The 112,212-nt window shown below is 31.0% G+C and overlaps 9 protein-coding genes across 14 annotated transcripts; 2 read left to right on the top strand and 7 right to left on the bottom strand.

Annotated features, from left to right (window-relative positions):
- Nucleotides 1-2,501: 2,501 nt before the first annotated feature.
- Nucleotides 2,502-5,834, bottom strand: LOC133331191 (uncharacterized). Its single transcript, XM_061539589.1, has 6 exons — nt 4,834-5,834; nt 4,123-4,299; nt 3,904-4,054; nt 3,404-3,565; nt 2,714-3,325; nt 2,502-2,642 (listed from the first exon to the last, which is right to left on the bottom strand). The coding sequence occupies exons 1-6, from the start codon at nt 5,832-5,834 to the stop codon at nt 2,502-2,504; spliced, it is 2,244 nt and encodes a 747-aa protein (XP_061395573.1).
- Nucleotides 5,835-8,906: 3,072 nt separating this feature from the next.
- Nucleotides 8,907-9,480, bottom strand: LOC133331190 (nuclear envelope phosphatase-regulatory subunit 1 homolog). Its single transcript, XM_061539588.1, has 4 exons — nt 9,459-9,480; nt 9,314-9,385; nt 9,119-9,253; nt 8,907-9,058 (listed from the first exon to the last, which is right to left on the bottom strand). The coding sequence occupies exons 1-4, from the start codon at nt 9,478-9,480 to the stop codon at nt 8,913-8,915; spliced, it is 375 nt and encodes a 124-aa protein (XP_061395572.1). The 3' UTR covers nt 8,907-8,912.
- Nucleotides 9,481-14,629: 5,149 nt separating this feature from the next.
- On the top strand, nt 14,630-18,201 carry LOC133331185 (histone-lysine N-methyltransferase E(z)). 2 transcript variants are annotated; one of them, XM_061539582.1, is made up of 9 exons: nt 14,630-14,754; nt 14,822-15,559; nt 15,754-15,914; nt 16,102-16,116; nt 16,647-16,747; nt 16,805-16,991; nt 17,098-17,234; nt 17,303-17,732; nt 17,792-18,201. In XM_061539582.1, the coding sequence occupies exons 1-9, from the start codon at nt 14,630-14,632 to the stop codon at nt 18,199-18,201; spliced, it is 2,304 nt and encodes a 767-aa protein (XP_061395566.1). The 2 variants fall into 2 exon arrangements, with proteins under 2 accessions (XP_061395566.1, XP_061395565.1); XM_061539581.1 differs by lacking the exon at nt 16,102-16,116.
- Nucleotides 18,202-18,292: 91 nt separating this feature from the next.
- LOC133331189 (chromosome transmission fidelity protein 8 homolog) lies at nt 18,293-19,243 on the bottom strand. The gene is made up of 3 exons (XM_061539587.1): nt 19,236-19,243; nt 18,653-18,779; nt 18,293-18,592 (listed from the first exon to the last, which is right to left on the bottom strand). Exons 1-3 carry the CDS (start codon nt 19,241-19,243, stop codon nt 18,293-18,295), a joined length of 435 nt encoding a protein of 144 aa, XP_061395571.1.
- A 47-nt stretch (nt 19,244-19,290) lies between these two features.
- LOC133331188 (general transcription and DNA repair factor IIH helicase subunit XPB) lies at nt 19,291-21,830 on the bottom strand. Its single transcript, XM_061539586.1, has 3 exons — nt 21,774-21,830; nt 20,678-21,715; nt 19,291-20,606 (listed from the first exon to the last, which is right to left on the bottom strand). Exons 1-3 carry the CDS (start codon nt 21,823-21,825, stop codon nt 19,291-19,293), a joined length of 2,406 nt encoding a protein of 801 aa, XP_061395570.1. The 5' UTR covers nt 21,826-21,830.
- Nucleotides 21,831-24,989: 3,159 nt separating this feature from the next.
- Nucleotides 24,990-26,719, top strand: LOC133331187 (ubiquinol-cytochrome-c reductase complex assembly factor 1-like). Its single transcript, XM_061539585.1, has 4 exons — nt 24,990-25,049; nt 25,179-25,379; nt 26,108-26,359; nt 26,427-26,719. Exons 1-4 carry the CDS (start codon nt 24,990-24,992, stop codon nt 26,706-26,708), a joined length of 795 nt encoding a protein of 264 aa, XP_061395569.1. The 3' UTR covers nt 26,709-26,719.
- A 1,224-nt stretch (nt 26,720-27,943) lies between these two features.
- LOC133331194 (uncharacterized) lies at nt 27,944-28,771 on the bottom strand. The gene is made up of 2 exons (XM_061539596.1): nt 28,598-28,771; nt 27,944-28,540 (listed from the first exon to the last, which is right to left on the bottom strand). The coding sequence occupies exons 1-2, from the start codon at nt 28,767-28,769 to the stop codon at nt 27,957-27,959; spliced, it is 756 nt and encodes a 251-aa protein (XP_061395580.1). The 5' UTR covers nt 28,770-28,771; the 3' UTR covers nt 27,944-27,956.
- Nucleotides 28,772-31,408: 2,637 nt separating this feature from the next.
- Nucleotides 31,409-35,469, bottom strand: LOC133331186 (uncharacterized). Its single transcript, XM_061539584.1, has 2 exons — nt 32,349-35,469; nt 31,409-32,022 (listed from the first exon to the last, which is right to left on the bottom strand). The coding sequence occupies exons 1-2, from the start codon at nt 35,467-35,469 to the stop codon at nt 31,409-31,411; spliced, it is 3,735 nt and encodes a 1,244-aa protein (XP_061395568.1).
- An 8,848-nt stretch (nt 35,470-44,317) lies between these two features.
- Nucleotides 44,318-109,215, bottom strand: LOC133331192 (antifreeze protein Maxi). Of its 5 annotated transcripts, XM_061539591.1 has the most exons (11): nt 109,126-109,215; nt 94,220-94,274; nt 90,394-90,435; nt 83,697-83,717; nt 68,340-68,844; nt 53,572-53,635; nt 53,220-53,273; nt 49,530-49,607; nt 45,327-45,487; nt 44,574-44,637; nt 44,318-44,410 (listed from the first exon to the last, which is right to left on the bottom strand). In XM_061539591.1, the coding sequence occupies exons 5-11, from the start codon at nt 68,822-68,824 to the stop codon at nt 44,366-44,368; spliced, it is 951 nt and encodes a 316-aa protein (XP_061395575.1). In that variant the 5' UTR covers nt 68,825-68,844; nt 83,697-83,717; nt 90,394-90,435; nt 94,220-94,274; nt 109,126-109,215; the 3' UTR covers nt 44,318-44,365. The 5 variants fall into 5 exon arrangements, with proteins under 5 accessions (XP_061395575.1, XP_061395576.1, XP_061395577.1 ...); XM_061539592.1 differs by lacking the exon at nt 90,394-90,435; XM_061539593.1 differs by lacking the exons at nt 49,530-49,607; nt 90,394-90,435.
- Between the last annotated feature and the right edge of the window lie 2,997 nt (nt 109,216-112,212).

The raw sequence follows: 112,212 nt of genomic DNA, 5'->3' as shown, positions 1-112,212 counted from the left end.
GGAGAAGCTAAAAATGTGAGATCCAGATTCGAAGTTTCGAAAATTGTGGTTGGAAAAAGATTCCTGTTGCCATATTGTAATTTAAGTTGTAATGTATGTTGCCCCATTGTAATTAAATTTTGTAATATTTTTCAATATTGTATTTATTATTTTTTTAATGTTGCTTTTTATTGTTATTTTATCTTTATAATAATATAAATTTGAAATATCAAGAATCCGCTTTGTAATTAAAAGAAAATAAATTAAAGTTTGAATATATGGCAACATACAATAGGCATATGAAACAGCTGTTTATTGATGCTATTTGGTGCAACAACTACAACAGATTACAAATTGTTTATGATGGCAAAAATCGAAATAAACTATGTCAAAGACACAACGGCAATGAGAGATATCTGCGATTGAATTAAATTAATTCACAGTTTATCATTTCACTACATAATTGTGTGCTTTTTTTTAATTTCGATATTTTATCTCCCCAAATTCTTAAAAGGGTCAATTATTTTATGATATGCTCCTCCTCCTTTATTTCGTCCCCAAATCATGCACACAATAAATTTGAAAGAAAAATATTTTTTGTAACTTTATTATTGTTTTTTTCATGATTTTTATTTGAGTTTTTCACTGTTAAGTAGTCACTGTTGTAGAAGCAATAAATAGGTTCCTAACAAAAAACTAAGGAAACTGATGAGAATCAGTGGCGAGATCCGAAACTATAGTCTTCCCTGCCTTACCCCTCGGCGGACAATGCCATACATTCCCCACCAATAAATAGTTGTTTTTTTTATAAGAACAACAAACTGGGATTCAGCCTGACTATTTTGCAAAAACAGTTTTTGAGTTAAATTCACAATAATCAAAATCGTCATAGAATAAATAAAAATATTGAATACTTTCGCACAAAATGTCATCACATTCTTCCACTACCTGTAATGCAGAATAACTATTTTTTCTTGATTCAGAATAAGGGAAAAGTGAAAATGCGAAAAAACCACGGTGAATTGATGTTCAGAATAAGCCTGATCGTGTAGTAACTTTCCTGGAATCTAAAAATGTATAAACGTATTAAATGTTTTGACAAACTTTGGGCATAGCATAAGAGAATCACTCGAATATACTTCACCAAATAATAATGATAATAAATTAACAAATTGTATATTCTTATTTTCAGCCTTACATATTCAACACACCAACATTTGGTTGTACTAACTGAAAACTCCCACATTCAGGTTTGGGAGACAATAGGACTGTGTGGCAATTCTCCAAAATTTCCGCAAATAGCATATAAATAATATTAGAAAGGTACTTTAACATGACATAATTTATATACGTTAATTAAATAATGAAAGAACAAAATAAAACATTAAGTAAATGTCAAGGAAGAAATCTAATTTAAGGCTACTAATAATAGCTGATAATAGATAGATTTTTTTGGAAATTTAATTTTGTTTTTAATCTTAATCTCATATTCTTCTGTGTGGCAAACACTGCTGAACTAGATTTTTTTGGCAATTTCAAGAAAACATAAAATATCAAAATTATTTCGGAAAAAATAAAGAAATATCTAACAAACTACAATGACATCATTATTGCCAACTGAATTACTAAATAATAAAAAATTCGATCAACAATTTGTTATTGTTTTGTTGTTGTTTTTTGTAATTAAAGAAAAGTCCTTATTTTTGATGGCGGGTATGATAACTCCTCACTGGAACATCGGAATCCGAAAATTCCAACGGTGTGTGTGGCTCTCGTAACACTGACTTCGCTCTAAAATTAACAAAATGGTGGATTTTTTTTTGGCAAAATTCCGATTTTTGAAAAAACAAATTAAAAAATAAGGATATCAAAATTATACGAGAGCTATACACTCCCAGAGAAAAAATAACCGATTGAATTATTTTTGATCTAACAAAAAAATGTTTACAAAGTTTGACATCATTATTGCTTCAACAGTGAATTTTCACTAAATTTTGTAATAAAAAATTATATCAACAAAAATTTTGACCAATTAAAAGAAAAACAATGAGTAATATTATATACGATTTAAAACATAGATGTCTGCAAAAGCTTGAAAAACAGAAATAAACACACTCTCTATACTTTAATGGGGGATCATTAGATTACATACGATTGTTTTTTTAGCAATAAATACATAATCACAGTATAATTTTCATTTTTATAAAATTGTTAAGTTATAAAATTGCTTTAATTAATTTGAAATAATAAATATACAACATGTATTTTTCGATTAAGATAATCAATTTATTTGTAAATTATTCTTATATAATAAAAAATGATATTTATAAAAATATATTTTTCCTGGTTTGTTTGTTGTGACATAATCGAATTTAGATTTATTACTTTAATAACTATTTTTAATAACACACTTTTTACAGTAACAGTATCAGAACAAAGGCCATTGATGCCACTATATAATCAAAGCCATGTAATAAGAACACTTTTTTAACAAAGAAGAATTGTTCGTAATACAAATATAACTATGACTTCCATGGCGGTTGACGGGATTGACAATAACGTTTTGCATTCTTTTCCAATTTCTCCTTAGATTGCTTACTTTTAGATGTTAGAGCTAAAATTTCATCAAGCTTATCAAAATCACTTGGAGATTTGGAGAGTAGCTGTAAAACAAAAATAATTGTAACAGTTAAATGCTAAATAATTTCATTTTAAAGAGCTATTGTTTAGTTACCAATTCAATGTATGCTTGTAATTTATCCATAGGTGGAGACGTATTCTTTGGTACATTAAGATTATTTTCTTTTTTACTTGTTTTGGGTGTCTCATAGTTGTGCTGATGATTTTGTAATAAAATAGCATTGTTATGCGTTTCATTGCCATAGGGTGACTCATTGTCCGTTGTATCGAGTTGAGTTAAACGAGTTAGATTCGGTGAAGTCAATATTTCTAATGCCTTTTGCCACTGTGTTTCCATTACATTGTGCAGTTTTTCAGCAATATCAGCTCTTTTAGATTTATACAAACTCAATTTAAGTTCTAGATCTTCAATTTTTTTCGTGGCATTCGCCAATTGTATTCGATACAATTCTACTTCCTCCTTTTGTTTTTCTTGCAACAATTTCAATTCCAATTCATTTTTCTCATTTATCAATTCTAATTGTTTAACAGCACGTTCGGCTATTAAACGTTCACGTTCACGAGCTTCTGTTCTTAGATTTTCTTCGGTTTTATCTAATTGCTCTTGAAATTCTTTTAGCTTTTGTGAAACTACATTTTCCAGTTGTTGTTGGTAATGCGATTTCAGAGATTTTTGTTGTAGATCTAATTTTTTCTTCAGGGTACACTGTTATATAGTTTTCAAAATGTATATAATTTGAATATTACAATTAAGAGAAACAAAGAAAAGCTAGTTATATCTTACCTCATTCTCCGTTAAATGAGCCAAGGATTCTTGTAGTGATTTTCTTTGATTTTCCAAATTATCGGCCCTTGATTTTTGTTTTTGATGATATTCTTGCAACATTTCCTTTTGATGTCTTAATGTAGAGTTTTCCTTTTCAAGTTCATCACATCTTAGTTTTATCTAAAATAAGATAATTGATATAATGTTTTCACGATGTTTCCTGTATATCATCGTTTTGAAATGTTTTACTGCATTTAGATAGACTTCTAAATATTAACCCACGTAACGCCAGAGATTTTTTAAGTAAAATCGAATAATTGATTTGAATATATTATTAATAATCAACTATTTTTGAATAATATTTAGACTTGAAGGTAGGATTGTATAGAAAAAGTTGAAACAATAAAATATCTTATTTAGAGAAATTCACTGAGATCACCTTTTGTTCGCACAGTAGTAACAATATTTTTACTTTCTTTTATAAGGATGTTAATAATTCGAGTTTTATACGTACATACCTTTTCATACAAATGTTCGGACTTGGCATACTTATCCCTCAGCTTTTGCAATTCATTAAGAGACATTTCCTCAGATCTTTTACATGCATGAACTTGTATTTCTAACTCTTCCATTTTTTGTTTATATTGAGATGAAGATTCGCTCGTTTTCCTGCGAAATACAAAGTTATTTAGTTGATTTCATTAATTCATTATAATTTTAAATAACTTTCAACATACCTTGAATAATTTGTTATTTCGATTTCCAATCTTTCATTTTTCTCCTGAAATTTTGTTGCCAAACTAACAGCTTGTGCAAGTTCCTTTTGTAGTGCTTCCATTTTTTCATCATATTGCTTCCGTTGTTGTTCATAGGACTGAAGATTTTGTCGGACTTGCTGCAACTCTTGTGTGAGGCTAAAAATAGTATTGTAGTATGTTAATTGATTTTGAAAATGTTATTTACATATATACATCTTTCACTCTCAAAGCTTCAAGCCCCCCAACCCCCAGATTTATAACAAACTAATACAACTTTAATTTCGGCCGGACTGACCTTTTTATATTCCTCACCATGAGGTGAACATTCAAAATACTTCAGTTTTTGCTAGAAAGATTTTCAATTATAGTCAGTTTAGTTGAAAAAACTTGCCGAAACTCAACAACATACCAAACTTTTCGATGTACCAGTTTTGATAATAGTTGGTAGAAGCCAACATTTTCAGAACACCGAACAACACCGAATGGTGTTGCCGTTATAGTAGGGTTATCCAAATAAAGATAAAACTAAGAACAGTGAAACGCTGGAACATTTTATGCCCAGCATTTGCAAGACTTCGGAAATTACACTATCCATGAACTAACCGACCCACTAAATTCTATAAAGATTTACTCTATATTCCTATGTGTTCATACTATTAAATAAATTTTCAACATTCAACAATTCATTACCTTCTGTTTTCCATTTGTGCATTACTCAAAGCATTATCCTTTGTACGATCAACTTCGATGGCTACCGACAACCTCTGCTGATATTCTAATAATCTTGCCTGTAGTTGCCGAACTGTCTTTTCCAAATGTTGTCTTCTCAGTTGCTCCTCCTTTAAATTCGATTGGGATGATGTTGCAATGGCTGTAGATTGACCACTTTTTCCCCAAATTTCACTTAGACTTATGAGATTATTTTCCGTTTTCGATATATGGTTATCGTAAGTTGGAAATTTTTCTACGGACCCCGTATGCATAGTTGTTGGCAAGGAGTTACCTTGTGTTTGGTGCTGTTCTTCCACCATGTTTGGCTGTTGCTTTTGTATTCTTGCACGATAGTCATCACTATGCCTTTGTTGCCAATAGTTATCACTATTTGTTGTGGGTAGACGATCGTTTGACAAGAAATTATCAATTTCCAAAAGAACGCCATCATCCTTATATTCACAAACACCACTTGACTTCTTTGAAGGTATATTTTGTTTATATGGGACGTCCATACATTTAGGCGTTGAATGGACCATACCCACTTGTTCTCTGTTGTGTTTAGAAGGGCCGAACTGTGTTTTCACAGTATTTGTTGAAATACTCGATATATCTGAAGGATTATCCGCATAAGCCATTTCCCCCTGTTCCAAATAGTGTAATTTTGCATTTATGTTATTAAGTTCGGCTTTTCTAGTGGGCGGTAGAAATTGATATGCCGCACTAGTTGATGGAGGCGGCATTGATAAGGCATCATCTTCTTTACCATTTCCTAAATCCATTGCTTCAAAATGACTCGTCAAATCTCTTGATATTTTCGGCCGTGATTTATTTTCCAAAATATTAAGTTCTTGAAGGCTTGCGTATTGTCTCCTTTTTAAAGCTTCCAGATCTTCTTTTATTAGTTTTTCCTCTGCATTAGCCAAATAATAATCGGGTGGTATTAACAGCAAAATATCTGTATCGTCAGAATCACTCATAACCGATTGTTTATTAAAATTAAATAATTACATTACTTTTTGGTACAATTTTTCAGAACAAGAAAGGACATGTTTAAATCCAAACGCGGCACATCTGCTACATATGTATATAAACAAATAAATAAGTAGTCACAGAAAATGTGTAACCGGGTTTTCTGAATAATCGGTACGAGAAATGACTTTGGTAACACTGTGTTTACATGGAAACGGACATCCAAAGCGTTTACACGTTACCTTATAAATGAACTCTATTAACCCTTTGAGCCCCGAATTTTTTCCGCAATCTTAAAACAAATTTCTGTTCACAGATTTAATGTAACTATCCTAAAAAGGATATGCATAAAATTTGACATCGATACACCCTTGCATTCGGGAGATACAGTACATTCTTTCGGAAAAATGAAAGTCCAATATCAAGAAAACCAAATGCAACATCGACAGAATTATTATTTTTAATTATTATCTATATTCATTTTTACAAGAATCAATAATAATTCTGATGGCAGAATTCGTACAATTTGAATACGAAGCGATTTAAAAAAATTGTACTGTGTAAAGAAATTAGTACAGTACACACATTTACCCTCTTCTCTATATTGCAAAGCTTATAATTTTATCAAAATATTTTGGATTTTTCTTTTGATATTTGTCGTCCATAATCAAGTCTTGACGTATGAAATCCATATAATATATATCTACTAGCAGCATATTAAATATAAGCTCTAAAACATTTTGTTGTCTGTGGGCAACATTGGGCCACAAAGGGTTAACAAACTCCTGATATACCCAAACCGTTTAGAAATATTTTGAGATTGTGTAAGTCCGTAGTCACACGGGCAATTTTTGTGGTAAAGTAAATTGAGTTTATGGGCGAAAGAGGTAAGAGGAATAAAAGGGGGTACATACATACTTGTACTCCGCAATTCTCTTTTGTTTCGTTATTCGTTGTAAACAACTGAAGTTGGCTGCGGAAAAGTTTTGCATTTTCTTTCATTTTATGTTTTCTGTCGGCAAACAAACGCCAAGGCAGTTAATAAAATTAAAACCTTTTGCGAGGAAAAAAACACATAATATGTCTGTCGAGTAATTCAAGAGTTCCTTTTATAATTTCTTTTTTTTCTTTTAATTCCATTTTTTAATTTTCATGAACAATGGTCAAACGAGAAAATGAGTGTGTGGAAGAATAAGAAAATTCATAAATTTGATGCAAGGGTTATTTGCGTGTCTAAACAACAATGCAATTTTTAAAGAAATTGAGAAGAAAATTTGTCATGAAATTTTGCACGTGTGACTACTGACTAAATGCCAGCCGGTTGTTGGCATATTCATGGAGAACAGAATAAAAGTACATTTACATATACGATTTTAAATCGACTCGAGTAAAGTAATCCAGGAATACACAACTGTTTACATATTCACGTTCTAAACGTCAATCAGCTGATCCCTGTTAGAATACTTTTTTTGTACTTCATACATTGTCAAGTATATTCATTCACCAGTCACTGGTTATTGAATACATGAATGATGAAAGTATACTTACACATTTTTTTAATTTGCGCAAAAGATATTTTTTAGATATAAGATATTTTTAATTTGCAAAGAATTTGTAAACAAAAGCCAAAATTTTGACATTAGACTTGCTAGCTGGTGACCTTATAAATAAATCTTGATTTCTATGATAAATCTTGGCAAATTTAGCCTTATTAAGAAAATAAACCGTGATTCGGTCTTTAATCATGATCAAATATTATATGTAAATGCTCTTAAAAGATTTCGGTTGGCGTACGTTGTACGTACGACATTTGATATTGAGTGGAATTCATAGTCTAAATCCAAGGTATGTAGATAAATCAGAATAGCTATTGGTGCAATGATCAGTCAATATAGTTGTTGGGATTTGAGGCTTGTACCAATGCCTATAAATAAGATCGTCCAAGGAGACCAGCTCGATATCAGGTGCCTCTTAAGTTTTCTGTCAAAATTCATTATTGGGAATTGACTTCCATAATGAAAATGTAAACAAAGGCCAAATTTTTGACATTCGACTTGAGAAAAAACAGCTGGCTTTCGGTAGGTGGGTGAACTTTTTAATATATCTTGGCTCGTACACATGGCATAATTACAGAAGGCATAAATACATTTGAGAAATTAATAATGGCAACCCTTTTAACTTATCTATCAATTTCTAATTGCTTTGAAAAATAAATTCCATAAAATTTTATGCATCTCGAACGGCATGTTAAAAAAAAATAAAAATTTATAATTTCTGTAAATAAAAATCTCACTTTTTATTTATTAATATTGCTCCTATGATATAACTATAAATGTTACAAAATATATATTTTTTTATATTATAGAGGCTGAAAACTTCAAGATAATAAACAGTTTGTAATTATTGCCATTTTTCACCGTTATAGGGTTTTTTATACGTGCGTAATAGCTCGCAAAGATCTTATCTTTATGTGTATCAATTCAAACATTTCAGATCATCATGCTTTCACAAAGTCGAGTAGGTATTAAATTCTTGTTTCACATATAACAGAGTAGTTTCTTCCAGATTTTTTTTTTAATAGAACAAACCATGGTACAATAATACAAAGTAGGATAACTTGAGGTGAATAAGAAAAACTAACGGTTGTCTGTCAAATACACATTTCAAATACAAATTGAATAGGGAATACATTTAAATGTTTATCTTGTAATGTTTTCTTGATTATATATATATTTGTTAATGGTTCTGAGCATTGATTTAAAACCATTTGACGTAGTATTAAGAAAATGAGTGAACTAAATAACTTTGAGAAAATTAATAATAGTAACAATTATATCATACTACGAACACAGTAAAATGCGGGATATCTGTATATATTTATAACCATTTTTATTGTTAAAGTCAAAATTACAAAATAAACAGCATAGCATACATTAGTCATAAAACATATTATGTTTGTATTGTACAGAAAACAGATTTGAATGATACTTAAAATCATCTACTTACTGCAAAAAAAACATATCATATACTATCCCTACAGATGTTCTTGATACATCATAGTATAAATTGTCATTAGGCCATTCTCATCAATTGTTATTCGGTCGCGGCTTTAAAATAAGTTTTCCTGTATCGTCACAGCTCATATTAAAATCACCAAGCACACTACGCATTCTTGATGTTATAATTTGTGGAGCGATAACAAGTTTGTGTATTCCAAAAACAAATAAAACAACTGCAATTAAAATAAGGAAAATTAATAAATATTCCAAGATAGTATTATAACTATACATACGTAATGTTAATGTGGCGAATGTAAATACAGGATGAATGAGGAGCGATTCTGTTAGAGGTACAACTGACGTTCTGGGATCTCGCAACCAATACCAAGCGCCGATTGCAGTACACAATGATATTACAGCTAAAACAACTACAATTGGAATAGAAATATTAAATATGTTACCACATCTCATTTCCACAGGGTACTTACTTCTCCAGCGTACAGTTGACGGACGGTAAGAAGACACAACCTCGGTGAGTCGTCTCTCAAATGCTTTCAAATCTTAAATTGAAGAAAAATATTGTTTTAATACCAAAATCAAAGTTCATATATGTTACTATGCTTCTTTACTTACCTTCGCAGGCAGAAGGTTCCATATTAGATGTACTTCTGATATATATTTTTGCTTATTGTTACGCTTATGTTGTCTCGAATATTTTGTCTTCTTTGTTATTCTGCATTAGAGTTCGTCTCAATATGTGTTTCTATTATGTTTATTACGTTAATGGTATTAACTATGCTGTGCTGTTGATGCGCTGAAAAGCGAGTGAGTACTTTTTTTCGAAGCCTTTTTTCACCGACTACAGAAATATTGAAAAACGTTCCACCTGTTACGTATGGGATAAAGAAGAAATCAAAAAAGAAGACGGAAAGTTACGAATAAGGTGGGATGGAGATAAATGGTAGTTGGATTTGGATTGTTTACGAATGAGGTTTAGGAAAACATGATTAGGGATCTAGAAGTCGAGGGGGATTTTGTATAATAATCGATTAGTTGAATAATCGGTTTATCGTTGGAAAACAAGTCTGTAGAAAATTAAAAAAAAACGCAAGTGAAGTTCACTTTATTCGATAAGTAAATGAAGTTTGTCAACACTAGCTATAAGTCTGCTTTTCCACAGGCAATTTTTTTTTGGCAAATACTGAGTTTGTAGGCGAGAGGGGTGCGACGAAGAAAAACAAAAATTTGCCTGTTCAGAATTTGCCGTACACGCAAATTCTGCTTTGCTATGTTCTTTGAAAACAATTTTGTTGACATTTCCTTTTGAACCTATTCGCTTTACTGACACACAGCCGGCTTTTGTTTAAAAAACCTGTTGCTTTAATTTGTGCAAGTGAAATTTAATTTTTAATTTTTGCAATTTATATAATAAAATATATAAAAAATAAATAAAATATTAAAAAAAATCTTTAAAATGCAAACACTTTTGACTTTTATTTTCTTTCTTTTGTATTTTGATTCGCAAATTTGGCAAAGAAAAATTTGCGAATGGAAAAGCAAGCGAAAATTTCAAAAGAGAAAACAACAAATTTGCCAAATAAAAATCTGCCTGTGGAAAAGCAGACTAATTCAAGTTTTTAGAAAAAAATAGTGGGCATGTCGATTTCAAAAGACTTGTAACTGTATTAAAATTATATATTTTTCACAAGGAGAATGCTTTAGAATTCAAAATCATTAAAAATATCTGTAATTATGATATTTTTATCGATGCCGCACTGAGGAGCAATCATGGTACAATAATACAAGGTAGGACAGCTTGAGGTGAATAACAAAAAAGCAACTATGCACGTGTGGTCTCTTCTGTCAAAAATAAAATAAATAAATACGCAACAAGTGTTTGTGTTTATTTGACATTTTTTCAACACAAAACTAAAAACGCGAAAAATGAATGGTTATGGTTTCTTTCCAAAATGCTGTAAGGAATTAGTTTCATCCATAACAAAGTAATTATTTCCAGACGAACGTGTTATAAACTTTATTTTCATTTCAATTAAATTTGAATATTTTTCAATTTATTTTGAATTTATTTGACATTGCATTCAAAACAATACACACACATACACAAAATATGTATTTTGATTTGATGGAACAAGCCACCTTGAGAAAAAATTGTAATCAGTTGGTAGGTAGGGCACAGCTTGTAATAATTATCCATGGGCATATGGGTGAATAATAAGCACCTTTTCGATCATTTTGGCTCAAAATTGGAAAAAAATTATATAAATGCTCTGAATAATGATTAATATATAAAAATCAGATTTGAGTAGTTTTACATAATGGAAGAAATGATTTTAATCTTAAATCCTTTTAACCTCTGAAATCCCATGTCTATAATTGGATAAAAGGTTCCCGAAGTCGGCACCATGTTTTATAATTGTAATATTTTAAGAAATAAAATTAGTTTATCTAATTTTTTTAATACAACACTGATGGAAACGTCCGATAATAATTCTTTATTAATGAAAAATTAGTTAAATAAATAATTTTTGTTTAAATAAAATGCGACACGTTGACTATTGGAACATGACAAAGGCAGTTTAGGGGATTCTCGGTGTCAAAACTGTTTTTGATTTAGTTCGAATCTACTCTAATTCAAGAATGTCCCTACAAATTTCAAGTGAAAATCTCAAGAACTCTTGAAGATATAGCCGTTTTATTGTGCCAGCATCAAGTGATGACAAGAGTGGTTCCCCACCTTTAAACGCATTTTTTCGAAACTGTGTGTGTGTTTACGAATGACGGGCGAGATAACTCAAAAACTAAAAATTCAATCGGTTCTAAATTTTTACACGTTGTTCTGGGAGTGTGGAGCTATCGTATGATCTAGGATAAAGTCAATCGGTCAAGAAATTCCTTATTTTTAACTTAGTTTGAGGTCAGAAAAAGGCGAATTTCCAAAAAAAAAGGTAGGCCAATAATCCTAGTTTATACTAGAGCCACACATGAACAAATAAATCCTCATAAAGTAGGTTAACCCGGTAAAAGGTTCTATGTATATGCCGTTTAGTATTCATTTACCAGCCCATGAAAATCTTTAAAATATAAAATCGGGAATTGGGGGTTCCCTTAATTATCAATTTTATATACTTAAATACAAATTATTTAAACAATTTTTTATTGCACCGGGGAGTAAACAAAATTTGAAAAGATTATGGCTCACACAATCGTCCAATTTATTTAAAGGAGTTGACAACGTAATCCTTGACAATTTAAATGTACTATTAATAAACAAATTTGTTGTTTTTACGGTTCTGAGAATCCGCATGGAATTGAAGAGACCATTATATCCAGAAAAAGTCCCTGTTACAGTGCCACATGCCACACAACTTGAGCGAATATGTTTTTATTACAAGACAATAAAGGGTTTAGCGACTGCTTTATATCAGTTAATTAACGAAAGTATAAGCCATGGCCTATAAATAAGGTCACCAAGGGAGACCAGCTGATTATCGATACCTCTCAAGTTTGCTGTCAAAATGCATTATTGTGAATTGACTTCCATTATGAAAACGTAAACAAAGTCGAAATTTTTGACATTAGACTTGAGAAAAAACAGCTGTTTTCCGATTTCGATTGCTATCTTGGTTACCTTATTAATAGATCTTGGTATAAGCAAATGCGCTGTTATCGGTTATCGTCAGTAATTCTGTCGTAAAAAAACATGGCCTATAAATAAGGTCACCAAGGGAGACCAGCTGATTATCGATACCTCTCAAGTTTGCTGTCAAAATGCATTATTGTGAATTGACTTCCATTATGAAAACGTAAACAAAGTCGAAATTTTTGACATTAGACTTGAGAAAAAACAGCTGTTTTCCGATTTCGATTGCTATCTTGGTGACCTTATTAATAGATCTTGGTAAAAAAGATACAGAATCGCACCACTGAAAGAATGTACCATATTGTTGCTGTGCAATATCTTTTCAATGTACCATTTCTGTAGCTCAATTTTTTCGTCGCAATAACATTGTCGTTTTGTTGACACGGTCTCTAGTTCACTCACTTCCCTTTGTACAATTCCCATCACCTTCTTCGTAAAAAAGACAGTTAAAGACCATTGTGTTTCAAGTTTGTTATTTATGCCTTGCACCCAGGGCTGCCAGATTTTTTTTCGCGAAAATCGTCAAAATGACGATTTTTTTTATCAAAAATCGTCAAAAATTTAAATACGCACATTTAGATATATTTAAATATATTTTTTTATTAAAAGGAACATAAAAGAGGTATTCAATTTATTAAACACGTTTTTTAAAGCTAATCAAGAAATTCATTTATTTTATAAATAAATATTTGAATAGTCATTTCGACTTAAATAAAGTCATTCATTTTGAAAAGAAATATTTGTGTTAATCATTTTCTACGTGTCGGTTTTAATTAAAGTATCATAACAATTTGTTTTGTTAACTTTTAAATAATCGTTGGTATAAATTTCTCCATTGAATCCTTATTGGGGGAATATCGACTTTTCGTTTTATTAAGATTTACTTAGCTGAAAACACGCTCAACATTTGCTGAAGAATGGGGTAATACCATTACCTTCCGTACAAATTTAGATATTATAGGAAAAACATATGAACCATCACCACGTTTCAAATCAAATATTGCATTCCAAAAACGAAATAAATCGGTTTCATCATTCTCACAAATCAAACAACCTTAGTTCGCGAAATTCTGAATCCAATTTTTGTTTTTCATCTTCGTTCACAAAATGTGGAAATTCTTTAAGGATATCGAAACATTAATTATTCTTTTCATTACTAATATACGTGGGACTTATCATAGATACAATTTTAAAAATGCTTTCAAATCGAATCTTTTTAAAATTGTAATAACTTTGTATAAATTGAAACTTAAATTTAATATAACAACTTTTCCGTTCACCAATTTTCTTCTATTTGCCCGTGTCAAAAAACAACAACCGTTAACTTGTATTTGTTTTGTTGATGTCTACCCAGAGAACGGCACAGCTGATTGGTTGTTTTTCATCTATCTGGGTAAACGTAAACTGTTGTTGGCTATGTAACAATACAAAGTATACCTCACACACATATGCCAAATATGCATATTCTTTTTACTTTTTCTTTCGCTTTATACATTTTTGATGTTGCCATAACAAAAATAATCCAAATATTGCAATATTACCAAAATGAACAAAAATCGTCATTTTTTGGGCAAAAATCGTCAAATCGTCATTTTTCAATTTTTGATCAAAAAATCGTCAAAATGACGATAAATCGTCAAATCTGGCAGCCCTGCTTGCACCCCCTATTCGTTGCAATTGGAGCGTTTTTAAATTAGGTCGGTTTATTAAGTAAAAGGCAAAAGGCGCGCAGAAGATGCTTTACCAAGGCAGATAAATAAGATCACCGTGTAAGCACAGCTGTTGATACAGAGAAGTGTCAAAAATTTTGTAATTAAAAAAAAAAACAGAATTTTAAATGAAAATCTCCGAATTTGGAAGAGCTTGTTCGTTAGTACTTTTATTACCATTTTCTGAATTCATTTATTTAAAAAAATCGCATGAATCGGCTTGGTTTTGTAAAATATTTTTGACGTATCATTGTACCACAACAATGGTTTGTTGTAATGAATTGCTGATGAGGCTTTCTTCATAAATTTGCGTTGGGTGCCGCTGTTCTATGCAAACACTCTTAGTTTTTTCGCTAAACATTTTTCAACTTTTAAGTAGTTTACTATATTTGTGTGTGTTTTTAGTTTAATGTGACTACAGGATATATAAAGACATGACGAATAACGTAAAGGTGCCGTTGGAATGGAAGCGGCGCGTTAAGAAGGAATATATGAAAATTCGTCAACAGAAACGCTACAAGAGAGCGGATGAAATAAAGGAAGCCTGGATTAAAAATTGGTTGGTAACATACTATTATGATATATATTATCTTAATGACGTTACTCCATGCTTCATATATCTGCAGGGATGAACACAATTATAATGTTCAGGATTTGTATTGCGACCCAAAGGTTTGGCAGGCCCAACCATATGACCCGCCGCATGTAGACTGTGTTAAAAGAGCTGAGGTAACAGTTTATAATGGAGGTGGTGCACAACAAGTGCCAATTTGTGTAATAAATGCCGTCACACCTATTCCAACAATGTATACATGGGCACCTACACAACAAAATTTCATGGTCGAAGATGAAACAGTCCTTCATAATATACCCTATATGGGTGATGAAGTACTTGACAAGGATGGCAAATTTATTGAAGAACTGATTAAGAATTATGATGGCAAAGTGCATGGTGATAAAGATCCCTCGTTTATGGATGATTCAATATTTGTGGAATTAGTGCATGCTTTGATGCGAACATACCCCAAAGAAATTGAGGAAATTACTGGTGCTCCTTTAAAAATTGAAGTAATCAAAAATGAAGAATCAAAGGAAAAGCACAGAGATGGGGATAATGATTTAACCGTAAGTGAGACTGAGAACAAAGAGAAATCGAAGGATTCTGAATTGGACGTGAAGGATATAAAAACTACAGAAGCCGATGAAGTTAATACCGAAAAGGACAAAGAAAAAGAAAACGAGGAGTCTGTTGAAAATACAGACAAAAATGCGACAGAGAAATTACCATTTCCCCCTCCTATTATTTTTCAAGCTATTAGCTCAAATTTTCCAGATAAGGGAACCGCACAGGAACTTAAAGAAAAGTAAGTTATCCAAAATTATCCCTGAATAGAATCATTTACCATAATTAAATAAATATCGAGATATGCCGACAATACAAACTTAAAAACATCAATTCTGTAACATAATTCATACGTGTTTAAGCTAAAAAAATCATGTCATATAATAATTGTTGTATAGTTGTTATCATTCTTATTTGCTTGTCTGTTCTTTGTAGATATATTGAGTTGACGGAACATCAAGATCCCGAACGGCCACAGGAATGTACACCAAATATTGATGGGGATAAGGCAGAAAGCGTTTCAAGAGAAAGAACTCTTCATTCTTTCCACACCTTATTCTGTAGGCGTTGCTTTAAATATGATTGTTTTCTACATCGTAAGTACAATCGCATAATAATACATATAATTGAGCTATATATTCAATGCAATACCTTCTATTTTTTATTCTTTTTTATATTATGGTTTATATTTTAAATAATATGAATTATTATAATGCTGTTGAAAAACTGAGAATAAGTATTAAACTTTAAAAAAATACAAGAAAATATTTACTTCAAATGCAGGTCATCCAACTCACGGTGAGTTGTAGCTGTTGTTGTATGTTTTTTATTTGTATGTCTTTCTCTACTACACGATATCGAGTCAACATTCTTCCCATTTCAACCATTTGATGTATATCATTTTACTCTCCAATATAAAAAACATTAACAACAGAAATATATCCATAAGACAAATATCATGCCCCAACTAAATTTCCTAGTAAAAAATTAGTTAACTTCATAACAGCATCTGCATTTATTACTTTATCATTATTAATAATATAAACATGATTTTCTAAATCCAAATGAAATCTTCACAAACCAGGAAACGTTTTCTTCAATTTATTGGCATTATATTGTAATGTGTTACAGTTTGTTATGATTTAAAAAGATCCACCATACAGCTTAACATCCATTAACACTTAAATCGAACATTGAATTTTAGGGCGTTCCTTGATCATTACCAATCAGTAATCGGATATTCAAAATTAATGGCATTTTCAACAGATCACTTAATTTATTATGTTAGTTTTTCATATATAATCTAAAGTTTTAATATATTTCATTAGGTTTTCAAGTGGGACATTCTGGACCAAATTTACAAAAACGACGTTTTCCCGAAATGAAACCATTCACCGAGCCATGCAGTAACAATTGTTATATGCTTTTGGTAAGTGAAATTTGACCAATTCACCGAAAAATTTTGTATGTAACTTTTCATTAACAGGAAGGAATGAAAGAGAAACTTGCCGCTGATAACAAAACTCCGCCAATTGATTCTTGCAACGAAGCCAGTTCCGAAGACAGTAACGACAGCAATAGCCAATTTAGTAACAAGGAATTCAATAATGATCAAACTAAAGAAAATGGAACTGTAACAAGTGCAGCTTCAGCAGAAATAAATTCAATAATGGGTATGTTAATATTGTGATTGTTTCGAATATAAAATTTTTGAGTTATCGGTACTAGGGCAAATACGGTAAAGTATTTTTTGTAATATTTTCATTAATTTTCTTTTAGCTGGAATGATGAATACCTTAAATGTAAAATGTGATTGGACTGGTGCTGACCAATCGCTTTTTCGTACATTGCACAAAGTATTTCTAAAGAATTATTGTGCAATAGCCCAGATAATGTTGACGAAGACATGCGAACAGGTTTTTTTTAATTACATTTTTCCATTTTATTATGTATAATAATGTTGTGTTTCTTTCTTATGCCACAGGTATATGAATTTGCCCAAAAAGAAGCTGCAGAATTTAGTATTGAGGAACTACGTCAAGATTATACACCTCCACGCAAAAAGAAGAAGAAACAACGTTTGTGGTCGCTACATTGTCGTAAAATACAATTGAAAAAGGATTCCTCTTCAAATCATGTCTACAATTATACACCTTGTGATCATCCTGGTCCTTGTGACATGAATTGTTCGTGTATACAGACACAGAACTTTTGCGAGAAATTCTGCAATTGCAGCAGTGATTGTCAAAATCGTTTTCCTGGCTGTCGTTGCAAGGCCCAATGTAACACCAAACAATGCCCTTGCTATTTGGCTGTACGTGAATGTGACCCAGATCTATGTCAAGCATGTGGCGCTGATCAATTTAAACTTACAAAAATTACTTGTAAAAATGTTTGTGTGCAAAGGGGACTGCGTAAGTATAGTAAAATTCTACTATTCTTTATTTCTATTTTTATCAAGTTTTGTTTATAGATAAACATTTACTTATGGCACCATCGGATGTTGCTGGTTGGGGTATTTTCCTGAAGGAGGGCGCTCAAAAGAACGAATTTATTTCGGAATATTGTGGTGAAATTATATCACAGGACGAAGCGGATCGCCGAGGAAAAGTCTATGACAAATATATGTGCTCGTTTTTGTTCAATTTGAATAATGATTTTGTCGTTGACGCCACACGAAAAGGCAATAAAATACGTTTTGCCAATCATTCCATCAATCCCAATTGTTATGCCAAGGTCATGATGGTGACCGGCGATCATCGTATTGGTATTTTTGCCAAACGAGCCATACAGCCAGGTGAGGAATTATTCTTCGATTACAGATATGGCCCAACGGAACAATTAAAATTCGTTGGAATAGAACGAGAAATGGAAATCGTTTAAACATTTTACGAAAAATAATCTATGTATGTTTTTATTTTATCAAATGCATTGAAAATTACTAAAATCAAATAAATATACAATTATTGGAATTTCAAACGCTTTTTGCTACATTGGCTATAATTGGTTTTGGTCTCGATTTGAATGTCAACTTTTTGGTAACAATAGCTTGGACCGTATATTCGGTTCGCTGTTTGGTTTTGTTCTCCAGAGCAACTGTGTTATCCAATAGTGTTCGATCAACCGTATTGTTCATAACACTTGCATTTAGATTCTGTACAGTTTGATCTAAAATATGTTGACCCTCATTGGTTTTTGATTTCTCGAGGACAGCAAATGGCTTCTCTAATTTTTGTTCTCTTCCCTGTAATATGTGATGGCCTATAATGAGAATCTAAGGCATATTGTTCAATTAGAAACAATAGACGTTTAATGTAAATGAATTTATACTTACAGGTTGTCCATACTTGTTGTAATAGAGATCTCCCACAAATTGATCATGCATTTCTTCGCTTGATCTTACTTCCAGATCACCTTGTAATTCAACAATCGCCCATTCTTTTAAGCCGCTGGATGTTTTGCTTGAAATTGAAAATATTAAAATCAATTAAAATTTAAAATCACATCTAATCACATTAATATACAATTATTGGAATTTTAAACGCTTTTTCCTACATTGGATATAATTGTTTTTGGTCCTGATTTCAGTTCATTACATAGGACCCATATGTAATGAACTGTATATAAGATCCTAGGACACTATAATTAACCCAAAGTTTCATTACAAGTCGTCACCGCGAGCGACGTAAAACAGTGAATTGCACATATCATTGAATTGCCAATTACTTTGTAATTCATATAGTGGGACCCATTTTTAAAAATCAAAGATTGAATGAAGATTTAATGGATATCGTAATATGAACAATGTTTTGAACTTTGATCATTAAATCTGAAAAGGAATAATAAAACACCACTTCTCTATCATTTAAGACATATATGAAATATTTATTTTATAAAAATTACTATTAAAGAAATACGTTAGCATTGCATGCATTAACAAATATTATTTGCATATTCTAGATTTGCCAATAACTAAACTCCGCGGAACTTCTTAAATAAGGGATGGATATTTCCTGAGTTCTTTTTACGATGTTCATAGTAAACAGCATCATCACCACCCGACATAGAACTAAGACCACCGGCACGTTTAGCACCTGTGGAACTACTTGGCCTGTAGCCAGGTTCGCCAGGAATTTTCTCATCCTCACAGTCCAAATCAGAGGCAGACAACACCTGTTGCAACAGCTGAGTTTGTTCTTCACGATTTTTATAAAACAAATCGGGATCCGTATCCATACCACTGAGATGTGTAATTACTTTGTAGCTGTAACCTTGATTAACCAAGAAACGTTGACGTTTGCGGGAGTAACTCATTTCCATTGTGTCTTGTGACACCAGGGTATAGAAGAATGCATTATACTCCTCAGCAATGGCTCCTTTCTTAGCACGCAAAATACGACCAAGACGTTGGGCTTCTTGACGACGAGAACCGCCATGCGATGAGATTTGGATCAAAACATTTGCTTCTGGCAAATCAAAACTAGTATCTGCCACTTTGGATACGAAAATAGTGTTAACTTTTTGATTAAATTTGAAATTTTGCAGAATTTGTATACGTTCATTCTGGGACGTGGGACCGTAAATAAATGGTTTGTTCATTTTAATGGCGTAATGCTTCAGGGCAAATACATTATCGGAGAAGACAATTGTTTTATCCCCTCGCATCTCGTGGTACTTTATAAGAAATTGACAACTGCGGAATTTCGATGGATTCATAACATATAATAACATTTTCTTTGACGTTTTCGCTGTAAGGTATTCTCGATAAAACTCTGGAGACATGGGGCACCACACTTCGGCACATTGTACGCGTGCAATATAACCTTTCTTTTGTAATTCCAACCAATTCGCTTCGTACAGCTTGGGACCGATAAGGAAATTAAGATCAGCGATTTTGTCATCCTCACGCAAAAGAGTGGCAGTTAGACCAAGTTTGCAGTGAGATTGAACAATTGTCAATACTCTTCGAAACATTTTTGCTGGAATAGTATGTACTTCATCCAACACCATTATACCCCATTCTTGTTCCTGCAGCCAACGCATGGTTTGTTCCGCTTCCCATGATCGTTTCTGGGTGTGAGTAATCATAGAGTATGTTGTTACCAGGATACCACAACCCATGGGTTTGTCTTTAGCTTCGGAGGTAAAGCGGCAAATCATACTGTCGTCGGCCGTAGACCACATCTTAAATTGCTGTTTCCACTGTTCCACAGATACACCACTGTTACACAAGACCAAAGCTCGTTTTCGGACAGTACAACAGGCAGTCACACCAACCAAAGACTTACCTACATATTAAATATTTTTACATATTAGTACAAATAGCATTTATATCAACCTCAGAAAATCTGTTCCATACCTGCACCACAAGGAAGAACGATAACGCCAGATCTCGCACGCCCATTACCAAACATTTTTCGAAGACTTTTCTCTTGGTAAGGCCTAAGTACAGCAGCAGGTTTTAAGTCAATGTTTATGTCCGGATTATGGGTATCGTTGCGGAAGTCATATTCCGCTAACAGCGGGTGTTCTATTTCAATACATCGTTTTTGAATAACTTCAATTTTTTCCTGGCTAACCTCAAAAGAAACCGTATTTAAGTTTGCTTCGTCCTCATCTTCCTCTTCGTTATCAATTTTGTCATAAAAGTTTGTAATATCATCGGGAACAGCAGTGGTACCATCTGCATTTGTTGTTGCCGGAGCATTTGGCATAGTTTTGGCGTCAGGTTTAGCAGTACCTTCGGGAATTTTTGTGCCGAATTGTGTAATTGCTTGCTTTTCTAAGGTACCCTGTATGAAAGCTTCTCCATCTTCTCTCTTAAGACGACATTGCTGGATGACAGGATCTTTTAACAATTTTTGCAATATATCCGGATGTGGTGATTCTATAAAGTAGCGATTATGCTTCAATACCAGCTTGACTTTTCCATATGATAAGGTACACAACTTTATGAATTCCACAATTCCTTCTGGTATAGATGTCTTACTAAGACGTTTTAGATATTCAACAATGTCGTGCGTTTGCAATCCCACAGACACAGCTGCATACAAACTGTATGCGGTGAGTTTGTATTCATGAATATGTTCTGGACGACACACTGGCTCCGATATGGCTATAAGGAAATCATGAGCATGCTTGTACACTGGAGAAAATGACTCCAAAAATATATGACCATTTGGAGCCACCCACAGGGGGCGATTTGTGTGGTCACTTTTCAACTCCATTTGAGCACGATAATCTTTGGCTCCATATTCATCGGTCATAATGCCATCATCATTGGTTTCGGCATTTTTTGAAGCAGCTCCTGGTACACCGTCACTCTCACTAAAATCCATGGAGTCATTATCCTCGACAAGTTGTGTGTAAGCATCATCTTCGGCCCTGCGTTTTTTCCCTTAAAAAATAAATGTTCCTTTAAGATGAGATAGCAAATTAATGGACTAACAACTCACCGAATTTCTCGGAATTAAATTTATCTTTTTTAGATTTCTTTGGTGGCCCCATTCTATCCATAAGTACGGAGATTTCCAATATTCCGGATCAACGCATAAAAGCAATTGTAGCAACTACAGAGTTGCCATATGTTAAAAAAACAACAACTGGAAGGTTTCACACTTAATGTTAACTCAGTGTTATTAATGTTACTTGTCAACAAATACAACTTATAAATTACAATTTCTTCATATTGTGGCTTGTTAAGCCAACGTCGTATACAAAATATGTGGCTGTGTATGTGATGTTTTGAAAAATATAAAAAAAAATTATTACCCTGCAAGCATTTGGAAGTGATTTTCTAACTCCCTCGCCTAATAAGTCCGCGTCACTTCTTGTCTGAGAAAAGGCGATATTTTGTATATTTACAATAACAAAACTATTGTTATTCAGTTTATATTGTCTTGGAGTTACTTCTGAGTGTAATTTTGGAGGATAAAAGAAGACTGCTCAAATTTTACAATAACAATTTGTACAATTTCCAAATGTTCTCTTTTTTGCTTGGGAAAAAAGAGTAGAATACATATAAATTAACTCAGTTAAAGTAAGATTTTCAATATGATTGGTATGCGGCAAAGAAAAAGTGAATTCAAACTAATTATTTATATTAAAAATAACAGTAATATATATTATGTGTCTGCATTTATAAAAATAGTGTTATTAAAATAATAAAATAAAGTGTAAAAATTAATAAAAAATATTTTTTGATTTGTGAATATATTAAATAATAAAATTAAATAATAAAATATATAAAAATTTGTATGTGAATTGCTATTTTAAAGGCCTATTATTATAACATTCCTGACTAGGGATAAGTAAATCGACTTTCGACTAATCGACTTTTTGTATTAAAAAGTCTAAAAGTCGAAGTCGACTTTTGACCTTTGAAAAGATCGCAAAGTCGACTTTTCAACATCGACTTTCGATTTTCTTCATAAATTCTTGGTTTATTATCACAAAGCGGAAATTGTCTAAAAATTACACATTGCAGAACTTTTTTTCATCTTATAAAAAATTAAATTTTTAGTCGATTTTGCTTTAGTTGGTAAAAGTCGAAAATCTATTTTGAACAGGTTTGACAAAGTTTAAGGGAACCCCCCCCATTCTCGATTTTTTATTTTTAAGATTTTAAATGGGCTGGTAAATGAATACCAATGCTTGTTAGGGTTTGTAACTTTGCACATATATATTTGAAGATTTAAAGAGGAAGAAAAATAATTTACAAAAAAATTTTGTTGTTGTTTTGTTGTTGTTTTTTGTGATCAAAGAAAAGTCCTTATTTTTGATGGCGGGCATGATAACTCCTCACTGGAACATCGGAATCCGAAAATTCCAACGGTGTTAGAAAGAGTACATGTCTGGCTCTCGTATGAACTAGGATTATTGACTTCGCTCTAAAATTAACAAAATGGTGGACCTTTGAAAAAATATTTTTGGAAAATCGCCGATTTTTTACCAAAAACCAACTTAAAAAATAAGGAAGATCTTCACCGATTGGCGTTATCCTAGTTCATACGATAGCTATACACTCACAGAGAAACGTGTAAAAATTTGAAATCGATTGGGTTATTAGTTTTTGAGTTATCGTGCCCGCCATTCGCAAAAAAATGTTTAGAGAAAAACGCGTTTAAAGTTTGAGAAGCCCTTCAGCCGTCACTTGATGCTGACACAATAAATCGGCTATATCTTCAAGAGTTCTTGAGATTTTTACTTGAAATTTTGCAGGGACATTCTTGAATTAGTGTAGATTGGAATTAAGTCAACAAAAATTTTGACCCCGAGAATGGGGGGGGTCCCCTTAATGATCGAAAAGTCGACTTTTTAGTGAAAGGCAAAAATCGAAAAGTCTAAAAATCGACATTTTGATCAGAGGTAAAAATCGACTTTTGCGCTCGACTACGTATCCCTATTCCTGACATAGCAAGAAATAAGCGAAGCAGAAGAGAAAAAGAAGTAACGCCTCGGCGATAGAAACAGTTGCAGAATACAATCACTTTCTTATCGCGGATGTCACCTCAAACCTATATATTATTTCATTCAATTCGCATACATAGAAGACACTTAGAAAACACTACACATTTTTAGTTTTCCGATTTACCTCGTGTTCCGAAAGTTTTTGAAATCCCATACTTTTTTAGATTCCCATTTTGTGCAAAATGGTGAGCTCAATTTCGATCGAAAGTGCGACTCGTTAGCTTTGTTCAATATGTTACGAACTGTGTTCACTAACTACCAACAAAAACATATGTTTTTTATGTATTTTCTATTTGTTTAACAACAAAATTATGAAAAACTGTCTGCTTGCTTGATAATTGCCTTGATTTCTACTAGAATTCTACCAGCAATCTTTTCGGCGGCGGAGGTGTCGGCAGTATAATGGGTATGTATAACAATGCCTTTGGCAACAATCTGTTATCGAAATTTCCCCAATAAAATCAAAGAAAAAATCCACAACATCCTCATCGACGTTAGCATCTTCTCGTCAAAAGAGACGGCGTCGGAAAATGAATGATTTCTATTTTCTTTAATTTTACTAGACAATCTAATTTGAATACTAGGTAATTTAATTAAATATTGTAAAAACAAGTTGAATAATTAATCTGAATTCTTTTTAAACTTGTATGTGCTCAGAAAAGCACGTACAATCTCATTTCATTTTCAACCCACAATGTTTCACATTCGAGCATCACATGGGCGTATATAAATTTGACGTGTTGCCATGACTCTCTATATATATTTAAATCTTCCACGGCGCACATCAGACTTGCGTTACGTTGTACACTAATTAATAAACATTACACCGGACTATAGCAACTTTTGTGTCGACATTCGTAGATCGAAAAACAAAATCCAGTCCAATTTATTGGACTTATATTAAATAGCTTGTTTCAAATGCAAAATGTGAAGGCAATTTTACTTACGTTTTTATTAAAACTGGCATATTGTTAAATATTGACAATGATTAACTACCGATAAATAATACACTTTGTCCAAATACACACACAACTTTGTGCCGCCTTTTTGGCTAGAACCCAGCTGTTTATGAACAGTGTTGCCGCATTTTTAATCATTTGCTGTCAAAAATCATACTGTGTGAACAACCTGTTTTTTGTAGTGTGGTTGGTGGAGCTTTGTTTACAATTTTACATTTTAAGAAAAATAAAAAAACATTAATAATGTTAACAACTAGGTTGTTAACCAGATTTTCTAATAGCCGAAATGTTTTGGCCCCAATGGTAAATTAAAGTATTTCATGTCATATTCCTGCACTTACGGTTCTATCCGTTGTGCGTTCCATCAAAGTGGTGTAGCTGTCTTACATAAACATTTGTACTGCGTGATATTAAAAATAAACATATTTACAGATTTCAACTACATCGAATGCACAAATTCACCAATTGACCAGACATGTGGGTAATTCGAATTGCGAGTATAAGCCATTTCTCATAAATACGTGCAAGTATTGTTCTGCCAGTACAACAACCACTACGACACCAGCTGAACAAGGCAATGGGATCATAAAAAGAGTTTTGAAAAAAGTTGGTTTTACACCAAATTCTAAAGCTGTAAGTACAAATTTTAATTTGGTGAAATTTGACCACAAAGTTGCATATGGTGTGTCAGTGCAATAATTGTTTGGAAGTCATTTAAATAATTGTAAAATCTGTATTTAGTTTTAAGTTTAAACTATGATGTTAAAAGTGGCTCATGAAATTACAGATTTCCTAAATGAAAGTAAATGTAATAATGAGGAAGGTGTTTGCTGTTTAAAGAACGTCCGGACCGAAATTTGTTTAGCCTCCAACAGAGATGTTCATGCAAACTAGCAAAAATGTTTGGATAGTCTGCAAGGAAAATGCGCTTTCAAAATACAGAAAATGGTGCGGTACCGTTATATAGGGTAATGTGGACGGATTTTTAATACCAAACTAGAGATGTATAATATTCAGTATCTGGGTTTCATCAGACAGTAGGATGGATATGGCTGAATCCTCATAAAATTTATTCTGAACAAGAACATATAAATTTGCTATGTTTGCGAAGAATATGTTGGAGTTTTTCACAATTTTTACGTGACATGACATTTATGATTTTCTATCTTAGAAGATTGGACATATCGAATGATATATATCTGAACTATGTAAATCAATTTAACATAAGCTACCGTTTGCTTATAATTGCATATTTTTCTTTTAAAACTACTTCATTTAAGCAAAATAATAATAATTACACAAACACTCAGCATTGTACTCCAAAGAGTAAATTTTTTTTAATCCGTTTATTTTTTTTACAGAGAATACGTGTAGCCAGCCATATGTTGTATGAGAGCGTAGCCGACAAAATTAATTATTTGGCTTTCTTCAATGATTTTAATATGCCTAATACATTCAATTCATGGTTTTTGGTCACCGAATTGCATGTGTGGATGCTATTATTGCGATCTATGGCAGAAGGTTCAGAGTCTGGTGAAGATGGCAGATTTTTACGAAATTGTATCGTTGAAGCCCTATGGTCAGATGTGAATACTAGGGCCAAGAAGTTGGGGGTACGTATATATCTAACAAAATATATTTTCTACATAGAATATTTTACATAATCATTATCCTTTCCAGGCAAATAATCCTTCACGAACTCGCCAACAAATCGAGGAACTTTCGGAACAATTTCAGGCTGCCTTAATAGCGTATGATGAAGGTATAATGTCAGAAGATCGTGTGTTGGCCGCAGCACTTTGGAGACGTTTCTTCGCCTTGAATTGTGATGACTATGAAAAAATTGAACGATTAGTTAAATATGTCAGGCGTCAAGTCGTTATGTTAGATAATCTGCCACGTCAAGATTTTCTCATTAAACCCAAAATACCCTGGCAGGATCTAAATAAAATTCACATTTAATTTGATATGTGAATCTTGTTGTCAATCGGTACCCTTAAATATGTAAATAAATACTAATTAAAACAAAATTCATTTGTTATGAAAAATTTTATGAAAATAAATATACAGCCTTATTGTGGATATTCGTTAGAGCGAGCTCTAGTTTGTGAAAAATGTTTCGCTTTCACATTCTTGCCGATGCGGATTCGAATTTTCAAAAGTGGTGGTTGAAAAGAGATTCGTGTTGTCATATTGTAATTTAAGTTGTAAGCTCCATTGTAATTTAATACAAAATAATATTTACTTTTTTACTTTACTTTTTATTGTTATTTAAACCTTATAACAATTAATTCACAGTTTATTATTTCACTACATAATTGTGTGCCTTTTTATTTAATCTCGATATCTGATGTAACCAAATTCTTAAAGTGGCTAATTATTTTATGATATGATCCTCCTCTTTGATTTCATTAAATTATGCACACGATTAATTTGAAAGAAAAATATATTTTGTAGCTTTTTTATTGTTCTTTCATAATTTTTGTTTGAGTTTTTCACTGTTAAGCGGCTCATCAGGCAAATTTGGCTATGTGTTTTTTCCATATTTTTTCTGGATAGACAGATCCTAAACAAAATGTTTTTGTGCATCATACTCGGCTTAAATATTCCTTATTGCTTTTATACATTCCGTGGTTGAGCATGCATCGTTATCAATAAGATTTCCAATGGCATTTTATATGTTGTTTTTGGATTAAAAATATGCATACAACCATTTGTAATATTTAAAATCGTCATAGAATAAGTACTTATAGATATTTTTCATAAAAATATTTATTTCTTATATTTTTCAGTCAGCTCCCTTTAAATTTATTAGCGAAAAAAAATTGAATAAAATGTCATCACATTCTCCCACTCCCTGTAATCCAGAATAACTAATTTTCCCCGAAGCAATTTTTTTCACTTTCGAACTTAAGGCTGGTAATTTAATTTCAGAGGCTTGAATTTTACGTTTTCAAGCCTATAAAAAATTGAATTCAAACAGTAGCATACATCAGTAACAATTGTTAGCAGATATGTGATGAACATACATAACTAACATAAATAAATAAATGCAGTTAAAGTACTATTATAAATTTATTAGTAAAAACATACTAGAATTAAACATAAATTGTAAATATTCATAATTTACATTTCATAAGCCAATTCCATATGTGACTTGGTAACCAATTATCAAATACTACAACAAAATATTATTAATACTTATTCTAACTACACATATAAATCTTCTATGCCTTGATGATTTAAAGCTCGCAATTGACATTTACATAGAAAAGCCATTATTCTTCTTTCAATCCGTTCTCTTGAGTCACCATCAAATCCCATATATAGTGCTTCTATTCTACGAATAGTGTCTGTAGTGTCCTCAACAATGGTATCTTCTGTGCCCACAATCTCCTCGGCAATTTCCTCAATTATTGAAAAGGAATCAGAAAATTGTTCCTCTAATTGATGTGTTCCCTCATGTTCGGTTGTGTGTAATTCAATGTGGAAATCGCTTCCCATATCGTTGTCTTCTTCATTATCTTCAGGCATTTTTGAATTAGATTCATCCGATTCCCAAAAATTGTTAGCTTCTTGCAATAAATCGGGAATTTCCTTTGGTTTACGTTTTCTCTCTCTTTCCTTTTTTGGTTTATAGGCTTGCACAGTACACTCAAGAAAACGCATTCTTTCCAGGTATGGCCATGTCGAACCACGAATGACACCACTTTTGGGACACAATTCATTGCAGTGTTTTAATTCCTTCTGAAATTGTCCTCTCAAGTTGTTCCATCGACTTAAACAGAATTGAACTATGAATAGAAATGAACAATTACTATCCTAATAAGTACTGTTAATGTGTTTGTTACCTGGATAACCCATTTCATTGGCAATTTCTTGCCAGACTTTATTTTTTGTTTTCATTATCTCAAACGAGGACATACCGGGTATTTGTCTCATATATATCACAGGATGAGGTTCAACCAGCGATATTAACTTGAAATCAAATGGCCGATTCTTTTTATGACTTGTTTTGGTCATTGTTTTTATATTTTATTTACGAGTAAAATATAATGTCCAACAATTACAAAATTCTCAAAACGTAAACAAATGCGCTATCGATAACCATATGTTAGGGGTGATAATTCCGACGCCGATTAACATGCTGGACAGAACAGTGCTGACAACATTTAAAATATGATCAACTATGACTAGGGGTATTCACATGGTAAACGTGAAATAACACGGTTTGGGCTATATTTACATTGAAGTTGTTATAATAAAACGCGTCATTTACATTGTCCATTGCCTCGATAATACATGGAATAAAATACGTATACTCGTAAAATGCATAATATAGGTGAAAATGTATTGAATGTTTCATCAACTAAATGAGAAACTAATAAAATTGTGTTCTCTGTTCCCGTTCTGCAAAAACCTTCAAGTTTTTACTATTTTTTCTATATCATAAAGGAAAATTAGTTATCGTAGTTTGCAAGGCACATATATTAGGTAGTCGCATCAGCGAATTACTACAACAAAGCACTTTTTGGTAACATAATATGTCAACATTTGTAAACAAGGCAAATAAAATCAATTCACCTTGAAATTTCAAAATTTAGGCGAATTTGATTCAATCAATCAGAAAGAAATGTTTTTATACCTTACAGAAGTCTGAGTCGACTTCTATTGGTTTTGGTAGTGACCGGTTTATATTTAGAGGCCACAATTATGACCCAAACCCAGGAAATTACGGAGACCTAGATCTGGCCTACGAATAAATATGACCGTTTTCATTATAATCCCTCAATATTTAGCGGGTCAAATAGATATTATTTGAAAAATCGCTAAATTTGAATTGTATGGTTGTACATATTTACTACTGAAAGATATAGATTAATAGTGAATCCAAGAGAAGTGGTTGAATTGTATAAAGACTGCAATTGTATTAATGTATGTACACAGAGGTGGTATTTATAATTAAATATTTACGGGCACTACATATTCTGGAATTATCGAATATTAATATTATCGCACATTCCAATATCGGGCCGATCGCTACGAGACCGCATAAACTTCAAAGATGTCACAAACGATGATGACACAAAATCTTTAATTTCTCTCTATTTTTGTAATAGTTCATATACCACCAAATTGTATATGAGAAATGAATCTTGGCAATAAATAAACATGCATACATACGGTTCACTGGTTTTTAAAATTAGATGTATGAAGATGGTGGAGAAGTTTTATGAAGTGTCAATTGTTTACTCCCTTTTAAAGTGGAGTGTATATTCCATTTGTCATAGCCCTTTCGTTCAGCCTCATTTCTTGTAGCTTGGGCATGTTACATCGGAAACTACATGAAATGAGTCGTGCAGCTACAAACTATTAACATCGATGTGAAGGGTATAAAAACATTTTGTTATGATTGGTTGAATCATTTCTTATAAATAAAATTCACATTATGGGCTCTTGGAGTGTTAAAAACACCTTTCAAGAAAATCTTTCCTGTTTTGATGTAACCCTCATATAAAATTCCTGTCCATTTTAGGTATTTTGGTTCTCTCGAAGTAAAATTGAAAATAAAATCAAGAAACATCAATTTTATTTACAAAAATTAATTTATTTTTAAGGCGAATTAAACATTACAACAATTTGTTTTGACATTCAATGTTACAAACAATTGGGTCGAAGCGACTACCTAATACATCTACCTTGGTAGTATGTAAAAAGTTGTAGAATCGGGAACAGACCAAATATAATATACTGCAAAAATCGACTACTTTTTACTATGATATCGAAGAAAATAGTAAAATCTAGTAGATTCTTGCAGTACGGGAACAGATCAATCAATTTACAATGAATCAAATAATTAACTATTTCTGTAAACAAATTTCGAATTAAATATGTACTAATAAGCCACAAACTAGGAGCGATGTACGTTTTCTAATGCACATGTCGTTTTAGCTTCATAATTAGATAATATGGACCGTAAATTGATTGGGATAGAATTACGAGTTATATGACAGGGAACTTAAAAATATAAATTATTTAGCAATTTTTGCCACTGAACACATGATATGAGTACATTTCGAAGGAAGATATTTTTATTTAAATTTTGAAAGCTGCATACTGTCAAAGGCAAATTTATGAAAAAAATTGGAAACATATGACTGCAATTTTTTTTATAATTTTACTTTCGACAACATTCGGCTTTCAAAATTTAAATAAAATGTTCAGTGGCAATAATTACAAAATGTTTAATATCTTGAAGATCTCAGCTTCTATAATTTATGAATTTATGGTGTAACATCTATACTTATATCTTAAGAATAATAAAAAAATAGATATTTATTTACGGAAAGTATAAATTTTTATTTTTTTAAAAAATATGCCATTCGACATGCATACAATTTTATGGAATTTCTTTTTCAAACAACTTGAAATGAAAAATGAGTTCCAAAATTAAAAAGAGTTGTCATTATTAATTTCTCAAATGAGACTACCTTCTGTAATTATGCCATGGTTTTACCACTGAACACATGCTATCCGTACATTACGAAGGAAGGTTTTTCATTTATATTTTTAAAAGTGAATGTTGTCAAAAGTAAATTTGTCTGCATGGGACTACCTTGTGTAATTATGTCATGCATGTATCGTTAATATGTAATAAAACTTTAAAATTTCCTCGAACCATTTGTGCAAAATTTACGCGATTCACCTGTCGCTCCTGGTTCATTTCGGATTACGACGAGATCATTTTCGGCATATTTACGTGGGGTAGAGTGTTTGCTGTCAAATCGGAGTTTCCATTTTTGTCGTTGTTTTGCTATATTCTCTTGAGCGATCATTTGTTTCTCTTCGGGTGGTCTTTCATCTTCGTTTGGATCCATGTCATTTTGAATAGCATTAACTAGGTGGTTCTGGACTACGTGGTTAATTTTAAAATTGAAAACTAATTCGTTTGGAGTAAAACCTGTGGTTGAATTGACTTGAGAATTTGATATCCATTGAAGTTCGTTTAGTCTCGTATCCCAGCTCTTCGGGTCATCTGTTGTCGTTCTCAGGTAGTTCAAGATAACAGCGTTTGCCCTTTCAACTTGACCGTTTGCGCGAGGGGTACGTACAGCAGTTTTAATATGTCGTATATTATGTTCGTGGCAATAGTTATCAAAGGCGTTAGAATTAAACGCTGTTCCTCTATCGGTTATAATTTTCTTAGGAACTCCAAAATAACCAGAGATTTCGCTTAGGGCATTTATCACGGGAGCGGTTTTTGTTGATTTAACGGCTTTAACAATCAAAAATTTTGAAAATGCGTCAGATATCGCCAAAATATGAGTATTTCCTCTTTTAGATCGTATAAACGGTCCTAAATGGTCTATGTGGATCAAGTAAAATGGTATCGGTTCTGGCGGATCAAAATGCATACTGCCTTCCGGTTTACCTCCTTGATTACGATTATAACAACAGGTTATACATGACTGTATGTATTCCTTTACATATTTTCTCATCTTTGGAGTGTCTTCTCAGTAGCAAAATGTCCTAAGTCGTCGTGGAAATATTTAACTAGTCTCCATCTTACTGCTTTCGGCACAACAAATCGTAGTTGAGTACCCATTTTACGATACAATCGATGATTACATATCTCATAGTCGGCACGCATCTGACTTTCTTCTGGCGACGTCAATTTTCCTGATAATACGGCCATAATATGATTTATTCTCTTATCTTGTAACTGCATTGTCAAAACCCAATCGTTAATGTCTTCGTCGATCGTAAAAACAAATCCGGCAGGTTCCACGTTTTTAGATGGTTCGTCTGGCATTCGACTTAAAGCATCAACGTGAGCTAATCGACTACCTGGTCTATGTATGGGTTCAAAATCATATTCTAGTAGCTTCATCCACCATCTAGCAATTCTCGATTTTAACTCTTTCTTTTCGCGCACTTTTGCTATTGCTGAACAATCCGTTATAAGTCGAAAATGCTTTCCCAACAAATATATTCTAAAACGCTCTAACGATTCAACGACTGCCAACACTTCCAGCTCATAACTATGGTACCGCTGTTCATCTTCCGTGCAATGTCGACTAAAATAGAAAACAGGTTGGTACTGCTTTCCGTCGGTTGATTGAAGTAAAATTCCGGCTAATCCTATCGCACTAGCGTCGGTATGTAGTTCGTGAACTGCATTTGGGTCATATAAAATCAATACGGGCGCATGAATTAATTTTTCCTTCAACATTTCGAATGCCGTTTGTTGTGATTCTTCCCATTTAAAATTCTCTCTTTCGGTTTTATGCGTCAATAGAGTTAAGGGTTTCGCAATTAATGAATAATCCGGCACAAATTTTCGAAAAAATCCTGTTAGTCCGAGGAATCTTCTTATTTCAGTCACATTGGTAGGTTCTTTAAAGTTTTTAATGTCTCTTATTTTCTGTTCTCCTGGCTTAATACCATCGCCGTTCACAATGTGACCTAAATAACAAATTTCTCTCTGCAGGAAACTACATTTATCAAGACGCAATGTCAATCCATACTCTCCTAATTTCTTCAAAAACTTTTCGACCAACTTAAGATTTTCGGCTATTGTCTTACTCGGAATGATAAGATCATCTAGGTACGCTAAGATTTCTCCTCTATTCATTTCCCTTTTAATCTGATCAATCATCCTTTGGAAAGACGCAGGGGCGTTTACTAATCCGAATGGCATGCGATTATATTCGTAGTGACCGTCCGTTGTTACAAATGCGGTATACTTTTTCGAGGCTTCTTCTATTTCTAATTGATGATAACCCATTTTCATATCGAGCGTTGTAAATATCTGGTTTCCGGCTAATTGGGCAAATTGTTCTTCCAAAACGGGCATAGGAAAAGGTGTTTTTACTGTTTTACTATTTAATAATCTGTAATCAACGCATAATCGACTTTCGCCATTCTTCTTCTCCACCAAAACTACTGGGGAGGCATACGGAGAATTTGAATATCGAATAATTTCGTATTTCAGCAACTCATTTACGATATCAGATACTATAGCTCGTTTTGCGAAGGGTATACGATATGGTTTCAAGCATATTGGCTCATCTGTTTTTAGCTGTATTGTCATCTTGGCTATTGTACATCTACCCAATTCTGCAATATTAAAGGCGAAACACTTACGGTTACTGGATATTATCGTTTTGAGATTGGATAATTCGTCTGGGTTTACCCCGTCACTTATATTGATTTTATCATCAGCTTCTAGCCAGCATTCATCACCTTTAATTACGAATTTATTTCCTTCGCGGCACAAAATATCTCGTCCAAGCAAAACGTCTTCGGGTAAGAGTTCGTCTTTAACTACATAGAGATCTGAGTTCAATACACGACCATCGATATCGAGTGACGTATTAACTTTTTCGGTGCATACATATTTTCCACCTGCAAAACCGGTTAATGGTCTAGAACATTTTTTTACATTGTTCATTTTGTTTACAAGAGATGCACGAATCAAACTTATTGGACTTCCCGAATCAATCAGCGAAGAATGTTCGTTGCCATTCACTGTAACCATTTTAACGAAATTGTCATTTGGATCTTTCACCGCTATTTTATTTACATTTATATTTGTCTCGCTTTTACGTTGTCTGTAACAGTTTTCACTCTTATGATTTGTTTTGTTGCAATGCACACATCTCTCTTTTCTCTGTGCTTCCGGACATTTTATCGAAATGTGTCCTTTCTGACGACAATTATAACACTCAATATCACGAGCACTAGGTTTCTCTTCTTTCTGTTTACTTTCCTTATTATATTGATAATTCGTTATGTTTCTATTTTCGTTTTTAAATTTCCCGTTACTGTCCGTGTTTCTATTTCGATTGTACGTGTGTTCATTTTTAATGGTATTATATTCACAGTACATATTTATGTCTTTTAACAAATCATTTAATTTTTGGTAATTCTTACAAATCACTTTTCTCAGATCGCTATCGTTGATGCCGTTAATTATGTGATGAGCAATGTCTTCTTCTCGTAGACATCCTCGGTTTCCGATTGCCATCATTTTATAAAAATATTCTTGTGGAGTTTCGTTTGCAAGTCGGTGCGAATTTGAAAGTTTTATATGAACACTTGCCGCATTCTCCTCACAAGGAAAAACAAGTAAAAATTTGTTCTTAAACTGTTCCCACGTCACAAAGATTTCCTGTGAGTCAATCCACAATTTCGCTGAACCTATCAGCTTTTGTTGAACCACGAATAATATTGCTTTATCGGACCACTTATATGTTGATTTTAACATTTCTATACGATTTATAAACTGTTTTGAATTCAACGATGTACCAACCAATGGGTTAAATTCTGGCAAGAAAGAGGCAACATCACTAATATTGTCATTTGAGTTTTCGACCGTACTGTTTTGGATTTGTAAAACATTATTTAACGATTGTGTCGAGGGACACTCATTTTTGTTCACATAATTTTGATTTTTCATGTTCGTTTGAACTACTGAAATAAGATCTTTCATCATATTTGCTAACACTTGGTTTTGCAACATCTTGGCACTGTCGTCAGCCATTACGTCGGATGTTGCAGAATTATATTCTGAACTTTCAGTAGAAAGCAAAATTTCGTCACTTTTTACTGCTTCGGTTAATCGTTGGGCTAATTCAGCTTTTATACCCGAACACGGCAACTCTCGTTCTCGTAGGAGGTCTTTTAATTGTTCGACTTTTAATTCGTTTATTTTTATCATTTTCAATTTTTGTTTATAACGTCTTTTTCCTATAATTTATATTTTGGCCTCGTCAAAGAATTTTACGATATTCTTATTGCGTTTCTTTTCTATATTTCTTAACGGTACAACTATTCTTTTCTCGTTCCTTTGTTTCGATTTTTTTTATGATTCGTACTTGCACATAACACAAGAAAAAACGTCAGTTGAGTCAACGGCGATACAAACACAGCACTATTTACACAAACAACATTTAACACATATTAGTGCATCGTCGAGTCTGTTCGATCAAACCTATTCGTTGTTTGCAACATCTAACGGTAGCATCCATCGTTTATTGTGCGGTAATGATCATTAACTCATTTTTGAAACGTTAAAAGTTCTTGGATTTTTGTTTTCTTTTCCACACACGAGAAGTTTTTTTACATAAAACACACAAACATTCACTTTATGATTTTTTTTACGATACGAGTTCTTCTCTTACAACAATTCGACATGCAAGAGTATTCCACTTCTGAAATAATATGTCAAGGACAGTCTGGATGTTGAGTGGGTAGACCTTCTTAACTAAGACACTTTAGGTTATATTATCAAAAGAAATTATGTTTATTAAATTTATAAAAAAAAAAACATAGAATATTTTAAAACACAAAACGGATAATTCATTTAAGGATGGTGCTTTTGCGCGGAGCTTCTCGTTTAATGGTTTCGACGGACTTGAACAGACTAACTTCTTTTCGTCATTCCTCTTCTAATTCTCGCTTGCTTACAACCTCAACCAAAGAATAAGGGTGAAGGATCTAGAGATGCCATACAGAGATTTTAAGTAGGGGTTGCCGTGCGTGACAATGGATCTCATGCATAAACACGAGCAAAAGCGATGAGTTGAGTCAAGTAAGCAATTGCTCGTAAGTTGAGTTAGATCGAACAGCAACTGCTTTTGCTTAATTTCGTATGCATAAAAATGAGTTCAAACCAATTGCAAATACTTGAGCAAATTGAGATCAAACTTCTAATTGTTATTAAAATGCAAACATGTCGTCAAGTGGAAGTGAATTAGAAGTAGTAGTAAACACTAATAATAAAATAAAAACCGACGGCATATCTGCATTTTTAGTACAACAAAAATTAAAGAAAATAAATATTTACTTGGAAAAAGTCAGTTGCCAAGTGTCAACGAAATGAAGCAAACATTTGTAATAGAAATAATGGATTATATTATTATTATTAGGGTTTATATTTTTATAATCCGCACCATAAGGCGGAGTGCATATACGCCACACATCGAAATATTTGTCGAAGACCTCCTAAAGTATATGTATTTTCCGTGATCAAAATCAATTATATCCATACCCTGTTGAAACCCGAATATTTGCAAATATTTGGCTAATATTCCTCAATTTTTCATTCCGTTTATAACATCTCGAAATATTCCACTGAGACCCCATAAAATATATACACTGGTGGCCAAAACTAAAGAAAGTTTTTTTAAGAATATAAACGTGACATTCATTTCGAAATAAAAATAAATTCTATGGAAAACTACATTGACCCAATTTTGATTTTTTTTCTTTTTTTATAAATAAGCAAATTTAGCTAATAATCGACAGCAAAACCGTTATTTTTGATTACACCTACGAGACATTGAACCTATACGATCCAAATTTTGATCTTTTGATGCATTATTCCTCACATCCTGAACCTTTGGGAAGAGGTTATGTTTGTTAGTGAATCCCTTTGAATTTTGCTATCGATGATGATCCAAACATTTTTCTATAGGGTGAAGATCTGATGATTGTGTTGGCCATCATAAAATCCGGATTTTAGACTCCCGCAACCAATCGTTGACATGTTTTGGTTTATGTTTGGGGGTTATTGTCAAGCTTCAACACAAAATATTCATTAAATGTTTTTCCAAAATAATTTTCTGTGATAAATTATGTTCACAATCACTGATAATTATTCCTTTTAGTGTACGCGAGTCAACTAAGAGGCATGCTCAACAAAAGTTAAGCAAGAGCTCACAAAAGTAAGCAAAAGCTTGTTTTTATGCATATGAAAATGAGAACAATCTCATCCAACATCAATTTCTAAGTTCAAACTGAGCAAGAAGAGATCAAACCTGGGCAGTGAGTAAAAGCAAATACATCAAATTTTATTATGCATACGACAAGCACCTTTTACTCAAAAAATCGAGTCCGAGCTCAAGTTCAAGTTTTATGCATGAGACCCAATATGTACGATGTTTAAATACCGTAGTATTATTGTATACAAACATTGCATTGATACATTTTGGAAGTCAGCCACAGTGTGTATTTGATCTAAAAATATGTTACAGTTTTCTTTACAAACCAGCAGCTATTATGAAAGAAAAACTGCCGTTTTTAAAAATCCATTTTTGTGTTTTTTTTTTGTTATCAGGTAATAGGGGCCCAGCTCCAAACGAACAGTATACAGTATATGAAAAGTAACAATATCTGTATTTGTTAAAAGTAACAGAGTAGGTGTACTTAAAAATGTCAGATTATAATTTGTACTTACTTAATATTATACCGATGAAAAAGAAACTACATTTCACCTGTTTTTTTTTAATTTTTATTGTTTCTTGATTTCTTTATGTTTAGCTGTGATCATCTTATATATTTTAATGTTTTCTTTTGTGTTCTATAATTTGTTGGTTTATTTTTTTTTTCATGTAATTTTTCACAGTTCACAACCTTACAAAATGGAAAGAATAAAATGTACTTTCTGTTTTGAATACATCTCTAAAAATGATGACATTTTTTGTTCTTAACCATAAGTCCCGTCGGTGGTTGGAGGACGGCCGTTGATGTGCACACGTTATAAGATCACCAACAACAAAAATCCTTACATCCTGCCACCATAGAACAGGTTATTTCCAAACACATTGAGTTCGGATCAAAACATTTTGATTTTGTTCGTTTAGAATAAAGTATTCAATTGGAAAATAAAAATCAAATAGGACTGTGATTGTTCAATGTTTTATAATCTGTATGCAATCATTGTTTGTAACGTATTTGTTTAAACCTAAATTAAAATAAATTGGGATTACATTGTGATCTTGTACAGTCTTAACTTCAAAATATTCTTGAAATTAGAAGACTTAGTTTTTTTCATTAATTTTAAATTTAGGTGCTAAAGTAGATTGTTAATATTTCGTACTTTAATTATTTGATTCCAAGGAGCTGCTTTGGCTCAATGTGTTTGTTGTATGTGTGTGTGTGTGTTGTTTTTTGGAGGGGATTTGTTGGTTTTCACAAACATTAAAATTAAATTTTACACATATTGATTTGGCACATTATACATGTTTTGTTACTTTTCTTTCATTATTATAATTAAAACTACATTGATACGTATTTTATTGAGGGAAACAATGTAAAAAATAATTATTAATTAATTAAAAAAAAATGTGTAAAGAAATTAGAATAGAAACAAATTATAAAAAAATAAAAAAAGGATTTTTATTGTTTGCTAATTCTGAAAAACGCATGAGAATCACTTTCAGATATATCAAATGCACTTAAATTTTATTTCAGTGAATCACAGTGAAATTTATGAAAATGTATTAAATATATACCGAAATATCAAAATTTAAAATTGGAAAAAATTTTGGTTGCAAAATGATTGATAAAATCGTTTATTTAAATGGGAGATACTTTAATTTTGTCTGCACGTTTTCCAAACACTGGTTATTGGCTATTTCATCGAAATAGAAAAATTTTGAATTATTTATAAATAAAAATTTAAAGTATTTCAATATTAGAAACGGTGAATGTAATACAAACAAAATATAAACATTTAGAATGTACCTAATTATATACAATGTAAGAAAAAACGTAGGTATATTGAATTTTGTAATAAGACAGAATTTTATTTTTTGAAACTCTTAAAACAATTTTAAGATATAATAATCAAGGAAATGACAAAAAACGTCAACTAAAAATTACAATTACAGCAATATTTGGGAAAAGAAAGAAAATGATAATAAAATGAAAGAACTTAAAAACTAATTTTTTATATTGTGTATATAAGTTTTGTAACTTTATATTATATATTTTTGTTTTCATATTGTGTTGTATTTTTCACATTTTCTTTTATTTTATAAATGTTTTGTTTTGTGTGTTTTTTATTTGATAAAAGCTACAATTAATTTGGCAATTGATGGGTTTGATTTGTTTGTTTCTTTCTTTCTTTGTTCTATAGAGTTTTATTTTGTTATTACTGAAATTGTTTACTTAAAATCGTAAAACTACTTCTATATACTTCTTTAATTTTATAACTATGAAAATATAATGTTTTATGTATGTATATTTATTAAAAAAACTAAACAAATTAAAAAATATGAGGATATAATTGGAAATAAAATTCATTAAAATTATAATTATATAGTATAATAAAACAATTTCTCAAATTTGTTCTTTGTTTGCTTGAGTATATTATATTATTAAAAATAAACTTTGGCTTTGTTGTTTTATAAGAATTATAACATTTTTCTTATAATTTAGTATTTAAATTAAAGAAAAAATACTATAACATTGTTTTTGTCTTAATTAAAACAAATAAATTCGAAAAATAAATGTTAACACAGAAACAAATATTCTTTTTTTGTGTTAGGATTTTCATTATAAATTTAATGTGCCTAATTTCGATATTATTGTTGATGGTGTGAAGAATGTTAAGGAGGACGATTGTTTACCTGTGTTTAATATTTTCATTTAAAACTATGAGCATTTTATCATTTTCGTTTAAAATTTCTTTCATATTGAGCAATCAGTGTGTCGTTAAAGTTTTGAAAAAATAGTGAATAACATAAAACTCTTCATTGTGAACCTAAAGAAGCAATTGAGGACCCAAATGATGTCGTTGGATACTTTGTTAGTATCGCATATTTTTCTAAATGAATTTTTGAATGCAAAATATTTAATTACTCGTGAAAATTATGTTTAAATAGGCAACAATCTATAATTATTATCGATAAAGATATAGGCAGTTAACACCTCTTAATATGTTGTTGTACGGATTTTTCGAACAGATTTATATGTATTATATTATTAGAGTGTGCTATTTTTTAAAGTGATATTAAATATTCCAATTTGAACTTTTTTTAGTTTTTAATACATTTGGTCTGTTCTCGTACTGCAAGAATCTACAAGATTTTACTATTTTCTTCGATAACATTAAGGAAAATTCGCTATCATAGTAAAAAGTAGTAGATTCTTGCAGTACGGGAACAGACCAATTGTGTACATTTAAGAATATTCAAATGAAAATCTTTAGTGTTTAGAAAACGTTTCTTTTTGGGTCCTCTTTAAGGTTTTTGCATAAGAAAAAATAGAAAATAATGTGCTTTTTTTAAAACATTTGCATAAATACGTTTTTGGTTAATTGTGTTTTGTAAATTCAGCAATTTTATATTCAAAAAATAACAAATATATTTAAACATTAAATTTTTATGAGGAAGAGCTTTATATTTGCTTTTTTTAATTTAAAAATATATTCACTTTAGTTTTTAGTTTGTATTTTAGATATATATTTTTGTTTTCATTTATGTATGTATGTATGTACACAGTAAACAATTGCACAATAAAACATTTACGTTTTTTTTTTATTTTTAATACATTCAAACATTTAAAATAGAAAATAATTAAACACATTTAGAGAAATATTTGTGTAGGGTTTTCTAGTTCAGTTTCTTTTAAGGGAGATTGGAAATTGAGATAACTGTTTAAAGGGTAGGGACTATAATAATTACTTTCTTAATAGCTAAAGAATATATTTATAATATTTATGGCTTTCATTTCTTATTATTTTATTTTTAATAATTTGAGCATGTTTGTGTGTGTGCTATAATTATAGTTTTGTTTTCTTAGATTTTCACAATAGTTTTTTTTTTTTTACTTTGTAAATAATTTTAAAGTAGCTGTCTTATATAAAATTATATTTATTTATTTCTTATTTGTTTTTAATCTTTGCTTCTTGAACACACTCATACATTTATGCGCATTTTATTATTTGTAAGTTATGAATGGTTTCTTATTTTATTTTGTGTTTTTTTTTTTTAAGAAAGAAAATATTAGAGCGAGTTTTGAAAAAATGTTTTTAATACGAAAATGTATAGAGTATTTTCATTGTTGTTTAAAAATATAGTAGATTGCTTTTTTTAATAAATTCTTGTTGCTTTGTTTGGAAAAATATTCATATTTGTTTTGTTGTTTTCTTTACGAAGAAAGGAAAATAATAAAAATTAATATGAAATAGCTTAACTATTTAGGGTTTTAAATGTTGTAATATTTGTTTTTGTTGCATTTATATAAATTTTTATTGTATATATCAAGGATATGTCTACGTTTTTCACTAATTTTTTATGTTTAGATTAGTTTTATTTTGTATTTATAAATTTAATATTTTTATGAAATTTTAAAAAAGGAATATAATTAAAAAATGTAGCTGCCGTATAATGATAACTAATGAAAATTCTAAAAAAATATATAAAAAGGAACTAAAAATTAAAAAAAATGAAAATCTAAGTAGTTATTGGAAATAAGACAATCAGATTTTTAATATATGCAGGCTTCGTCTTTTACTGTTCTTTTCAATGTTTGAAAAGTTGTGCACAATTTTGTGTAAATTCTATTAAAAAAATCAGAAATTTTAACAAGAAATTTCAAAACATGTTCAAATATCGAACATATAGAGTCTCACGCATGAATGTATTCAAAATTTTAATTCTTTGGCTTCTGTAAAGAATAAAAAATACATTTTAGTCCATTTCGAATGGAAGACAAAATGGCCCCAAATAGAGGTTCATTTGGAAGGTTTGTTAAAACGCAAACTTCTAAAATATTCCCAAAAGGGCTATACATTTTTCTTCAAATTGGGCTCCGACAGGATGTTATAAATTAAATGATGCGAATTATCTGCATAAATTAGTAGATTTCCCTTTTGTATTTCCACAATAACTACACCTAACGAAAATCGTTCTTGAGTATTTTTTATTTTGATTTTGAAATCAAATTAGCTTTTGCCATGAGTATTTTATATTAAAGAATTGAGTATTTTGTAATTCTACCTTGAGCAGAATTTAGTTTAGTTTTGAGTTATATTTTCGAAAAAAATATTAATTAAAAGAAAAAAACTGTACAGCATAACTTTGTATTGATCATGAAAGTGGTGATAAATTGTTAGAAATCATGTCATAACATGCTAGTATTATTTTAATCCAAAGTGATATTATGTTTATCAATTGGGTTTGACTGGGATTGATTATTTTTTCCACTTTTTCCTTAAAAACTATTTTTCAGGAAAAAAGAAGTTTGGACATTGGAAATAAAAGTTGTTTTTATGAATAAGTAGTTTTAAAACATTTACATCCAACATATGTATATTTCGGATCAAGTTTTATTAGCACTACAAATATTGATGTAGTATGGGTTCGAATTATGGTTCTTTACATAATGAAATATTTTCAAATACATTTGTATATCTTTTCACATAAATACCAAATATTAATATTAGTTAATATGGAAAGAGTAAATATTTGATAAAAACACATAGAATTTATAAATTTTGATTTGTGGTCAAAATAATATATATAAATATACACATTGGCATGTAAAGAAATGTAATACAAGTAGGCCCAAAAGCCAAGTTATGCTGTACAATAACGTTTTTCATTTGTAATTAATTTCTTTGCTTTGAATTTATTTTATTCCTAAGTAAAAGTAAGGACAATAATTGAAGACATTTTTTGACATGAATGAATATAAACAAATTATAAAATAATAACAATCTAGCAAATTAATAACTAAAAAATATTAAAAAATAAATATACCTGATATGAAAAAGCTTATGCTGCCATTTTCTTTGTAATGATTTTAAAGAATTTTTTAAAAATAAATCTTCTTGACTAAATTTTGATCAATAATGAGTTTGATTTTCTTCGACATTAAAGAAAAAAATATGCTGTATCAGTTCAGCAATTTGTGGTTGTGTTTAGCTGCTTTGCTTGGGGAAGATAATGTGTGTGTTTTTTTTTTGGCAAAGAGGTAAAAATGAGCATGGCCTACAGGCTATGTGCCTTGAGTCGCCTGGCATTTTTAAGCAGTTTTATTAAAACTAGATAATAATGTCATGTCTGATACCAGGATGTACCCAAGAGCGATGTATTGGCCATAGACATTCGGGTTTTGCAGCCATATATAAGTGTAGAAATATTTATATTATTATTTATATATAATCAACAAAACAGAAGCCCTAAAATATTGTGTGTGTGTGTATTTTTGAGTTTTATCTTTCGATTATTTTTGGTATAAATCTATTAATAATTAATTTCCTTAATTAATTGTATTTTTTGTTTGTTTTTTCTTTTGTGTGATTTTTTTTCTGTTGTTTTTTTTAAATACTACAAAATTTTTGTAAATTGTATTTGCTGGACGACATTGAATTTGAACAAAACTACTCTCGTAATGTTTTTCTCTTATTTTTTGCTTTAAATTTCTATATAAATTATTTTGTTTTGTGTCTTGTGTGTGTGTGAGCGTTTTTTGTTTGGTATTTTTTTTTAATAAAATTGTTTTTTTTTTTAATTTTTATGATTTTATCTATTCGGTTTAAGATGTTGTAATTCCTCCTGGTTTGTTGTGTTTCAATTTCTGGATTTGTCGTTTTAACTAAATAGATGTTGACGTATTTCTTTGTGTAGGGATGGTGATGTTCGATCTCTTTCTATTTGTTGCATGAGTATTTTTACTGGAGGCATTTGTTCTTGTTTGAGCATTTGTTAATATTAAAATATAGGGGGTTTTCAACAGTGTTTGTTGCAACCAATAATATTTTGTTCTTGTTTGTTGTTGTTGAGCATTTTGTGGTACAATCTTCAATATGCAACACTTTGAATTTAATATGGTGTAAAGCGATTGAATCCTCCGCGATACATTGTTGCCTGTAAAATAATTAAGTAATCGTTTATTAATCACAGAATGATTATAATATTAAAATGTGTTATTAAATATAACATTATCGAAAATTTCAATTATCATTTTAAATTTTTTTTAATAAATTAAAATTTCGTATTTTTTATATTTATATGGAACAAAAAAACTTACCCCATATCCGGGCACAGGTCCAATGCCATGTCCTAAATAAGGATCAGCATATTCTCGGGCATAGCTATTTGCATAAAATAAATAAATAAAATGAAAAAATTTGCAATTTGAATAAGAGTTCATACAATATTTGATCGATTAGATGCTATGGGTATTAGTTGCTTTAAAATTTATAGATTTATGGCGTTAATTTTCGAGAGTTACGATTTCGTTTTCCATTGGTTAGTTGATGATTAATGTTGTTGTTGTTTGTTAATAATTTAATTTTAAGTTCAAACTGTCACAATTCCAATTTTTAGTCAAAGTTGTTAATTTTGGTTAGGTCTTTGCAAAAATCTTCTAGTAAATTTTTCAATTGTTCTGTTTTTCGTATTTTGCTAATGCTACAGAAACAAAAAGAAAATATAAAACAAAAATAATAATATTGAATGTTAGTAAAAAATAAAATAAAACAAATTATAAAAACAATAAAGAAAACATGTTACAATTAATGTAAAACAAAAATAAAAGGTAGGGTTTTTACAAATAAATAATAAACTAATTGTATGAGATTTGTAAATCATAATGATATGATATTACACAGTTAAAAAAGCTGATTTACGTATAAAATTTAAACGTGACTACAAAATGGTTTTAAATACTTTGTAGCACAGTGTATCCATTTAATAATATTCCAAAATATATATACATAGTACATACACCAATTTTGTACGAAATTTCATTTCATGAAAAATTAGAATTTTATTAACTTACCCCGCAACGGTGGCATAACCAGCCAATGCTGGTTGAGCTGCAGCGGCAGCAGCAGCACCATAAGCTGCTCTAGTTGCGGCCACAGCTGTATAGGTGGTGGCGGCCGTAGCATAAGCCTGTTGAGCCTGAGACAAGGGTGTCTTTAACAGAGGAGCAGCAGCCTGTAAAATGTTTAATAAAATTCCAATTAATAATTAGAATTAGACAAACAACAATGTAATGTTAAACAAAGCATACGGCAGTTCTGATAAATTAAAAAAAAGAGGACAATCTGAGGTGAGTTTTGATACAACTTGTTTTGCTTTTTTTTGAGAATAAGTGATAACCAATTGGGTATGGAACAAACTTTAGGCGGGTGGAATTATTATATTTGTTGGTTTTTGTTTTGAAAATTAAAATATATAAATATGCTAATAAAATAAATATGTTTATATGTATATTGTTTGTTTTATAACATGTGTAATTAGTTCATTATCATAAGCTGATTTATATAAGTGAATTGAATTCAATTAAGCCATTAAATACCATTACAAAAAACCATGAATGCAATTTTGATATAACAAATATATGTCAATGGATGTTTTTGTTTTCCACCTTTTAAAAATATATCTGAAGATGCTTCTATTAAATTAAATGCACTTACATAAAACGTAACTATTGGACAGAACTCTAATGCAAAATTGTAAAACACAAACAAACGAACGTACGAACGTTTTATTTTTCATTCCACAAAATACGGTGGTTACCCTTTCACCACTATTGGTTAATCAAAGCCAGTGCTAAAGATTTTAACAATAATAGTAAACAATTTTGAAAATAAACTATTTTTGCTTTGTAAAACATGCTTGCAATATTGCTTCTTTACATAAGTTTCAGTTGAATCTGTTATATTTATTCTAACTGTATTTAGTGATATACTATATTATCAAGTGTATAAATAAATTCCAACACACAGCAACACCATGTCAATGACTGCAATTGAAAAAAAAAAATGATTATACTTAAAACTATAACTACAGTAACATATATTTTTTAAATACAAATAGCATGCTTAGAATTTGGTAATATTAAATGGTAAATTTTTCCATCGATAATTAAATGATAAATTTAGAATTTTCAGCAAACATATTTGTTTTGATTAGAATAATGTCGAAGGAACGTTTAAACACTTTATAAAATATCAATGTTTGTGTAAACAAGACATGACATTTTAGTCTCTCACGTCAGATGCTGTTGATACGTTCAAAACCCATGTTTCGGAGGTTTCTTAATCGTAGTGGAAAAAGTCATTCGATAATTGGTTTAAACGCATGAAATATTATATAAATCATGCTGGAGGATACTTTGAAAAAATTACAGGACCTTAAGTGACAAATATTCGAATAGGATATATATATAGAATATTAGGCCACGTATAAGCCACGGGGAGCACACTACCTATTCATGAAATATTGTTAAAACAAAGTGTTCACGATAGCCTCTCGAATTCTATCTTAAATCGATGATTGACGTCTGGCGCAGACCTACTCTTTTACTTGGCTTAAAATGCAGAAGTCACTATCAGTTATATTACAAGATCTCTTCGAGAGATAACACGGTCGGGAAACGTACTCTGTAAAATGTTCAAATGGAGCTCAGATCAATACCAACCAATTCGACCAAAAACAAAAAAAAAAAAAACTACCAATCCATACTATAAACCAAAAATAATTCTTGGGGTTTTCCGAGCCACAGATGCAACACTTTAGCTTGTTGGCGTAGCCGCCGAGATGGTTATGGGATAGGTATACATAGTCGAGCACAAACGTCGACTCTTAGCCTTTTCGATTTTTGCTTTTGACTAAAAAGTCGACTTTTCGATATTTCCATTTTTTCAAACCTGTTCAAAATCGATTTACGACGTCTACCAACTAACGGAAAAATCGACTAAAAATTTGATTTGTATATGAATTGTTGTCAACAGATAATATAAAGTTCTGGATTTCGTAATTTTAGGGTAAGTTGGGCTTTGTGGTAATAGACCAAGTATTTATGAAGATCTTGAAAAGTCGACTTTGTGATTTCCTCAAAGATCAAAAGTCGATTTCGACCTTTAAATTTTTCAATACAAAAATTCGATGAATCGATTAGTCGATTTACTTATCCCTATGGGCCTAATCAGTAGAAATGTTTTTTTCGAAGGAATTTCGGATGATTCCTATACATTTCTTGGACCCTATAAGTAAATACATGCCGTTGTTGATTGTCCGTCAAACTGAGTTATTGTGTTAGGTTCAAAATTGACAGTTACCGAAATGCCGAGTATATAATCTTGGTCAGGGTAAAATTGCAAGACGGTCTTGTCGCGTCCGTCTTTTTGTAATCACGCTATCTGCGGAAGGAATTTAGATATCGTGTTGCAATTTTTTAAGTAAGTATCAGGTTAGGTTCGACGTTGGGCTAAATCGGTCCACATTTAGGCATTTTTGTCATTTAACGTTATTCAACTCGCAATTAATCTATGTCTATAATAATACAAGAGTTAAGTGATTGACTGACTGACTGACTTAACGATTCATTAACGCCCAGACGAAACGGCTGAATTCCCGGTAGTACAAAATGAAAAAATTCGTTGTTGCAAACATAAATTTACTGTGGAAAATTTTCATTTCGTACTAATGTCTAATATATGGTACGGAATTGGGTTTTGGGTGAACCGATAGAGCTGTAACCTTGACATTTGAAGTTAGATTCATTGTTGTCGGGTAGAATTGAGCTATTTAGGAAGTTTTGAAAATTCCTACTAATGTGAACTAAATTTGGTACAGTTTAAATTTTGGATGATATATGAAGTTTTGGAAATTTGTACTAAATGGTACCAAATGTGGGTTTGGGTGAACCGATTTAGCTGGCATCTTGACGGACTTTGTAGAATGTTTTGGAAATTCGTACTAATGTGTACTTAATTTCGTACAATTTAAATTTTAGGTTAATTAATATTGCTGGAAACCTTGAAATTTGGTAATAAGGTTACTGTTGTAGTGTAAGATTGAGGTATGGATGTAGTTTTGAAAATTCATACTTATGGGTACTACATTTGGTACAATTTTAATTTTGGCTGAACTGATAGAGCTGTGGATACTGAAATTTGGAGTAAGGATCATTGTTGGGTTGTTGGATTGGACTATGTAGAAAGTTTTGGAAATTCGTACTAATGTGTACTAAATGGTACCGAATTTTGATTTGGATGAACCGATAGAGCTGGAATTTTGAAATTTGATGTTAGGATCACTATTTTAAGGTGTAGGATTTGACTATGTGTGTACTAAATGCTACCAAATTTGGATTTGGGTGAACCGACAGAGTTGGAATCCAGAAAATTGGAAGATGGGGATATGTGTGAACCAGTATTAACTGGTACTAAATTTTGATTTGCGTGAACCTATATTTGAAATTTGATATTTATTTCGAACTTAGCATTACAAGAGTTCAAAGGTTAATAAATGATACCAAATTTAATATAGAGATAGATTTCTGTTGCGGTCCGAATTGGCGTGTACCGTTGAGATATGGATGTAGTTTTGGACATACGTACTATAAGAGAATATATATACTTAATAGTTCTAAAATATTAATAATGGTCGGTATTGGTTTTTAAAAACTTCCCACATTCGCTAACGAAGTAAAGAATAAAACCTTCAAAGTGGTAAAATGTTCTACATAAGTGTACTCCCACCCACTCAAGGCTACCAACCAATAACGTCAATAGGTATAATGCTCCCATATCACAAAATTTCCTATAATTTCTGGATTTTGATATTTAGTCCTCTAATTGACATTAATATTTCATTGGTATTGAAGTATCATTTTCGTTAAACTGTATTTAATTTTTTTTATATATTGAAAATACATTTTATGGAAATCTTAAAATGATAATCTACCTCTAAACGATCGTTCTTATTTTCCGGGAGTTTCTTTTTATTTATTTTTAGAAATTAAATACTGTTTAGTAACAAGTTCGACGCTATTTTAAAGAATGCTTCAATTATATGGATGTTTTATGGAAAAGGGGGGAAGGGAACAAGCCAAAAAGAAAGAAAAAAATGATGCACAAAAAACCAAGTGCAATTTAACGAACGAACGAACGAACAAACAAACAAATCACAACAAACAACGAAATAAGCGGATATTGATTTTGTTTCTTTTTTCATATAAAATTTTTACCAAAACATTCTGTGGTACCGGTATGCGGTTGATCGTATGTGGGTGGTGGTTACTGTTTAGCGTTGTCACAGTGCGGCGCTGTAAGTTTTAAGTAAATTTTGATAATGGTATATTTATATACTCGTCTTTTTGTAAGTTTCTTTTTTCTTTGTATATATGTATTTATATTAATATATATATATAGAGAGAGAAGAGATGAATAGTGTTTTCGTTTTGTGATGGTGAACAAATGATGAATGTATATCTATGGTTAATAATACATATAGCAAATCTTACATAGCAATTATTTATATACAAAATAAAACGTAAAATTATAAAAATATTAAATAAAATTTAAATACACAAAAAAAAAAAAAAATAAATAAAATATGTATATAGAATTACAAAAAATAAAACAAGGAATTTAGTAAGGTTAGACAAAGATTATTTCCTAAATAACGCTAGCTAATAACCTAAGGTAGATGTTTTATCTAATATCATGAAATCATGATTTGTTAATGGAGCAACATTTCATCCGCATCTATCTATGCTAATATTTGCAGAAAACATGTCAGAAGAAACTGTTATTGACTCTGGCACGAACTATGAACACTGGTGGCCAAATCCAATGCAACTAAAACTGCGAACTGAATACATGACCTTTAACTATTATTTTGAAAATAAAGTTATAGTGAAAGTTTTTTCAGAAATAAATAGATAATTTATTCATTAAAAAAGCCGTAAGGAAAGTTCAAAAGTTGATCGGGGCCTTCACCAATTTGGGTATTTGGGATGCTCATATATACATTATTCTCTAGATATAATAGACATTATATCTTTGGAGGACCAGACGAAATTAACTACGTGAAAATATTTGATATATATGTGAACTAAAAATTAGTAACTTCAATACGGTATGCAAAATTTTGTCTCAATCGGAAAAAATTGACATAAAATCGGAGCAATATCTAAATATGAACCGATTAAAAAAAAAACTTTGCATACGTCAATCTGCATCTACATTTGAACCGATTTCAACAAAACTTCGGATACATCAATCCGAACCTAATTCAGTACTCTGTGCAAAATTGTGCCTTAATCGGACGTATGGAAGTATGGTGTTCCATTTACATAAAATCGGATGAAACTATCTGAACCGGTTTCAACAAAAATTGGCATATATAAAACTAGACCTAATTCAATACTCTGTTCAAAATGTTTTCTCAATAGGACCAATATTGGTGCTCCAGTTACATAAAAGCGGACGAAAGTATATATGGGAGCTATATCTAAGTCTGAACCGATTTTCTCCAATATCAATAGGGTTCGTCCTTTGGCCAAACAAGTGGCATGTCACAAATTTTATCAAAATCGGATCATAAATGCGACCTGTACTTTGTTCACAAAAATACATGGACGGACGGACGGACATGCATAAATCGACTAAGAAAGTGATTCTATGCATATTCTCAAAAGGAACCATGGGTCTATCTCGATTCCTTTTGCCTGTTACAAACATATGCATATAGACATAATACCACAGTGTGGTGAAGGGTATAAAAAAAAGAAACAACAAATATAATCGCACAATTTATTTAGATATAAAAATATTCTATGGAAAACTAAATTGACGTAATTTTTGTATGGTCAAAACAAAAGCAACTTTTTGATTTTTTTTCTTATAAATAAGCAAAATTTTGCAAGTAATCGGCAACAAAGCCATTATTTTTCATTACGGCAACACATCTACAAGGCATTGAAACAATGAATAAAATACTTGAAAGTTTTGGAAGAGGTTAAGTCTACTTGCTTGTGAAACTCTTTTGATTTTGCTATCTATGATACACCAAAGATTTCTCTATTGGGTAAAAATCTGATGATTGTGATAGCCATGATAAAACTCGGATTTTTGACTCCCGCAACCAATCTTTGACATGTTTTGGTATATGTTTGGAGATTATTGTCAATCTGAAACTCCCAAACAAGCGTTATATTTTCTTCAGCAAAGGGACCCATTGCGTTTTCCCACACATTTGTATAAACAATCCGATCCATTACTTAATAAATCTCGTAAATATATCGAATTCCATAAAAAGAAAAACAGTCCAATACCATTATTGGGCTTCCCAGTAACCTTGCAATATTTTTGTTTCTTGTCTGAGTCTTTAATATTTAACTTTAATTTATTCGAGAGTATAATATTTCCCACCGAGTCGGATTGCAATTAGTACGAGCTTTTGCGAAAGACAATCTGGCTTTCCGATTTTTTCAGAAATTAAAGAATGTTTATGATAGTTTCCGGGCATATATGCCTCGTACACGTTCTCGTACGCTTTTTACTGATATGATCAGTACGGATTAATGTTCTTTTGCAGCCTCTTCCTCCGTGCTGAACATTCACTATTGATATAGTCGAATAAAATCAACTTATAATTCGACAAATAGCTTATTTATTAATGGAGTATTTCTCCGAAATCATTTTCTGTGATAAATTATTTTTACAATCACTGGTAATTAGCTGTTTTATTGGAGTACTGTATTTGTTTCTAACCATTATGTTATTTATTTGGCTGTAGGTCAAAATTGAAAACCAGACTCATGCTATTGTAATAAAATCCATTTAAATTTGATCTATAAGAATCGAAATAGGTGTAGAAACCGAAACTCAGTAATTGTAAAATAATTATAGAGCATCTGTTTGTATTGTACAATTGCTTTAGTTTTGTCCAAGCAAAAAATGAGACAATAACCTTATTCATAAAGTATTATTTATTTCATAATGGCCTTGCAATTATGTTTTTGTTGTTTTAAAGTATCGAGTACTTTAAAACAACAAAAACTCGATCAAAAAACCAACACGATATTTTTATTTTTGAAAATGTTATGCGTCATTGGCCTTGCAATTATGTTTTTGTTGTTTTAAAGTACTCGATTAAAAAACCAACACGATATTTTTATTTTTGAAAATGTTATGCGTCATTTATTAAACTTGCAATTTGAGTTGCTTTAGTTTTGGCCACCAGTGTATATCCCGCGAAATTTTTTTCCTCATGGTGATCGATTTTATTTTCAAGCACATGCTGCTATACCCTATAACTTTATTATTATCCCATCTAACTAAATTTCAGTACTTATTTATGCAATTTTTTTTTAGTTTTGATAATAATCAATACAAATTAAAAGCCATAAACCAAAACCATAAACAAATTACAAAAGGAGAAGAAAGAAACAAATAAAAAAAAAACAAATAAAATTTCATAAAAATACAAAATGTACATTTACAGAAGAAATTTGATGGCAGTCAAAGAAAAAAATTGTTCTTAGGAGCGGATAATTGAGAAAAATACTATTTCTTTATATTAACAAACAAATGAAGCATACTTTCAGGGGGACCACAGCAAAAAGTGTTGTTTTGTTTTGTACAACTAATTTTACAAGGTAATTATAATAAGAATAATAATGATAACAGTAATTTTAGAAAATAACAACAATGACAAAATTAAAATAATGGGATGTGTGAGTCAACGACAAGAAAAATAATAAGTGATGAATGTTTTTCTTTCGTTTTCGTTTTTTTTTTTTCAATGGTGACCATAATTGTAATAAGAATAGTAGTAGTAGATGTGATAATAAATTATATAATAATTACAATACAACTTTTTATAGAATATTTTATATGAATAATAACAATAAAAACAAAACAATGATTACATTTATAATTGCTGCTGGCTGTGCTGCTGGAACTTCGTTGACCGGTTTGGCTGCCTGCAAAATGTTATGTATTTTTGTTTTATATAATTCTTGTTGTATTCGAGTCAAACAAACAAAATCAAAGATAAAAAAAAAACATAAATTGTCTTGTTTAAGACAATAAAACGTACACACACACACACTTACTCTTGTAATTGTGTGTGATTTAAATAAAAAGGAAAACACTTATATCTGAGAGAGACTTAATCTAAATTTGTATTCCTTATTGATCTAAATGATAATAAAATATTTATTACATATATAAAAGTAAACCTAAACAAAGACTTTTGTTTTATAAAACCAATGCACTTACCTGAAAACGTAAGTTGGGATCAGCAGATGCTGCAGCGGCTGCTAGGTATGGATCAAAGTAAACGCTGTGAAAAGGAAAAGTTCGAAAAGACAAATTTGTATTTTTTGTAAACTAAGAAATTCGATGGACTTGTAATTAAACAAGAAACTTAATTTCTTTTTTGGGGGGCATTTATACTTGGAATAGTATTCGTAGAGAGTACTTAAAAGCAAAATTCATTTGTTTTTCTGATGCACGTGTTTTTTCTTTATTTCTTTGAGAAGTCACAATTTATTGGCAAGAGAAGTATTTCTGTTTGTAAATATATGTGTTCGATTTATTTTTCTTTTCCCAATTTCATGTGGTATTCCTAGACCATAAAATTTTCATATTTCTGTCAAATACATGTTTTTCTTTAAATATTTGTAATATACAAGGCTGTTGATGGCTGTTAAAAGAGGGATCCACAGTAGTCCAATCCAATTATATAATCAATTGAATTGCTTCCAGCCTGTGTGCATGTGTTAATTTTACACGTACATGTAAACTCATACTTGGTATACCTTATAAAGTATATAATATAAATTTGCATACAATTTGATGTTTAATAATTTTATAATGTATATAGTTTATAAATACAATTATGATTATACTTAACATAACTTATTTGTATACTATTTTCCATATGTGTTTTTAAATAAAATGTTTTATAGTAATATTTTAAAATATTATTTTGCTTTGAAATTACAATTGTTTTTTATAATAAAATTATAAATTATTCTTTTGCTTTGAAATATTTTGATTTTTTTACTAGACAAAAAGTTAAAAAAAAATCGAAAAAAAACGAAAAATCCAAATTATAGCTCTAGTTATGCGTTTCTCAATAAATATTTGATGACAGAATCTGTCACGACAGTACTTAAAATGATCTAAATTCGAATTGTACGAATTTAACTTTAAACATTATTTTCAATGTTTGTTTTGACAACAGTTTTTTTATCGGGATAATGTGTATTGTTATTTGATAAGGGCGCATTTCCAAAAATTGTAGAAATACTTTGAAGCCGCAGCGACTTTTGAGATAAGGACTAGAAATTACTAAATATTATTATTATATTTATTGAATGTAAATTTGAGAAAAATCTCACCAAAAAATTCCATAGTATGTGATTAACCCTAATGATAATATAGAAAAACAAAACGTGAGCAATGTAAAGATTTTTTTTTCTAAAAAAAACTACTTTTTGTAATAAAAATGTTTGAGTTGGTATAGATTTTAGTCGATTTACTTAATACCAATGGATCTTTCGCACTGATTCTTACAGAAATGGGATCTGAAACAAACGTATGCCATCCATTCGTAGATTTAGAAATGTGTAAACAAATATCAGCTGACAGACTTTAAATCATTTTAATACTAGTCTAAACAGCTAAGATTTATTTCTTCTACTTAAAAAAAAAATGAATCGATTTAGAAGGTGTACACGCTTTTTAAAATATTTTTTTTTGTTTTTTATTCATATAAGCAGGATTTGCTTTTCGTGTTATTCATGGAACAATTATTTATAGTAGATTATATATACTTATAAATTTCAATTTTTTTCATATCGTGACTTATTATGCCAAAGTCGTATACAAAATGTGTGATTGTGTATGAAATGTTTAGAAAATTATAAAAAATATATTCTAAAATCCATTTGTTACAAGATTAATTTTACAACATTGGTAAGAAGAAATATGATGGATGAATCAATATCTAAATGCTCAAAACTTCCTACCTTGTATAATTGTATGTTTCAGATTTGAATGTACTAAATATCCCGAATGAATGGGTATTCTTTTATATATACAAACTATTTGTCATAGCTTCCTTAATAATGGAGTTCAAAGGACTAAGTAAAAGTTGTTCTGAATAACAAATTTATAAAAATATTAACCCCTAACTATATATTATAGCTCCATTAATTATGGAGATCAAATGGCGCGTTTTGAGTACAGCTTTTATCGTGATAAAGGGCATTAGCTCGATTTAATTGCTAGATCGAGCTCATTTTACCATACATTTTACCATACAAAATTAAGGCGCTATTAAATCGAGCTGAATTTACTCCATTTACCACACAAAATTTAACCCACTCAATATCTCAATTTGCACAAAATCTTATGTTAACACGAAATAACTTGGAATACAACCCTGGTTTTTGTCCCTAAAAAAAATCATTTCTCCTTAAAGTGTGCTTTAAAAATAGTTCAAATTCAAAAAATAACTACCTAACAAAAGTATGTCAAAATTTATTTTCTGCTTGTATTCATAATAAATATTACTATAATTTAGAACGACAATGGTTTTTGTGCATTTCGGACCTAATAGAGGGCAATTCCTAACAAAAATATGAAAATATTGATTGACAACAAATTGCTACCGAAATCATGGAAGCAGTGAAATGTGTATGTATACGTAAACAACTAACAGCTGACAAATCAACTTCATTTCATTCTACTACTAGTCTACAAAGATAAGATTTGAATCTCGATTTATAAAGCGACCCGATTTAAAAGGCAGGCTAAACGTGCACTCAATATCTCTATATATCTTGGAATACAACCCTGTCTCTGCATCAAAAATCCTCAAGTATGCTTTAAAATTAGTTAATATCCAAAATAATAAAAAATATGCCAGCTGCTGAAAATTGATTAATTTAATTCAAAAACACCAAATGTCTTATGCATTTCTGACCTAATGGAGGGCAATTACTAACAAAATTATAAAAAATTGCACACAGTGAAATGTGTACGTATACGCAAACAAATAACAGCTGACAAATTCATTTTATTGAATTTTAATACTAGTCTAAACCGCCAGGATTTGATATCTCGATTTACAAATCTAGTCGATTTAGAGGGCATACGGGTATGCTCTGGTAAACACGGTGAGTTTTTTACACTTTACACATACTCTTCTCCTCAGAAGTTAACTCCCTTTCTGCTTCTCACGTTATTTGAAATTTTCGAACTTCTGCACAACAAAGACAAAAATAAACGTTAACATCATACTTTGCTGATGCCAAAAAATATAAATTGCATTCGTTTTTAACCCTTTGACGTATTTCCACGAGTCTGACTCGTGGTACAATAAAACTAGTTGATGCCGTGCACAACATCTAATCTAAAATAAATAGTTTTAGTGCAAGTTGTGTGCTAACAGTTGGAAGCGAACTTCGTTGTCGTTCTGTAATTTTTAGTAACTTCGTTAATTCTAGCGATAATTACATTATAATTTTTTTACATGTACATTAGAACTTTTTGCAGGGTTAACCTACTTTATGATGATTAATAGTACGTTTACATTTAACCGGATTTCGTTAACCCAGTGGGTTTCAATTGTCAATTTCTTTGGATATTTGTCAAATAAATCCTCATAAAGTAGGTCAACCCGGTAAAAAGTTCTAATGAATATGCCGTTTTATTCGGCAAATATTCAATGTAATTGACATTTCAAACCCACTGGTTCAACTAAATCCGGTACAATGTTTATGTACTACCAAGTATATGTATGAAAGACTCTGTAATATCATTATTTTGTTGATTAATTTAAGAGGACCATTTTGTAAACGTATCTTTTCCGAGCTTATTTCAAATCAGCTGTTTGTCATGATGTGTGTCAAGTGACACGCGACTCTAACTATGAAAATTATAGTGTAAGGAATCCAGGTGTAAAATGTGTTATAGAAATGTTCGACGTGAGGCCTTAAGAATATAAGCTTTAACACATTTTGTTGGCTGTGGGCATGAAAGGGTTAAAAAATAGGACTGTACACTTAACCCTTGCACCCATGTGAACAAGAAGAAGTCAGAAATCCGTAGTATTGGCGGCGGTTTATTTGGGATACCATTTGTATTTTGATTTTGGAACATAGTCAGTCTGAATCCCAGTTTGTTGTTTTTATAAAAATTTTTACAAATTTTAATTCATGGAATACCAAAAATCAATGGAATACGAACGAATATAATAGGGTGTAAATAACTTAGACTGTATACAAATATTGGTACTGTATAGATTTCCACCTCAAATATTTGTTGAAAATCGAATAATTTGAGCTGTATTTTTAATTATATATATATATATATATATCCACAAGGTCGATTTTGATACGTGTCTACCGAACAGATTCCCATGATTTATTTTATTTGCTATGATTAAGGAGATAATAAAAAAAAGTATATTATATATTAGGAAGATTACTTTAAATGAGTAAATTTTTTTTGTTAAATTTACAATCAGTTATTTGTTCATCTCACATTGAAAGATCTTTGATCCGTTAAAACGGGTTAGATTGAAGTATTGATTGTATGAAAAGCTTCTACAATAATTTTACAATGTCCACTCGAAACATGGAAACTTCAAATCTGTATCATTTTGCAAAATCAGTTTGTATTCATATATCACAAAATATAGGAATTATTTAAACATTAAATGAACATAACCTAAGTATTTTAGATTTCCAGTGATATATATGGGCAATATTGCCAATTTTTTAATATTCCATTTTCAAAAAATCAGCTTTTTTGTTTTTGTGGCACATCTATGATTTTTGGTACGCATATAGAGAAAAATGTTCTGACTCCGAAACCGTTCGCGATCAAATTTTTGGTTGATGCGCGCAAAAGTTATCGAGGTTTTAATTTTGGGCATAAGAAAAAAATCTTAAAATTACACCGTTTATTATATTGACCAAAAACGTTGATATATATCTTCCTCCGTAAAATAAGAATATGAATATATTATAATATTCGCGAAAAAGGTGCACATCTTCGCGAAATATGAGAAAAATAAAAAAATATAGGAGATTACATCAATATTTTCATTATATTAATGTCATGTATCATCCTAAAAATTAATTTAAAAATATGTACATAATCTAAACACGATGGTGAATCAAATGATATCAAAATCACACAAGTCCGTGTAGCGGTTTCTAAATCAAAGCGACAACAAAACAAGATATTGGGGAAAATTATTTGTTTTTGGTTCGAAAAAATAATGTATTCATATTAATTTTTTTAATTGTATACAAGAAATTTCAGAAAAAAATGTTTGGGTTATTCTGCTATTTTAACCGAATTTCGCCGAAAAATTGACATATATAATAATAATCACTTTTTGTGTATAAGTATACGCCTTGAGGATTATATCAAGACCCTTCCGATAAATCTTAGAATTCTATAAATAGGAATAAATGTTAAAATAAAATAATATTATGAAATATACATTTTAAATTGCGTGTAAATCGCGTAATTCTCAAAATCATTTGATGCGCATGCGGTTTCCAGGAAGTACTGAAGTTTATCTTCCAATCCATATATATTTTGCGAAATTTTATTTGACGGTTAAGATGTGCCGCACGTTACATTGAAGTACCCAAAAAATCGTAAAACGCGAATAATTTCCGAAAACTCCATATGCCATTAACGCGCTTCCGATTTCGGTGTGCACCCTAAAAAAATACATCGATCTATACCGATTTCAATGTGGTCCATTAAGAACCATGGATGTGCCAGCTCACACTATTTTTGAGATAAATTGCGTCTAACTCGCGTAATTCTCAAAATCATTTGATGCGCATGCGGTTTCCAGGAAGTACTGAAGTTTATCTTCCAATCCATATATATTTTGCGAAATTTTATTTGACGGCTAAGATGTGCCGCACGTTACATTGAAGTACCCAAAAAATCGTAAAACGCGAATAATTTCCGAAAACTCCATATGCCATTAACGCGCATCCGATTTCGGTGTTCACCCTAAAAAAATACATCGATCTATACCGATTTCAATGTGGTCCATTAAGAACCATGGATGTGCCAGCTCACACTATTTTTGAGATAAATTGGGTACATCTCTCTTTCGGCTGAAGTTTTTAAAGTTCTCTTTTCGAAAAAGATCAAAATCCGTATGAGGTCATTTATTGAAGCGGAAATGATACACAGAAAACGCAAATAAATCCGCGATATTTTCAAAAACATTTTTTGCCAAATTTCGTGTTTTTGGAAGGCCAGTTCCCGCCGTTCTAGTAGATGGATTTTCACGAAGAAGATTTTATATCATCCGAAACGTAAAAAACCTTATTGATCGCGGGTATCCATATCATTCAGTTGACAGATCTAAAAATTTGGCCCGAAGAATAGGTTTTTTAGAATTTTGATCGTACAAAATTCGCACCTTCGGATGAGTATTACTCTGAAGCTGTGCATACTACATACACAAAATACATATCAAATTACGCAGATTCGGGACTACAATAATCTTATAACCGATTTTTAGAAATTCCTGTTTGCGTATTAAAGCTAGAAGTAAAATTCAAAAAACACTCAAAATCGAGCTTCAAAATGTCAGCATCATTTAAAGATAGATGCAGTTAAAATTTTGAAAAATGATACATAAGGGGCGTAGTCCCCATTTTGTTGACTTCTAGTTTTCTTTTGACACGAAGACCGTGCAATGAGTGGCTTAGTCACAAATAGATAGAGAACATAAAAAAACTGGTTCGCCTCAACCTGTTTTTACACATTTTTTTACATTAAAGTAGACACAGCTTCCACCAAGATAAAGTTTGGAGGTCAATGGCATGAACAGTGTGCAAGGACAGATCAATTAACCCAAAACTATTCACTTTTTTTCATATACTTAAGTAGTTCCCGAGTTATAAAGGGGTGAACCTCCGCTTCAGCTATGTTAAAAAATTGGCAATATTGCCCATATATATATGAACTGCAGTTGAATTTTAAAATAGTATTAATTACACTGTGCGACACGAAAATTTTTCAGGGGTTCTAATGTACCAATTCTGTTTAGTTGAAGTCCCTGGACCACGAAAATACCTTTGGTTTTTCTGGGTCACTTCGAAAATTAATTTTATAACGGTAAATATAGAGAAAAACGCGGTTTCATGGATTTTCCATTTGAAACTTAAATAACTTATTTACTTTATAACGGATTTATACTATTCTTTTTTTCTATCGAAGAGTACAATTTTTCCTTTCAAACAAGATATATATTTGGTAAATCGGTTGAGGATTGGCTGAGTTACAGCGGTTGAAATGTGAAAAAATACGCATAAAGTGACAAAATTTATTTTTCTTCGGACTGTACGATGAAATTATGATATCAAGCCATATAAGTTTTATTATATTACGGGGAAGAAAATTAAATTAGCTTTCGAAAATGATAAAAATCAAAAAAATCGGTTAAAAAATGAATGACTTATACACATTTTTGTATTGATTCTATGCATATTCTCTAAAGGAAATATGGGTCTGTATCGTTTCCTGTTACAAACCGTTATGTTTGCAACAGGCAAAGGGAAACGAGATAGACCCATATTTCCTTTAGAGAATATGCATAGAATCAATACAAAAATGTGTATAAGTCATTCATTTTTTAACCGATTTTTTTGATTTTTATCATTTTCGAAAGCTAATTTAATTTTCTTCCCCGTAATATAATAAAACTTATATGGCTTGATATCATAATTTCGTCGTACAGCCCGAAGAAAAGTAAATTTTGTCATTTTATACGTATTTTTCACATTTCAACCGCTGTAACTCAGCCAATCCTCAACCGATTTACCAAATATATATCTTGTTTGAAAGGAAAAATTGTACTCTTCGATAGAAAAAAAGAATAGTATAAATCCGTTATAAAGTAAATAAGTTATTTAAGTTTCAAATGGAAAATCCATGAAACCGCGTTTTTCTCTATATTTACCGTTATAAAATTAATTTTCGAAGTGACCCAGAAAAACCAAAGGTATTTTCGTGGTCCAGGGACTTCAACTAAACAGAATTGGTACAATAGAACCCCTGAAAAAATTTTTTTTGTTATTTTGTAGCACAGTGTTATTGTTTTTATTATGGCATAAATATATACGCAGCAAGTCTTACATTTAATTTTTTATTTGACTCTTCTAAAAAGTATATACTATTTCATTTTTGCTGTAGTCTATAAATTATCAATATATATTTTTTTGTAAGATGATAGATAATTAATATAATAGGAAAAAAAAACAAAAATATGAAATGATGTGTGATTACAAAAGAAAAAAAATAATTGCAGTCATACAAACAAAATTACGCATAAGTAAATAAATGTTAATACAAAAATCTGCTAATCAAACCCTTCGAGCCGTAAACAAATCATAAAATTTAAAGTTATTGAAATTTAATAAAAAAAACTAAAAAAACAACACAAAAACTGATATACATTTATATGATTTGTTTTGTTTTTTTTTTGCAACCGTAATATTTTTTGCTCAAAAATATGACAAACATTAACATGCGCCTAGAAATATGCAATATTTATCTGCTCTTATTTGCTTTACACATACACTTCGATAGAGAGAATAAAATGTTAAAATGAAACTGTGACAAATGGAAATGTTGATTGATTGATGGTGGGTGGTGTAGCACAACGATATGAACTGTAATACAATTCGTTGGGTATTCTCCACAATGTTGCTGGTGGGGGAGTACCGAAAGACAGATCGAGAGATAGAGCGAAAAAAACAAAGTACCTCTTCTCTTCCTTTTACACGGCATTCATCACAAAAATTAATTATTAAACAAAAACCAAATTCAAATAGTAATACAAAGTAATAGAGATAAAAATATATGTATAAATTAAACAGGAAATTTATAATATAGAGAAAGAGTTTGATAGAGAGAAAGAAATAGATTATATAATTATAATAAGTTTGTATGTAGGTTTGTTTGGTTTCGTTTAATTAACATGCACACAGTGGGTCCCCATTAAACATAATCAACATTTCTTTTTTATTTTTGTAATTTGTGGGCATTATACTTTCATTAAAAAATATTACAGCTATTTACAAGAAAAACATCAGTTTTGTTTTGCATTATTATTTGTTTTAATTAAACCTAAGGATGCTTTGTTGATTGTTTTTTTTTTTTTAAATAATTTTAGTACGAATTGTTGCTGCTTTTGTAGTAATATTGCAAGTTCATAACAACAATATAATTATATAATATTTAGAGAAGAAATATGATATCTCAAATCAATTAACAAACAAATTAATTACTAAAAGCTAAATTAATATAACAAAATGTATAAGAACAATTTTTTGCTGTTGTTGTGGTTTTCTCATTATCGTGTGTTAACATGAGTAATATAGAAAAATATATATATAGAGAGAAAGAGAGGTTGACTGTTACATATTAACAAAACAAATGTCATCGTTGTTCTAGAATGCAAACGTGTTAAGTTCAGATAGGTTCGTTAGTTCCGGAAGAGATTTTTTGCAAGAGTTGAGCTTTTTCGTTATATTTTTGTGATTACCATCTTTAAGGAATTAAAATATAAATTTACTTCCTTGCCCATGCAACCAGCGGTATTGAATTTGTAAAATTCGATTTTCAAAGTTAATGAAATGCCCTTATCAATAAAGATGTGTACAGCCCACTTTTTAATGTAAAATTACGGTTCGATGACCTTGCCGTACCATAAACCACTCAAACGGTCCTACGTTGGGGGGAGATTTGTAAAAATAATTCATGGGTTTTCCGAGCGACATCTTTGCTAGTTGACGTAGCCATTGTTGATGATTGGCCGACTTGAGTAAATTCCATTTCCAAATTCCTTTGATGAATGGACTAATAAACACGATATTTTGCATGTTGGTTCGGTTCTAACAAAAAACGTCACTTTTAACTTTCGGCTGTTTGTTTTTTAATTGGTCGCGCCCTAGAGGCCACAATGATGACCCGAACATCATAAAATTTCACACGGGGAGCGGCGTTGTGATCCGCAGAAATTCCATGTTCTGTGATTGTTGTTTTGTAGGGTATCACCCGACTGCACTTTGTTCCGATTTACAGGTGAAATTTCGTGCAAATCGAAAGATGAAAATATATATAGGAGCTATATCTAAATCTGGAAACTTAATTCTAGACTCAATTCAGTACGCTATGCCAAGTTTCGTGCAAATCGAAAGATATATAAGGACTTGGGGGGCACTATTTACATCAAATCGAAAGAAAATATATATGGCAGCTATATCTAAACGATTTTTACGAAATTTAGTGCACATCATTCTAGATTCAATCCAGTACGCTATGCCACATTTCGTGCAAATCGAAAGATATATAGAGACTTTGGTACACCATGTACATTAAATCGGACGAAAATATATATGGGAGCTATATATAATAATGAACCGATTTTCATGAAACATAACACACATCATTCTAGACTTAATTCAGTACGCTATGCTCAATTTCGTGCAAATTTAAAGATATATAGGGACATGGGGGCACCATTTACATTAAATCGGACGAAAATATATATGGGAGCTATATCTAAATCTGAACCGATTTTCATGAAACTTAACACACATAATTCTAGATGTAATTCAGTACGCTATGCTCAATTTTGTGCAAATCGAAAGATATATAGGGACTTGGGGGCAACATTTACATTAAATCGGACGAAAATATATATGGGAGCTATATCTAAATCTGAATCGATTTTCATGAAACATAACACACGTCATTCTAGACTTAATTCAGTACGCTATGCCAAATTTTGTGCAAATCGAGAGATATATAGGGACTTGAGGGCACCATTTACATTAAACCGGAATTCAGTACGTTATGCCAAATTTCGTGCAAATCGAGAGATATATAGCGACTTTGGTACACCATGTACATTAAATCGGACGAAATATATATAGGTATCGAAATATCAATATGGTTCGTCCTTGGATCAAATGAATGAGCTGTTCCTAATTTCATCCAATTCGTATCATAAATGCGACCTGTACTTTGATTACTATTTAACATGGAAAGACAGACGGGCGGAAAGTGATTCTATGCATATTCTCAAAAGGAACCATGTGTCTATCTCGTTCCCTTTGGCCTGTTACAAACATATGCACAAAGACATAATACCCTGTACCGCAGTGTGGTGAAGGGTATAATAAATTGAACTTAACACATTTTGCATACTATCTGTAACTATATTGAAAATAATGAATATGTTGTTGTTTCTTTTTTTTTTGGTTTACTACATAGTGTTGTTGTATGTTTTTTTTTGTGGTTGCTTTACATTGTATTTAGTTACATAATAATAATAAAATTAATAATCAAAATGTAGCTCTAAAAATCCCTTCAACGCATCTCTGTAAGTACATACGGTTGTAATATGAAATACATACTTTACTTGTCATAATCATATTCAAATAAACACATAATTAATTCTCAAACTGCCAAGTTTTTAAATTCAGGTTCTGGTTGTTGTTTTTTTTGTTTTGGTTACCAAACATGCTTTTATGAGAAAAGAAAAAGAACAGACACACACACACACATATACATACACACACAAATACCTTAATAAGTTGCGGTTATCTTGCGTTTGTGTTCAAATTGTTGTTGTTGATGATGTTTTTGTTTTTTGTTTTGAAATTCAAATTGAAAACTAATTAATATTGGTTTAGTAAATAAATGCTAATGTTTATAATTGCTAGAATAATTTGCTTTGTTGTTGCTGTTGTCGTTGCTGATGCTATTTATAATAATAATCATTATCATCATAATCATTATTAAAATACATAATTAGACAAAAGCCATTACTTTGTAATAGTAATTTGTTGCTGTTGTTGTAGTTGTTGTCGATGCAAAAGTAGTAGTAAATTACATATTTATAAGTTAAGACATTATGTTATTAAAAAAAAGAAGAATAAATATAAATGCAATTAAATAATGACCATTGATTTGAAATTCGAAATTAAAGAACATTTGTGCTAATATTGTAGATATTTATTATTATTGTTGTTTTTTTTATTATTTAGGATAATAATATTATTACAAGTACAAGAACCCCAAAAAACGAAATTGAAATATTTTTTTTAAATGAAAACAAAGAAAACCAAACCAAACACAAGAACTTTAAATCTACAACATCTCAATCAGGGATACTATTTTGAGTTTTCAGTTTTTTTTCAGGTTGATTTGGATTTAGTTAAGCGCAAACTACAAACTATACGCATATAAATATGTATGATGTAGAAAGGCGGAATGCGATTTTATTTTCAAAGAAAAAAAGACAAGTATGCAACATAATTAGTGACAATCTTTGAGAGCGGCGAGATAATAGAGAGCAAATTGTTAATGGAGAAAAGAAAAAAAAAATAATAATAATTTTTACAATTGAAAATTTGGCGGAATAGCACAATCGGAGGGGACAAATATACAATATCCTATACCATTACCCTTGAAGTGGATATAAATTACGGTTATGTGCAATCGGCGAAATATTTGAGAGTACGACAATGTTATTATTAGACATTGTCGTAGAACCAGTATTAATTTTATCAATTTAAAGGTCGACCACTTCTCTAGGATAACCGCAGGTACAAAATGAAAAAAAAGACTATGCTGTTGTTAAATTTATTGTGAAAATAAAAATTGCTCGAAACCCCAGCCCTCCTATGGCTACGTCGATGGACGAGCGTTGACCACTACATAATCTGTTAAACCAACTCTTTTTAGAGTGTTGTAGGCTGGCGCTTTATCGCCATTGAAAGATTTAGGTTCTCTGATGCACACTGGTCGCGATAACCAATGTCGAAAAAGATTTTTCAAGTCTCTATAAGTTTAGTACTATCGGAGTCGATATTAGGAATAGATTTAGGAATTATGTACTTTTGTACACAATAAGTACTAAATTTGGTACAATTTTAATTTGGAGGAACGAATGGAACTGGAATCCTGCAATTTGAATTACATTAACGTTGGATTGGGAATGTAGGTACTTTTGGAAATTTGCACTTGTGTGTACGAAAACAGCACTAAATGGTACTATATCTGGTACAAATTCGAGTAGGTTAACCGATAGAGCTTGAATACTGAAATTTGGAAATTTGTATTTATTTCTACTAAATGGAACTAAATTGGTTTCAATTTGAATTCGGCGTGAATTGATAAATCTGAAAATTCTGAAATTTGGTGTTAGGATCACAGTTGGCGTGTAGGTTTGGAAATTCGTACTAATATGTACAAAATGGTACTAAATTTGATACAATTTGGATTTAGATAATCCGGAATTAGGAATTTAGGAAGTTTTTGGAAACCGTTCGGGCTGGAATCCTGACGTTGGGTAATATGATTTCTATTGGATTGTTGAAGTAATGCGTACTAAATGATTTCTGTGATTTCAATTGGATTATTGAAGTAATGCGTACTAAATGGTACTAAATTTTATACAAATTGAATTTTAGGTGAACCGACAAAACTGAAATCCTGAAATATGCGTACGGATTTAGGTTTAGAAAATCGTATTTATGTATACTAAATGGTACAAAGTTTAATACAATTTAGATTTAGGAAAACCGATAAAGCTGGAATCTTGAAATTTAGAATAAAGATTACTGTTGGAGCGTAGGATTGCGGAATGCTGGAATTCGTACTTATGTGTACTAGATGGTACCAAATTTGGATTTGGGGAACCGATCAGGCTGGAATCCTGAAATTGTTAAATTATGCGAGTACTTATGGAAATTTATATTAATGTGTATTCTAATTGGTACTACATTTGGGTTTGGGTGTACCAATAGAGCTCGAACTATGAAACTTTGAATTAGTTTTGGAAAGAAGTACTGCAAACATACAAAAGGTAATAAATGGTACCAAATTTAGTATAAAGCTAGATTTCTGCTGCTGTCAAAAATGGCGTATAGTGTTGAGGTATGAAGGTACAGTAAACTCTCGATAATTTGAACATCCAAAATGTCGGGGTAGTTCATATTTTCGCAAAATTCATATTTGGTCAAAATTTACCGCAAATTCTCTAATTTTTTCACTACTTAAATGTCAGTTTGAGTGTTCACATTATCGAGAGATCACTGTAGTTTAGGCACAAAATGGCACTCAAATGTTAATTATGGTCGAGATTGGAGTGTATGTTGATTTCTTCTTCACACATTCACAGTTTTCTGTGAAAATAAGGGAAAATGTTAATACATGTTTAAATAGTTCCCACATTCGCTAACGAAGTAGCTGGTATAAGCTAGTATATTATATAGTGGCACTCGCTTATCATATTATTACGATGAATATTACATCATTCGGTCTGAGAAAGCACTTTGGAAAAAATACAAGATCCAGTGAAAAAACTCTAGAACCTTCGCACACGGCGATTTTTTCTAGTCTGATCTATGATCTACTTTCAGTTCATACAATTGTAGAGAATATACTTTTGGAAGAAATGTTCGTCGAATTAATAGGTAATCACCGAGGCATATTTATTTTTATTACAAATTTTGAGAAAGGCTTTAGTTAAATGAGGCCTAAGCCTGCATGAGGCCTAGGCTTTGAAATATGTTCGCGAGAAGACCTTCAACCACTTTGTTTGGGTAATGCAGCTAGGACTATCCAAATTTCAAAAGTTGTCCGATTTATATATTTTTTTTTAATTCCTGAAGTTTAATTCTCTAGTTTTTTGAAAATCCATCATCGAACCATGTGAAATTAAAACAAAAACACTGTGCATTAAAAATTTTGACTTGACAACATTTTCACTTTTCTCCATTTTACGAAAATACTAAAAACAAACATAATTGCTCTCTATTTTCTGTGGCGTTTTCTTCATACGAAAAATCATACAGGTGAGAAATTATAATTAAAAAAATTCTATTGTTACATAATTAAAAGAAATTAAAAAAACAATACAACAAAAAGAAGAAAACGTAAAAATCAGAATATAATATTTCAAAACTACTTACGGTGCATATCCATGCAATGTGGTACCAGCTGCTGCAGCATTAGCCGCTGCGGCAGCATTTGCAGCCGCAGCCATTGAAGCTGCAGCAGCTGATTGTTGCTGTTGTTGTGTTGTCGGTTGAGCTGTACCTAAACGGGCGGCATACGCGGCCATTGCCGATTGTTGGGGATTTGGAGCGGCGGTGGCCGTTTGGGCAAGCGTCTGTAATTGCTGCTGGGCACTGGGTTGCAGGACGGCAGCAGCTGCGGCCGCATTAGCAGCCGCAGCAGCATTTGCCGCAACCTGTGGCTGTTGATGCGTCTGCTGATGGTGGGCCTGTTGTAGGGCTTGTTGTAGACCAAGATGTTGCTGTTGGGCAGCCGCAACTGCAACAGCGGCCGCCTGTCGTTGTTGCTGTTGTTGGGCGGCAACTGCTGCAGCCAAGGCTGGATTGAAGGGAGCACCGACCATACCGACATGGCCACGTTGTATGGCTACACCGCGCATTGCAGCAGCGGCAACAGCAGCTGTGTGGTAAAGCCATAAATGGTGATATTGGGCGTTTTGTTGTTGTTGTTATTTTCGTGTCCGTTTGCAAAATTATGCGTCCCATTTTGTTTATGTGTATGTGTGTATTTTGTATGAATTGGCAATAATGATGGTGGTGATGGTGGTGGTAAATTTGTCGATTTTAATTGGAAGTGTTACAACAACAAACATTGACAGTACATACATTCCGATCCAAAGAAAGAAAAACAAACAAAAATGAATGCAACATTTTCACAGCAAACGGAAAACAATAATAAAAAAACAAATATTTTATGAGAGAAATGAATATAAATATTGTTAAATTGTTGTTGGTCCAGAGATTCACGTCCATATTCCGATAATCATATAATGGTTGTATTACGGATTGATTACAGATGGCGCCCGCATATTACCACGTTTGTTGTAGTAGTTGTGAGTGTTTGTATGTTTTTTTTTGTTGGTTTGTTTGTTTTTGCATAATAAATGTCATTGTGTTGTTTTCCAAACAAAGTATATTTTGAAAAGAAAAGAAAAAAGACCATAAAAGGCATGCGGTTAGTTTTTTATTTTATTTGCATTTTTGATTCGGAAATTCATTTTTATATGGAAAAAGAAATGAAAGTTTTGAATTTGTTTTTCTTATTTGAAAATAGTTTCAAAATTCAATTGATCCATTGTGTTGATTTGCAAACTTTACTTCCTTTGTAAAATATTTAAAAATAACGAAGTTAGTCCAGTTATGCAGGGTATACTGAATTCAGTACAGCTGATTTTTTTTTAATTTTACTGAGTTTATTACATTTTTAAAGAAAATATTCTCAGTTTCAATATTAGTTCAGATGCATAATCTTTGGATTAAAAAAATAATGTTTCTAACCGAGAATGGGTAGAGGTTTGTCCTTCCTCTAAACATATAATGCAGTGAACTTTCGATAATGTGAACATCCAATACAATGAACTCTCGATAATGTGAATTAATTAATGTCGGGGTAGTTCATATTTTCGAATTTGTTCACATTTTCAATTCGACCAGCTTATTTTAACCGCTAATTCCCAAATTTTTTCAATACTTTAATGTCAGTTTAAATGTTCGCATTATCGGGAGTTCATTGTATTTTTGATGCTTTGAAATTTCTTATTAGATCTCTGTTGCATAAATTCTCAGAATGACATGTTGTTAAAAATTATTAACCTCTTTGACCTTTTTTTGATTAATAAATTTAAATTACACTCGCAAATACATATATAATTTCCATATTCAAAAAAAGGAATGGAAATTCAATGAATCGAATTAAATTGAAACTATTTTAGCTAAAAAAAGGTAAACTAAATTGTAATATATTAAAATTATCATATATATAACAAATAGAGAATAAATATATAGTTTATGTATAAAAACACAACATTTTTTAGAACTTTTTTTTATTTTGTTGTAGTTTTTTTTTCATAGTTACATTTTGCAGAAATATTTACAGAATTAATTTCATACATCTTCATAACAACAAATAGTAGTTATATATAAATAATATCTAGATGCTAATGAGGTTTTATTTTCTTTAGCTTAACAAAATATTCTAATGAAAAAAAAAATCATAAACACAGAAAAATTGAAACAATAATTAAATAAGTGGAAAAACAAAATAGAACATCATAATTCAAGAACAACATATATCGATTTAAAATATATGATACATATAAATTTAACATTAATAATAACATTTGAAGACAAAGAAACACACACACATATATATATATAAGTAAATACTTTTACCACACAAGGAAAACATTCTACAGATTGTATACATAAGAAATGAAAATAATTTATTATAATTTGCATTTAATAAGATTTTTGTATTCCAATAATATTTGTTTTTATATATATATAAATAATAAAAACATACATTATAATTAATTGTAGATGATGTTTATTTAAAATGATGTTAAATATTTTTTTATACTGTTTGCTTTTAATAATATTTACTAAGTATTAAATAGCTTATTTGTTTATTTAAATTTAAATTTTATAATTGGGTATTTTCAAATTTGAATTAAAGAGAAATATTATTTGCCAAATTAGGTTTTAGATAAAAAGATTGTCATTAAGACAATTTAGAAATTGATCTTTTCAAAATCTCAAAAAAAATGCGCAAGTGAAAAAAGCCTTAAGATCGACCGGGCCGAACTTTGAATACCCTCAACCATGCGTATACAGACAATTACATGAAATTAATATTCCAAATTCCACTTGGAACAATACTACAGCGAATGACCTTTTTAAGTGTGGTCTGGTACTGACGACCAGAAATATGAAAAATATTAATATTAAATTCCTTAAATTTTCACACATAGAAAAATGCCATTTGCCGTTTACCCTTCAACTATGTTATACTGTCGAGACTTCTAATGTTACAGAATAATGGAGGAATATATGGAATATACCAAAAAAATGGATCTATACCGACACTTGTACCAAGCGAACACGAAATTAAAATTTCAGCAATTTTTATTTGGGGATTTTCCCTAAAATCTCAAAATCCCAAATCGTGGTCCGATATTGGTGGCGCTTGGTAGGTTGCATCATGTGTATAAAATCCTTAAAATACGGCAATTTAGAGGACAAAGTTATATGTGGGGCTACGCCTCAAGGGTGTCCAATATTGATTACATTTACGTGTAGAAATTACCGAACATTAGAACTTCCGAACTTCCTACACCCTAAATATTAAAAATAACGAAAATCAGTAAGTATCATTATATAGTTCTTTCTCTGATCTGACGATCTAGTTTTTTTTTTGTTTCGATATCATCCGAAGGTAGAAAATCGTCTTAGAATTCCAATAAATAATATCCCCCATACTATGGTGGAATACGGCCATATGAGAACATTCACAAAAGGCGGAAAAATCAGTTAACTGTTTTAATTTAAAACAGTGGGGTTATTTATGGGGGCTACCCTAAAAATGGCGGCGAATATTAATATTATTTGGGAGGTAGATTTGTTACCATATATGACTACAAAACACCAAATTACAGGGGATTCGGGGTGGTACCCTTATATGGCGGCTATCCGAAATAATTGACCAACATTTATAATTTTTAGTGGAGAGATTTCCTACCCAATAAGAACTGCATTTACTAAATTACAGCCAATTCGTTCGAAAAATACGTTCAAAATCCCCAAAAACACTGAATATATGGTGCACCGTTATATGATGGCTATCCGAAAAATAGGACATATAATTATAATTTTTAGTGGAGACATTTGCTACTCAATAAGACCCCAATGTACCAATGTTCAAGAACCCCAAAAATACTGAATATTGGGTGTACCGTTATATCTATCCGTTATGGCTATCCGAAAAAGAGGACCTATAATTATAATTTTTTGTGGAGACATTTGGTACCAAATAAGAACCCAATGTACCAAATTTTAGCGAATTCGTTTGAAAAACGCGCTCCAGAACCCCAAAATACAGAAAATTAGGGGTACCGTTATATGGGGGTAATCCGAAAAAGTGGACCTATATTTATAATTCTTAGTGGAGAGATTTGCTACCCAATAAGAACCCAATGTGCCAAATTTTAACGAATTCAGTTGAAAAATGCGCTCAAGAACCTCAAAATACCGGGGGTACCCTTATATGGGGGCAATGCCTAATCGTAGACCGATATAGACCATCTTCGAACTTGACCTGCCTGCAGACAAAAGACAAGCCTATTTTAGCAACTTATCTCAATTCCTTCAGAAGATAGCGTGATTACAACACACGGAAGTACGGACAGGGCTAGATCTTCTTAGAATTTCAACCTGACCAATAATATATATAATATATAGGGTCGAAAATGAATATTTCAATGAGTTACATAGGGAATGACGTAATTGATATACCCTCAATACTATGGCGGAGTGTATAAAAACAAGCAGTGCTCATTTGCATTAATCAATATTTAAAGAAAAAATAAATTTTTGAGATAAGCGATCGAATGGTTAAAAGTAAAACAAGTCATTAACTTCGGCAGGCTCGAACTTTGTAAATAATATCTAAAATGGAAAATATGTAAAATGCAAATTTGCCACCAGAAACGCCAAAGTACATGCACTCAGACTGAAAAATTTGACATCTCACGCGATTTTTGGTCGGGGACTTTATCTGTATAAGAGTAAAGTGATTGACTGACTTAAAGATTCATCAACGCCGGGACGAAACTGCTGAAGCTAGAACCTTCCTAGCACAAAGTTGTCAAATAAGGCTGGGTTTTTGGAAATTCGGCACATTTCTAGTACAAATGTATTTGTATTTGTCAAACCGGTCGAGCTAGAACTCTGAAACTTCAAATGTGGGTATATAATATATATACATTTTTTTTTTTGCAAATTCGAATTATAAGAATCCGAAAATATTAAAATAATGTATTAAACTTGGTACAATTTCGTAGCATGTGAAGGGATAGAGCTAAAAACTTGAAATTTGGAATGCCAATCAACGTTGAAAAGTAGGTAAGGAGGTGGAGAAGCGTACTAAACAGTACTAAATTTAATACAAATTTGGATTTGGTTGAAGTTTTAAAATAAAATTACTGTTTGAATTATAGAATGGACCATCAAAATGCATATAATGGGTGTGGGGCTTTATATGGGGTCTATCCCCCAAAGAATGACCCGATAATTATAATTTTAATGGGTGCTATGCCAAGCGGTGAACCGATAAATCCCATTTCAATATGAAGGTATGTAAGCTCTTTGAAAGAAATTAAAATAAAATTGATCAGACTTTGCAACAATTCTTGCAGCAAAAAATCACTAAATACAATAACAAATCCTTTGTTTTAGTAATATCGACAAATTACATTTTAATTAGTTATTATTTTTGCTGTTTAACATTCAATTGAATTTACTGATTATTTTTGTAAATCGGTTTTTAAACCATTTACATAATATAATTAAAACTTAGATTAAGTTGCAAAGATTTGTTTGCTGTGGTAGTTTGACTATTTGACTAGAAAAACAAAACAACAAATTGTTACAATAATTTGTGGTTATTTTAGCGGATTTGTAAATGTAGTTATGCTAACTATTTACTAAAACAATACATTTTTAAATGTTATGATGTGCGGAAATTAATTTCAAAAGAATGCCATTGCATGTTGCGGTAATTATAGGATTTGAATTTTAAATCGTAGAAACACTTACAACAATTAATATTTACATATATATAATATGGTTTAATTCAGATTAAATTTTAATAAGCAATGAATGCTATTGAATAATATATTTTAAATTGCAATTTGTAGGATTAGATTGGAAGTTGGAATATTTCTAAATATAAATTGTATTGGTTTTTATGTTGGGGAGGGTAGGGTATCTGACGCATGTATGATTTTCTAATATCTTTTCAATTATTTTTTAAAATAAAATACGATTCCGCTGATCCATAAGACGTTTATAGCATCGTCATGGATGATGAATTATGGATCTACGTATAGAACCCGAAAAAATAAAGCAATCGACCATGTGGGTTTTCGATGGTCAGGCAAATTCAACATTGTGGAAGAAGTACTGGGAAGGAAATGAGTCGCTGTTTCTTCGACAAAGCAGTCCATGAGGAAACTGTACCGCTTGAGCAACGTAAAAGGTCAATTTTGAGTACAACACTATTTTTCTTATCTAAAGTCTACTTCCATAAACAAAGAAGAGAAGACGAAATATGGTGTCGGGGCGTGTTGTCACACATCGGCTCAATCGTGAAATTGTTCGGTCATACGTGTGCTACCCTGACATGGCATCTAATTACTTCTTTCCATTCCATACCAGTAGTCAACAATTTTCGGCAACAAAAGATGTGGTTTAAGTGTTCAGTAATCATATTGTGGTGAGATCTCAGTCGGAGTATGGAATATTGAGCAGAACGCTCTTAGCAAAAATTATTCCTTTCACTGGTTTCATTGGGAAAAAGTTCTTTATTGGCCGTGGGACCTTATGGCAAGAATTCATGGCACGTCACGATATATAAGACGTTTATAGCATCGTCATGGGTGATGAACCATGTGGGTTTTCGATGGTCAGGCAAATTCAACATTGTGGAAGAAGTACTGGGAAGGAAATGATTCGCTGTTTCTTCGACAAAGCAGTCCATGAGGAAACTGTACCGATTGAGCAACGTAAAAGGTCAATTTTGAGTACAACCAGAAAACGGGGAGCAAAACCTTTACATTTGACCGAAGGTAATTTTTCGGTCTTGGATCTTCTTGGATATTTTCATTGGAATGATAGAGCTATGATTTCAATGGCACATCCATACACCTATACACGTTTCCAGTTATGACCGATGATGAACAGATCTTGAGCAATGTCCATGTGACGTTGTTTTTGTTCAAAATTTCCGTACGGTGTTCGCTGGAGCATGTTACATGCCAAACCTCTCTGATAGTAGTTGAAACGATTATGCAAAATAATTTTCTTACTTACTTCAGTATTTTCATAGGGTGGAGACGTGTTCTAGCGACCTGGAAGAGCGTTATTCATTGATATTCTGCTTGTTCTTTCATAAACCGTTAAATTCAATATTTCAAAATGTCTTTGGGGATTTTTTTACACAAAATGTAATAAAGATTCTTAAATCCAGTTTTTCGAATGGTAAAAAATCGAAGAGAACACCAAAACATAACAAACACGACTAAAATGCCTGATATTAGCAACATAATTATATATAAGACATATGAACAAATATAACTGTAAAAAATCGAAGTTTTAATATTTCGAAATTCTTCACATGCAATTCGCTTTTTTTTTCCTGGCCAGAAACAACCTCGCATTTAATTACTGCATATTTTAAAATTGATCCTCTTTCATTTTACATTCTAATGGGAATTTTTGTTAATTAATAAATGAATTGTTATATAATGAGTACGATTTTCACAAATTTATGGTGGACTGGCAGTTTCCTGGTGCCCAGTGTAGTTAGCGGTTTGTTTTGTTTTTACTACACAGTAATAATGACAAAACAATGGACCTGGACTGCACCATATGGATGTTATATGAAAATGACGATGGTTATCGGCTTACATACCTCCTACTAATAGGTCATTAGGCAATTTGCATAAAATGCCAGTACTATTCTACTAATACATATAAACAAAATTACTAATAAATGCCCCCTAATGATTAGTTGAATTATTTCAGTTATGCGAGAAACGGTTAAAACATCATACCAAAGGTTATAGAAAATTATGTATAATATATATATATATATATATATATTAGCATAAATTAGCTAATATATACACGCACAAACACACACATACAAATATAAATATAAAAGCCAACGAAACTAGATTTTTGTTTGTAATATGTCCGCTTTTAAGGGTGACAAAAAAACACAAACCGAATAGCGCTAATACCTGTGGCAGATGTTACATTCGTTCCTATAATATATAATTATATATGTGACATTCAATAGATAGAAAAATTAATTAATTTCAAACATAGATACACAAAGCTGTGATTGTTGCTTTTTTGCAATTCATAAAAATGCCATGCAAAATGATATATTCTATAAATTGAACTCCTTTAAAAACAAAAAAAGGAAAAATTTGAAATAAATTAAATTCCTTCAAAAGAATTCAAGTATTAATCAAATAATGTATTTTAATAATATTTAAATTATTTCTTAAAAATTAGTCCATTTTATTTTATTTTATTAATAAAGTCAAAGATCTGGATTGACACGGGGCGAGGGCGTTATATTCATCGGAAAACAATCTGACAGTGCAGAACAAGAGGGTTTACATAATTTCTACATAAAACTAAAATCGAAGTTTTAATAATCATGTACGGGGTTTTCAAATTTTCAATTAATCGGTATTTTCGAAGTTGTCACGTGGCAGCTTTTATCATTTCACTTTTGGCAAGTATAAACTATAAATTATTTAATATGGATCGAAATACGCTACATCTTATAGAAATGATTAAAATTCATTTGGTTCTTGTAATGCATGCAAATGATTCGGAGTTCCAATTCCATTATTCGGAAAACCAATTCCATTATTCGGAAAACCGTGTATGTTGTAGAACGCACGGTGTGTGTTTTTTTACACTTTACACACATACACTTCTCTTCAGAAGGTAATACATATTCTGTTTCTCATGCGAATTGAAGTTTTCGAATTGCCCAAAATGCACAATCTCTTTTTGGTATATTTTCTCAGATTCCCCGTTATAACAGCGATACTAACTCTGTACTTTTTCCCAAACATTAATTAATTTTTTCGAAAATTATTTTTTATAATTTTCTCTTGTTTAAATTTAATTTAGCAGCTGTGAATGTGCACCAAAAATATATATGGTAAAAATAATATTGCTTCTGTTTCATTGAAAGATAATTAGGGTTGATCGCGTACTCGAGAAAATTTGACTTGGTAACATTTTAATACAGTGATCTGAAGAAACCTGCACTACAAATTGCAAATGTTGTTTGTGCAGGTAAGACAAAACTACTATAGGTGGTGATTTGGATCGTTGCCTCTGTAGCACCTAAGCAACTAGTACATCGACATCTTATTGTGTTGACGCTCAGGAAGAATATTCGTTTCCGAATTGTAAGTGGTTTATTTAAGTCAGAAGGAGTTACTCAATTGGAGTCCTCAAAGTGTCATCGGAAGTTTTCCCTCTTACCATAGCTAACCACATTCCATTCTATCGCTTAAAAGGATATCACGAAGACATTTACATGGGGAGCTGATAACCCCAAGTAATATCAGATAATGACATGAGAATCATGCCTCTGACCCTGAACATACCACTGAGAGGTATGACGTACTCGAATGACTTCTATAGGCTAGCGAATGTGACATCTAGAACCTTGTGATTATTCCCACATAAGAAAAAAATCATATATTATAGGAATAATGTTCAGAACATGTTGCCAATGACAGGATTTCTGCATTTTATGAATGCAATACATAAATACTGGTTTGTTGTCGGACAGAGTGAAAAGAACTACTTTGTATTGCATGTTTGATGCTATCTTGCAATTTGAATTTTTTCTATTTTGGTTTTGTGTTTTATTTTTTGTTATGTCTCGTCTCGTTTCTTTTTATTTACTTTATATGTGTTCAATGCTAAACATTCAAATATTGTTTTTGCATTAATATCGAAAAAATTTGGAAAATACATATGCGAATTTTATAACACAACGCGAAAGCAGAATATATAAACAATGGAATGCAAAACTAATCACAATCGAGTGAGTGGAGAGTCAAACGTATGCAAAACTAATAACCACCAAGTGTGTTGAGAGTTGTAGGACGATACCAAAACAAAACAATGCTGAACAATGAGTGGTGGTGATGTTTTTTTTTTGTTCTAAGGAAAACATTTGTATTTGTCAATAAAAGAGAGAGAGAGAGAGAAAGGATAGTATGAGTGCAAATAGTGGTGACGTAGATCAATTCTAACCGAGTTACATCAACGATATGGAAAAAATAAGCTATAAATTAAATTATGAAAAATTCATAATTTTTTTTTCTGTGTGGTCGAAATTACGGAACTTTTGACCTGCAAATTCAAAGGTATGTATGGCATGCCCGCTGTCCATATGATAAACAGTGTGGCTGTTGAGTTAATGTCAAATGTTTTGAAAAACTAAGCGTCGACTCAACTCCTCATAAGACCTTGATTTGGTTATGGGAAATGTGGCCATTTGGATTATATTGAAAATTACTTATGGGTTTGAAAACCTATGGCGAGTGTATTAAGAACCCCGAAGGGGAAATTCGCAATAGTCCAAGTTTTGAGTTATGTGTGATAAATTTATATTTTTGTTTGGGATTATTGTAGATTATTTTGGACATGGTCTGAGGAATATTTTTGGAGAATAAATTTTCCATCCTTTATTTTCTTGGGCCACAATACGAGATTTTTGATCTCCAAATATTCTAAAAAAGTGTCTTTCATACGATAGATAAGATTTTCAAAGACAAGAAATCGATATTCACGATATTCCTTGCTCAGAAAATGTCTATATACACTAAAACCCAAAATGATTTTGATTTTTTACCGTGTTGTATGATTTGTTAAATATATACATTCATATATTATACACCAACATTTAATTAAGAACATTATACATTTAAAAAATTAAAAAAAAAGAAAAACGAAAGGTGTGAGAAAATCAAACTATTTCAAATGGGAATAGGTTGCATTGCTGATTTCATTGTCATATGAAGTAGAAAATTTAACATTAATTCAAATTTTGCAATACAATACTAAAACAAACTTAATTATATGTATATACGTATAATCATAGCATAGCATGGTAAATATATATTATAAAAATGTATAACATTACTTAAAATACCTTCTAAGAGTTTGCATAATAAATGCTTTACAAAGAAATCCAAATCCAATCCAAGAAATAAAATATAAATAACATTATAACTAATTATAGAAATATATTTCTGTGTCAATCTAAATTTTCTTACAAGTATAAAATTCAATGATTTTCAATTTTTTTGTAGTTCTAAAAATATATATTAGTATTAACAATATTGGGGACGAGCTGACGGGCTTCAAAGTAATTAGCAATCCATACATAATTATTAACATTCTAAATTTATAGTTTTTAATTTTCTTTTGGACTGGGATCATTTTATGGTGGTAGTGTTAATTTTTTCCTGCTCACATCCATCAGTTTCTTTTTTTTTTGTTTTGGGATGAATTGTGCTTTTAAGCCTCAAAAAATGTCTTATGAATTTGTAGGATACGTTTGTTACAAACAGAAACAAAAAAATACCTTCGTCGCTGTGTTGACGGCCGTGCTAATACAATGGGCGTAGGAGGTGGTGCTGGTGCTGCTAATGCAGTGGCTGTTGCTGGTGCCGCTCCCGTTGGCACAGGTGTTAATGGCGCAGCCCCCACCGCCACAGGGCCACCAATAAATGGCCACGTAGCCACAGGCAATCGATAACCTTTATGTGTATGTTTACGATTGTGTAGTTATAGAAAAATTAAGTATATTATCGTATATGTAGCATATGCAAAATAAAACTAAATTTAAATACTCCTAAATGTATGCTATAAAATACATATTTTAGTTTACAGTAAAAAATACTCGAATCTATATTTCATATTCATTCATTCTTTGAAATAAAACTACATTGTAATGTAAACGTTTTTTAAATAATTTTTCTCAAAACATTTCATTAAACTAAAAAAAGGACCAAAAAATAATAATCGACCAAAAGGAGCAGTTTACAGGGTGATCAAATTTCACTAAGTTATTTGTTGAACATCTACAAAAGGCTACTAATTTTCTGGCTTAGTCAACTCTAAGTATTGCCTGGTCTCGTCAGGTATTTCCGTTTGAACGAATGTCATATTTGTAGCATAACCCTGCACAGTGTGATTTGGCGTACTGTCATGTGTTGTGTTTTTATAGTGACTTGAAGAGAAATGAATTTGTCAAAAAAAGTAATAAACCCGACGAGAATTATCTCGAAAAGAGGGCATCGATGAATTGAAATTATTGTATTAATTATTGAATATTATAGAAATGTCATAAACAGGTTTAAAGAATTCACTGATAATACAACATCATGTCATGTGACATATTGTGACAGAGAGGAATCCAGCATAGAAATTCGATGTTGCTTAAACATATGATCGTAAAAATGTTGCAAATGTTCTAAAAAAGCTCGTGCCGAGAGCTACATCGATTTTTTGAGGACATGCTGAAACCAGCAGAAGTTATTCAAAACAGGTCATGAGACGACTCTTCCATTGGAGTAACGTTAGGCAATCCATTCTGGCCACAATTTGTCCGCAACGATTTCGTTTTAATCTCGCGGTTTAAGAAAAATGTGGTCAGCAATTTCCGTCGCCAGAAGATGCTGTAGAAGCGGTAAAAATTTTTTGAATGGTATATATCCGAATTTTGTTGTTTCATTTGGAAGTGTCTAAATCGGAGTGAAAAAATTGCTTCGAAAATTGGTTCGGACGCATGGAAAACCGTGTATTTTCATGTTGCGAAATACTTTCAAAAAAACAAAAGAAATATTAAGGTCTGTCATCTTTAGGCTACTCTTTTTTAAGAGTGAACACTCTGTGGAGTGGTACTAGGAGAAATTGTCCCAAAGACGCCATTTTCTGGATTTAATATAGATTTGGTGATTGTGTAATAAATGGGTCGAATCGTATACTCGATTGGCTGCTTACAAAAATTACAAGTTTTGAACATTTTGTGGAGAAGGAAGGCTATGGTTTACATATTCTTACTTTGATAAAAATATTATGATGTTGGAAAATTCCTATTGCGGATGAAATACCTGGGTGAGTATATGAATTTTCTTCCTCGTAATATTGTAAAAATGTTGCTCATAGAATTTTAGGTGGGGTTCTCAAAGACGAAAAATCGATATTTTAACATTTGATTGGTCTGTTCCCAATTTTACCCGTTTCTTGTCATTAAAACCCTATGTGTATGTAATTCAATAAGTTCGGTAAGCATTCCTTATTATGTGTAAACTTTTCATATGAAATTCAAAAAAATCCATTTGAAATTTAAAAAATTTCATTTGTAATTGGTATATTTCCATTTGAAATTTGTAGAGTTTCATTTGAAATTCAAAGAAATCCATTTAAAATTCAAAGAAATCCACTTGAAATTTATAACATTTCAATTGTAATTCAAAATATTTCAGTTGTAATTCGTAACAATTCATTTCAAATTGATACATATTCCTTGTGTGTTACCATTAACACTAGAAAGCCGAAGGCGGTCATTTTGACCGCTTTCCAATTTCAAGTACAAAAGCAACTGTACATTTAATGACACTTTTATTTTAAATTTGGTGATTTGTTTATAATAAACGTAATTCTATGAGATACAAAAAGTCACCAAATTTAAAAAAAAAGTGTCATTAAATGCACAGTTGCTTTTTTACTTGAAATTGGAAAGCGGTCAAAATGACTGTCTTCGGCTTTCTAGTGTTAATATTTTTCGAATTTACAATTAAGTGTTATGAAAAACAAATGAAATTTTATGTATTTCAAATCAAATGTTAAGAATTTTAAATGGAATTATTCAAATTTCAAATGGAAATTTATGAATTTCAAATAGAATTTTATGAATTTCAAATGCAATACATGGAATTTCAAATGGAAGTTTATGAATTTCAAATGGAATTCTATGAATTTTAAAAGGTATTCTATGAATTTCGAAAGGTATTCTATTAATTACAAATGAAATTCTCGAATTACAACTGATATGTTATGAATTGCAAATGGAATTCTCGAAATGCAAATTGTATGTTGTGAATTACAAATGGAATTCTCGAATTACATTTGATATATTTTGAATAACATGTGAAAAAGTTTGGAAAAAAGGACCGGGTTTCGAAATTTTTTTGAGTATTTTTTTCATCGAAAATGTATTCTTTTGAGATGTTATTCAAAACATTTCAATTGCAATTCGAAAAATTCTTTTGTAATTCAAAAACTTAATTTGCCATTCATAACATTTCATTTGTAATTCGAGAATGTAATTTGTAATTTACAACATTTCATTTGTAATTTTAAAATATTAATATGAAATTAAAAAAAAAATCCATTTGAAATTTATAGAATTTCATTTATGATTCGTATTTTTCCATTTGAAATCCGTAGATTTTCGTTTGTAATTCAAAGAAATCCATTTGAAATTTAAATAAATTCATAAAATTTCACTTGTAATTCATAAAAGTTCATTTGTATTTCGTAAATATGCATTTCAAAATCATACATATTCTTTGTGGGTTACCAAAAATATGTTTCGAATTTGAAATGAAATGTTATGAATAACAAATGAAATGTTATGTATATCAGATCAAATGTTAAAAATTTCAAATGTATTTATTTGAATTTCAAATGGAATTTTATTCTTCCCAAATGGAATTTTATGAATTTCAAATGCAATCCTTTGAATTTCAAATGAAAGAATTTGAATTTCAAATGGAGTTCTATGAATCTCGTAAGATATTCTATGAATTACAAATTAAAAAATTCGAATTACAACAGATATGTTATGAATTGTAAATTAAATTATCGAATTGCCAATTATATGCTCTCGAATTACATTTCATATATTTTGAATAACATGTGAAAAAAGTGTTATATGTTTTTAGAAATTAATTCGTATCCGATATGACCTCGATTTTGCCTCACAGTATTTTTTATGTCGAAGTTGGGCTCAGTCGAAGCGAATGCCGATTTTATTTATTCGTTTTTTATGTACTCGGCGTATCACCAGTATTCACATATAGTATAGTTATGTATATGTTTGTATAGCTAAATAAATATATATTAAATTGTAAATAATATAATTTAGTTTTTTATACAAAAATAATTTCACCTAAACAAATAAAAATATATAATATGAAATTATAATATAACATACGTTATATTTTATTTAAAAATATAATATAAAATATTTATTCTAGTTGTAGATACTGCTTTGTATGTATATATATATAACTTAAACTAATTGTTGTTGCATTTGTGTTTTTGTAATATATGAAATTATTCAGCGTAAATATTTCATAAACAAAATGTAATATTTTATTATATTTCTAATACATGTATATATTTAAATAATAGGATTTAGAGTTGTTTTTTTAATATTTAAAACTTTGTTTTCATTTTGTTGCAAACTTTCAAAGGATTCAAAATAAAATATGTATAGATAATTGTAATTGAATATTCAACATACACAAACCAATAAAGTTCACAAAAGAGAAAGCCATATAAAAACGAATTCCAACAAAATATTGAAAAAGAAGAAGAAGAAAAAAATACAATGTAGCTAAACTCTAAACTTACCATCGGGCCATTGGACACAAACTGTTGGGTTTTTTTGTTTTTGTTGGTGTCAGGAATTTTGTTCGTTGTCAATCAATGGAATTTCGTTCAATTCGCAGGTAATACCAGTGATGGTTGGTTGGTAGTGGTGGTGGTGGTCGTTGGTGGTTGATATGTGGTGGTAGGAAATAAAATGACATTGATGGTGATCGTTCGCAAAAATATGTATGTAAATCCAGATTGGTTGTAAGTTTTGTGATATATTTTTTGTTCATATCATTTGTCAAAGCCAACATCAGACCATAGCCGAACGATTTTGTTTTTTTTTTTTGAAATTTTATTGGTTTTTTTATTGTTTGGTGGAATATATGTTTGTGATTGGCATTACAGGCACACAGCAGGCGTCAAAAAGCGTTTAACAATATCATCGTCATCAACAATAAAACATTTTGATATGGAATTGACAAAAAAAAGAGATTCGTAAAAGAAGAGAGAAAAAGAAAACGAAACTATTTTAGTTAATTGTTCTAAATATGTATTTATTTTTGTATGAATAAAATATGATGTTTTTTTTACATGGCAATTATTGTTATTTTTCATATGCAAACACAATCATGCGAGTTTAGGCATCATGCGTTGGGGCTTGGAAGAGTGATAACATCAATAGTTTTTTTTTTATTTTTCTCAAATATATCTTCTTGTATATACAGTTAGAAATTCAAAATAGCAAACATTGGATTTCCAAAGGGATATTTATTGTTTGGGCAAGGATATATCACATGTCATGCCAATACAATTATATAAAAATACACAGATGCAATTAAGAAAATATTATTTCAAGAATATTCCTATAACTTTGGATTTAAAAATAAAATTTGAATTTTTTTATTTTAATCATGTAAGATATGTTGTTTTTCATACAATAGAACTTAATTATTTTCGACATATACAATCACATTTATATACATCCTTTATGTGTTTGTTTTTTATAACCAGATATGGGATAGGTAAAAGATGATCCGTAGTAGTTCCGGAACGAACTAGTTCATTGGAACTATTCTCATAAAGGAACGTTAGGAACTAGGCCCAGTTTGCCGACAATCAACAAATCAACACAGAACTATGTGAGCAAAAAAAAAAAAAAATTAACGAGGAGACATATTCAAAGGAACTACATTAGAGTCAGAACTATATGGAGCAAAGGATATATGTTAAAGAACTACACTTTTTACAAATGTTATTCCAAACATTTCAATTGCAATTCGAGAATTTCATTTGTAAGTCGATTCAATTGTTTTCAATTTGCAATTGAAAACATTTCAGTTGTTATTCGAGAATGTAATTGATAATTTTCAACATTTCATTTATAATTTTAAACTTTCCATTTGGAATTCAAAAATTTCCATTTAAAATTTAAAGAAATTCATATGAATAACAAATGAAATGTTATTTATTTCAAATCAAATATTATTAATTTCAAATGTAATTGTAATTCATGTAAATGTAATTTATTGAATTTCAAACGCAATTTTTTTTAATTTCAAATGAAATTTTATGAATTTCAAATGCAATTCTTTGAATTTCAAATGGGAGTATATGCATTTCAAATGGAATTCTATGAATTTCCAAAGGTATTCTATGAATTACAAATGAAATTCTCGAATTACAACTGATAGGTTATGAATTGAAAATGGATTTAACAAATTGCAAATTATATGTTGTGAACTACAAATGGAATACTCGAATTACATTTTCCATTTGAAATTTAAAGGATTGCAGCATTTGAAATTCATTAAAATCCATTTGAAATTCAAAAAATTCCATTTGAAATTCATAACATTTGATTTAAAATACATAACATTTCATTAGTTATTCATGGCATTTAATTTTAAATACGAACAAATTTATCGGTAACACACAAAGAAAATGTATGAATTTGAAATTAATTTTTATGAATTACAATTGAATTAGAGTGAAATGCTATAAATTTCAAATAGTTTTATTTGAATCATATGAAAAGTTTAAAATTACAAATGAAATGTTGTAAATTACCAATTACATTTCCGAATTACAAATGAAATTCTCGAATTGCAATTGAAATGTTTTGAATAACATTTGAAAAAGGTGTAGATTGTCTAAACCTATCATATTGTCTATTTAGTTCTAATGTATTCCTTTTCGGTACAAAAATCAGCATTTCAGCCAGGGTTCTCAAATACAATAAATCGATTTTCGTATGTTTTCTATACCTTTTTTTACTTTTATCCGATCCTTGCTTGGAGAACCTTATGCTAATAAAATTTATTTGCGAGAGTCAGGTGCGGATAGCTAACTTTGTTAACCGGATTTTCAGATTTAAAAGCTAAAAAACTTTATTCCCAAAACAAATGTCGAATGGAAGATAACATTGGATTTATATATCAATTACTTATAATATTTAATTTTCATTCCTAAAAATTACATATTTTGATAACAAATTGTTCAGTTTATCTGTGCAATAATAATATTTCCTTAATTAAATCGTTTCTCTCAACCTTATAATGTTATAATAACTAATTTAATTTTAATTGTAAAGTCATTAACAAATATTTAAAAAAGGATTTTGTCATTGGCCATAAATAAATACATTTATTGGCAGGTATTGTCTTAATAATTATTTAACAGATATAAACGGATATGCCTTGTAGCAGCATTTCAGAACTGGGCAACACACACGCACACACAAATATGCATATCCATATCTGTTTATGGCAAGGATTACACAATACGTATATTTATTTATTTGAACATATTAAGCTTGCCAATGAAATTGGAAATTGTCATGTCAATTCATTTAAATACCTAAGAGCATTTTTGAGTATTTGTAGAAGAAGGGTGGGAGTGAATGGCGATAAAGGAATTACAAAAATTTAATAATTATATATATATATATATATATATATAATGATATATAATTTCAGCTCCATAGAGGAAAGCAAAAATCACTAATACATTTTTGTCACTCAGATATGTTTTAAAACTTCAGAACAAAATAGAAATTAAAAATATATCTATATATATAAAAATGGAGCAAGAAAAATGTATACTAACGCATCAATTGAGTACGGCTGGACCGATTTGACTCAAAATTTCTTTAAGTTGTCGGTAATTATAGTGGGAAGGTTTTTATGAAATAAAATTTTGAGAAAAATCCGCGAAAATCTTGCAAAAATTATTTTAAAGAAACGGCTGGACCGATTTGACTTAAAGTTTCTGTTAGTAGTCTGTAATTGAAGTGGAAAGATTTTAGTGAAAGAACATTTTGAGAAAAATCCGCGAAAATGTTGCAAAATATATTTTGAAAAGATATTAGCATTTTCACACATTTTATATCGATCCTTTATGGTTTCATCTATAGGAGTTTTTTTTTTTGGATATATTTTGGGCGAAAATGGGAAGCGTATATCTTTAAGAAATTGTCAATTAGGGAAAATATTCAAAATATGTTAATTTTCTACAATTAATTGGATTGTCATGGCCTTGAAAAAACTATATGAAAATGAATTGCTGTTCGTTAGTCTGGCTAAAACTAGAGTACGGCTGAACGGATATTTCTTATATTAGTCTTAAAATGTTCGTGGAGCTTCAGAGAAGGTTTAAAAGGTGAGAAAAAATCGAAAACCCAGAAAAATTTGCAAAAAATATTATGAAGCATGTTTGCATTTCCACGAATTTGGTATCGAGGTATTTTGGTAGCACCACATCGTAGTTGTTATTTTGAAATATTTTGGGCGAAAATTAGTAGCTTATCATTCCTTTAAGCCTACATTTGCCAATTATTGAAAATTTTCAAAATATTTAATTTTCAAAAATTTTTTAATTGTATTGACATTGTATTGAAATTTTTTTATGTGAGAATACAAAAAAGAATTGAAAATTTTATAGTCGATTTTACACGCATAGAATGATGCACATGATGTTTTCCATAGAATGCAAGTAAAATTTAAGTTAAAACAAGGATGGAAAATCAACCATTATATGGTGGTTATATGTATAATCGTTTGTCAATATCTTTGAACTTATAAACAGAACACCTCGCACATATCCGATACCAAAAATGTGTATCAGTAAGCTCAATTAGAAACTTATAAAAACATGGACATAAATAGAGAATTTTTCGCAAAAATGTCACCCCCAATATACCGGAATGACATATTACAGCGCTACTACAATGGGAATGAAGATATATTCGTTTTTGTAGGAAGATTAATGGGGGATATCATTATATTGGTGCTACCCGGAAACTTGGACAAATATTTATAATTTTTTGTAAGGAGGTTTTGTATTCAATGATCATCTAAAGTATAAAATGACAGCCTATTTGATTGAAATAAGTGACCAAACTCCCCAAAATACTGAATATTGTAGGTACTGTTAGGTGCAACCCCACAAAGGTGGACTAATATTAATAATTTTTAGTAGGATTCATGCTACCAAATAAAACAACCAACTACAGCTGATTAGGTTGAAAAACGTGCCTAAATCCCCAAATGAGGCTTCTTGAAAGCTTGGGCAAATTTTGCTTCGAACATTTTCTACTCGATGATCGTCCAAAATATAAAATTACAGCCAAATACAGATACTTGGGCCAATATTGATAATTTAAAGTAGCAATATTTTCTGCTCAATAAGTATTAGTTATCTTAAATTAGAAGAATTCTGTTAAAGACCGTGTTTAAGATCTTCAAAGCACCGAATATTGAGGGCTACCATGGGCGGAATCCCTAAACATGGGCCAATATTAATATATTGGGAAAGTCAAACTTATATGTGCATTTTAATTTACTGAATTTAATTTTTTTTCAAAAATGGCAGCAAGACTCTCTCATAAACATCAAGTTGTAGATATTTAGTACTTTAATGCTACTTTATGCGTGCTCTGATAAATACCAAAATATTACAAAGAGCTGTACACTATACATTATGGTGTAGGTTAAAAAAAAACAAATCTAAAATGTCGAACATTATACACCAACAAAATTACTAGGCAAGACAACGTTTGCCGGGCCCGCTAGTTTGATATAAAGTAATTTTTAAAATTGTTTGAGTATATAAAAAAAATCTGAATTCTTAAAAAAATATTTTTGGAAAGTATATGGTATTCCATTTTTTAATATTAATATAAAAATATTTGATACCAAGTAATTTTTAAAATTGTTAGCCTATAAAAAAAATCAGAATTCTTTAAATAAAATATATTTTTGAAAACTATATGGTATTCAAAACGTTTGTTAAATTATACGATTTTAAAAATGCAATTTGTAGAGCTTAAAACAATGTATAAAAAATATTTTCATAATTTAAAAAAAGTTAAAATAAAGACAAATCATAATACACCTAAGTCTGTTTTTACACGGTCTTTTTGTACAGGGTTTTGATATAACACGGTTTGAAAATTGAAAGTTTTTTTTTAAAAAATTGAGTATTTTTAATTTTTTTTTACACGATTTTATTCCATTTAGCACGATTTGAAATTTTATGTACTTAAATTTTTTTTTGTCAAATTTAATTTTTGCGATGTAAGTTCATATCACCAAAAAGTATTTATGAAAGAAAAAAGTCTGAAACCATCGATAGTGTCGATAGTTTGCGAACACTAGCTTAAAGATTTATGTGAATTCCCCTTTAGCGCGTACAAACAATTTTTACTGGTCAAATCAAATGTGAATAGCAATAATTTTGGGGAATTCCCTTTTTACACGGCTTCTTCTGGAACCAATCTACCGTGTAAAAACAGACTTAGGTGTATTGTGTTTAAAAAATCTTCCGAAAATCGTGGAATTTGCATATAACGGTAAAGTATTTTTTTTTTAATTTTTTTATTTAGAAAATAATTTTTCTTTTCAAAAATTATAAAACAAAATTTTTAAAAATTAAAAAAAAAAATTTTATATGTTTGATTTATTTTAATATTTGTTATAATTTTCAAAATTAAAAAAAAATATATTTTGAAGGTATTTCAATTAAAAAAGGCATTAAAAACAACATAATGGTTGTAATTGTTTTGGCTTTCAAATATAAAAAAAAAAATTGTAAAAATTTCCAACTGGTATTTCATTAAAAAAAAACATAAAAATTTGTTATTTTTTTCAAAAGATTTTAACAACATATCGCTTATAAAGAGGTATCCGAAATATCTAAAATTAATTCAGCCCTTTATTTGATTTTCGAGGCTAATGGTGCACAGAAACCTTTATTCGGCATTATGATATATATATATATATAGATTGATTTTATTGTTATAAAGTAACATGAACAAATTGAATTATTTTTTCCCCAATTTTGCAAGGATATGCATGCAATCAATAAAATGCAGAATTTGTAAAATATGTATATTGAGAAATGTAACAAAGGGATATACAGCTTTGAAAAAAAGGGATGTTAAAAAGGCAAAGGAAGTCAGAGCATGGCAGGAGGCAGCACATGGTAGAGCTTTTACAATATAACAATAACTACAAAAATCGCCTTTAGGTATAGTCAAACATTTCTTAATTGGCATTCATGTTCATTTGCAGCAATCAATACCATTTGCATTTACAATTGAAAACAAAACAGAAATAATGCAACAAACACACAGGCATAGAGTATTCACATACGAGAACAGCATAATATATAACAAAAATAAAAAATAGATAATTTTGATTTTAAGTTTGAAAGGATATTTTTAATTTTTGCTCACCTAGAGCTGGAGCCGGTATGGCACCATCTTTTGTCAGCACAACTATTGTAATTGGTTTTCATACATTATTTTAGGAATTTTGTGGTTGTTGTTGTGGTTTTTTGTTGTTCGAAGAATAGGAGAAGGATATAAAAAGAAAACAAAAATAAAGATGATATATATAAGTATAAACTGCAAACAACATTATTACCAAGTGTCTCAGACAAATTGACAAATAAAAATAAAATTAATAAAAATAAATAAAAAAGTTTAATACAAAACAAGAATGTATAAACCATTTAAACTTTCCAATAAAATTTAACAAACCATACTATATCGATTATTACAGCTGTCATTAAACACAACAATAAATAATAGTTACTATTATAAAATAATAATAATTTTTGAAACCAAAATTTAAATGCTTAACAATGGTTTTAGCATGTATAGGAAATTACAAAAACATAAATTACAAAAACATAAAATATCAATTTAAAATATCAAAATAATCCAGGCAAAATTATCCCACAGATGATGATGGTTTTATTTATATTATTCATGTCCAATCATGTTGCATTTTGCATAAAAAAGCTTATGTGATTGATATATAAAATGTAATAAAAAAGTTTATAACAATTTAATAGAAAAAATTAAAAAAAAATGAATAAAAAACTATTATTCGTACGATGGCTGATTAATAAAATTTCGTGATGTCTGCATACTATTTCGATATTTCGAATTTCCCAATATGATCTTTTTTCATGATCATATGTTTTGAGTCCATATTTCTACATTTACATTTAAAAATGTAATTGTTGCAGGATTCGTTCATAGCTCAAAAATACAGCCGTGTTTGCTTCAGAATCTAGGAGTGGAAGTAGGCAAAATTTTCGGGAGTCGAATTCTGAGACGGCAAAAAAAAAACAAGTAAGAAAACCTCCAGGACACTGAGTTGGGCATTTAAAAAATATCAAAAATCGTTCAAATTGGATTTTTAGTATGCTACTCTAAAATATCAAACAATATCCAATTCGGTTGAAAAAACGTGCCTAAAATTCCCAAAAATACAGAATTATATGGAACTTGCATCGAAGCTGGACTCAATAGTTTTTGTTTTTGTTTGGAGGGGAGTTTTTATATCCAATGACAATCTAAAATATTAAATTACACAGGGAGGAAACTTTACAAAATCTAAAAAGTGGACCAATATTGATAAATATCGGTGCGAAAATTTGGTACCCAATGAGAACCTTAATTTATACCAAAATAACAGTCAATTCAATTGAAACCAGTACTCAAAATCCTCAAAATACAAAAAAAAAAAAAACGAATTATAGAGGATTAATGGAGGATCTACGCCGAAAATCGAGTCAATATTAATAATGAGAACCAGAAATAAAAAATTAAAAGCAATTCGGTTGAAATTTGTGTTTAAAATACCGGATTATAGAGGATGCCGGTATATGGAGCCTACACCGATAACCGAGCTTCTCAAAAAATGATCCAAGTTTCATATTTTTGAGGATTTGCAACCCAATGAGAATGCAAAATACCTAATTAAAGCCAATTGATCGGACGGAAAAAACTAGTCTAAAATACTAAATATATTACCTTTACAATAAAATTTAGAGCTATAAAAAACATAGCCTTTTCAATACCAAATATCTTAGGACTAATAATTAATTTAACACGAATATGTCATTTTATTCTGATGAAGAATATGCATACTTTGATATAATGAAAATGGATGTTATGGTAAGGTTGTATGGTAAGGTTGTATTATGGACAAAAGTTGGGGATTCTGAGTCGGATTCTATGACTCTGAGTAAACCAAGGGTTCTTCTGTGGTATATTATCATATTCTTGTTCTCAAGAATCCGATAATTCCGAATTACTCCCACTTCGAGTTGAAAATGCGTCTAAGACCATCAAAATATCTAAAAAATAGTGTGGGTCAAAAATTAAAAACGATTTTTACCGACCAAGAACACAAAATCATCCATTATGTTAAGAAAATGTCTGAAGGACCCTTAAAGTGCGTCTGTTAGAAAGAAGCGGAAGCGGGTCCAAAAAAGGACATATATTGCAAAATATTTTGGAATACATTTTTTAGCCATCACAAAACTGAAATGCCAAACTACAGTCACCACTGTTGGAAAAATATGGTTATAAACTTCAAATTCCTAAAATGGGTCGGTAACAACATATGGATTCTATACCAAAACATGGACCGATATATTCCGTTTTTAATACTAAACATCCTAAGGAGTCTAACAACATAAATATGTAGAAACCAGTGAGCGGAGTGGTGCAGTCGGATGGGGCCGAACCCTTCTCAACTACCACTGAAGTCTAAGTTTCTGTGGTTCTATATTCTGAGCATGGGCAATAATTCTCGATATTTGGACACTTTTTTTTCTAACTCTGGCATATTTTCCAAATGTTTTTTTCCGAGGTGAATATTTTCGCCATAAAATAAAAATGTGGTCATTTAAGGTTTTGGTTGATTTGACAAAAGTCTGGGCCTATTTGGCCCGCTAAATATTGACGGATCTTCATGAAAATAGGCGTGCTTATTCTCTAGCCAAATTCACCTTCGGGTGTAAAATTTAGTAGGGTCATAATAGTGGCCTCTAGAGACCAGAAACAAAACAGACAAAAATAAAGTTGTTTGTCCATTTCATCCCCTGAATATTAAACGATATTTACCAAAATAAATAGGGGTCTTCATTAGCCAGAACCCGTCCTACATGCAAAATTTCATGACGATTGGCCCATAACTGTGGCCTGTATAGTGCATACAAATTATAATGAACAGACGGAAAGACGGACAGACTCCACACATGTCTAGATCGACTCAACTAGCCGAGATATGACGATCGGTATACTTAAAGGTGGGTCTAGGGCCAATATTTCTTGGGGCTGCACAAATCGATAATACCCTGACTACATAGTTGTGTTGCGTATAAAAATGTAAAGCTATCGCTCAGACATTTTGAGCTCTCTTTTCAACGATAGTTCTATACGAGTATTTACAAGGACTGATCAAAAATTACTATTACTGAATAAAGAGTACAGATGTAGAATTAAATTAAATCTATCTCTTAGAAATTTCGAGCTCTATCGCGATTTCAACATTCAGACAGATCGATGCACAAAAAATACAAAAAAAAATGGTCTGATATAAGAGTACTTACGATGTCTGATCAATAAACGTTATTTTAAAATTTCTTGAGTTGCGTCGGATTTTATATATTGAAAAACATTTATCAAAGAAACTGTATTAGGTTTTGTGTAAAAAATGAAATAAACTGTTGCAGGGCATTTGGAATGTCAAGTGGGACATGGTTGGCTTATATATATATATATACATTCATATATATTCGGCTTATTTCCTTTTGATCATTACTTGAAGGCTCTTTTTTGATCAGACCTCGTATTATTTTATGAAATTTTCAGGGAATATTTTCGAAAGACAACTTTAATATATGCTCGCTCTCCACAAAATCCGAGTGTAAAAATTACTGACAAAATTCAAACTCTGTCATTGATAACGAGTATCTTTTTTACACAAAGCATCAATATTTTATTTCTTCGTAATTTATAAAGAACTTTTTCTTCGTTTGCGACAAACTTCTTGCAGTAAAAAGTAATATTTTCTTATTGATTCTAATAAGAAAATATATTGGACTTCCTTTCAAGAGAGAAAAACATTCCATGTTTTTCACAATTTCACAAAAAACAAGTTTTAATCAACTTTGAGACTTTTTTCCTTTTTGGTTTGTTTTAGTTCTTACAAATAATATTATTTTTATTTCATTTTCCGATTGTTGTTGTTGGTACTTACCGTTAGGGACTGTGGTAACTTTTTTAGTTTGAACTCGAGCTGTTGCATTATTGACCTGAACGATATGTACCAGAGGGGGGGAACAGAAAGAACGTTACAATTGTTAAATATATTGAATTGATAAAAAAGTTGAGCAGTATATCATTAAAAGTTTAAATTGTGAAGAAGAAACATAAGAATCTACTTAAAATAATTATGAAAATTTCATTTGCTTATGTTGCTGCTGTTTGGTGGGGGAGTAGAGAAATATATATATATATATATATATATATTTTTTTTTTTCTTTTTTAATATTTTGCGATGTGTTTCTTTATTAACGATTTTTAATTCGAAAATTGTTGAATTGTTTGTAATCAGGTCTATTAATAAGGTCATCGACAAAGCGAAAAGTCAATTCACAATAATGTATTTTGACAGCAAACTTGAGAACCCTGAATGACCTTATTAATAGGCCTTATTTTCCAATGTGTGGTGCATATATTTAGGCGCTGTAAAAAAAAACAAATATATCACGTTGTTTGTGTTACAAAACCAAAATTTAATTTACAATATTTAACGACCAAATTTTAATTAATGCCAATTTTTAATATGCAATTTTTAATAAGTTGTCAAATTGTCAACAATATTTTATTTTAAAAATAAAATGTAAATATTTGGCATTTACCAAAACAATGCAAAAACTAATTATATTTATATTACAAAAATCCCTAGAGCATTTTAAAAATATTTTTAATGAAAAAAATACTTTATGTCACAATCTAAAATGCTTTGAATACGGAAGACGACACTTTTGAACAAAAAACAAAATTATGTAGTTACCATTGCTTCCAGAAATTCCAGTAACAAACAATCCTCTTGCATATTAAACAATAATTAAAACGAAAGAAGCTAAGCATATTTGGTTTTGGTTTGCGGTCCACATTTCACTAACTCCATTGCAGAGAATATTTCTATATCTTCTTATTTTTCTGCTACTTAAAACTACTTGTCTTTGGCATTGACTGTGAGAATACTGATAGAGTTCGCCTTAGAATTGTAACATGGATATTATACGAAGTGTATTATGGTTCGCATAAGCCTTAGATGTTCTTATGCCTTAGTAGTGGTTAAGATGATTTAGCTGGTAATGAAACATCACAGACACACACACATACAAGCACAACAACACACACATTTCCATTAACAACAATGCTACTGGTATTTTGTTCAACGTGCTATATGTCCTATACTTACTACAATATAAAATAGTTGCAGTAAAATAAAATAGTAGTCCTATTTATATAAAAGTCAAATTTTCATAGGAAATATTCTATTGATTGGCTATCTCTTATAAATGAAAAACAGAATAAAAATTATTTGTTTTTTTTTCATCATTCTATGAATTGTTTATTTTTTACATTAAAATATAGGCACAAATTCATATAATCATTGGCAAAACACTATCTTTGTGGAAATTTCATAAATTTTAAAACTTATTTCCTATTTTGTACCTTGCAATCATTTATCGCTCTCTTGCAACCACCAGCTATCACTGTTTGTCATGCTAACGATCAACGTCTCTTCTCTCATTTGGTGGTGGTCTATTTCTTTCGCTCTCTCTCTCTCTCTCTGGCAGGAAACCAGTTTTATGAATTCCGTGCATAAAATGCAGATATTGGAAAAATTACTTTTTTTCTGAAAATTATTCACACAAGAAGTTTTTCTACTAATTAAAGGCCTTCTAGAGGTTTCCTCCGTATGATGACTGCTATGTCATCGATAATTTGTCACATATTGTTTGGTATGCTAGTGATCTATTTCTCCTTCAATTGATGATTGGTTATTTGATTCTTTCATCCGCTCTCTCTCTCTCTCTCTCTGACAGGAAATCAATTTTACGAATTTCGCTCATAAAATGCAAAGGATAATATATGAGTTATTTTTTCTGTTTATGCAAAAAGAAGTTTTTCAACTCATTGAAGGCCCTCCAGAAGTTTTTCTCTGTACGATGACTGTTATACATTTCAGGCCGTGTTGACAAAAACAAACTGTCATCGATAATTTGTTTTTCATATATCGTTTGGTTATTTCTTTCGCTCTCTCTCACACACTCTCTCTGTCAGAAAACGCAATTCATAGCGTTCATAAAATGTAGAAATCGAAAAGTTGACAACCCTTTCTGAGCACTACTCATATAAAATAGATTTTTTTCCTTCCTTTCCTTTTTCTTCCGTACTTCTTCTATGATTTACTTTACTGCATGAACCCGAAACAAAGCAGCAATCGATCGTGTTCACTTTGGAAGACGAGCCGAAACCAACAATACGTGGCTGCCTGTTTCATCTGCAAAACTTGGTGAATATTGCGGTGGAGCAACACAGGAGGTCAATTCTGTGTGCTACACAATAATTTGCTTGCTGGAATTCTTCGGAAAAATTGAAAAACGAACAAGAGAGGAAGAAACTGTTTACACCATCAGCACCTTTTTAACCGACAAAACTGAGGATTTAATGGGTCGTACAGCCATGACGTATGTTTTTATTCCTACACATGAAGAGAGCAATTCGTAGTCAATATTTTTTCGCCAGAAGGTTTTAAGGTGTCCTAAACGGAGTGGAAATAGTGATTCGACAATTGTTTCGGAAATATATTCCATTTTAAATTGACTGTAGCAATTATGAGATTATTTACTGCTCGATTCATATTTCAGCTTTCGATTTTCTGGAGTCCTTCCTTGTCTAGAATACTTTCTCGAGAACATTTTTTTGTATAGAAAACCTTTTAGAGGTAGTTTTTGTATAAAATACTTACTGAAGTCTTCTATAAGTTATAAAATACCTCTACAAGTTCATTTTATTAGTCGACAAATCATTCATCATCCAATTCACCACGATTTGGTAATGTGCTATTTAATTATATCCAACTGTAATCATAATGTATTTCCTAGTTTTGCCATTTGCCATACGAATGTTGTGCTCTCTCTCCCGTCCATTACAACCACATTGTTAATGGCCTCCATTAGGACGACTGGTAAAAACATCGTTACAAAGAAAGTTAATTACCCAACTAGCTAAGTGAAATTTAAGGCCATAATAAAAACTGAAAAACAAAAAAAGAAAGCGAAGAAGACATTATTGTATTTTAGATGTCCTCTAGAGTGCCGAGAGCCTTAGATCAACAATGTAATATATCTTCAACTGGACAGTTGCTGGTTTCTTTTTTTTTGGGGTCTTTAAGTTATTTGCCCTCAGCAAAATAATAGTCTATTGTTTTACGAAATGTGATAAGGCGTAGCTTTCTCTGAACATTGTGTGTTAAATTTTTGGAAAATATAATTTATTTCGAAGGGGTTTGAAGATGACCACACGGTTGTTCTAGAATTGTTTAAATAGTTAAATTAAAACACCTTTTTTATCCTATAAAAACGAAAACGGCTAGGTAAGGTTTTATTTCCATATCATGGAACAACAGACTAATTTCGAAGCATACTCAACAAATTTTTATAGTGATGGGCCATTGAATATTATTAGGTATGTGAGTGAGTGTGCACAGGAAACAATGTCACTTGCAAATCTGGTTTATATGTGGTTTCATCCATTCATTCTAGTGTAAAATTGTAGCAAATCCTTCGGCCAAACACACATATGTTGTAATGTATTTGGGATAAAATTTTAGTTAATTATAAAGGATATATTGCACATTAAAAATGATTACGAATGACTTTGTCTACCTACACATTGTTTTGTTATAGCATCTATAACCCAATAACGTTCCTAGTCATATTATGTGTTAATGGCAATGCAATCCGAATTCTTTTACGGACATGTTGAGGTTATAACAATCTCTAACATAAAATCATAATCCATTAAGTCTACTGAAAGAATAACCTGTACCAATGAAACTGATATACACAGAAAAAAAATATTCATATCATTTTTAGTATATGAATAAAGTTCAGATATTGTTGCATATGTACGGATTTTTGCATTTTATGAACGCAATTCATAAAACAAAAAACATGCTGAGTTCATAACAATCTCTAACATAAAATCATAATCCATTAAATGTACTGGAAGAATAGCCTAGCATTCTGCAGTATATGCATAGGGTTCAGAAATTGTTGTCAATGTTCGGATTTATGCTTTTTATGAACGTAATTCATAAAACAAATAACAAAGAGAGAAAGAGAGAGCGCGAACGCTTCAGCAGCATGTTCTGCCGACAAAAATTGTTGGCCACTCATTGTTTCCAGATATCCGTGAATAAAAAAGAATCTTCGTGGGCCAAGGCTGTATGGCGGATTACCCATCAATCCACCTTTTGCCCGCTCAAAAAGACGCCAGTTTGAATCGATGTGAATGAGGTTGCATTCTTATTGGTCCTTAATAATTCACTTCTCTTGTTCGTTTTTCGAATTACTTCGTAGCAATAAGATGCGGTGTATCACTTTCAATTAACATCCTAGCGTAACTGGCGCCAGTTTATTGGAAGTGCTCCTTCCACGAAATATTTTCGTTGAAATTGGATCGAATTGACTGTTTTTTCGGACGATCATATTTTTTTCTAAAATTTCGTTGAACTAATCGACGTGAGCCTTTTTTGAGCAATATACAAATTGCGCTGGATCCAATGAGCTAACCTGGGTCCAACGAGCTACGGCTCCATCTGACAGTATGACATGACAGTCTTGCATTAACAGTTCACACCCAGTTCAGTTAGCTGATAGTTCCTTTTAGTTCAGCTCTTATGAGTGAACTAATTTTGTTTTCTAGTTTCATCGTTCATTTCAATACGGTATTTCTTTTAATAGTTCATCTCTCTCCCAATATTTCAGAAAAATTATGAACCTATAAGGGTGGATTTTTAAGGAAATGTTTCAAAAAAAAAAAAAAAAAAAAACTATGGACCTAAAGGCGTGTTTCAGCAAAGAAATGTTTCAGAAAAATTTACGGACCTAAAAGGCGTGGATTTTTAAAGAAATGTTTCAGAAAATTTATGGATCTATAAGGCGTGGATTTTTAAAGAAATGTTTCAGAAAAATTTACGGACCTAAAAGGCGTGGATTTTTTAAGAAAGATTTAAGAAAAATTTATGGACCTATAAGGCGTGGATTTTTAAAGAAATGTTTCAGAACATTTATGGATCTATAAAGCGTGGATTTTTAAAGAAATGTTTCAGAAAATTTATGGATCTATAAGGCGTGGATTTTTAAAGAAATGTTTCACAAAATTTATGGATCTATAAGGCGTGGATTTTTAAAGAAATGTTTCACAAAATTTATGGATATATAAGGCGTGGATTTTTAAAGAAATGTTTCAGAAAATTTATGGATCTACTAGCGGGCCCGGCAAACGTTGTCTTGCCTAGCAATTTTGTTGGTGTAAAATGTTCGGCATTTTAGATTTGTTTTGTTTTTACCTACACCATAATGTATAGTGTACTGCTCTTTGTAATATTTTGGTATTTATCAGAGCACGCATAAAGTAACATAGAAGTACTAAACATCTACAACTTGATGTTTATGAGCGAGTCTTGCTGCCATTTTTGAAAAAAAAAATTAAATTAAATAAATTTAAATGCACATATAAGTTTGACTTTCGGATTTAATTACCTTTCCCAATATATTAATATTGGCCCATGGTATTTTTATTCGGTATTTTGAAGATCTTAAACACGGTCTTTAACAGCATTCTTCCAATTTAATATAATCAATACTTCTTTGGCTGTAATTTTATATTTTGGATGATCATCGAGTAGAAAATGTTCGAAGCAAAAATTGCAAGAAGCCTCCTTTGGGGATTTAGGCACGTTTTTCAACCTAATCAGCTGTAGTTGGTTGTTTTATTTGGTAGCATGAATCCTACTAAAAATTATTAATATTAGTCCACCTTTGTGGGGTTGCACCTAACAGTACCTACAATATTCAGTATTTTGGGGAGTTTGGTCACTTATTTCAACCAAATAGGCTGTAATTTTATATTTTAGATGATCATTGAATACAAAATCTCCTTACAAAAAATTATAAATATTTTTCCAAGTTTCCGGGTAGGACCAATATAATGATATCCCCCATTAATCTTCCTACAAAAAAACTAATATATCTTCATTCCCATTGTAGTAGCTGTAATATTTCATTGCGGTATATTGGGGATTAAGACACATTTTGGCGAAAAAAATAAACAATTTTCAATACAATGTCAATACAATTGAAAAAATTAAATATTTTGAAAATTTTCAATAAGTGGCAAATGTAGGCTTAAAGGAATGATACGCTACTAATTTTCGCCCAAAATATTTCAAAATAACAACTACGATGTGGTGCTACCAAAATACATCGATACCAAATTGGTGGAAATGCAAATATGCTTCATAATATCCTTTTGCAATTTTTTTCGGTTTTTTCCTGAAGCTCCACGAACATTTCAAGACTAAGATAAGAAATATCCCCTCCGCCTTTCTCGAGTTTTAGCGAGACTAACGAACAATTCATTTTTATATACATATACATACATATGTATATAGATTTTCATAGACAATAGTTTTTTCAAGGCAATGGTAATCCAATTAATTGTAGAAAATTAACATATTTTGAGAATTATCCATAATTGACAATTTCTTAAAGATATACGCTGCCCATTTTCGTCCAAAATATATCCAAAAAGAACTCCGAAGAGATGAAACCATAAAGATTCGATATAAAATGTGTGGAAATGCTAATATCTTTCAAAATATATTTTGCAACATTTTCGCGGATTTTTCTTAAAATGTTCTTTCACTAAAATCTTTCCACTTCAATTACAGACTACCAACAGAAACTTTAAGTCAAATCGGCCCAGCCGTTTCATAAAAACCTTCCCACTGTAATTACCGACAACTGAAAACAATTTTGAATCAAATCGGTCCAGCCGTTCTCAATTGATGCGTTAGTATACATTTTTCTTGCTCCATTTTTATATATATAGATAAGGCGTATATTCTCGTTCGCTCTTTTAATGAACTAAAAATAACGACTTTGTTAGACCAAGTTCAATCGTACTTTTCAGTGAATCGTTCATTGGAACTAGTTCGTTCGAGAACTATACAACTCTATATCAGTGATCTATGGCACTACAGACGTCTTGGACGACCTTCCTCTTGGATAGATTATTATTAAGAAGATCGTACGTCAAACCATACTGAGTTACGTTTTTGCTAAAAAAGTTCGAACTTTTCAATAGAAATGTTAAATGGCGGAAATACTCCTATGTATTTATATGGGAGTAAATTTCGTCAATCTACTTTTTCGGTGTATCGATTTGGAGTCTGTCACAGACAATATAAACACACCAAGAGTAATGTGAATGTTTAATTAAATCATACTTGTGTACACAAGTATGTAACTGCACCCATATACATGTACATCTATCTGTGTTGCACTAATCATGTAATCAGGATGTTATGGTAACAATTCATTGTATATCCTGAACTTTTGCTAAATGTGTGTGCGTTGTATGTGCTATACCTAACTATCTAATGACAAGAGTGTGAAATATATGCAATTAAACATTGACATAAAACTAGCACACATGCACTTGCACTCAAGAACATTTTCAGTTGTAGTGTCTTCCTAACATATACATTTGCTTGATTTAATAGGATGAATACAAACATTATATATTCATGGTATTTGATAATTTCAATGAATATAAAATACGTTCTATTTTCTTAGTATTCCAATATTTGGTAGGATAATTCATGATAAAATTATGAACGCATTGAATGTAGTCTGGGATGTCTGGGGCGAAATCAACTCGCCAAACTTGAAATGAGTTTTTGTTTTTTGTTCATGGAATTTTGTATTTACTACTATAATCGGGCTATATTCTTGATGGCGTCTGTTTATTTTTATTGAAATTCATTCAACACTTTTTCTAAACATCAATGAGAACCCTTGTCGGATAATACCTACATTTTTTCGAAAGGAAGTCATCTTTTTACTGTCCAGCAATATCATTGTGGTAAATGAAAAATTACTAGAATTTGCATTGTCACCCACTTTAAAATGTTGGCAATTGGCACAATGCAATACGACTACGACGAAAAAGTTTAAACTGCTCTGCAATCGGTGTGCCATAGTTAGCTAAGTGAAGTACAAACATTGTAGTCAGAATTATTCTACGAAATTTTTCTAATATATAACTACATATAGAAGTTTTTATTCATTCGTTAGATTATTAGTATAACAAACTAGAGTATATTGGACTATATTTGTGGTTTTGTGTTGGTGTGTGTCTGTACACATAATCTTAAGTGTAGACATTATTTCAATATTTGTGATGTGTTGGCTGATGTTTGGTAAATTTTCCTGATTTGCTAAATACCCAGAGCAGTGCTAGTGATGGACAAAGTAGAGCGGGAAAGGATGGACTTTTAGTATTCATCTTCCAAACTGATTTAAGGGAACGCACCCCCCATTCTCGATTTTATTATTTCAAGATTTTCAATGGGCTGGTAAATCAAAACCAATGCCTTTTAAGGTTTGAAACTTTACACATATATAATTGAAGATTTAATTATATATGTGTACTCCTCACATGATAACTCCTCACTGGAACATCGGAATCCGAATATTCCAACGGTGTTAGAAAGAGTACATGTCTGGCTCTCGTATGAACTAGGATTATTGACTTCGCCCTAAAATTAACAAAATGGTGGACCCTTGAAAAAATATTTTTGGAAAATCTCCGATTTTTTACGAAAACCCAAGTTAAAAAATAAGGAAGATCTTCACCGATTGGCTTTATCCTAGTTCATACGATAGCTATACACTTACAGAGAAACGTGTAAAAATTTGAAATCGATTGGGTTATTAGTTTTTGAGTTATCGTGCCCGCCATTCGCAAAAAAATGTTTAGAGAAAAACGCGTTTAAAGTTTGAGAAGACCTTCAGCCGTCACTTGATGCTGACTCAATAAATCGGCTACATCTTCAAGAGTTGTTGAGATTTTCATTTGAAATTTTGTAGAGACATTCTTTAATTAGTGTAGATTCGAATTATATCAACATAATTTCGAAAGTTCTCGAAAGCTCTGCCAAATGCAAAAGATTAGGTTACTGCACAAAAAAAGCATTCGAGAAGCAGAAGAAGAAGCCTATGGTCTTCATATTTGAACATGATTAAAGTTTGAAAATATTTTTCCTGGTTGCAAAGTTTAGACCTTCCAAAGGTTTATCAGGTTTGAAGATGAAGACCATAGGTCCCCTATTTCTCTTTCACTGCTTTGTCAATGCTTGATAAGCTGTTTTTTGTACAGTGAGCTACATTTGGACGCATTTGGACGTTACATGAACTAAAAATTGGTCTTTCGAACAGGATAACTATATATTTGTATTCTACTTCCGAGTAAGAACAACAAAACGAAACGAATCATAAATCTAATCCTCGTATGTGTACGACAAATAACCCTGATTTTCATTGTTGGGTATTCTTGGAAAGAATATTACCTCTAATAATTATAGTCTGTAAACAAAAATGCAAATAATGGAAATTAAAAAAAATGGAAAATGGAATTTAAAATAAAAAATGGAAATTAAAAAAATAATAATAGTAATGATAAAATCCAACCACCCTGTTATTTCCTTGAGATGTTGAAGCGTAGGAAACAAACATTGGTCCTTCGAGCCGGATAATTGTTGAGGACAGACAAACACACATGCCTAGATCGACAAAGCTAGACGAGATATGACGATTGGTATACTAAAAGGTGGGTCTAGGGCCAATATTTCGCGACGTTAAAAATTCTTGGGGCCACACAAAGCTACAATACCCTGACAACATACTTGTTGTGTGGGGTATAAAAATCATCGCAAAAGAAATATTTTGTTTTTTTAGATTCAATAATTCTTTTTTTGTATTTCAGGATATTTCATTTGTATTGTTCATGATATCGGTAACACATTTTAGGATCATAAAATTGGGTATTGGATTTTACAATAAAAAAAATCGGATTTTTTTTGTCATCGATGCCAAGTCATGTTGACAGGAAAAATAACACAAACATCAATTTACATAAAAAACCGGCAAACAGCCTTGTGTACAGTACTTTCAAGCAAACCGGAATGAATGCAAATAGCTGGAGAAATATTACCATAAATAGTGTTGCATATGTTGAAGGCACTCTGTCTGGCATATGCAAATATAGTTGTTTTCCAACTATGGCAGAGTTTCGCGTGTGTATGTGTGTGTTTTTTTGTTAAACTTGTATTTTTTTTAGCAAGAAAAAGTTTTTCTTTACTCTTTTTTTCGGAAAAAAAGAGTAACATTTTTACAATTGGAACATAGTGTAAGGCAATTCAGGCTGTTGGTTTCTATTTTGTTTTTGTTTTTTAATATTCATTTGTGTATTTTCATGTGTCAGGGCCACCGTCACTACTCCTTCACAAAGTAAAATAAACTATTCAAGTTTTCTGTTATTTTAATGTAAAGTGTGTGTGTGTATTAACACAATTCTGCCAACTTTTAAATATTTCCCAATAACATTTCAAGTGGAAAATAATTGGTTGTGAAGAGAATACTATGTAAATGAAGTAATGTTTATGAAAGTGCCAGAGAGGGTACTCCACACATCTACACCGGCACTACAATAATCTGCAACAACGAAAACTTGTCTAAAGATTCGGAAAATACTCGTCAAAAATTGTTTGCTGGGTGTTTAGCATAATCGTAGCATTTGGTTTTTTATGTTGTCACAAAAGTAAGTTTTAGTGCGTTCCCTTGCTGTGAAAATCAGATTTCGATAATTGGCCTATTTTTATTACAACCTCTTGGCTTTTATCAATAAGTTATGTACACGTTTAGTTTATTGGTGTATCCTTTAAGCGACGCAAGCACTATCAGTATTGAATGACACAAACATGTTCATGTATGTCAGATGAATGACATAGATGTACGGGCAATACTGACGAACAAGCAAGATTTAGAACGAACAGTCACGCACACAATATCAAAATGTATATAAAGGGAACCCACCCCCCCATTCTCGATTTTAATTTTTCAAGATTTCCAATGGGCTGGTAAATCAATACCACTGCTTGTTTAGGTTTGTAACTTTACACATAAAAGAGAAGAAAAATAATTTACAAAAAAAAAAAACTGTTGTTGTCTTGTTGTTGTTTTTTGTAATTAAAGAAACGTCCTTATTTTTGATGGCGGGCATGATAACTCCTCACTGGAACATCGGAATCCGAAAATTCCAACGGTGTTAGAAAGTGTACATGTCTGGCTCTCGTATGAACTAGGATTATTGACTTCGCTCTAAAATTAACAAAATGGCGGACCTTTAAAAAAAATATTTTTGGAAAATCGCCGATTTTTGACCAAAAACCATGTTAAAAAATAAGGAAGATCTTCACCGATTGGCTTGTTTATACGATAGCTATACACTCACAGAGAAACGTGTAAAAATTTGAAATCGATTGGGTTATTAGTTTTTGAGTTATCGTGCCCGCCATTCGCAAAAGAGTAAAACGCGTTTAAAGTTTGAGAAGCCCTTTAGCCGTCACTTGATGGTGACACAATAAATCGGCTATATCTTCAAGAGTTCTTGAGATTTTCACTTGAAATTTTGTAGGGACATTCTTGAATTAATGTAGATTGGAATAAACTCAAAAAAAAAAAAAAAAAGAAATGGCTCCGAGAAGGGGGGGGGGGGGTCCCCTTAAGTGTGTGAATGTATTTCGTATTTAATTTTCAACGAATAATTATTGTTTTATATTTTTGAAAAATCTGCATACATTTTAACTTTTTTTCTCTGTCCAATTATTATATAAATATTGGCATTACCAACTGTCACATGTTTTTGTCACGAGATTCAGATTAAATACAAATTTTCAATGTAAATCCCATTATTTATGCAACAGATGCGATGGCATTTGATAGGATTATATACATATCAATAATACAAATTATTATAATGATGATGGATAGAAAATTAATCTCAATTTGTCATATATGATTACAAAACTGTTTGCATGGACATGAAACTATGCGGTAATTGGTAACACCACCTGACGACTGACTCATTTTTATTCTAAGCTATTATATTCGAACAATAAAAAAAACTTTAAATTTGGTTCAGCCCACCTCCGAGGGCTGGATAATTATGATAGAAATAAATTGGGGTTCATAGATTATTATGTTTAATGTTGGAGCAAAATTATAATGCCGAAATTATTCAATACTTGATGGAGTAACACTGGTGGTCAAAACTAAAGCAACCAAAATTGAAAGGTTAATAACTTTTTCTGAAATAAAGATATCGTGTTGGTTTTTTCATTATGAAATAAATTATAATTTTTGCTTGGACAAAACTAAAGCAGTACAGTACAAACAGATAATCTCTAAAATTTTAGTTATTTTTATCCTACACAACTATGTTGTTGAAAGGGTATTATATCTTTGTGCAGCCCCAAGAGTTTGTAACGCCACGAAATATTTATCCTAGATCCACCTTATATCTCGACTAGCTGAGTCGATTTAGATATGTATATCCGTCCTTCTGTATAATTTGTAAACACGTTACAGGGCACACCTATGAACCAATCTTCATGAAATTTTGCATGTTATACCGGTTCTGGCCAATGAAGACCCTTACCGGTTTTTGTACACATGCCACAGCTATGGACCAATCTTCGCGATTGGCCCGGTTCGGGCCAATAAAGACGCCCCCTATTGTTTTTGTTAACCCTTTGAGCCCCGAATTTTTTTCTGTAATCATAGAACAATTTTCTGTTCACATATTTAATGCAACTATCCTAGATAGGATATGGACAAAATTTGAAATCGCTATATCCTTGCATTCGGGAGATACAGTACATTCTTCCTGAAAATAAAAGCCCAATATCAAGAAAACCAAATGCAAAATTGACGAAAAATCATTTTAAATTATTCTCTATATTCTGTTTTACAAGAATCAACACTAATTCTGATGACAGAATTCGTACATTTCGAATACGAAGCGATTTAAATAATTTGGACTGTATACACAAATTAGTACTGTACACATTTTTGCCCTCTTCTCTGTATTAAAAAGCTTATAACTTTACCAACAATTTGATTTTTTTAGATTTTTCTTGTGATATGTGTCGTCCATAATCAGGTCTTGACATAGGAAATCCGAAGAATGCATATATACTAGCTGTATAATAAATATAAGCTCTAAAACATTTTGTTGCCTGTGGGCAACATTGAGCCACAAAGGGTTAAAGATCGGTTCATATTTAGGAAATGAAATGGACCAACTACTTAATTCGGGTTTTCTGGTCGTTCCAGAGGTCGCAATTATGGACCGAAGAATAAGCATGCCTGTTTTGATAAAAATCGGTCAATATTTAGCGGGTCAAATGGTCCCTGACTTTTGTGTGAAAAATGACAAAATTTGTATTCTATGGCGCATATATTTACTCTTTACTTGAAGCGAATTATTTTCAAAAACGCTCTCAAAGCCCTCAAAATACGTAAAATTTTGGGGGTTGTGTTAAAAAAAGTGGACCTATATTTATAATTTTTAATGGGGAGATTTGGTATCCCATAAGAAAGCAAAGTGCCAAGTTACTGTGAATTCGATTGAAAAACAGATCAAAAGCCCCACAATTTCGAAAATTGGGCGCACCGTTATATGGAGGCTACCAAAAGAGTGGACCGATTGTTATAATTTTTAGTGGAGAGTATTAGTACCCAATAAGAACCCAGTGCACCAAATTTCGGCGAATTTGGTTAAAATATTGGGATTACCCTTATATGGGGGCTACCAAATATAGTGGTCCTATGTTTATAAGTTTTAGTGGAGAAATTTGGACTCAGAGAATTTGTTTGAAAAATGCACTCAAGAACCCCAAAATATCGAAAATTTGGGGTACCGTTATATGGGAGCTACCAGAAATAATGGACCTATATTTATAAATTTTAGTGGAGAATATTGGTTACCACCTACGAACTTATTGTACCAAATCTCAATGAATTTGTTTAAAAGGGCACTCAAGAACCACAAAAATTGGGATTACCGTTATTTGGTAGCCCCATATAACGGTGGGGGCTACCAGAAAAAATAACCGATTGTTATAATTTTTAGTGGAGAGTATTGGTACTCAAGAAGGACCCAATGTTCTAAATTTCAGTGAATTTGTTTAAAAAGCGCACTCAAGAACCCCTAAATGCCGAAAATTGGGGGTACCGTTATATGGGTGCTACAAGAAAAAGTGGACTTATATTTATAAATTTTAGTGGAGAATATTGGTATCCAATAAGAACCTATTGTACCAAATTTCAGTGAATTTGTTTAAAGAGCGCACTCAAGAACCCTAATATACCGAAAATTGGGTGGCACCCAACCTTGACCTGCCTGCAGACAAAAGATGAGACTCTATACAAAATGTTAGCGATCTATCTCAATTCGTTTAGACGCTAGAGTGTTTACAACAGACAGGCAGACATGATAATTTCGATGAGTTACAAACGGAAAAACAACATTAATATACCATCCATTCTATGGTGGAGGGTATAAAAGAAAAATCGGAATAGGAACAGTTGGCCAAAAGCAGTACCGAAAAGCAGATTTTGAAGTATTTCGAGTATTGGAAAACTCGCTGGAATAAGTGCATTATATCAGAGAGGGATTGCCTTGATGAATAAATAAATACTTAAAAAATGGATGGCGATAAGACCTTGTATTTTCGATGTAACAACGCATTTATATATGTTTACGTATTTATATATGTTTTCTATTTTTTTACCATTTCGATGCAAAATAAAATACATTTATCCATAAAATTCTCCATCATTCCCCCAACGTGCAACAATTCATTATGAAATTTTCATAATTTAAGCAATTTAATTATAAAATATATATACAGATAGTAATAATATAAATATAAACAAAACATGCACCCACCTCAATTTTTCGACCCTCAACCACGGTACCATGTAGACGTTCACGTGCTCTTTCCGCATCGGCACTATTTGCAAAGGTAACAAATCCGAATCCCTGTGTGTGATTCAAAACATTGGCAAGTTGTTGTTGTTGTTGGTGTCATGTGTGTGTGTGAGTTGTATTTGATATTCATAATCGTTTATTTTACATATAGATGTGGGGCGTCACATTGCATCCAAATCCATTATCCAAAGCAGGCATTTGATTTTTATTTTGTTTGCATCGACATTATCATCATCAGCAAAGCATGCAAGAATTATATTGTTGGTGTTGTTGGAAATATAGGAAAGAGAAAATAATAGTAGATAAAAATTTATATTAGAAATGTACAAATACAGACATATGCTAGGTAAAAATATTTTAAAATTTCGCAATTTTGAATAAGGGGATTTAGTTTTGCGCACGGAAATTAATAAGCCTGTAACCAATCTGGTATCATTATTTCGCTGTATATGCGGAAAATTAATGAGTCTGAGTTGTATTTATAAATCAACAACTCGTTGTATGTAATACACAAATATTTAATATATGAAAATTAAAAAAAAAAATAAAATAAAAAATTAAATAAGAGGTTTAGTTTAGACATTATTATACCACTCTAGCAGCATGTTTTTTTGTTTTTGTAAAAACATGAAACTAAAGATTTTGAGCCAGAACACACATCCACCAATAGTAATCAGTCATAACATGAAGGGTTTTAGTAGGCGGGACTTTTATTCCGTAGATGTTTTAGGACTGGAAATATAATCCATAATAAATTTAAACCAGTGGGCGGAGTGAGCAATCTAATCAGATGGGGACGATCATATAATACCCAATCACTATTGTACTTTGACTTTCGTGATATTTTTATTCTCTGGGGTATACTGTTATATATATTAAGTTTCAATAAAAAAGTCGTGGACCATTTGACCCCATAAATATTGGCCCATAACCATGGGTGGCGTACTGTGACAAATTCGAAAAAGGTCTGGGTATCTATTTAAATGTTCTCAAGCATATAGTAATGGTTTGTCCAAAACTTATTATAATTTCCCTATTTGAATATCAAAGTCGTCCATTATGCTCAAGTTCTATCTGTCTATCTATGTATGTGTGTGTGTGTGTGTGGGTGCACTCCTTATGCATAGATACCATTTATAACCTTATGCATACTTCAAATAACCTCAATGCGATTAAAAACTTCCTTTGCTATATTGCATATATGTATTTTATTTGCAGATATTATTTTGTGTGTGTGTGCGTGTGCTTTTTTGTTCTCTTGAAAAGTGAATATAAATTCAAATTAACACCATCATCAAAAAAAACAACAAAAAAACTCGAAACTCCACATAGAAAAGTCTGTTAAAATGCAAATTCAAGTGGAAAAAAATCATCTGGTGGTTTTCGAAACAAAACTTTTGTACTTTTTTTGGTTTCGTTTGCGTAAAAGGATACACAGGACAAAACGCAAGAAAAAGTGAAAGGAAACCACGATTCCGAATTGTTATTCACACAATGCAATGTAATTGTATATGCATATATAATTGACTTGGCTTGAGCCAGGGAAGAAAGTTCAAAAATAAAATGCAGCATTGGATAGAAATTGTTGAGTGGAGTTACAATGTTACACCTATAATTCGGCGTCAAGATACACACTGGTGGTCAAAACTAAAGCAACTAAAATTGCAAACTGAATAAATGTAACGGTAACATTTTTAAAAAATAAAATTATGGTGAAAGATTTTTTATAAATAGAAAAAAAGTATAAACGCAAAAATTTATTTTGAAAAAAAATATTACATGGAAAAGTAATTTGACCCAATTTTTGCCTGGTGAAAACTAAAGCAACTTTGAGTATTTTTCTTATAAATATTAGTTTGGAGAAAACGAAATCCATTGTTTTTCCGGCAGATGGCGGTACTGATATTCTCGTTGAAAGCGTGACATTTCGCAGTAAAACAAATTATCTTGCTTTTTTTTGTTTGCTGCATTCAGTTGTGAGTTACAGAATGTTAAAAATGGAAGTGAACAAAGAGAAAATTCGGTACATTTTACAGATTTTTCATTGACAAAGGCAAAAATGCTATCCAAGCGGCTAAAATTGTGAATGGTGTTTATGGTTCCGCTACCGTAACAGCCGATTATGTGCAATTTTGGTTTCGTAGATTCCGTTCAGGAATTTTTGATGTTGAAGATGCACCTCGCAAAGGTATGGCGGTCGTCGAAAGTGTCGATTATATCGGAGAAATGATTGAAGTTGACCGCCATGTTAACAGTTGTAACATCGCCCAGGAGCTAAAAATCGACCATAATACAGTTTTAAACCAATTACAAAAAAAAAAAAAAAAAAAACAATTTCTTTTCCCCTAACCTAATATGTAAATTCAGCTATTTGTCATTATTTTGATTACGGCAGCGCACGTACGATGCATTGAATCAATTAAATGCTCAATTTGATCCTTGGGTATGCCATGTTTGTTGCGAAACTCTTTTGATTTTGCTATTTATGATACACCAAAAATTTTCTTATTGGGTAAAGATCTGGGGATTGTGCTGGCCATTATAAAATCCTGATTTTTGACTGCCACAATCAATCTTTGAAACACCCAAAACAGCTGTGCATTTTCCTCAGCGAAGGGAACCATAGCATTTCGCAATACATAAATCTCGTAAGAATATCGAACTACATAAAAAGAAAAACAGCCCAATACCATTTTCGACCCCCCTCCAGACACAATAGTTCAACGGATTGGTATCCGGAGATTTTGGTGGCCATTGCGTAGGAAATTAAGCGAGAAACCCCATTTTGTAACCATTCTTGTGTGGCGAGTGCTGAGCGCAATGGTTCTGAGTCCTATTGGAATGTCCAAGGTCTGCGGCCAAAATGTTTGCGTGCCCAAAATTTTAATACACCCTCCAGAATATTTTCGGGATAATATTCGGCATTTATTCTGACGATTAATACGAGCGGAGAGCGACCGTCGACTGTTATGGCGGCCCATACCATTACCATGGCCGGCGCTTGGGTTCTGGTGGCCAACCATAGGTACACATTTTCAGCTGACC

The sequence above is a fragment of the Musca vetustissima genome, unplaced genomic scaffold (genome assembly GCF_032173495.1).
Source record: "Musca vetustissima isolate MV318-11 ecotype Yass unplaced genomic scaffold, APGP_CSIRO_Mvet_v1 utg17906, whole genome shotgun sequence".
NCBI classification, from domain to species: domain Eukaryota; kingdom Metazoa; phylum Arthropoda; class Insecta; order Diptera; family Muscidae; genus Musca; species Musca vetustissima.
Note: the sequence above shows the minus strand (reverse complement) of the source record. Positions and strands in the feature narration are given on the sequence as shown.

Coding starts and splice junctions, on each gene's coding strand:
- LOC133331191 (XM_061539589.1), bottom strand. CDS start 5,834: ATGAGTGATTCTGACGATACAGATATTTTGCTGTTAATACCACCCGAT. Junction 4,055..4,122: donor GAAATAACAAATTATTCAAG/GTATGTTGAAAG, acceptor TGTATTTCGCAG/GAAAACGAGCGAATCTTCAT. Junction 3,326..3,403: donor CTCATTTAACGGAGAATGAG/GTAAGATATAAC, acceptor ACTATATAACAG/TGTACCCTGAAGAAAAAATT.
- LOC133331194 (XM_061539596.1), bottom strand. CDS start 28,769: ATGACCAAAACAAGTCATAAAAAGAATCGGCCATTTGATTTCAAGTTA. Junction 28,541..28,597: donor CAATGAAATGGGTTATCCAG/GTAACAAACACA, acceptor TTCTATTCATAG/TTCAATTCTGTTTAAGTCGA.
- LOC133331192 (XM_061539591.1), bottom strand. CDS start 68,824: ATGCGCGGTGTAGCCATACAACGTGGCCATGTCGGTATGGTCGGTGCT. Junction 49,608..53,219: donor AGCCAGCAGCAATTATAAAT/GTAATCATTGTT, acceptor TAAAACTTACAG/CGCCGCACTGTGACAACGCT. Junction 44,638..45,326: donor GGTTATGCCACCGTTGCGGG/GTAAGTTAATAA, acceptor TTATGCAAATAG/CTATGCCCGAGAATATGCTG.
- LOC133331187 (XM_061539585.1), top strand. CDS start 24,990: ATGTTAACAACTAGGTTGTTAACCAGATTTTCTAATAGCCGAAATGTT. Junction 25,380..26,107: donor TTACACCAAATTCTAAAGCT/GTAAGTACAAAT, acceptor TTTTTTTTACAG/AGAATACGTGTAGCCAGCCA. Junction 26,360..26,426: donor CTAGGGCCAAGAAGTTGGGG/GTACGTATATAT, acceptor TATCCTTTCCAG/GCAAATAATCCTTCACGAAC.
- LOC133331190 (XM_061539588.1), bottom strand. CDS start 9,480: ATGGAACCTTCTGCCTGCGAAG. Junction 9,386..9,458: donor GGAACCTTCTGCCTGCGAAG/GTAAGTAAAGAA, acceptor CTTCAATTTAAG/ATTTGAAAGCATTTGAGAGA. Junction 9,059..9,118: donor ATTCGCCACATTAACATTAC/GTATGTATAGTT, acceptor TTTTAATTGCAG/TTGTTTTATTTGTTTTTGGA.
- LOC133331185 (XM_061539582.1), top strand. CDS start 14,630: ATGACGAATAACGTAAAGGTGCCGTTGGAATGGAAGCGGCGCGTTAAG. Junction 15,560..15,753: donor GCACAGGAACTTAAAGAAAA/GTAAGTTATCCA, acceptor TGTTCTTTGTAG/ATATATTGAGTTGACGGAAC. Junction 17,235..17,302: donor TGACGAAGACATGCGAACAG/GTTTTTTTTAAT, acceptor CTTATGCCACAG/GTATATGAATTTGCCCAAAA.
- LOC133331189 (XM_061539587.1), bottom strand. Junction 18,593..18,652: donor ACAACAAGTATGGACAACCT/GTAAGTATAAAT, acceptor AATATGCCTTAG/ATTCTCATTATAGGCCATCA.
- LOC133331188 (XM_061539586.1), bottom strand. CDS start 21,825: ATGGGGCCACCAAAGAAATCTAAAAAAGATAAATTTAATTCCGAGAAA. Junction 21,716..21,773: donor ATTTAATTCCGAGAAATTCG/GTGAGTTGTTAG, acceptor TTATTTTTTAAG/GGAAAAAACGCAGGGCCGAA. Junction 20,607..20,677: donor CGTTCTTCCTTGTGGTGCAG/GTATGGAACAGA, acceptor TTTAATATGTAG/GTAAGTCTTTGGTTGGTGTG.
- LOC133331186 (XM_061539584.1), bottom strand. CDS start 35,469: ATGATAAAAATAAACGAATTAAAAGTCGAACAATTAAAAGACCTCCTA. Junction 32,023..32,348: donor TCGATTGTATCGTAAAATGG/GTACTCAACTAC, acceptor TGATTGTTAAAG/CCGTTAAATCAACAAAAACC.